Below are 144,179 nucleotides of genomic sequence, written 5' to 3'. Positions count from 1 at the left end.
CTGATCACATGATGACCCATGTTATAACAATCTTTACTTACTGTCTTAATTGCCACCTCAGTTATGGTCGTAACTTGAGGAGTACCTGCACTATCATTCACTTTTTCAGGTAGTAATAGGACACAAAAGAGAAATCACAGCAGATATAGTTTTTCTGGGATGTCTCCCAAGAGACTTTTTTCTCCAGACAGATCTGCAGGAATAATCTATCTACTCTATTGAATTAAGAGTTTATTTCACCCAAGCTTCTAAAGATTTAAATGTGTCTGCTACAAGTTTCTAATGTTCTTAAAATTCAATTTAATTTATTCAATGGTCTAGATTATATTGACTTTTACCTTGTCTTAATGTTTATCAGGTTTTTTTTTGCTCTGATAAATATTTATATATATATATATATTTATCCTTGCTTTTCAAATATTTATAAGAGCTATTTGCTCTTAGAGCATACAGGAAATTTCTGAGCAAACATTGACAAACTCCAATCTTTGCAAAGGAAACCCTTATTAACTTGCTTCTACTGAAATCAATAGCTAGGATTTAAAAAGCAATATAAGTTAGACTGCAAAAGACAAAATAAAATTGGCTTAATATAATGACATTTGGTCATAGCAATGTACTCTCCTCAACTAAATTCAGTATTAGAAATTAACAACTTCACAAATCTGGAATTGCAGATGTGCAGAATCCTTACCTTGCTTGAGTGAATATTTGAAGGAAGGCTTTAAAAGATCACAATTGTGATGTTATATTCCTAAAAGCCTTCAATAGACAAAAAAATGATGGCACTAGCAGTCGTTTATATTACAAAGTTATGGAGAGACAATTATTTTTTTTTAAATGATGCTAAAGTTTTCATTATGTTTGTTGGAGAAAATGAAAATCAAGACAAAATGGAGTCCTATGTTTAATCTTATATTTCATGTTAATCCCAAGGCATCATTTTGCTTCTAGATGTGGGTGTTTGTTGAAAAGAAGTTAAAGGGCTTCTATTGTACTTGGTGAAATTTCATAAAATCTCTGTGATTTCCATCTGATTGCTAAAGCAACATTTATTTTCTAAACCTGGTCACTTTGACAGGTATGGCATAAAGGGATCAAGGGTTGGTTTAAACAAGAAAATCCCTGTCAAGAAAAGGTCAATATAAAGTTACCCATTTCTCTCATCCAAAGAAGTAGATGCCTCAAGCAGCTCCATTTCCTAATAAATTTGTTTTAACCCCTGGATTTGTGATGGGGAAAATGGGTATTGAAAGTGGTCAGGGTAAATCAAGCCAAGCAACTCTTATTACTTCAGAACAGGGTCATAACAATTTTTAATTTTATTTTCAAATGTTCAAAAGGAAAATGACAGACATACAAGTGTCTGGATAGTATTCAAGATCGCTGCTCTCAATATAACTGGAATAGCTTTGAACTCTATCAATCATCTGCTGCTGGATCATCAATAACTTGTTTATTTAGGGGTGGGGAACAATGGCCCCATCATGACTTGTGGACTTCAACTCCCAGAATTCCAGAGCCAGCTGTGGATTCTGGGAGTTGCACAAGTCATAAAGGGGCCATCATTCCCCACCTCTGATCTGAATACAAACAAGCTGAGTAATGTATATTGAATGAAGCAATCTTTCAATGATGAAAGAAAAATAAGAATCCATTTTGAGTTTTATTACTAGAGCCTTCCTTAGCTCAGGAACATACAAGAAATCTCTCGAAGTATAACTTTCTTTGTTTGCCATCCCCCAACTAGGTTGCAGCAACTGGCCAACTCTAATCTGAAAAATCTACTCGGGATCAGAGATAGTTAGCAGTTGAATGGAAACCTGTCCACTCAAAACTTGTCTATAATATCAAGGTTATAGCCTGGGAAATACAAAAATATACCAGAAGAAGATAGTGGCAATAACTTCCATTCTGTTGCCAGGATAACTTCATGGACACATCCAGGAAAACACTAAAGTAAATTTTACTTTTAAAAATTTCCCATAGCTCTTTATAATCCTTTCTCTTCCTTATACAATAAAGCTTTCATTCTTCTTCCAGAAAGCAACAGAGAAAGGCACCAAACAATGTTGAGTTTATTTATCACATCAGCATGTTCTGCAGAGTTGTGAAATTATGTCCATGAAATTGGATTTTTATTTTTCTACTACGACATTCTTACGAAAAATCAGCAACACATTCATAAACAGGTTCTTTGACTGAATTGTTCCTAATGCACAACTTAAAGGTAAGGAAAATTCTAATCTCAAAGTGATTCATTTAGATATTATTAGAATGTTTGCAGATCATTTTAGAAATTATCAGATTGGATTTCAAATACATTGGACCAACAGGAGCATTCTTGTCACTTATGACTTATGTGACATTGCTTCCTGGTATTTTAAAATTAGTCAATGGCTAGAATCATTTAAGAAAGTTAGTATCTTTTCCCTTTTCACTGACTGTAATAGAAGAAAATTTTCCTTAATGTCAGCAGTAACCATAAAGTGGATATACTCAACCATGGATGTGTGAACCCATGAATTAGAATAACATCAGCATGATATAACATCAGCAACAGCTAAGCAAAGCAATAACCCTTTACTTACTTACTCTCAATACTACTTCATTACTTTCAGTATCTCAAAACTTATAACTTTCTACCTCAAGACCTATATCAAAGATGAGATAATGATATCTCCAAATCAATTTCTTTAAAATAATTAATTTTTATCAAATGATTAATTGATTTATTGTTTTTATTGATTAGTATGATTGAGTGTTTAGTGCATATAGTGTAATTACTGAATATCTGATTAGTAAAATCAGTGATTTAGTGAATTTAATTGACCAGTGTGTTTCGTAATTACTGTATTCCCCTTTTCTGTTGCTTTCCAGTATTATACTTATTTTTTGAATTATTTTTCTTTTCTTTGGTTGTTTTTTTAAGTCTTAAATTCGCCATCCTCTTTCCCCCCTTTCCTTTTTCTTCCCCACATAGAGTTACTTGTTCATTAAAGATGGCTTCTTCTTTATCCCAGTCTTCTTGTTTTGCAGTCTTTTCTTGTTGTTTCTCATAGTTCCAAATCTCCATTTCTAAGAATTGAAAAACAAAGCCAAAGGAACCCTTCCCTTCTTGTGCATCTTCTTTGTACTTTTTAAGTTCCATTTTCAATTCATCCAAAAATAATGCCATTGTAGAAATTTTTAAACAACCACCCGATTGATTTTAGTCATTCAAATATAATAGCCAAAAATCCAAAAATCACCAAGTAATCCGGATACACACAAACTGTTTCTTTTTGCTCCTTTTTTTTTCACTTTCTCTTCCTGGGGTTACTATTTAGTTGCAAAGTTTCAGTTAAAATGTATCTTTTAGAAGTCTTATTGAAATTTTAGATTCTTTTAAAGTCCAGGCAGTCTCCTCCCTCTTCCAGATCCTGCCCTTATTCTTTTTCTCTCCCTTCCTGCTTATAGAAGAAAAAGTTTTTAATGTCCAGAAATCTTTATTGTCCCTTTGGCATTTAGTTATATTTTCAGTTTAATTGCCTATTGATGCCAAAGTGGATTTTTCCAATTTCTTATTCTTAATTGTCAATATAAGGAAGGAGAGAGAAGAAGAAAAAATGCCAAACCTTTCCCTTTTCACTTTCTTTCGCTGCTTCCGACTCTTCTTTGAGAGCGATGTTATTTCTTGTAAAATTTAAATTCCAGGGTACCTTAGTTATTGCTTTTTCAACTTATCCCAGTCAGCCAAAACTTTCACTTCTTATCTTCCTCCTGCACATTCTTTTCCAGTCGAGTACTTCTTTGAGGTGGCCATTTCTGACCACTGCTCCTACCGCCTTCGGGAAAGGGAGTTTGACCAGCTGAGGAGGAGAGATGGGGCTCTCCTCGACCCTGCTGGCAGTCTCCCCCTTTCTCACCACCTCTACGGGGTGGCTTAGCCCCGAAACCAGCCGGCTTGGGGCACTCCAGTGGCGAGCCCAGGCAGAAACTGTGCATGATCGCGGATTCCTGTCTGTCGCCAAAGCCCTTCAAACCGGAAGTTGTGTTTCATAATTACTGTAATAAATTAGGCTGTTTGTTACTTAGCAAATTTATTTGATTAGAGTGATTTGAATAACCAATTGATTGATTGATTTTTAGTAATAAGTAACCCTACTTTTGATTTGTTCTCTAACATATCAATTAACATTTATTAATTACCAACATTCATTAAATAACTGTCTACCTATCACATTAACCAGCTATTGTAATTGTTTAGTGTACTATTGCCATTGATCATGCCAGCCAAAAACTTGAAACCAAAACAAAAGAAAAATATCTCTACCAATGACCTCCCAGACTCTTGCGCATGTTTCAGATGTCTTGAAACCATCAATGAAAGCAAAATTTACATCAAATGCTGCCTATGCGACAATCTAGCCCACCCTGCCTGCTTAAACGCAAACAAAAACCTAGCTGATATGGTTAAAAATTCAGATACATTCTTTTATCTATGTCCATTACGTTCTCCTAAGCTAAATAAACTGAGTACCCTACCAGACAGAGTTGAAAGCATAGAATCACTCATTCAACTCAGTAGAAGAATGCTTAGCAACACGTTTTGTAACAACTATACAAGCAAGCCTAATCTTTCTTGAAAAAAAATACAGCACAGATAAGTGATTACCTATCAGCTCAAAATCAAATCCCACAACAACCACAACCACTACCTCAACTACAATCACAACTACAACCAAAAATAACCACCAAACCACAGCCACAAACAATTACTATCCCTTCAAATAATTCCACAAATAATATCTCCTTACTCATCAGAGACACCATGGAATGTGAACAGAAATGTCCAAATGCCATCTTATTTGGTCTTGAAGACACCAATGAATCAGACGACATCACCAAAGTTCGCGATATCATAAGCAACTCCAATACAACAAACATCTCTCCTGAAGATATCATTGAAGTAACCAGAGATGGCCCTGGGTACAAATACAATGACGGCTCTATGGCCCCACGATTTTGTAGAGTTGTATGCAAAAATGAGTCCAGCAAACTCATATTCATTCATACAATAAATGCCATTGCAAAAACCAATCCCAACCACAAAAAACTTTGCTCAAGACCAGAATTATCTATACTGCAAAGAATCCGCTCCTGTGAACTCCGCGCATAACTCAAAAACCATCTAGACAATGGAGAAAAGGATCTATACATTGATTACTGAGCTGATTTCATCAAAAGAAAGTCATACAACCCACAACTCTGCATCCAACCCCACCCCATCCAATCCAACATCACTCAAAACTAGGCACGTACACCCCTAACTACCTCTATTCCAACCACAATTGGCCTTAAATGCAAGCTACTCAATGCAAGAAGCCTTGTAAATAAAATACCTGAATTTCTCCTCTTATTAAATACGGCTAAATTCAACATTATATTTGTCTGTGAAACATGGCTCAATGCATCTCTCCCTGACTCCATTACCACAGTAATAGATTATCATGTTTACTGATCAGATCGTGAAATCTGTAGAGGAGGTGGTGTTGCTATCTTCTATAAAAAGTCCCTACATCTAAAAAACATCCAAATTACCCAGGAGCTTGCTGTTCCTGAGACCATCGTCTATGAACTGTCTTTAAATAGCAAATTTCAGTTCTTACTATGTTACAGAGCCCCTGATTATGACATCGAACATGCAAACAAGCTAAATACACTACTAACATGGGCAGCATCCTGCCCACACACTGTTATCTTTCTTGGTGACTTCAATTTACCTCATATTAACTGGACCCTAAATGAATGTAAAACTGAACCCATACATGCAACCTTCTACAATGCTGTAACAAACCTGGGACTGGAACAACTAGTAACCAACAATACTAGACTTAACAACTGCCTTGATTTCATATTCTGCAATAGTTTGAATTCAATTTACAGAATACAAATTAAAGAACTCTTTTCCAACAGTGACCACAGCATGATTGACTTTTGTCTCAACATACGCCCACACAAAAATCAACACAATGATGTGATCCCCAATTATAACTTTAAAAAAGGCAACTATGACAGTATAGATAAAGATCTCTCATCCCTTGATTAGCAATTTCTATTCACTGGATGCAATACTGTTGAAGACCATTACAACATATTTTTACTTGAAGTCAAAGAGTCATCAAATTATATGTACCAATAATAACCCCAAAAACCAGTAAAAACAGATTACCCATAACAATAAGGAAGCTTCAATCCAAAGAGAGATTACTTTGGTCAAAAAACAAATCTGGTCACGTTGCCAACTTCAAAAGCCGATACAAAAATTTATGCCACCAGATTAAGACTGAATGCACCAATTATCACATTAAACAAGAGGAAAACCTTCTATGCACCAATTCCACCTGTGCTTTCTACAATTTTCTAAACAACAAACTAAAAGACTCAAGGTCCATCCCACCTCTGAAAGGACCTAATGGTAAAGACTGCAACAACGACACTATTAAAGCCAACCTCTTTAACACGTTCTTTGGCTCAGTATTTGTAAACAGCAATGGATCATGCCCAGTATTTCCTAGCCGAACCACAGACAACTACAATAATCTCATACATATCGATTTTACAGAAGACAATGTTGAAAAAGCACTACGGAATCTAAAACCATCTCTATCTATTGGACCGGACGGAATATGTGCCTACTTCTTTAAAAAGCTATCCACTGCCATAGCCAAACCTCTAAGCATAATCTTTGAAAAATCTTTCAGGACCAGCTCCTTGCCAAAACTATGGTCACAAGCCACAGTCATCCCCATCTTCAAAAAGGGAGACCCCAGCCTAGTTGAAAATTACAGACCAATCTCTTTATGCTGCATCACCTGTAAAGTCATGGAATCAATTATTAACCAATCCATTATCCTCCACTTAGAGACAAACAACCTACTATCTAATAAACAATTTGGTTTCAGAAAAAAACTATCCTGAAATCTGCAACTCTTACACTGCAAAAACATATGGACTACACAACTCGATCAGGGCAAAGCAATAGACGCAATCTACATAAACTTCTGTAAAGCCTTTGATTCAGTGGTACACAACAAACTACTACTAAAACTAAAATCTTATGGTATCTCTGGACACCTGCATAATTGGATAGAAGCATTCCTGTCAAACAGACACAAATGGTCAAAATTTGGAGTGTCCTATCAAATTCTGTACCTTTCAAATGTGGTGTCCCCCAAGGCAGTGTTCTAGGCCCAACTCTTTTCATACTCTACATAAATGACCCCTGTGATCATATCAAGAGCAACTGCGTTCTCTTTACTGATGATGTAAAGCTATTCAACACCACAGACAATACTGCTACCCTTCAAAAAGACCTCGACTATGTATCAGAATGGTCAAACAAATGGCAACTTCAAATCTCAACAAATAAATGCTCTGTCTTACATATTGGCAAAAAAATCAGAAAATAAAATACAGGCTGAATAGTCAAGATCCTGTTGATGATCCAAACTCTGTCAAGGATCTTGGAGTACTCATCTCAAAGGATCTAAGTGCTAGAGCCCACTGTAACTACATAGCCAAAAAGGCGTTAAGAGTTGTTAACCTAATCTTACGTAGGTTTTTTTCTGGTAATATTACACTACTAACTAGAGCATACAAAACATTTGCTAGACCAATATTTGAATACAGCTCATCAGTCTTGAACCCACATTACGTATCTGATATTAACACAGTTGAGAAAGTCCAGAAATATTTCACAAGAAGAGTTCTCCACTCCTCTACTTGTTGCAGAATACCTTATGCCACCAGACTTGAAATTCTAGACCTAGAAAACCTAGAACTATGCCACCTTTGGTCTGATCTAAGTATAGTATATAAAATCATACATTGCCATGTACCTGTCAATGAATACTTCAGCTTCAACCATAACAACACAAGAACAAACAATAGATACAAACTCAAGGTTAATCGCACCAAACTTGATTGCAGGAAATACGACTTCAGCAACAGAGTGGTCAATGTCTGGAATACTCTACCTGACTCTGTGGTTTCTTCCCCAAACCCCAAAAACTTTAACCTTAGACTGTCTACTATTGACCTCACCCCTTTCCTAAGCGGTCTGTAGGGGATGTCCATAAGCGCACCAACGTGCCTACTGTCCCTGTCCTATTGTTTCTTTTATTTATTTACTTTTTCTTATATGTATCCATGTATTCACAACTATATTTTTACTTATACCTATTATCTTGTAAGCAATTGACATAAATAAATAAATAAGTAAATAAGTAAATAAATAAATAAATAAATAAATAAAATAACTATAACCCACAAGGTAGCATAGGTTGATTTAGAGTTCTGATGCATTGGCACAACTTTTTTTTCATTTATTTGTTCATTCATTTTCATTTATCCCTTGCTTACTCGTTTTAGAAGATAAGCACTAAACATTGATAAGGCTTTCTTAGAAATGTAGCAGGCTAGTTAAATAAAAATAATGTAGCAGTAAGAACATCCAAGTACTTTGCATATTCTATATTATCATCCTCTATTGGAGCATGTGAAAGTGGGTTCATACTTCAATAGGAATCTTCATGCATAGGCTCATCCTAGACCTGTTTGAAAAAAGGCAACTGAAGTATACATATTACCAGCAATAAACATACATACAAACTATAGGTACTACCAGTAGGTATTTAAGAAGTGATGTTCAAACTCGGCCAAAGTCTTTCAGCCCATATATTGTAATTAATAGATCTATGGAATTTTCAGCATAATCCTCTTAGCAGTTTCCTTCAATCCCTGTCCAGTTATTCATGTCCAGTAGAGTGCTAAATAAGGGGGAATGGGAGCAGCTTGATATTTTTCTGAGCTCCGATGTGTTGTTTAAGCAATTGCAAGGAAATTCCTTGTACTTGGTCTGAGCTAGATGTAGAACTGTTTGTCAATCACTACATAGATAAACAACAACTCAATTTAATCTTTGTAAGAGTTTTCCTTTAATTCAAATTTGTTTATTGGGGAACAATCTTCATTTTATCCAGTAAGAAATCCTGTGTTCTTTGCATATTCCCTCAATAAGAATAAGATTTCATACAGCTGTAGAAAGACTTGGGTTGGGGATTATTTATTTTGTATATGTAGCACACACAGTTTTTTTTTTTTTTTTTAAAAAAAACCTTATTCCTGATATCATATGCCATATTAAGGCTTAGGAAATTTGATTTCACGTTGTTGTTTTAGCTTAACAGGTTGCAACCACACACATCGTCAGTTCACAAGATCGGTGCAATAATAAACTTCAATAGCCAATTCATATTGTCTTCAAGCAGGAAGAAATTTTCATTTAAATTTACAAGAAGGTTGAAACTCTATAACTAAGTCAACTATGCGGTCAGTCAATTTCAAAAGCAAGCATTCTTTTTGTTTGTTGTATGGAAAGTTGGTATTTGAATATACTTTCAATCTTGACTGGCAGGCCCTTTAATCAATTTGAATGTTTTCAAATTGTAGTTTAATCAAACAAGTTGTGAGAAATATGAGATTTAAACATTAATTGACATGTTATGTTTGGGCTATTACACCAAAGCTATTGTATTTATTTATTTAGCATATGGCATCTACAGAGGTCATGCAATCATTGGTATACATATTTAATTTAAATAAAACAGTGTGTGTGTATGAATGATATGTGGACAATACAATACAAGATATAATATATTAATTAGAATAAAACCATAATAAAATCATCAAAATATGGAGCCATAGAATTGCAATCAGATAGATGTTATAATTTGATATATAAGGAAGTTAACCATCTAACATCTAGATTCTAACTGGAACAGTTGCAGTGAGATCATCCCAGGTGTCTTGAAATTTCCTGAGGGAACTATATTTATTTTATTTTTTATTTATTTTGATTTGTCAAACAGGTATAAGTATATACATAGTTATGAATACATGAAATGGGTACATATAAGAAAAATAAAAGAAACTAAAATAAAATAAAAATAAAATAAAAAATAAATATGTGTTATACTTTGTTCCAGTGCATCACAGTTGCATTGTGGGCTCTCAGCCATTCCTCACTTTAAGAGATTTGCCTTAATTTTGGCATGTACTGTCCTGATTCTGTTCAGATGGGTCCATATTTTTCAGGGTAACTACATTCCTAGAAGTGGTACAATTGCTTAGATGGAAGGTGTATACTTCAGTTTTATTTGGGTTAGGGCATACCCTCCATTTCTCATATTATATTTGATTTAATCAGCCAAGTTATTATTCCTTATATATATATATATATATTTTTTTTCTTAAGTTTTCGCGGGTACTCACATGTATGGTGTTCGGCTTGGTTCGGTATTTTCCCACGTCATTGTAGTTCTTTTTAAAGTTGTAGCAACGTTTCAGCAGAATCTCATCTGCCATCATCAGGCTTCTGTATTGTGTCCGTCTGTGGGTCAGACTTTTACAGTGGTTTCAGATTTAAATTTGGGGCAGCCTATTGCTGTGCCAGAATGGTTTTTTCTTCATCCTGATTGGTTGGGAGTCTTGGTCTGTGTTTATTGGTTTTGGAGTTTGCTGTGTTCTGCTTGATGGGTGTCTCTGATATCTTCTGTCTGTTTTTTGGCTCTTTTTGTATCTTGATTGGCTGGCAGCATTGTGTTACTTTAATGGAGGCCTTTAGTGCAGCTTGGCTTCGGGTAAATGGACGGCTATCATTAGTTAGGAAGCTGGGTTTCATCTGGGTGCCTGGTTGGGGTGTGTTTGAGCTGGAGGTATCAGGGGGGATCTGTTTGTGCCCAGGTGTTTGCCTGGCTTGTGGTGTGGAGATTTTTTTTGTTTGTGAGTGCAGGTTTCCAAATGATTGACAGCCTGGTGGAATCATCTCTTCTGTTCATGCTTTCTGGTCTTTTTTCAATCTCTATGGCTTCTCTGATGACTCTGTGGCTAGGGTTTTCCATAGTGGCCAGGGTTTGGTGCCATTGAAGTTGATGCTATGACCTGTAGCTTCCATGTGTTGGACTAGTGAGGAAGTGTGTTCCAGCTTTTTGACTGCATTTTTGTGTTCATCCAGGCGGGTACTTATTCTTCTATTGGTCTGTCCAATGTATGTGGCCGGGCATGATGCACAGGGGACTTCGTATATGCCTTGGTTTTCCAGGTCAATTTTATCTTTGGGGTTGCTAAGGATGGCTGCTATTTTTCTGTCTGTTTTGAAGGCAGTCCTGATGTGATGTCTGTGTAGTACCTTACTAATTTTGTCTGTAGTACCTCTTATGTAGGGCAGGACAGCTGTTCCATAGGTCTGTTCATCTTCTGGGTCTCTATTATGTTTCAGTGTGTTTTTGTGGATCAAGCTGGTGATTTTGCTTTTGTGGAGCCGTTGGCTGTCAGTACTTTAGTCAGGGTGCATAGTTCAGTCTTAATGTGTGTCTTGTCTGCCAGGAGTTTGGTTCTGGTAATTAGTGTTTTAGCCACGGAGTTTATCTGTGCTGGGTGGTGGTGGGATTGGGCGTTGAGGTAGCGGTTGGTGTGTGTTTTCTTCTGGTATACGGTGTGTCCTAGTGTGCCATCTGTTTTTTTGTAGATTAGTACATCTAGGAATGGTAGTTGTTTGTTTGTTTCTGTTTCCATGGTGAACTTGATTTTGGGGTGTGCGCTGTTTAGGTGTGTTAGGAAATTGTTTAGGTTTTCTTGTCCATGGGGCCAAATCACGAATGTGTCATCGATGTATCTTAACCATAGTTTGGGTTTGAGGATGGCATTGGCCAGGGCTCTGGATTCGAATTCTTCCATGAACAGGTTTGCAATGACGGGTGACAGTGGTGATCCCATGGGGGCTCCTTCTATTTGTTTGTATCTTTGTCCTTTGTATATGAAATATGTGTTGGTTAAGCAGTGTTCTGTTAGTTCCATGAGGTGTTTAGCTGGTTGGTATTTATTTTTGATGATTTCAAGGGTCTCTTTTATCGGGACTTGAGTGAATAGGGAAACCACGTCAAAACTTACAAGCAGATCTTCTTGCTCCACGTGTAGATCTTTGATCATTTCCAAGAAGTGGTATAAGTTTTGTACATGTGAAGCTGCTGTTTCAGCATGGGGCTGTAGCTGTTTTGCTAAGTATTTAGCTAGGTTTTGTAGTGGTGCTCCTCTGGAGCTGACTATGGGTCTGAGAGGTATGCCTTCTTTGTGTATTTTTGGGAGGCCGGATAGTTTGGGGCATCTGGAAGATTTTTCTCTTGGGATGATAATCTGTTGGATCTCTTTGCTCATGTGGCTGGTTATAATTTTCTTCTTGGTTATTTTTTCCAGATATGTGGTTGGGTCTGTGTTTATGGGTTTGTATGTGGAGTCTTGGAGTAGGTCTGTCAATTTTGTTTCGTAGTCTTTTCTGTCCATTACTACAGTGGCATTTCCTTTGTCTGCTGGGAGGATGATTATGCTGCTATCTCTTTTCAGGGTTTGTAGTGCTTTAATTTCATTTTTCTGTAAGTTGCTTTTGGGTGGCTTGCTTGTGCATAGGATATTGGTAACTTGGTGTCTTATTTTATCAGCTTCATCTGTATTTAATTTAGTTAGGCTGGATTCTACTGCACATATGATGGATTCTGTGGGGATTTTTTGGGGTGCTATAGCATATATATGTATATGTATATGTATATGTATATGTATATATGTATATATGTATATATGTATATATGTATATATGTATGTATGTATGTATGTATGTATATGTATATATATATATGTTTTCTTAAGTTTTCATGGGTACTTACATGTATGGTGTTCGGCTTGGTTCGGTATTTTCCCACGTCATTGTAGTTCTTTTAAAGTTGTAGCAACGTTTCAGCAGAATCTCATCTGCTATCATCAGGCTTCTGTATTGTGTCCGTCTGTGAGTCAGACTTTTACAGTGGTTTCAGATTTGAATTTGGGGCAGCCTATTGCTGTGCCAGAATGGTTTTTTCTTCATCCTGATTGGTTGGGAGTCTTGGTCTGTGTTTATTGGTCTCGGAGTTTGCTGTGTTCTGCTTGATTGGTGTCTCTAATATCTTCTGTCTGTTTTTGGCTCTTTTTGTATCTTGATTGGCTGGCAGCATTGTGTTGCTTTAATGGAGGTCTTTAGTGCAGCTTGGCTTGGTAAATGGACGGCTATCATTAGTTAGGAAGCTGGGTTTCATCTGGGTGCCTGGTTGGGATGTGTTTGAGCTGGAGGTATCAGGGGGGATCTGTTTGTGCCCAGGTGTTTGCCTGGCTTGTGGTGTGGAGATTTTTTTGTTTGTGAGTGCAGGCTTCCAAATGATTGACAGCCTGGTGGAATCATCTCTTCTATTCATGCTTTCTGGTCTTTTTTCAATCTCTATGGCTTCTCTGATGATTCTGTGATTAGGGTTTTCTATAGTGGCCAGGGTTTTGGTGCCATTGAAGTTGAAAATAAATACCAACCAGCTAAACACCTCATGGAACTAACAGAACACTGCTTAACCAACACATATTTCATATACAAAGGACAAAGATACAAACAAATAGAAGGAGCTCCCATGGGATCACCACTGTCACCTGTCATTGCAAACCTGTTCATGGAAGAAATTAATCCAGAGCCCTGGCCAATGCCATCCTCAAACCCAAACTATGGTTAAGATACATCGATGACACATTCGTGATTTGGCCCCATGGACAAGAAAACCTAAACAATTTCTAACACACCTAAACAGCGCACACCCCAAAATCAAGTTCACCATGGAAACAGAAACAAACAAACAACTACCATTCCTAGATGTACTAATCTACAAAAAAACAGATGGCACACTAGGACACACCATATACCAGAAGAAAACCCACACCAACCGCTACCTCAACGCCCAATCCCACCACCACCCAGCACAGATAAACTCCGTGGCTAAAACACTAATTACCAGAACCAAACGCCTGGCAGACAAGACACACATTAAGACTGAACTATGCACCCTGACTAAAGTACTGACAGCCAACGGCTTCCACAAAAGCAAAATCACCAGCTTGATCCACAAAAACACACTGAAACATAATAGAGACCCAGAAGATGAACAGACCTATGGAACAGCTGTCCTGCCCTACATAAGAGGTACTACAGACAAAATTAGTAAGGTACTACACAGACATCACATCAGGACTGCCTTCAAAACAGACAGAAAAATAGCAGCCATCCTTAGCAACCCCAAAGATAAAATTGACCTGGAAAACCAAGGCATATACGAAGTCCCCTGTGCATCATGCCCGCCACATACATTGGACAGACCAATAGAAGAATAAGCACCCGCCTGGATGAACACAAAATGCAGTCAAAAAGCTGGAACACACTTCCTCACTAGTCCAACACATGGAAGCCACAGGTCATAGCATCAACTTCAATGGCACCAAAACCCTGGCCACTATAGAAAACCCTAATCACAGAATCATCAGAGAAGCCATAGAGATTGAAAAAGACCAGAAAGCATGAACAGAAGAGATGATTCCACCAGGCTGTCAATCATTTGGAAGCCTGCACTCACAAACAAAAATCTCCACACCACAAGCCAGGCAAACACCTGGGCACAAACAGATCCCCTGATACCTCCAGCTCAAACACATCCCAACCAGGCACCCAGATGAAACCCAGCTTCCTAACTAATGATAGCCGCCCATTTACCCGGCCAAGCTGCACTAAAGACCTCCATTAAAGCAACACAATGCTGCCAGCCAATCAAGATACAAAAAGAGCCAAAAACAGACAGAAGATATTAGAGACACCAATCAAGCAGAACACAGCAAACCCGAGACCAATAAACACAGACCAAGACTCCCAACCAATCAGGATGAAGAAAAACCATTCTGGCACAGCAATAGGCTGCCCCAAATTCAAATCTGAAACCACTGTAAAAGTCTGACTCACAGACGGACACAATACAGAAGCCTGATGATGGCAGATGAGATTCTGCTGAAACGTTGCTACAACTTTAAAAGAACTACAATGACGTGGGAAAATACCCGAACTAAGCCGAACACCATACATATATATATATATATATATATATATATATATATATATATATATATATATATATATATATATATATGTGTGTGTGTGTGTGTGTGTGTGTGTGTGTGTGTGTGTGTGTGTGTGTGTATGTATATGTATATGTATATGTATATGTATATGTATATGTATATGTATGTATATATGTTTATATATGTTATTCAGCTTTGTTCGGGTATTTTCCCACGTCATTATAGTTGTGCTTTTAAAGTTGTAGCAACATTTTGGCAGAATCTCATTTGCCATCATCGGACTTCTGTATAGTGTTTGTCTGTGAGTCAGACTTTCACAGCCATTTCTGTTTTAAATTTGGTGCTGGCCTACACTGTACCAGAATGGTTTTTTCTTCATCCTGATTGGTTGGGAGTCTTGGTCTGTGTTTATTGGTCTTGGAGTTTGCTGTGTTCTGCTTGATTGGTGTTTCTAATATCTTCTGTCTGTTTTGTAGCTTTTAAACAGCCAAACCAAAACTTACGAGAAGCTGGAAGTTAAAAGAGCAGGAATACTATGTGACCTCAAATTCCTATGCAGCTGCAGAGACAACAATGCAACACCGACCTGCTTCAAATTAACATTTCATCACAGCACAGCAGCTACTAAACGTATCCTGAAAAGAACTGAAATGGCTCTACTCAGGAACGAGCTCCACAGAAAGAGATTCCAACTCGATCAATTAAACAAAGATTTCCTAATTCTACACCTGAAATTGAGTAACAAAATCCACCCTCTACTTTGGGACAAGATAAAACAACTTACAACTCAGACAGCTGAAACTGAAACCACTTACAAAAATGACAAACTCCTGAAGAAACTAAAGAAATTAAAACATGACAAGAAAGCCCCCAACAACTCACAACAACACCTGAAACAATTAGTATACAACGTTTCCAACAGAGAACTCACCAAAAGAGAAATAGATGTCCTAACCAAAGGATTCTATTATGCTATAGCACCCAAAAAAATCCCCACAGAATCCATCATATGTGGAGTGGAATCCAGCCTAACTAAATTAAATACAGATGAAGCTGATAGAATAAGAATAAGTCACTAATACCCTATGCACAAGCAAACCACCCAAAAGCAACTTGCACAAAGAGGAACTAAAAGCCCTGCAAGCCTTAAGGAATGACAGCAGTATAATCATCCTTCCAGCAGATAAAGGTAATGCCACAGTAGTAATGGATAGAAAAGACTACGAAACAAAATTGACAGACATACTCCAAGACTCCACATACAAACCCATAAACATGGACCCAACCACATATCTGGAAAAAATAACCAAGAAGAAAATTATAACCAGCCACATGAGCAAAGAGATCCAACAGATGATCATCCCAAGAGAAAAATCTTCCAGATGCCCCAAACTATACGGCCTCCCAAAAATACACAAAGAAGGCACACCTCTCAGACCCATAATCAACTCCAGAGGAGCACCACTACAAAACCTAGCCAAATACCTAGCAAAGCAGCTACAGCCTCATGCTGAAGCAGCAGCTTCACATGTACAAAACTAATACCACCTCTTGGAAATGATCAAAGATCTACATGTGGAACAAAAAGATCTGCTTGAAAGTTTCGACGTGGTTTCACTATTCACTCAAGTCCTGATAAAAGAAACTCTCAAAATCATCAAAAATAAATACCAACCACCCAAACACCTCATGGAACTAACAGAACACTGCTTAACCAAGATATATTTCATATACAAAGGACAAAGATACAAGCAAATTGAAGGAGCCCCTATGGGATCACCACTGTCACCCGACATTGCAAACCTGTTTATGGAAGAATTCGAATCCAGAGCCCTAGCCAATGCCACCCACAAACCCAAACTATGGCTAAGATACATCGATGACACATTTGTGATTTGGCCCCATGGAAAAGAAAACCTAAACAATTTCCTAACACACCTAAACAGCACACACCCCAAAATCAAATTCACCATGGAAATGGAAACAAACAACTACCATTCCAAAATATACTAATTTACAAAAAAACAGATGGCACACTAGGACACACCATATACCAGAAGAAAACACACACCAACCGCTACCTCAACGCCCAATCCCAGCACCACCCAGCACAGATAAACTCCGTGGCCAAAACACTAATTGCCAGAACCAAACACCTGGCAGACAAAACACACATAAAGACTGAACTAGGCACCCTGACTAAAGTACTGACAGCCAACGGCTTCCACAAAAGCAAAATCACTGGCTTGATCCACAAAAACACACTGAGACATAATGGAGACCTAGAAGATGAACAGACCTATGGAACAGCTGTCCTGCCCTACATAAGAGGTACTACAGACAAAATCAATAAGATACTACACAGGCATCACATCAAGACTGCCTTCAAAACAGACAGAAAAATAGCAGCAATCCTTAGAAACCCCAAAGATAAAATTGACCTGGAAAACCAAGGCATATACAAAGTCCCCTGTGCATCATTCCCAGCCACATACATTGGACAGACCAATAGAAGAATTAGTACCCGCCTGGATGAACACAAAAATGCAGTAAAAAAGCTGGAACACACTTCCTCACTAGTCCAACACATGAAAGCCACAGGTCATAGCATCACTTCAATGGCACCAAAACCCTAGCCACTATAGAAAACCCCAGCCACAGAATTATCAGAGAAAGCCATAGAGATTGAAAAAGACCTGAAAGCATGAATAGAAGAGATGATTCCACCAGACTGTCAATTATTTGGAAGCCTGCACTCACAAACAAAAAAATCTCCACACCACTAGCCAGGCAAACACCTGGGCACAAACAGATCCCCTGATAGCTTCAGCTCAAACACACCCCAACCAGGCACCCAGATGAAACCTAGCTTCCTAACAAATGATAGCCGTCCATTTACTTGGAGCCAAGCTGCACTAAAAGCCTCCAATACAGGAACACAATGTTGCCAGCCAATCAAGACACACACAAAAAGCCACAAAACAGACAGAAGATATTAGAAACACCAATCAAGCAGAACACAGCAAACTCCAAGACCAATAAACACAGACCAAGACTCCCAACCAATCAGGATGAAGAAAAAACCATTCTGGCACAGCAGTAGGCTAGCCCCAAATTTAAAACTGAAACAACTGTAAAAGTCTGAGTCACAGATGAACACAATACAGAAGCCTGACATGGCAGATGAGATTCTGCCGAAACGTTGCAACTTTAAAAGCACAACTATAATGACGTGGGAAAATACCCAAACAAAGCTGAATACCATACATGTAGGTACCCGAAAACTTAAGAAAACACACACACACACACACACACACACACACACACACACACACACACACACATATATATATATATATATATATATATATATATATATATATATATATATATATATATATATATATATATATATATATATATGGTATTCGGCTTATATATATTTGTTTTCTTAAGTTTTCATGTGGTACTTACATGTATGGCATTCGGCTTTGTTCGGTATTTTCCCACGCCATTGTAGTTGTTCTTTTAAAGTTGTAGCAACGCTTCAGCAGAATCTCATCTGCCATCATCAGGCTTCTGTATAGTGTTAGTCTGTGAGTCAGACTTTACAGTGGTTTCAGATTTAAATTTGGGGCAGCCTATTGCTGTGCCAGAAGGGTTTTTTCTTCATCCTGATTGGTTGGGAGACTTGGTCTGTGTTTATTGGTCTCGGAGTTTGCTGTGTTCTGCTTAATTGGTGTCTCTAATATCTTCTGTCTGTTTTTTGGCTCTTTTGTATCTTGATTGGCTGGCAGCATTGTGTTACTTTATTGGAGGCCTTTAGTGCAGCTTGGCTTCGGGTAAACGGACGGCTATCATTAGTTAGGAAGCTGGGTTTCATCTGGGTGCCTGGTTGGGGTGTGTTTGAGCTGGAGGTATCAGGGGGATCTGTTTGTGCCCAGGTGTTTGCCTGGCTTGTGGTGTGGAGATTTTTTGTTTGTGAGTGCAGGCTTCCCAATGATTGACAGCCTGGTGGAATCATCTCTTCTATTCATGCTTTCTGGTCTTTTTTTTCAATCTCTATGGCTTCTCTGATGATTCTGTGGCTAGGGTTTTCTATAGTGGCTAGGGTTTTGGTGCCATTGAAGTTGATACTATGACCTGTGGCTTCCATGTGTTGGACTAGTGAGGAAGTGTGTTCCAGCTTTTTGACTGCATTTTTGTGTTCATCCAGGCGGGTACTTATTCTTCTATTGGTCTGTCCAATGTATGTGGCTGGGCATGATGCACAGGGGACTTCGTATATGCCTTGGTTTTCCAGGTCAATTTTATCTTTGGGATTTCTAAGGATGGCTGCTATTTTTCTGTCTGTTTTGAAGGCAGTCTTGATGTGATGTCTGTGTAGTACCTTACTAATTTTGTCTGTAGTACCTCTTATGTAGGGCAGGACAGCTGTTCCATAGGTCTGTTCATCTTCTGGGTCTCCATTATGTTTCAGTGTGTTTTTGTGGATCAAGCTGGTGATTTTGCTTTTGTGGAAGCCGTTGGCTGTCAGTACTTTAGTCAGGGTGCATAGTTCAGTTTTAATGTGTGTCTTGTCTGCCAGGCGTTTGGTTCTGGTAATTAGTGTTTTAGCCACGGAGTTTATCTGTGCTGGGTGGTGGTGGGATTGGGCGTTGAGGTAGCGGTTAGTGTGTGTTTTCTTCTGGTATACGGTGTGTCCTAGTGTGCCATCTGTTTTTTTGTAGATTAGTACATCTAGGAATGGTAGTTGTTTGTTTGTTTCCGTTTCCATGGTGAACTTGATTTTGGGGTGTGCGCTGTTTAGGTGTGTTAGGAAATTGTTTAGGTTTTCTTTTCCATGGGGCCAAATCACAAATGTGTCATCGATGTATCTTAACCATAGTTTGGGTTTGTGGATCCCACCACCACCCAGCACAGATAAAATATATATCTATATCTATATCTACGTCTATATCTGTGTGTGTATATATATATATATATATATACGTTTTCTTAAGTTTTTGCAGGTACTTACAAATATATATATTTGTGCTTTCATCTTGGATGAAACTGGTCAGAACTGCAAAGAGACATAGTTTGTTTTCCTATTAAATCCTGTAAATCATGACATTTAACTTGCGAGAAACCAGCAACAACTTAAAACCTGCTGAGCTACTTCAAATTCCTTCAGGTATGTCTGGATGTTGTTACATCCTACTGTGATTGACTTCTGATTCATGATTCTTTTACATGAATCTTGTTCACTCAGGGAAAATAATAGGTCTCTAAGGCATGAGAACAAATTAATACTTGGCAATCTGCTGTAATCATAGAATAACAAAGTGATGTATTTCCATAGAAGAATTGGCTGTAGTGTCTGAACTCTGCAACCACAAATATTCATTACTATGCTAAAATCATGGGAGTATCTTGACTTCACAAGCCACAAGCAACCTGCCTTGCACCCTTAAATGAAGAGGAGGAAGGACTCACTGGAGAAGAGCCTAATGTTGGGAAACATTAAGGGCAATAGAAGGGGATGACAGAGAATGTGGAGGCTGGATGGAGTCACTGAAGCAGTAGGCATGAGCTTAAATGGACTCCAGAAGATAGTAGAGGATAGGAAGGCCTGGAGGAACATTGTCCATGGGTCGGACACGACTTCACAACTAACAACAATGGAAAGTCTATTTCAGCACAGTATCCTGATAGCCAGCTATAAAATCTCTGCTTAAATATCATTACAGAAGATGCTCTCTCTCTTCCACTGACAAGAAACAATTCAAATATGTTGAGACGTCCCAATATTCTGTATGACACCAAAAGGATATCTACTCTTTGTGCAAATATCAGTCTCCACTTATTTCTGCCTGTCTTATAAAATCCAAGTCTTTTGGCATACTCTGGGTCCCATCAGTGAAACAGCACCATCATGAGAAAACACTGACGACCTGGTTCTTCCCACAGGTGCTTGGCTAGGATATTATATGAGACTTTTGGAACTATATGAGATATGGGGTTGGAGTCTACTTTTTATTATTTTTTAATCCTTTTCCTTTATTTGATGCTTTGCATCCTTGTTGGCCATCCAGAGATGTTTGGCTAGAAGGTGTTCATATAAATTGGCTCGCTGACTGAATGTGGATTAGCAATATGGGTACTAATTCCATCCACCTTGCTCTCAGCTTTTGTCATCTTCTTTTTCCCTCCACCTTTCCCAGCATTAGAGCTTTTCTCCAGGGAGCCAGGTTTTCACATGATGTGTCCCAAGAAGGGTAATTTGAGCCTGGTCATTTATGCCTTTGGGCTGATTTGTTCCATGATTCTTCAGTTTGTTTTCTTGCTAATAAAAATATTTATTTATGTTTGCCTCTAGAATACTTTACTTCCACACAAAACTCTTAATGATAAATCTGGTACTGTCCTCTAATACAAAGCAGAATTCCCGCTACATGGATCAGAACTGCGATCTCAGGTCTGCATCACACCAGCTGTTCTGTTCAAAATGTGAAGAATGCTCACTTCTAGATTAGATCTCTGAAGAAATGTTCTTCCCATTCCTCTTCTGTTTATTATCAGCAAACTGGAAAAACAGGAGGAGCTGCCCCCACTTAGCCACACAAAAAGGGAGGGGGGGACCTTGCATGAAAATCTCTGGTGAGGGGAAACAAAAACCCTGTTCTTGGGGACAAAAAAATGAGAGCACGGCAAACAACAAAGCATTCAGATCATGTTGTTCAGTGACTTAACTGAAATTCTTCTCTCCACTCCAGAGAGGAAAGCTTCCTCCAGGTTTGGGAAAGGTCCATCTAATTACTAGCACATGGGGTGTGTGGAGTCATTGGAAGGTTTAAAAAGAAAAGAAAAGAAAGGCCACAATAAAACTAGGCTATGGAAGGAGAAGTGGAGTGTTTGTATCAGTTGGAAAGAAAGCAGATTGATTATAATTTATATTTGATTTATTAAGAACGTTTATACAGCCGCCCAACTTATGGTGCCTCTGGGCGGCTAATAAAAGTAAAATCCCATGTACAAAACCCAACAAACCCTCACACCTATGGTGACAACAATCAAACAGATGAGCTCTGTAGCATTTTGCGGTCCTGGGGGCTGCTGGCAAAACTATGTCTTTAGGGCCTTTTGAAAGAGTATCAAATAGGAGCCAACCCTTATCTCTGCATGGATGTTGTTTCACAGGGAGGGTGCCACTCTAGAGAAGGCACCTTTTGTTGGCCCAACTAGGCATCTCTCTTTAATAGAAGGTGCCCATAACATACTCTGCTCTGCTTCCTTAATTTGGTGGGTCAGGTAGATGTAATTGGGAAAAGACAGTCCTTCAAACGACCTGGCCCCAAGCCATGATGTAGCCATTATTACCTATGTGTGATCTTTTGAACAGACAGATGGTCTCAAAATCAAATGCATCCATATTTTCATACCCACATTTATACATACTCATACAATCAGTATTGGCTTGAAAGTATCACCTGCAACCATCAGGTCTGGCAGAAGAGGTATGTTACAGGTCCCATCTTCTAAGGAATTACATTTGCCAGGATCCAGGAACTAGACCCTTTGTGTCATGACAGAAACAGCATCTTCCTGAGGTAAAGTTGGTCCCATCCTTGTTAAATTTCCTTCAAGTCTTAGTTGTGTCCTTCAAGTCTTGATTGTGTCATCAGGCTTGGGAATCTCAAGGGAATGACGAGATAATCAGATGGCTTGATTATCTGAAAGATTTTATATTAATTGTTTATTAATAACAATTATTAATTGTTGATTGTCTTTTTAATTGTTATTTTATAAGGTTTTTTTAAATCATAAATTGTTCATTGTCAGGTTCTTATTATTTAAATATGATATTAGATGAATGAATGGATCAATATATTGGATCTATGGAAGATAGATAGATAGATAGATAGATAGATAGATAGATAGATAGATAGATAGATAGATAGATAATCCTTTTACACACCAGTTTGCTCTCCATCCATTCCCCGCAGAAACTTTAAGTGGTTGTAGGAATCTGAATGATATCTGTTGGATTCATTATGTGCATGTTTGATTAAGGATAAGATTACAACTACATTTGTTAGTGACTGGAAAGCAATAATATAACTATAGAGAAACAGGTTAAAATATTTATAACTTCTGTAAAAAAAGATTGGGAGCCAATTCTTTACATATACTGTATATATTTTCATTCCTTTTGGTCCTTTCTTTTTCACTTCTTACTTATTTACTTATCACTTTTTCTTACTTTTATTTTGCTTTTTAAAATTTGTATTGCTTTTTCTTTGTAAAAAGATGATCAAATAATAACTGCAATTGACAAAATCACCACCAATCAATTGCAAAAAGCAGATTTACTTGGAACAGTTTACATCCTGTGACAATTCCTTTAATACCATCAAACAACATCATCTGCCTATCCCAATCCTTGAGAAGGACTTGATAGGTGGATGAAATTGCAAACCCAGTCTAGACATCTGGTTGACCGTATGGCCAACCATAATAAATAATTATAATAGGCTTGTCATGTGAGGATCCTATTAGATCCATACCAGAAAATGCCTTAGAGAACATTGAAAATGCACCCATTTACCCAACCATGTGACATGTCTATGCAAAAGATGTTATTAAAAATGTGGTAAAATTGATATAATCTTACACCTTATGAGACATTTCTATTGTGTTTTTTCTCTGCACTGAACAGTTTGTGCTAGTACTGAGTGATTAAGATTAAGATCCAGCAGATTCTGGTGAGATTTGCTCTGTGTACTGCAGTCTTTTCTTAGTGACAAAGCAGGTGGACTTTCCATCCTGAATCAAAAGGTTTTTTTCCCCTACTCATCCTTTTTTTGCCTGTCATTTTGTTCTTAGCAGGATAAATGTTTCTGATCTATGAAGAGAAAGAACATATCTTATTCTCTGGATGGAGCAAAGAGTGCTGAATATAAATTGTACCCCCTTATTCCTTCAGCAACAGGTAGATAGATTAAGTTGGCTGGCTAAATATACAAATGGACAGATAGAAGGAAAGTCAATATTGATATCAATATTGATATTTGTTTATTAAAATTGGGTCTGGAAGACAATATGTTTGCAATGCTACAAATGCCAAAGTAGTCACAACATTTTTATTTAGAATTTAATTTATAAATTAAAGTGAAAGCAGGACCTTCTTCTTTTCCTTTGAATGTGGATAAGTTGTTCAAAAAAATCTAGGTCACTGCAGTTTAATGTTATCTTCCTCCAATCAGTTCCTTTCATCCAGTTTTGTAGCCTCAACTTTCAGAATGTTTAACTATCAGAAATATTGCACAAAATTCTTGACTTAAAGCCAAGAGATCTGGAGGATGCCCAGATCGGAGAAGACTGGATAAACTTTAACACTTCTAAAACAATTGCTGGGTCTAATTGTTCCTGTGTATCAGGAATGAGATAGGACCACAGAAGCTCTCTGTTAGAGACAAAAAAGGCCAATATCAGGGACAAATTTTAAAAGCATCTTTTGAAAAATCAGTCCTCTCAGATTGAAAGCATTGCACTGCAATGTACTTCAGTGGTAGGATTCAATTTTTTTTTACTACCGGTTCTGTGGCATGGCTTGGTGGGCGTGGCAGGGGAAGGATACTGTAAAATCTCCAGTCAGAGGTGGTATTTGCCAGTTCTCTGAACTACTCAAAATTTTGGCTATCGGTTCTCCATAACTGGTCAGAACCTGCTGAATACCACCTCTGATGTACTTGCCTGTAAGTCGCTTTATGAAGGGGTCAGGGTGTTGGATACAATGGTCCAGCACAGGCATCTCCAAACTTATCAACGTTAATACTTGTGGACTTCAACTCCCACAATATCTTTTCCTCTGCCCCAACCCATGTTTTCCTGAACAACTTTGAAGAGAACAAGAAGTAAAAAATACAATACACTGGAGGAAACCTAGGATTTTTACTTCCTTTTCCATGATTTTTATTCTGGCCAATGAAAGCTTTGAAAAGAACACTCAGAAGTAATGAGAGTGTTTGTTTAACCTCTTGGACTCATCAACTAATAGATGGAACAAAAAAGTTAAACAAGTGGAATAAAACAGTACATATCCTAGAAAATTTGTTACATAACCTAAACAATAATGAAAAAAAGTATTTTTACTAACAACAGTTCTACATTTCCCTTGCAAAAAACAAGCAGAGCCAATGCATATACAGGGATTCATGGAAATACTTTAATAGGAGTGGTCCTAAATTTCTAGGAGCCCATGGAAACTGGTTACAAATTGGTAAATAAAGGACAATAGTTAGAAGCAGGGGTGGGATTCTACTAGTTCACACCAATTTGCTAGAACAGGTTGTTAACATTCTAAGCAGTTTGGAGAACCAGTTTTTAGAAGAAATTACTGGCCTAATCCTGTAAGGAAGGCAGAAAGGAAACGTTCTGGTGTTCCCTACAGAAACTGCCTCTCCATTAACCCTTATTACATTCTTGGCAGGACTAGACTTCCTGTCTCAGGAACATCTCTGGAGTTTTTTTCCTCTCCTTTGCTGTACTTGCTTGTGTGGAGTGACCATTTAAAGTTACAAAGTTGCACTGAAAAAAGTGACTTATGACCATTTTTCACATTTATGACTGTTGCAGAATCCCCACAGTCATGAGAGGCCAGGCGAGGAGATGTGTGCCTCGATGTGAGTGATATTGAGTTGGCCACACCCAACCAATAACATGACCACCAAGCCATGCCCATCCAGTCACATGACCACCAAGCCATGCCCACCACCTAAGCCATGCCCACAGAACTGGTTATTAAAAATTTTGAATCCCACCCCTGGTTAGAAGCAACTCGATTGTATTTTAATTAGCTCGGTCTAGAATTTCAACATTGGCTCTTCAGACAGACTGAACAACCTGCATTTAGCCCTGCAGGCCTATACCTGCCCAATTGTCTGTAGATTGCTCTCAGGATATTTTACCTTATTCAACACTTGTCAAGATCCATTTACAAGAAGGAAGTACATTCTGTCACATCTTTCTCCCTCTGGTGGCAATCTCAGTTTACATTGGCTTTTTATAATGGGATGTGATTTCCAGGTAAGTAATTAGAATAGCTTTATGAGCAAATAATCTAGATAAATCATATGTAATTAAATTAAATCATCTTAAAAGGAAATTGAATATGCACAGCATGCACAGCAACACACATTAAGAACCTGTCCAAACCAATGGCCATTGACATTGTTTTATTTATTTATTTATTTTGGGTGGGGAGAAGTAGGGCTATGCAAGAAGTTTTCCCTGTCTGAATTGCAAAACAATTGGCCACCATTTCTGGGGCCAATGCGCAGATTGGAATACCCTCAGCCTTTGGATTTTGCATTCTTGGTGCTAGTAAAATAATGCTTAGTTCATTCAATTTACAGCCACACATTGAAAGGGAGATATCAAATATTCAAAATTTTAAAAGGTCAAGGGAAAAAAAGAGTATTGCTGATGCACACTGGATAATTAAGAAAGAAAATCAAAACAAGAGGAAGTCAAAATGTCCTTCATTGATTATAGAAAGGTCTTTGATTGTTGTCATGTCAACAAGAAAACACAAATTCCAGAACATCTCATTGTCCTAATGTGAAACTTTTAGATAGGACAAGAAACCATAGCCCAAACAGAACATGACTTACCAAGTCAACAAAGAGTGAGACAAGACTTTATTCTCTCAACCTATATGTGAATAGATAGATATATACATGATATAGATCTAGATATACCTATAGATATAGATATATAGATATCTCAAAGGAGAATGGATTGGAAGAAAATGAGCATGGTCTTAAACTGCAGGAACTTATGCTGATGACACTACTCTGATAGCTGAAAATGCAGTCTCTAGCAATGAAAATCAAGAAACACAATGAAAAAATGGGACTAAGATGAAATATAAGAAAAACAAAACTAATAACAGCAGACACAATAAGCAGTCTTAGAATGAACAATGAAGATAAAGAAGAGGAAGGTGTCTAGAAATATGAATTATGAAGAGTAATTGAAGCAGCAATGAAGAAATACAATGTGGAGTAGCACTTGGTAGGATAGCAATGAGTCCATGGAAAATTTAGAAGGATACTGTGGTGTGAATAAACTTAGACAAATAAAAAATGTGCTAACGGTTTTTCCTATATGATGCTGAATGGAAGCAAACACAGAAAATTGGAAAATCAGGATAGAAATATTAGAACTTCAGAGCTGAGAAGATTTCTGAGAATACCATGGATAACCAAGAAACAAACAAATGGAGCAGCCGTCCTGTGGGTAAAGTAGGCAGGATCATTCTCCATTACAGTATTTTACTGACTGATATATGGTGCTGTTCTGTTCTAAATCATTTCACCAAAGGTCTGTTTTCATTGAAGCACATCTTCCATTTCAGTTTGCAGGAATTCATCCTCAGTGTTTTTGTGATATATGGTAGAGGATATTTGCCAGTATCTGATCTACTGTACTGCATTGAATCCTTAATTTCTTTAAACTTCTCCTGAGAGTTGGGTCCAACTGATTTTGTGACTCAGGCAAGATCCCCTTAAGAGAATTCAAGATAACTTAGTCCCAGTCTATTAAGGGCTTTCAAAAGTAATATCAGCATTGGGAATTGAACTTGGAAACAAATTAGTTACCACATGTTCCAGTTGGTGAGCTCCTGCTGCTATTCTGACAGCTGGATTTTGTACCAGTTGCAGCTTCAAAACCATTTAAAGCTGGAATGAGCAGGTTGCAATATTTTATCTACTTCAAAAATGCAAGCAATCAGTTCAGAGCTCTGGAAAGTATAACTCATAACTCCCCTGTCATACTGTTAAGCATGGAGGAAAATGACAGGGATAGAAAGATATAAGTGTATGTGTGGGAGGGAGGGAGACTGTGTGTGAGAGAGGGGGGGGAGAGGGAGAGAGAAGGAAAGCTAAACTACCAATGGTTTAGACATTGCCTGTCTCTTTCAGACATTCCTAGTTATCTCCCCCACCCCCAGGAAAAGCAGCCCTAGGTAGAAAATTACAATGAAGCAGCCTAGAGGGGAAATGAATAATTAAAATAAGCTCTGGTTATTCAAGATGAATTTTCAGCTGGCACACCAGCTGAAGCTTCTAGTTGGTTCAAGGTCATTGGGCCATCCAGAATTTTCAACGGTTTCAAAAATACCAACTACTAAACTAAACATCACACTTCAAGGAAGAGGGTACCTCCAAACAGAATAGGACTATGTTTACTTACATAGGTCATTTGGTACCACAAATCCACAATCCTATCTTGCTTAATTTTCAGTGCATTCCTTCCTATTTAAATTTGATAAGCTCCAAGTTTTCTCTTCCATTCATATCTTCCATGGCTTTCCTAAGAGTAAATGATACAGTTATAAAATAAAATTGTATTTTATTAATGTGCTGAAGGCATTTCATCCAGATCTTTTGAATCCGTTTCAGGCAGATATGTATAAGACATTATTTAGACCACTATGGGACTCCCACAATCCAAAGCCATGGAATGGAAAGTTGAGCAATACCTTTTGGTAATAGCCTCCAGGCATAAATAGAGGGCATTAGCATTGCACAGTCTAATTCTTTAAGGACACCTAGAATGATGCTGTGATCCATTGTCAAAGACTGCTTAAAGCTCGGGTTAAACCAAAGTAGATTTCCCATCTTTCAGGCAAGATCATCCAACAAGAGAATCAAGGATGATTTTAGAATCACATTTAACAGAATAACAGAACAACAGATAACAGATAATCAGAGTTAGAAGGGACCTTGTAGGTCATCTAGTCCAACCTCCTGCCCAAGCAGAAGACCCTACACCATTTCTGACAGATGGCAGTCCAATCTCTTCTTGAAAGCCTCAAGTGATGGCGCTCCCACAACTTCCGAGGGCAAGCTGTTCCATTGGTTGATCGTTCTCACTGTCAGAAAGTTTCTCCTTATTTCCAAGTTAAATCTCTCCTTGTTCAGTTTCCATCCATTATTCCTTGTCTGGCTTTCAGGTGCTTTAGAAAATAGCTTGACCCCTTCCTCCCTGTAGCAGCCCCTCAAATATTGGAAGACTGCTATCATGTCTCCCCTGGCCCTTCTCTTCACTAGACTAGCCAAGCCTAGTTCCTGCAACCATTCGTTGTATGTTTTAGCCTCCAGTCCCCTAATCATCCTGGTTGCACAAGCAGAGTTGGAAGAGTCCTTGGACAGCTTCAAGTCCAAGCCCCTGTTCAAGCAGAAGACCCTATACCATCCCAGACAAGTAGCTGTCAATTCCCTTCTTAAAGCCTAAGAAGATGGATCAGCCACCGCTTCTGAAAGCAAGCCATTCCACTAGTTAATTATTCTCACGGTCAGGAAATTTATGCTTAGGTCTACATTGTTTCTCTCCTTGATTAGTTTCCATTCATTGCTTCTTCTCTTGCCTTCTGGTGTTTTGAAAATAGGTTGACTCCCCATCTTCTTTGTGGCAGCCCCTCAAATATTGAAACACTGTTATCATGTTACCCCTAGTCCTTCTTTTCACTAGACTAGAAATTTCTGCAATTGTTTTTCATATATTTTAGCTTCTAGCTCCCTAATTATCTTTCTTGCTCTTCTCTGCACTCTAGTCAGAGCATAGAAAAACTCAAAGAAGTAATGTGAGATTGGAAGATATGGAGAGACCTGGTCCATAGAATTGCCAAGAGTCTGACATGACTGAATGGACAACATCATTGCCACCATCATGAAAAATAACTCCATGTCCACAGTTAAACAGTTGGTTTATTAAGAAGAATGAGCCCAAAGTCAGAAAGGAACAACAAGAAGAGAATAGAAATAAGATAAGCACATAAAAGACTCCTATTCTCATAAATGACTTGTTGCTCAGGTGTTGCATGTATGACTGAAAATAATATATGTTATATAGAAGCTTGGAGGAAAAAATGGATTTGCTGAACCTTTGATAATTCTTCATGTTCAAATGTGTCCTGCAGTGAGATGGATCTGACCATAAATTCTATGGCAAAGAAATAAAAAAAACATATATTGTAAGGTTGGTTAAGTTAGTGTTCTACTTCAATGGAATGCCCATGCATATTTATACTGATATATATATATATCTCAGTGGCAACCAGCTGGAATGAAAGTAATCACCTGAGTGCACTGATGCAGGGCTAAAAGAAGCTTATTCATGAATAATCCAGTTATCATCTAGAGTGATAAAAAGTAATGTTTAACTAGTGTTTCTTGATGACAAGTTACAGAATATTTATTTGCTTTTCAAATATTTCCCAAAATAAGGAATTACTGGAAGAAATCTCAAGTACTGCCCAAAATGTAAGTCTGTCATAAGTAAGTGACATAGAAGAAATGAAGTTGCTTGTTACATAAATTAATGAGCAAAGAAAATGGAGAGAAAGGGATAATAAATGGTAAGCGTGAATAAAAATTCAATATAAATATTTAAAGGAAGATAAAGGAAAGCCAAAACAATTGTTAACTGCCATAATAACAATAGCAACACCTTATCCTAATAGTTGTGGCTTTTTCCAATGCTTGATCTCCATAAAACCACATTTTTTTCCTTTTCATTTGCTCCTTAAGCAGTTCTTCCCCCTGACATCCTGATTCACCATTTATGGAGAATTTAACTTGAGTAACTGAGAGGACATGAAACTTCAAACCGAACCTGGCAGCAGCCATTTTTCTGTTCCTCAGTTGCCACACAGAGGGGGAAGGAGGTTGGAATGCTTTACTAGACACAACAGAGAGTTTTCTCATGAGAACCAAGGTCATCTCTACTGGCAACGGATAAGGTCAGGGAGGGAGTGCCTGGAGAGCCCACCAATTAACTTAATTGGTCAATGTGACCTGTAACACTTGGGGATTGGGTTATTTCCTATTTTAATTATACTGAAACCACAGGAAAGCTTTTGAGTTGGTTTTCCTTTGAAGCAGTGCCGATATTATGTACTCAATAAAGAAGATCTTTGAGGAGGATTCTAATCTCAGAGTTCTGATTTGCTTAGGTCCATTAGTCGGAACCATGACAGCTTTACTTTTAAAAATTTAATAACAATTGAAGAGACAGAAGGCAGGGAAGAAGAAATCCATAACCTATCATGGACAAATCCACAATTTAAAGAGGTTAAAGAGGTATTCACCATGTGACCTTTGCAACATGTTGTTTCCAAAGGAATTATGACATTTTCCAAAGGAATTATGAAAATGCTTTTGCAAGGTTATTTGATTTTAATTCCCTAAACCATCCACTAAACTGTCCATATACATGAATTCTATATTCGACACTAGCATTCTAGTTCTCTATCAGTAAATACTTTGAACGTTGTTGACCTAGAAAAAAATCTTCTGAAATCTGTACATTTAATAATGTCCAAAAAAAAATCTGTATATATTTCTGGAAAGTAAAATGGAATATATAATATTTAGAGAGTGCATATAAACAAAGAACCTCTTCTGAGGGAAGACATGGGATGGTAGGAAACATCATTATAGTGTTGAGTTCCGACAATTGTATTGTTAGGAACAAGTTCTGATTTCCTAAAACTGTTAAAAGCAAATGTTCACCTATTTATGCAATACGGAGCAGTGAGTTAACTTTAGGTCTATTTTCCAAATGGAGCAATAATTTTGGCATTTGCACTATGACTCAAATTTGATTTTTCCTTAGACCATGCAACAATAGAATATTTGTAAGCTTGATTACAAAGCACTTGGCAGTGAAATAGGGAAGAATTTTATTTCTACTTCCTTTTCAGCATGAGACAAATATGTTTAAAGGGCTTGCAAAAAGTATACCGCCAATCCACTTCAAGAAGTTTGTTTCTGTAAATTACAGCCATGATTTCCCAAGAATATACAAAGCTTAGCAAACTAAATAATCCTATAAATATATATTCTCAGAAGTAATTGCTCTTGGAGGATCCTCTATATTAAACATTATATGAATAGGCTATATTAAATAGTATAAATACAAAAAAAATGTTTGCACACCTGCCTATATCATCTCAAAATGATATGGAGTGTGTGTGTGTGTGTGTGTGTGTGCATTTCCTCCAAATAGAAATCCATTATTCCAAAGAGTGGAATTCTAAGGTTGTAAGGAATATTTGATGGCAAACTTATATCTGGTGCCTATGCCTTTATTTTATTTATTTATTTGATTTATATTGCCACCTATTTGCCCATGGCGACTCAAGGCGGCTTACACAATGTAAAATCATATTTAAAACAAAAAATAAAAATAAAAACAATAAGAATTAACACAAAGAATCAAATAAGTTAGTAAAGTATAATAGAACAAAATTTGGGAAAACAAAAAAACCCAAAACAAAACAAAAACCAACTCCGACCCCCACCCCCCGATGACAGCGGGTCACACTAGCCATTTGATGGGTTCCATCCCTCTCTGGGTTCCCCAGGCCCATTGGCAAAACCAGGTCTTCGGTGCCTTTCGGAATAGTATTAATGAGGGGGGCATTCTAATCTCTGGGGGAATGATGTTCCAGAGAGATGGAGCCACCACAGAGAAGGCCCTTCTTCTAGGTCCCACCAGGTGTATCTCCCTCAGGGGTGGAACCCACAGCATTCCCTGCCTCCTTGCCCTATTGGGTCAAATAGATGTCACTGGCAAGAGATGTTTCCTCAGATAACCCGGACCCAAGCTATTTATCCTGATATTGGGAATAAACCACTTTTCCTAGGTAGGTTTTGCTTGCCCAAGCTGGTCATATAGAAAATATCTGCTGATTTGTTACCTGATAAAAGAGGCAACATGAAGCAGGCATGGGGGGAGGTGTCTTGTTTGACACAGTTTGCCCCTCAAGATGAGAGAAGCTCCTAGTGAGAAGCTCCTAGATGGCAAACCTATGGCATGCATGCCGGAAGTGGCATGCAGAGCCATCTCTCCGGGCACCCCAGCTGTTGCCCATTGCACTTCCAGTTTCCGGTCAGCTGGTCTTCACGCACATGAGAATGCCGGAAACTGGAAGAGCAGCTCCCTGACACGCATGCGTACGCCAGAGAAGCTGCTCTTTCAGTTTCCAGCATTCCCCCATGTGCGCACATGCATGCTCCCATTTTGGCACTCAGTGCTGTAAAGGTTTACCAACACTGTCCTAGTGTCATAACCTACTAACCACTTGTAAAACTTCACCAACCCTGGAAGGTCTTTGATATTTGAATAGTGGAGGAAGTAATTAGATTGCAAATATTACTATTTTATTTTGTTATTCAATTGATCTTGTATTGTTTTTATGCTTACAGTTTAAGTTTTATGCCATTTAAAACTCCCCATGGATTGAAATGTTACATATTGTCTGCAAATACACAAATATTTATTAACATGCATAAGCGCAGTGGAAGATGAATGCTTTTCTGATTTTTATTAATTTTTTGCCTTTCTTCTTTTCTGTGATGTTTTCCCCATTCCCTGGAGTGAATTAGCAAACACCTGATGCAGTTGTTCAAGGAATGTGACACATAAGAAGAACAGCAGCACTTGGAAGTAGAATGAAGGACAATTATATTCATTATAAATGGTGGCCAATGTTATATGTTAAACCTATATTTAAGATTATTAAATATTGAGCTTTAGACTTAAAAAAAAAGACTGGATAAAATAAGTGGCTAAAGTAAGTACCTTTCTCCACTGGCAGGCTTAGACCTTAGCTCTTGCAATGCTGTCTGCTTGACCCTCGCTAGCTCTCTAAGCCCTGCCACATAACTTGTGCGCACAGGTGGGACAACCTGTTTGGTGGGATTTTTCTTAAGATGCTTTAAAAAAAGAAGGAGAGAACAATTTACTGTTTTGAATTCTTAAAAGGTTTGATGGAATCTACAACTCCTGCCAAATGTTGTGTCACATCGCTGAACGCAAGATCGTTCTTATTGGTTATATTCAATGGGCATATAATTGTTCATCTTTTAAAACAGAATTCCTAAAAATTCATCATGATGGTCTTGTGAAGATATCCTCAGTATGGCAGGACCAGCAGAAAAAAAGCTTCTCCCTAGAACTATCTTAAGACATTTTGCCATCTTGGATTAAAAAAAAGTTAAGGGGGATCTTTTCCACCCAGAAAAGTCGACTAGACTTTGTTCTACCTTAGCACTGACCACAGCAGAGCCTCTACCACTGCAGCCAAGGATATGCCTTAACCGGTCTAAATGTGTGGTTGTAGTTTTCTATTTCATACATAATATCTTATCTTTGGAAGTAATACAATTTTTTTTTAAAAAAAAAGAGTGATACTGTTTTGTGTGGGACTTTAATTTTTCATGTAATCTGGAAACTTGTTTGACCAGATCTGCTTGACTTTATGATGTATTGCAAAAAGTACAATTATTTTCAGAATTTCCCATAACCTTGGCTTCTTTTGGTGGACATGTATCCAATGCTTTTTCAAAACACTGTAATAGTACTGCTATCCTGGAAGCACCTTCTCACTATTCTTATATATAACTTGAGTGGCAAAACAAATGTTCTGAATAAATAAATGAATAAGTTGTACCCCCTTGGAGCTGTAAGAGGGGCAACAGTCTGTTGGTTTATAATATAGTCTCTAGAGATTCTATCATGTGAGCATGTTTGCTTAAGGTCAAACTGGGCTCTGATTGCACTTTTGTTATATTAACCACAGTGTACGATAACTGATCGGTGCTACCTTTCCCGCTAGCAGGGAATCTCTTAAGGCTGCTAATCCAGTCTAGTTTTTCCTTCTTTTTCTAAAATGTGTTAGGTGAAAGTTTCAATTAACTAGAAATCAGATGAGATCAATCTGTTATTAGGGCCATAAGGCCAAGAGATGAAACAGATAAAAATGAAAATATAGGAGGCTAAAAAGAAAAGACATTGATACTAATGTGAATATAGAGGAACAGAATTGGGGAACCCAACAAGGTATACCTGAACAATGGTCAGACAGGAGAAGCAACAAGGAAATCAGGTTCTCTGCCAGGAAATTTCTAGGGTAGATGAAAATTGTCCAGGATTCCATGTAGACGTTCCAATGTTGAAGCATATGGCTCAAATCTACTGAGCCATCCTTGCAAGGACTCTCTAGGGAAGAATTTTTATCTGAAGCCTGGCTACACTGAAGGGACAGCAAAATGTCAGGATTGTGATAGGTATATAAGAGACTAGGACCTGTTTGGGGAGGGAAGTGTGCTGGAAGACTGGGAACTAAACTTGGATTGATTTGAAAATACACTGATAGCATTTTCACGGGAACAGTCCTGTCTTGCTGGACTACTAGTAGTAATTTGAACAGCAAGCTAGGATCAATGAAGCCATTATTTCCTTTGGGCTAAGTAAATTTGTTCTGCTGTGTGCATATGTGAGATCCTCAGCAGGAGGAAACAGCTAAGATCAATCTCTTTGGAAACCAATTCTTCATTCTTTTCCCTTTTCTTTCATTTTCAACTTCCTTTGAGCTTTGCATCCTCATTACACAATACTGTAAAACTTTAAATTCTTAGTGAATCAGTGGGGTTCATTCTGGGAAAGAAACCTAGCCAGTGCACGTATGTTGGTTAAATCAGGTTACAGAAGGAAGAGGTGTGTATATTATTTAATCGAGCATTTGAGGAGGGTGGGGTGAGGTGGGAAGATAGGGTAGAAAGTCAAAATGGCACATGCAGCACAGTGATGGGATTCAAATTTTTTTATTACCGGTTCTGTGGGCGTGGCTTGGTGGGCATGGTTAGGTGGGCATGGCTATGTGACTGGATGGGCATGGCTTTCTTTTTTGGCAGTCACACCCACCCATTTTTGGGGCCTTCTGGGCCTCAGAGGAGCCTTCTGGGGGGGGGGGTGTTTTTGCTCCCAGAAGGTTCCTTTGGGGCTCAGGAAGGCGAAAAATGGAGGGGGGGCTTAGCCCTTCCCTCCTTTTTTTGCCTTCCTGGGCCTCAACAAGAAGAATCCCGGAATAGCTGACCATATGAACAGCTGATTGTCAGGAGGGGGAAGAAAAGAAATACCTTAAGGGGCGAGCACCAGGCAGGTGGGGTGAGTGAGCATTGGGTGGGCGGGGCAAGTGAGCCAGCAGTGACGTGCGACCGGGTCAGGGGCGTGGCCAGCCAGAACTTACTACCGGTTTGGTGACCTGTGCCAAATCCATGCTACCGGTTCACCCGATCCAGTGCAAACCGGCAGAATACCACCACTGTTGAGCTGCACAATCAAAGCTCCAGGCCACTTTTTATTTTTTATCAAAATTGTTCTCTATTTTTTCTAGCAGTATAAATCTTAACCATTCCATGCTCTCCCTGATTATATTCTTTGCAACTATTTTCTTCTCTATATACATTATATAATACATGACTGAGAACAGAGAAAGAATAATCGGTTTTAGATAAATGGCCTTCCCTTCCTTTTCATCTCCTGCTTTTAATTTCTTTTGCATCCTTTTTCTGTATTTTGCATAGTATTGCTTCATCCAAAAGGAAATAGCGTACTCAGTTGGTACGTAGAACTTACATTTGTAAAATAGCTGTTATTGACTCTTACAAAAACTTGTACAAATCAACTAAATAATCCCTGACAGCACTGCACAAACAGCAAAGAAACGTTATGCAAAGGGACCATAGATACTTTAAAGATATTCCTCAGTCATCACTTTGGTATGAGATCTGTTGATTATGTATGAGGAAGAAAAAAAGAATAAAATATATGGGGAACTCTAAGAGCAGAATAATTAAAGAGGAAATCCTGTTCAGTAATCTGAATGTTTACTGTCATCTTACTCCTTGCTAGTCTCCCTTTCTTTTTTATCATGCTAATCAAAGTTGCTTAAGAATAATTATTAATATTTTAAATATATCACTTTTTTCACAATGCTTGGACCCAAAATTCAAGTCCATGGAAACTCACAACAAATGCTACTGCCTACTGCCACCTTAAAGCATCTGTTATGCTGATTTTTCTTTTTTCAGTTCACTGATCATCAGTTATGCCTGTTAAGAATTTAATTGTTAATTGTTAAGAAAAAAATTACTATGTGCAGAATAATGCCGAATATTTCTCAGCATTTCTCCCTACTCTAGTCTGTGTATCCAATTTTTGCTTATTACTCTGCTTGTCAGACAAGCAAAAGGTGGATACTTTTCAAAAGGGGGAAAAATGGAGGGCTTCTTTAATTCAGCTGAATTTTGGAAAACAAACTTTGTCGTATGACACACAAAAATTTAAAATTACTCTGTGTGTTCATATAGTTCGTACAAACAATATTTTTATCTCCATTAAAGCAGAAAATGATATAGTCCAAATATAACTCATGACAATGTGTTCCACTGAAGAAGAAAATAACAGTCTTATGTTTTATAGAAATACAAATCAAGTTTACACTGCAAATAAAATTAAGGAAAAAGCCTTGGTTTTTAATGGCACTACTATATTACAATGTAAATGGCTTAAGTTGAAAAATCATCAACCCTGAAGATGGGCTCCAGTATGAGCCCGATAGCTCAGAAGACAAAACCAATGGTCCTGGCAACCAGCCCAGATTGGATCCATCAACATTATCCTGGGACACATATATTTGCCTTCATTTGTGTAACATCATTGAACATCATTTCACATTAGACTATTCACATTCTCAAATATGAAAATGTATTAGTGTCCTTGTTATATTTTTTTAATCAATACTTTGTCAGCAGGTTTCACATTTAATTATTCTGAGGAAGTTCCATGAACTAACACATCATAAATCATTTGTCTCTATTTCTTCTAGAGAGACTTTAATATATATATTCCCCTTTCAGATGATTTTCGATGAGATAATATGTTAAAGAACATGGTTTTTAAGTATCCTTTCCTGATTACAATGGTAAAGTTAATCTTGTGGTGCTTTCATATAGATGGATCTATCAATTTCTTGAAATTGACTGGCATCACCAAGATTACTTATGATGTTCTTCATATCCCCCCAATCATGCTATGAACATGTTCTGGTAATCACTTTTCATGCCAATTTCTTATGATGTTGCTTTCATCTCATCCCCAAGACCTCAGCTTAAACAGTCTTTAATTTACCCCATTTTAAAGTAGTGTTTTCCATCTTCTGCCAGCACGATTTGCAGTACACCTGAGCAGGCATGCTGAATTAATGAAGTAGTTGAAGATAGGCTATAGGTTGCAATCTGTTCAACTACTTGGAAGAGGGCAACCTATCACTTTGTTCCACTCCCATCTTCTATGTCCACAATCTGGTGAGACAGGCTATTTTTGAACATAGGTTTAGAGCTCATTCAAAAAAGTGCTAGATCTCTATTCAAAAATTGGTGCAGAACATCTTCATGCACATTGGACAACATGGCAGCTGTCTTAAATCAGTTGTTCTAAGTATCTACATATACTGTAATTGTTCAGCCCTATGGCATTAGGAAGAGAATGGTATTTTTTTTTCTTTGATAATGCTCAGAGAGAAGGGGGAAAAAACAAAGGAAACCCAGCCATCCAGTGGTGGGATTCAATTTTTTTTACTACTGGTTCTGTGGGCATGGCTTGGTGGGTGTGTCAGTGGAAGGATACTTTAAAATCTCCAGTCAGAGATGGTATTTGCTGATTCAACTACTCAAAATTTCCGCTTTCTCCAGAACTGATCAGAACCTGCTGAATACCACCTCTGCAGCTGTCCCTTTTCTTAACTTTTGTCTCATTAAAACATAAGGAGACCTCCACTGTTTGATCTAATTATTGAAGCAAAATTGGGATCAGTGATGAGAACAGTGCAATTTACCCTGGCATATTTTTCTGCTAGCTAAGAGTTTGGAGGGAATTATCTTAACACAGCCTTATGGCTGTGCCCTTAGTTACCACTATCAGCTTGTTTTATGAGTAGTATGATGGATTGGGGATAATGGAATTAGCCGTGCATAATTATAGTGTGTATATACAGTACTACCTACTCTTGGTGTATACACTGTGATTACACTACACATACATATATACAACACCAGTGGTTTATTTTTCTCCTGTAAGAATTGCATATAAATCTCCAAATTATGTCACTGCTCGGTGAATTTAAGAGCTGGCTTCACCTTTGGTCATATTGTCAATAGCAATTAATAGCGCATAGGCATGACTATCACTGCCCTTTAACGAGCTTTTTCTTAGAGTAAATGTTCAATGACCCAAAGTGAGTCAGAAAAGTCCATATTAATGGCATTAATGTTATGCTACCAAGGGCAACCTATTGAATGGTGGGGATTTATTTTGGTGAATGTGGTTTTTATTCTGGAATATTTAGATAAGATTAGATTAGATTCAACTTTATTGTCATTGCACATGAACACAGGCAATGAAATGCAGTTAGCATCTATCCAGAAGTGCAAAACAGCAATGAAGTGTGTGTGTGTGTGTGTATCTATATCTATATCTATATCTATATCTATATCTATATCTATATCTATATCTATATTTTCGTAGATTTTCACGGGTACAGGTATGTAGGTCTAGGTGTGTTTGGGTCTTTTCCCGTGTAAGATTAAGAGTATCTTGGTGATGTTTCGGCGAGGTCCCACTCGCCACCCTCAGGCTGGCGCTTTCGGCTTCGTGCCAGTGCAAGCAGTGTGTGATCGGAGCTGCTGTCTCTCTATAAATACTGGTGGTGGGGGCTGGTGTGCTGGGCTGGTTGGCTGTGCTGCTGCCTCTTGATTGGTTGATGGAGTTGATGTTGGTATAATGGGCTGTGTGATGGCCTTGTGAGTTTTGTGGGGATATCCTGGATCTTGTGCTGTAATCTCCTGGGTCGTTTGTTTTGTAGTGATCTTTTTTCCATTAACCTCTCGTGTTTTAACGGCTTGGGTAATGGGTTGTGTAATGGGCTTTCTTTTGTTGTGGTATCCTGGGCCCTGCGTTGTAATCTCCTGGGTCGTTTGTGTTTTGATCTCTTTTCCATTAGCCTCCTGTGTAGTAACGGCTTGGGTAATGGGTTGTGTGATGACCTTGTGAGACTTATTGCTGTGGTATCCTTGGTCTTGTGCTGTGATATCCTGGGTCATTTGCTGTGTTGCAACTTCTTGAGTTCTTGTGTAATTTCCTGAGTTTTCTGATGTGATATCCTGAGTGGGTGGCTGTGATGTAGCATTCTGGGTTTTAGTCTGGCTTCGAGTTTGGGGTCAGGGTCTGTGTTCTTGGCGTGTGTCAGCTTGTTTGGTTTTGGGGTCAGGGGGTGCAACAGCTGGTGAAGCAGCCATGGTCTGTTTTCTGGATGGTGGTTGTCCTTCGTTTATAGGATGGGCTTGGGCCTGGGTATGATGCGGGGAATTGGCGGTGGTGTCCCGTGTTGTTTTGGGTCTGGTGTTGGTTTTCATGGCTGGGACTCATTTGTTGGTGAGGGTTAGCTTCCAGATGTCTGGTAGGCGGGAGGTATCATCCCGTCTATTCATGTTACCACTGTGTGGTAAAAGCTGTTCCTTAGCCTGCTGCTCTTGGACTGCAGGCACCTGAACCTCTTCCCAGATGGAAAAAGGGTAAACAGTTTATGGGCTGGATGGGAGGAGTCCTTAACAATGCTGTGGGCATTTCGTAGACATCGTTTCCTCTGAATGTCCACAATGGCAGGAAGTGAGATCCCTATAATGCGTTGGGCAGTTTTCACCACCCTCTGTAATGCCTTCTTTTCTTTAATGGTGCAATTTCCATACCAGACTGATATACAGCTGCTTAGGATGCTCTCGGCTGTACAGCAGTAGAATTTGATCAGAATAGTTGGGGAAAGGTGGTTCTTCCTCAACAATCTCAGAAAGAAGAGGAGGCGCTGGTGAGCTTTCTTGATCAGGCTGGTGGTGTTGATCTGCCAGGACAGGTCCTCAGAGAGGTGGATCCCCAGGAACTTGAAATTTTATTGATTGATCAATCGATTGATTGACTTCACATGCAGATTAATTGTTTTATATGCCTGTGATTTTTTTTCTTTCTTTTCACTTTCTAACTGTTGCCTCCAGGTTCTGTTTCCTCAAACTTTTCTTCTGCTTTTTTCCACTAAGCCCCTGCCTATTTGTTTGTTTGTTCGCTTTATTAAATTCATATGCTGCCCATCTCATGGTTCAAGGCAATTCTGTGTGGCTTTTGCTCTTGATTCTATGTCTTTCTGTTTACTGAGTGGGCTGAAATTCACTTTTGGAGTGAAAGTAAATTGAGATGTAGTAAAAACCCATTTTTACCACATTCTGGTCTTGATTTTCCTCTACAAAGGCTGGATCATCAAATCTTCCTTTAGAACCCATCAGTCTTGGCTAATGAGTGCTGATGTAGAAGCTACAGAGTGCTATGATTTGCATGTTGGTATAAATATGATAGTGTATTGTCCTCATTGAGGGAAGATTTTCACACCGGAAATAGCAACAAGAAGATCACATTCTTTCCTTGCTGGTTCTATGGTGAATTTCCCATATGTCCTTAACAAGTTACCTAATTGTTAAGTTTTATAGCTCCAGTTGCAGCTCTTTATGGGACACATTCTAAGTTTGGTTTGAGACATGAGTAATCTTGCTCTAAACCAAACTAAACAGTAATTACCTTGATTCCCTGTTTTAGATTTTTTTTTTACCTTGCAAGCTATCCAGAACGAGATGGGTGGCAATATAAATTTAAAAAAATGAATTTAAAAAAAAATCAGTTGCATTCTGAATTGGATCAAGGACACTAACCAATTACAAGTCCTGAAATGATTATACTGATACTTAAAAAAAATACCACAGCAAAATGTTGGGAAAACATCATTAGCAGAATTCAGAAAGCACTACCTCTGTATGCTATTCTCACCATAAGACAACAAAACTCACCCTAAACCATGTCATTAAACACACCTTGCAAGTATAAATATAATTTGTTCTTTCTCCAAAATAAGCAATGCTGATGAGACAACACCCTTTTATTACATACAAAATCCTTTTTCCACACATACGTTTTGTTGGATTACTGTAGGGATCCGGACTATAAGTGTCATTGACTTTTTCTGACTGATAGTGGGAAAATGAAACAGGATCCAATCTGGGTGGGTCACTGGGATCAGAGGTTTAGTCTTCTGAGCTTTTGGATTCATGCTGCAGCCCATCCTCAAGGAACTTCTCTCTAGCAGAGTATGTGCTTTGGGCTATTCTATATGTGATATTTATATAGTGCAGGGGTGGGCAAACTACGGCCCGCAGGCCACATCCAGCCCGTTGGTCTTTTTAATCCGGCCCGCCGAAGATTGGTACAGAATTAAGGTTTGATGTGAATGATTGAATGATTGCATTCATTTGATTTTGACTTGTAATGACAGGCATTTCTACACCAGATGGCGGCCCGTCTATCAAATTTTAAAAGTCAATGAGGCCCCCGAGCCAAAAAGTTTGCCCACCCCTGATATAGTGCCTGGTTGTGTGTGGCTTTTCAGTCGTTGATTGGGGTATTGATGGTCAATTATTAAGTTGTTGGCTGTTGTTTCCTTGTGCTGCCAAACCCTTGCCTTCTAAGTACTTGATAATCTGGTGGTGAACATCTAGTCTTCCAAAAGCTCAGAAGACATACAAATCAGGTCCCAGACCGATCCAGATTGTATCCTGCAACAGGGACACGTATATTTGCCTGGGACATGAATATTTGTTTTCATTCATGGGAAAATCAAGGCTTGTCATAGGTTCTGCAAGATATCCAAGGAGTTATATATGAGCCACGGTTGTGCAGTGGTTAGAGTTCAGTACTGCAGGCTACTTCTGCTGACTGCCGTCTGCCTACAATTTGAACAATTCAAATCTCACCAGGCTCAAGGTTGACTCAGCCTTCCATCCTTCCAAGATAGGCAAAATGAGGACCTAGATAGTTTGGGGAGAGATGCTGACTCTGTAAACTGCTTAGAAAGGGCTGTAAGAGCACTGTGAAGCGATACAGAAGTGTAAGTGCTATTGCTATATCAGCTTTTGACCTGAAGGGTCAAGTCACATAAGATCTACTTCTTATTGCAATAAGAATTTTTTAAAAAATTAAACACACAAAAAAAAGCATTTGTTGGGCAGAAGAATTTTTCCTCTTGACGTCTAATTTTTTAGGTGACTCTCCCAAATTGCACTGATGTTGACAAACAGATTAGACTTCCTGCAAAGTCGAAGAAGGCTTCTAAGAAAAAAAAAAACCTGCTGACTTTCTTTTATCGCTCTGAACCCTATCCAAATGTAACACATTTCCCATGCCTTAAAAGAACGCACAGAACACTTCAACGTGTGAGACTTAATGTTCTGTTGAAAACAATATTTATCTGAGAATTTTATTTGGTACACCCTGTCTGTGTAATGCAGTGTGCATGTCAGACAAGGGCCTCTATATTGCCAAGAAATAGGTTCATTTTCTAATCTGTCTGCCCATAAGTGATGAAATACTCCATTGCATTAGATAAAATATATAGATACTGTTTTTTAAAAAAACTTGGCAATAGGAAGAAAAGCAATTGGCCTGTTCATTGTTGCTTGGCATTCAGTACTGGAGCTCAACCTAAATACCACAAGTTAGTGCTCATGTTGCTCGGTCTACAGTTAATCCATAGGGTCAGATTGCTTCCCTGCAAATCTAAGCATTCATGTTAGAAGTGAAATTTCTCCCAAAAGCCAAGGCTACTTAATGGACTTTTTCGTTTTTTGGAACGTCTGGAATGAACCGTTCTGAACTTCACCTCCCATGATAATTGCAATACTTTGGGCTAAAGAAAGGGCCTATTTGATCGAAACAATGTCTTATCATGCAGTTTAAAAAGTAATTATAAAAAGGGGATTAGGTTCGTGAATACAAAATAAAAATGGGCTGGTTTTCACGCTCACAGGAACTAAAATGGCCTTTCCAAGTAAATATTTTCAGAATATTCATGTGTTGTCCTACTAGCCATTTGCTAAGAAAGCTAAGAATGAAACAAGTCTAGCTAATATAAATATACCAAAATGGTAGGGAAAGTTTGCAGAGTAGGCATCTGGAGTTCTTGTCCAGCCCTTAAAAAGCAGTTTTGCCCTGGATCGTAAGATTGGAGAAGGGACTTAAGAATGGAGCAGTTGGCAGCATCATGAGTCCTGCTGCTTCTCCAAGAGGGGTGAATTGTGGAATAATGTCCTAATTTATTTTCCTCTGCAGATATGGCTCAATTTTGAACTCTTATTTTCTTTTCTTGGTTTTTCCTTCCACACTGAATTGGGTCCCAATCCGTGGTGCTTTGTTACCAGTAGTAAAAAAAAAAAAGCCTCAACAATCATCTGAGAGGAGAAAGAACAGAAAAACACAGGATCGGCCCCTCCTATCCGCCCCTGCGCTTTTCTCTTCTTTATCCTCTCAGTGGATTGGTGCTGCAGGCCTCAGCTGGTGTGGGGAAAGCTGCGCATATGTGTTAGCTGCACACGCGATCACCGAACCAGTAGTGGAACAGGTAGAATCCCATTGCTGGTCCCAATGGTGGTTTTGGGGGTGTCATCCTGTGTAGCAACAAACAGAGAAAGTTCTGAGCCCTTTTACATAATTTTGTTCCAATATTCCACAGAATGGGAAGGAATGGAAAAGTGGAGTGATTTGCCAAAGGAATTCAGAAGGGTTTTTTGTTGTAGAAAGTGACAGATGTACAAGTAGCCCTCGACTGACAACAGTTCATTTAGTGACCGTTTGAAGTTACGAAAGCACTGAAAAAATATCTTATGACCATTTTTCACACTTACGACCTGTGGTTATGTAATCAAAATTCAGACGCTTGGCACTGACTCATATTTATGACAGTTGCGGTGTCCCAGGGTCCTGTGATCACCTATTGCTCCCTTCTGACAAAGAAAATCAATGGGGAGGCCAGATTCATTTAACAACCATGTTACTAACTTAATAACTGCAGTGGTTTGCTTAACAACTGTGGCAAGAAAGACTTGTCTCACTTAGCAAGAGAAATTTTGGGCTCAATTGTGGTTGTAAGTTGAGGACTTCCAGTATTGAACAATGAACACTTCTTTGCAAATTGCCTCATGGCAGTTCTGGTACAGATTTTACATAAGAACAAACCTATAGTCCTTTTCTAACTAATACAAATGCAGTTAGTTCTGGCTTAAAAATTATATTTACTACAACACACACTAAGCGATATTCTGGGGTTGAAGGAAACAGCCAAAACAAATACGAGGGATTTTTGTCAATGTCAGTGAAACAAAATGTCTGTTTGTTTAAGTTTTATACCTGTCTCCTTACAAACTTCTTCAAAAAGGGATGCTAATGGACGTTACACCTCTCTTGCGTAAGTAAATAGTTGAATGGTCTATCAAATGATGTACCATAATAATTATAAGTGATTAGCAAACAGGATTTTCAAATAAATAAATACAAATGAATTGTACTAATCTAAACATAAAAGTGTCAGACAGCAATTCAATGGACAAATTCCAAATATCTCATCTGACACCTGACCTTCACTAAGCTCCTCAGGATGAACAAGCAGCTCAGTAGATCTCAAAGAAAATAACTCATTTCACAGAGATCTACTGAGAACCCAACAGAGGTCATTCATTTTGGGCTGAGTTTGAAGTGAACCTCATCAAAGATCTCAGATTCTAAGAGAACCAACAGGGAATCCATTTGGTGTGGTATTCAAGGCACCAGGCTAGAAAATGGAAGATGGTGAGCTCAAGTCTTGCTTAAGATATGAAGCCAGTTGAGTGACGTTCAGCCAAACACTCTTTCTTAACCCTAAGAAGCAGATATAACAAAACTTGCAAGAATTACTCAAGCAGAGGTGGTATTCAGTAGGTTCTGACCAGTTCTGGAGAACCGGTAGCGGAAATTTTGAGTACCGGTAGTTCGGAGAAACTGCAAATACCACCTCTGACTGGAGATTTTACAGTATCCTTCCCCTGCCATGCCCACTAAGCCATGCCCACAGAACTGGTAGTAAAAAAAATTTGAATCCCACCACTGGACTCAAGGCAATCACTTGGAGTTAACACTGATTTGAAGGCATATTCACACACACAAAAAAGAAATAATATGGGAAAACTTGCTAACAATGTAGCATTAGAATCAATGGTGCGTTTCAAATATTTTTACTACCATGGCTTGGTGGGTGCACTCTGCATGTGCGCACACACTTTATAACACACGTACCAAACGTGCATTTGTGCAGGTGCAGAGGCATTGTGAGTCCCCTGCACAAGGCAGCTGTGCTTCAAAAGCAGGACATAAAGGTTAGTATGGGAGCCCAGGCGGGTGGGCGGGCCCAACAGCAAAGTATCAGAGAGAACCAATTCAGTCTGTGCTGTTCATCAGTGCTACCAGTTTGGCCAAATGGGGCCAAACAGGTAGAACGTCACCACTGATTAGAATCCAAAACTTTTTCTAAAAATGGAAAAGGAAGTTGGAAGAATTTCATGCAGACCACTGTAAGGGTTACCTCTCCAGAGAATTCAAGCCCATTCATGAACTTTTGAATGCTCAGCCAGAAATTGGTTCCTGTTTGCCTTTCAAGGCTGTAAGTATCAAGGAAACAAGGAAGGAGAAAAAGATGTGATGGACCACAGAGAAATGCAATCCCAAAGTTCTGCTGATTTTTCCTATAAGTCAACAAATTTTTTAAAAGAACAAGTTTTCTGCACTTTTTAAAAAAATACCAGGGCCACACCAAATCTTAGAATAATTCTCAGAAGCATTCAAAAATAATTGTTCCACACGAGGTTCAGCAATGTCTGAAATCTATTAATATGCCTGTTGTCTTGTTTCTGTTGTTAAAACTGGAAAAAATAATTTGCCCTACATAGTCTATATATACAGCTTTTTTTCCTGTTTTCCAGTCTGAAATGATAAGACTAATTTTAACATTTTCATTTTGATTTTGACCCCACTGATTACATATTTCATTGTAACTAACTCATTCCAGTTTTTGAAGTTGCTTGATCTGTTTGACTACCCATTATACATCTGCAGGATACTTGTAGTTTGCAACTTTAAAAAATGCAAAGGTGATAGTTTTTAAGGAGATTTCACAGCATATCAGAGGGCTTCCATGGGTAAGCACTAGTTGGTGGGATTCAAAATTTTTTACTACCAGTTCTGTGGGTGTGGCTTGGTGGATGTGACAGGGGAAGGATGCTGTAAAATCTCCAGTTAGAGATGGTATTTGCTGGTTCTCTGAACTATTCAAAATTTCCGCTATTGGTTCTCTAGAACTGGTCAGAACCTGCTGAATACCATCTCTGGTAAGCACCTTCTCCAGGGAAATAAAACATGAAAACATAGGAGATTGGCAAGGATTTTTCCCAACACAAGCCCAAAATGCTGGAAATGTAAGAAGGTTGACGGTACATTTTATCATATGTGCTGGCTATGCCCTGAGACTAGGACATTCTGGATTCAAATTAAAAACTGGCTTCAAGAAATTACTGGTTATTAGATCGAGCTCAGACCAGAAACCTTCCTTTTAGGAATTATTAAAGATATAATACCAAAAGAAATAAAATATTTATTGCTACATATCACAACAGCCGCCAGAATAGCCTTTGCACAGGTATGGAAAACTCCCAATGTTCCTAAAGAAGAACTGATATTACAAAAAGTAACAGAAAGTGCCAAAATGAATATGTTAATGTTGAAATTGAAAGAAAGAGATGACTCTGATTATTACCTAATCTGGAATAAATGGTATGATTGGTTAGCAAACAGAACAAAAAGATTAAGACAAGAGACTTAACTGTAAGAAACCTTAAGAATGTAAAATGTAAATTTGTAAATTATGTAAGAATATAGGAATAATGATTATAGTTAAAGTTATTAATTAATATTAGATAAATATAAATACAATTTGTTAAGATACTTATGATAAGAACGTGTATAGATATCAAGAATGTTGTTGAAACTATGATGTTTTATGTTGGAAATTAGAAACTTAATAAAAACATATTTTAAAAAAAACATGAAAACGTAGATTCTCATCTCAGTTATAAATAGATGCTGGAATATTTTTGTTCCTTTATATTTGCATATAAATGACAGATGACCAAGCTAACAACACATTAGACCAAAGCCTTTAGAAGCAGGAAAAAGTGCTGTGAAAGTTGCCACGGGAACTTTAACTCTATCCTTCAGCCACCTGCGTAAGTAGTACGATAACAGCTTTTCAGGATACAATCACATTGGATTATGGTCATGGGACACATTATCAAGCAAATATTTGTTCTTTGAATATTAGTAAGCTAAATGGAACCACTTCCTCAACATTTGCCTTGGGGCAGAGTTGTCATCAGAGATGCCTTAAAAGGACTCCTGCTGAAACTCGCTTAGTCCAACTCTCACCAGTTGTCAGAAATGCCTTTACAATCCAGGAACAGACACCCATCTGTTCAAGCTCTCTGCTGATCCTTCCTTTATGTTTTTTTATGTCATATTCTGAACTGAGTCATGTTGACAAGGCAGAGGTTAAGTAGGCTCTGTTTATTGCACATGTAGCTCAGTATCAAACGACCCACCAATAGTGGCAGTGAACCTCAGCCCACAGTTTTCCCTCAGAACAAATTCCCCGGTTCCATGAACTAGATCCTAGGTGACCTACAAAGCAAAGAGGGAAGTCACAATACCCACAAGTACCAAGTCTGTATCACAAGTCCATGGTTCCAAAAACCAAAGCATGATCCAAGAGTCCGAAGTCAGAGAGCCAAGTACAAAGTCCACAAATGAAGTCCAAAGTTCAGTCCCAAGAAACATGATCCGAGATTCACAAGGCCGTGTCCATGAAAGCTGGGAAGGTACACATCAAGCAAAGAGATGTTCCTGACAAACACATCTTCCCCCAGTGTCCAGCTAAATCAACCCATCTCAGGTGTTCCTTGTGATGAGTGGCGGGCTGCTTCCTCATGAGCAACCTCACCAACCTCCTTTGTGCCTCCCTCTGCTCCACTCTCCACACACATGGATCAGGCCTGGGACTGCATTGTTCTCAGCCCCTGGACTCTCCATGCCATTCTTATCAGATGGTCTCCTCTCCTCTAATGAGGTCTGGCAGCCTGTTGTGAACTTATAAACCTATTTAATAAAAACTGGTCACCTCTCCAGAAAAGCAGGCTCGTACTCTCTCATCCAGTTGTCTGGCCCTGCAATGCATCAGGGGCCTGGGACTGATTGGCTATTAGCCTGGACATCTCCATTGGGTCATTCTTAAACGATGGGCCAAATCCTTGTTCCAACTGGTCATCACCGCTCTATAAAGGTTTGAGGGGTCCGAACAGGGTCAGATATACACATCATATCATCAGACCATTGACCTCTTTAATACTGTTGGGCAAAATAAACTATAAGATAGCTGGCAGCTTCCAAGGTGCCAGATTTTGGATTGGTTGCCAGGCCAAAAACCTTCATAATCAGATTAATTGTATTGTGGCTATAAAAAAATGCAAAGGATGAAATTAGTATTTCACCTAACTTCTTAACTAAGTTTGAACTGTAGCAAAAGATATTTAATTCACAAAGGTTGGCTGAGAGGTACCTAATTCTGGGTACTCCAGAAAAAGCTAAGAAGCACACATGCTCTCAGTTTTCAGAATGTCCATCGTAGGATTGATGTAATGGGGAGAAGGAGTAATATTGAGGAATAGAAGGAAGAGCTGCAGCCAAGACAATTGTCAGATAAAAGAAGATTGAGTTTGGGATAGGAATGTACTCTGAGTAAGTATCTCAGACATGAGATACTTACCCTAGCTCTCATGAGATACCTAGCTCTCATGAAGATAAAAGGAGGGGAAAGCATTCAGACTTGCAAAACTCTGTTACTGTAAGCTTATATTAATATTATTATATTAAGAGTCATGGTGGCACAGTGGTTAGAATATAGTATTGCAGGCTAATTCTGCTAACTGCCAGCAGTTTGATTCTCACTGGTTCAAGGTTGATTAAGCCTTCCATCCTTCCAAGATTGATAAGGACCCAGATTATTGGGAGCAATATGCTGACTGTGCAACTGCTTACACAGGGCTGTAAAGCACTGTGAAACTATATATAAGTCTAAGTGCTATTGCTATTAGTATGCATGACTTAGTGATAACATGTAGACTTATATGCCACTGCATAGTGGTTTATAGCACTCTTTGGGTAGTTCACAGTGTCAGTACATCGCCCCCAACAATCTGGGTCCTCATTATGGTAACCTTGGAAGGATGAAAGGTTGAGTACATCTTGAGCCTTTTCAAGGTCGAACTCCTGGCTGTGGACAGAGTTAGCCTGCAATACTGCATTTTAACAACTGTGCCACCCTGGCTTTGTTTTCCTTTTATGGTATAACTTGAAGGGCTGATAGTTCCCTTCCCTCCAGCCTTATATTCATCCAGACGACTGTTCCCATGTCAGGAAGAACTACTTTTATTAAATTGGGTGAAAGTAATCTTACGGTATGATTTCTTCCATTTTAGTTTGCTAGAAAGGGCTGCTTTCCAGCACTCACAAACAAAACAGAAGACCTGAGAGGTTCAGATAAATATTGAGATTTGTAGCAATGTCAAATATAAAGTTTAGGAAAAGCACTAACAGTGAGTTAAAAAAAAAAACACTCAAGAGCAGCTAGAGGGGATTAAGAATGATCCGTGAACACATTATTCTGACTAATAGAAAGTATGACCAAACCCACCCACCTCCCCAAAAAAGGAAAAAGGAACAATGGAAAAAGAAAGGAATACCTCATGAATTGGAGGACTTCACACTGAATTGTTTTGTCATAGATTATCCCAGTATAGTCATTGGCTTACAACCACAACTGGGACCATAAAATTTGCCATTAAGTACACTCATTAAGTTAGACATCATGTAAGTCTGTAGAAATTCTCAGTTTTCCAGGTCATGGGTGTTGCAAATTGCTTTTTTCAGGAGAAAACTGGACTTCCTTGTTTTTTCTTTTGAAGGCGTTTTGCTTCTCATCCAAGAAGCTTCTTCAGCTCTGACAGATAAACTTCAAGTGCTTCAATGACCCACCAGACTTTTAGCTATACTATTTAGGATGAACATCCTTTAAATGGTGTGGGAGTAGGAATGAATTTCCAGAGGAAAAATTGCAGACTACAGGAACCAGGAGCACTACTCAGGTGACCCTGATGACCTAAATAAACCTTCAAGTGCTTCAACAACCCTCTTAAAAGCATGCAAATGACCAGCTATCTGCAAGGAATACAAATCCTTCCATTCCCCACCATTCTGTCGGAGCTGAAGAAGCTTCTTGGGTGAGAAGCAAAACATCTTCAAAAGAAAAAACAAGTAAGTCCAGTTGCCTCCTGAAAAAAGCACCTTTGGGACATCATGTGAGTGCACCCAATTTTAAAATATTTTTTGCCCCAATCATTAAGCAAGACATCACATGACTATGTCTTGTGTCCTTTCCCTGCCATCGTCCCGGTTAACTTTGCTTGATAGAAGCTTGCTGGGAAAGTCACAAATGGCAATCATGTAAACCTGGAATGCTACAATTGTTGTAAATGCAAGCCAGTTGCCAAGTCCCTGAGTCACAATCACGTGTCCATAGGGAATCTGTGACAGACAAAAGTGCAAGGACCAGTTGTAAGACACTTTTTTCAGTGCTGCCATAACTTTGAATAGTCACTAAATGAATGGTTATAATCTGAGGACCACTTATAGAGGAATTTAGATCAAGGCATTAATTAAAAGCAAAACAAAAGCAAAGTTAGTTACCTAAAGATATTTGTTCTACCTACTATGGTCAAAGGTGGTTAAATACAATTCAGCCCTTTTTTCAACATACATTGTTATTTACGCACCTTTTAGCCATTCTACATGCCAGGTCCTATCGTGGAAAGCATTTGAACAACTATAACTCAGCGCTCATAAAGTTGTTTTTTTTATAAACCACAAAAAAGCAGAAGGAAGGGAACACACACTTTACTTTGAAGTGTGCTTCGGAAGATTTGTGCACGATTGGAAGTTCAGGGGACAGTGGGGGGGGGGTGCGAGGGGGAATTGCAATGCAGAAATGAAAAGAGGTTTCCTTTCCATGAAAGTCCTCATTGTGCCTTCCTGCTCAAAAGTATTGATTTATGACCTTCCCAAATGTGGGCACTGTGGCTTGCAATTTGCTACAGACGACAAACAAGAGATTACAGATTAATAGATGGGTTGCTTCCTCAAGAAAAAAAAAATCCGATGTTGACAGTACTTTTTATTTGGGTCAGCACTAGCAGCGCTACATTCTTCCAGCCACATATGATTAGGATAGTTTTCTAAAGATAGGGTTAGAATGTACCTCCCAGATTGACTGGTGCTTTTTGCATTTTTCTACCTTTAATGGACTTTTGGAGCAGTGGTCTTACAAAATTGCATAAATGCTGCATTCATTCCCACGTGCAGCACTTTGTACAGATTATAGACCAGCTTAGTCACTCTGAGATAAGACAGTGAGAATAACTTTTAAATAAATATATACACAATAAAAGTGGGTGACTCAGTCAATTAGATTATTTTAGGAAACTATATTATTCTGAATGTCAGGCTAGATGTCCCCTAATAATTTAACTTTAAAATTAGGGGATCATCTTGTGTTCATTGGAATTGTTTTTTTAATCTATAATATCTGGGTAATTATCTGGGTAACCTTCTAGCCCTTCCCTTTCTACAAAATCCTTTCACAGTCCTTGTCTGAATTTTGGCATGGGTGTTCTTCACAGTTAGACATTTTCTTCATTGCAAGTGATATCATGTTGTTCTGAAATAAAGCTCTGTAGTTTTTAAAAGCAACTTCCTTGTATTGATTTCTATAAGAAATCGGATAATTTTTATCATTTATAATATACTGTTTCACCCGTACATTTAATCCCTTTGTACTCAAAGGTAATGGAACATTACAGACTATACAGATTATGTTTTTCTCATGATGGACTAGAGACACTAGAGATGTTGCTTTTCCAGATTTTGACCTGGATCTGGCATTGAATCAGTTGTCCTAGCTCCCGAGTAAACTCGAGATAGTCTAGATTTCTGTGACTTCAGAATTGGATTGGATGTTTTCTGAAGTCCATGCATATAAAAAGTTCTGCTCAGAGAACTTCATATATTTTCCCAGGTGCATGACTAAGATGTGAAATGGGTATGGCAACTAGAAGACATGCATGTTGAATGTTCAAGAAACCATCATAATTTTCTTTCGACATCTATGTAGTGAAACCAAATGTGTTTTTCCTTCAGTTTCTTGGATGAGAAGCGAAATGGCTTCAAGGAAAAATGAAGAAAAATGAAGTTGGCTTTTGAAAAAACATCCTTGGGTCCACCATGACCTGGATAACTGAGAATCTCCATAGCCATTTAGTGACACAACAGCCATGATCCTTCCAAAATGCATTATTTTTAATTCTCATGAATTTAATTGAAGGAAATCTGAACAGGTGCTTTAAATGTACTTACCATTAATGAATGATTTTTTTTACTTGCTTTTATTAAAAAGAATATGTATGATGGTTATAAAGTACAGAAAGAAGATATCATGGGCAGGTTGATCTTTTGTAGAGGCAATCATTAACCGAGGGAGTCATGCAGATAGTCCTTGTTTAACAACCACTCATTTAGCTTCCATTGGAATTTACACTGGATGTGAGGTACTTACAACCGGTCCTTGTTGTTGCAGTCATTTGCAGGATATCGGCAGTGCAGTCACATTTTTTTTGCAAATAAATCCTAGCTGGGGTTGGACCTAGGACTGGACTGAAAAAAGAGGAAAAACAAGTTTGCTTTCAACTTGTTTTTCCTTTTTTGCAACACAAAGTTGACCTCTGATGGCCCAGACCATGCCACAAAAGGGCATTTTGGTGTATTCAAAAAAAGTCTGTTTTGTCCTCCCCGCTTCTTCACGATGCAAAAACATCCCATACAGGCCAGCAGCCAGACTGGGCGCAGCTTGTCAGCAGTGGGAACAAGAAGATGGTGGCAAAGGAATGCTTGGATGGTAGAGCGCTGAGTAGCAGGGGTCCAAAAGGCATAGATGAGGGCAGTGGGGGGAGGTGCAGCATCCCTTAAGGTCATGAGTGAGGATGGGCTGTCAAGCACTTAAATTTTGATTATATGACCATAGAGGCACTGCAATAGCTATAACTTTTTGAATGAGTCATAAGTCCTTTTGTTCAGTGCTCTCTTGTATATTCAAATGGTCACTGAATAAATAGTTGTAAGTTGAGGACTACCCGTGTTGTGTGAAAGAACAAAACCCCATAATAGTGATTGAGGGATGAACATCCAGCACATGATTTAACTAGTTTAGAAACATTAGAGGCCATCTCAAAGGAGCTTTCTTTCAAAAGCTACCCGGATCATTTTTTTTCCTTGAGGAAAGTGTTTCCCTCCTCATCTAAGAAGCTTCATCAGTTTTTGGATGAGAAGCAAAACAGTCCAGTTGCATTTTGGAAAAAGCACCTTTAAGACAACTATGACCTAGACGACTGAGAATTTCCACAGACATTAGAATCCAACATGATAGAAGGTATCATTAGAGGTCAAGGGCAATTTGTCATCTGTTCATGACTTGTGGAGAATATAAGTGAAATTTTAACATTCTTCTACTCACTGGTTGTAGGAGAACCCTTGATGAAGGAAAGGACTTATGATCTTACACATTAGCAAAAATCAGTTGCTTATTTGTATACCTTGTTCTTTTATATTAGTCATTATAATACTAGAGATCCAAAATACTAGAGATCCAAAATTGCTGATGTTTTCAGCAGCATGTTCTTCCCAAAGATTGATGTTTATTATGAATTGTCAAAGGGATTATTAGGATTTTTTTTCTAACAAGGAACAAAATTGACATCTGTAGATCCTCAATTAACAGCAATAGATAGCAGTAAATGGAAAATGGAACAGGAAGTGAGTTAAATGATTTAATCAAGCTATTTAATCCTATATAATTCTTGTGTTGAGATTATGTAGAATCAAGATTTTAAAGATTTTTCTGATTACCTTTACAAAGAATGTGACTTACATTCAGAGTATGAGGAAGTAATTTGTTCTGAACATTGTGGATTTCATTCATCAACTTTTATAGTTATTAAATAACTTTATCAAGAATAATTATTACAGATCATTGGGCGTGTGCCCTTTTATAAACCAGCAGTTTGAAAAGGTCTCAATTCTCAAGCATCTAAAAGAACATAGTAGTAATCAAATTTTTTAATCATCGCCTTACATCCCATTTCCTAAACAGAAATTCTTTTAAAGAAGTACTTTGAGTAAAAGTAGAAACAAATCCAAGCTTTCAGATAATCCTCAAAGGAATAGATTTTTACAATGTTAACAATTCAGCAATAAAATTATTTATAACTTTACCAGGTGACTCTGAGTTAAAAAACAATAATTTGAAAATTCAACCAGGCTCATGGAAATAATAATGTCCAACAGTTTTTCAAAATGTAGCTATCAGAAAATTAAAGATGTAAAACCCACTCTAATGTAAAATTTACCTCTCTGTAAATATGCTTCAGTGGGTGTTGAGGGTACCCCAATACCTTGAATAGATGCATGTCATATAAAACTACTTCTTTCTAAAACACTTAGCTTTTTCTTAAATTGGAGCAGATGGACAGATCTAATTTATTGTTCTTGAAATCCACTTCTGTGTCAATGCACAGTGCACCATCATATGCTAATGAGGGTACTTTTTGTTTGGATATCACATATCTGACATCAAAAGAGTAGGTTCATTTGCTTTAACCTCTTGACTTTTAGCCTCTCTCTGAAGGCCCTTTGTTGGAAGACTACTGGGCTTCATTGTGCAATTGGTTGGCTACCGTGAGCACAGACTGCTGGACTAGATGCACTAGGGCAGAGGTCCCCAACCCCGGGCTGTGGCCCACTACTGAACCATGACCTATTTGGAACTGAACAGCAGACTGGCGCAAATGCACACAGCTTGACTTCTATGAACAGCAGGCTGGCATGTGTGCATTGCAAGCTGAGCTGTGCCTATGTGTGCGTGCCAGCTCATTGCTCGTGCAAATAGATCTGTGAGCGCATGTATGCTGACCCACTGCTCACATGGCCCAGTTCCCCTCTCCACACATACCCTACTGGGCCACCAAAGGTTGGGGACTGCTGGGCTAAGGTATCTGCTCCATCAGAGATGGCTTAGGTACCTATCAGTTGATTGGAGTCATACTCAGATCTGCAAACAGGAAACACTGCACATTGTTTCTGTTTCTTGTAACCCTAGTAGCAGCCTTAGCAATAGTTGCTTGTAATACTAGTTGCTTGTAACCCTAGTAGCAGTCTTAGCCCAATAGTTCTGATTACATTATCATGATGCCCTATCCTTTTATGTAATGTTTCAAGAACTCTATATCTGTGTGAAGCATAGGAAAGAAGTACATATAGTTCTCAATTTAAAATCATCCATTCAGTGGATGAATCATCCATTCATTCAAAATTAGAACAGCACTGAAAAAATCGACATGATCATTTTTCACACTTATGACCATTGCACCATCCCTATGGTTACATGATCAAAATGTGGATGCTTGCCAATTGGTTCATATTTATATTATTGTCCTGAGGTCATGTGATTATCATTTGGGACCTTCTGACAAGGGGGAACGCAGATTCACTTTACGACTATGTTACTAACTTTAACAGCTGGGGCAAGAAAGAATGTAAAATGGGGCAAAACTCACTTAACAACTGTTTCACTTAGCAACATAAATGTTGGGCCCAGTTTTGGTCAAAGACAAGGACTGCCTGATTATGTCATATATCATGGTAGTAAGCTCAAACAGAGAGGACTTAACTGATCTGGAGGACAGACAGTGGCAATCCATCAATTTTCCCCATTCCCAACTGTTCTTCAAATTACTCGTATATAGTACAGTGTACCTCTCTATCTGATTTGAGCTGAAAACATCTAGACAACTCTTACCTGTCACCTGGTGGTCATTTAAACTTTTGCAGCATAGATCTAACAGCCCTCATTTTGTCTGAAGGAGATTCAATGGCAATTGTGTGATTGTTTGCTTGTTTATTGTTATATCTAGCTGGAAGGGAACATTACAAAGAGTACATTTTTCCTGAGCATCTTCACACTCCTTAAGATCTTCTCAGATTTGCTCATTGAGACACAGAGGTAAGAAGAGTCAATTCCTGATTTCCTTTGTATTTATTTCTTGGGTCAGCATTCTGGTTGTTCTGTTAGTGCTTTGTCATCCTAAGCAAACAGTTTTTGTTTTTTATCCTAAACAAAGAAACTGGCCAGTATCTCTTTTTCAGAACCAATTCTTATGATATCTTTGCGTTTGTATACAAGAGAAGCAATCATAGGTTCCCTGAATCTCAGTGAGTAATGCATGCACTTACAAGAGGTTGTAACAGACTAATAACCAGTAGGTGGTGGCATTTTTACTTACAAACTTAAAAATGCTGGGTGAGAAGCAAGGATTCTCATATATTTGTGGCTAATAACTATTTTTTTCATCACTGATGACAAAGCAGTGATGGGTTTCAAAGTTAGTTATCACCGGTTTGGTTGGTGTGGCTTGGTGGGTGTGCTTTGTGCGTGCACACACACTTTGCACGTGTGTGCCAAATGTGTATTTTGTGCAGATGCAGAGGCTTTCCTATGCACCTCCTGAAATCTGCACTCTATCTATAGCTGCAGCAGCTGACATGCGGCAATCTGCTGTGCCATGCAAAGCAACTGTGGTCAGGGGTGGAATGCTACCAGTTCTGTAGAACCAGTAGCTCTGAAGAGCAGCAGACACCAAACCAGTTCTGTGTTTGCTGCTGTTTGGCCCACCTGCCCGCCTGGGCTCTTACCTGTCCTTTATTTCCTGCTTTTTCAACCTCAGCCTCTTTGCGTGGCACAGTAAAACGTAGTCACTGAACCAGTAGTAACACCGGTTGAATCCCACCCCTGGCTGAGCTTCAAAAGCAGAGAATAAAGATCAATATGGGAGTCCAGGCAGGTGGATGGGTCCAACAGTAACTCCTCAGAGAGAACCAGTTTGATCTCCGCCAATCTTTGGTGCTACCAGTATGCCAGAACTGGGTTGAACTAGTAGAATACCACCACTGTAACAAAGTGCTGCCTTCGGAGCATTTTCTAAGATTTGCATTTCCTGCTAGGGAAGGCCTGTGTTTTGGATCTCTACTGTATATAACAGAGGTGTCAAGCTTGCACTGTCACAGCAGCATCACATGAAGTATCGCAACTTTTTTCCCCTTTGCTAAACCGGGTGTGGGTGTGGCCAACATGTGATGCATCCAGCCCACGAACCGAGAGTTTGACAGCCCTGGTATATAATAAACGGGCAATCTATTTTAAGTCCAAAAGTAGGACTACACTTTGGAAAGTGAGCATAAACTAATATATACAAAAGCAGCTTACATTTCTGAATCACTTGCCTTCCAAAGTTGTGGGTGCTACACTACTGGAGGCTTCAAAAAGAGACTGGACAACCATCTGTCTGAAATGGTATAGGGTCTCCTGCTCGAGCAGGGGGTTGGACTAAATGACCTTCCAGGTCCCTTCTAACCCTATTGTTCTATGTTCTAACATTTATTAGAAAGAAAAAATAATAATAAATAATAATCCCAGCAATAAGAAACCTGCACACAAAACAGTTATCTGGCCAAAAGAAAAAAAAAAACTTAAAGTTTTTTTAAGGCAAATTCATTTTAACATATATTGTAATATTTAATTTATATGGAAAGCTGATCCTCTTAAGTTACAGTTCTCCATCCAGCAGGGAGAGCCTGAAAATAAATGATAGGGTTTTTTTTATATATTTAACAAGCTTATCTCTTGTCTCTTACTAGATTTTCTTCACAGTGCTAATAAGTGCTAACCACACTTATAAGTACGAATCACAAGTTAACAAGCTTTGTTTTGTAAACTTAATTAATTGATTAGTCCCCCTCCCCACTTGACTGCTGCCTGAAATTGACAAGACTTTAATCCATTAAAATTGAAGGCTTTGGTCTCCCGAGAGGCTCCGGCAGACTCTTGTAATTGAAAATCCAACCTTTCTGATGCTGGGAAAGGAGTTTGATCTACATGTAGGCTTAACTGACCCTGAAACTTGCATTGCTAAATGAGGCAGTTAAGTGAGTTTTACCCCATTTTATGAACTTTTTTTGGCCACAGTTGTTAACTGAATCGCTGCATTTGTTAAGTGAAACGTGTGGCCGTTAAGCAAATTTGGCTTCCCCTATTGACTTTGCTTGTCAGAAGCTGGCTGGGAAGGTTACAAATGGTGACCACATGACCCAGGGACAATACAACCATCATAAATCCGTGCCAGTTGCCATGCACCTGAATTTTGATCACATGACCATGGAGATACTTAAATGGTCATAAGTGTGAAAAACGACCATAAGTCACTTTTTCAGTGCTATTGTCACTTTGAACAGTCACTAAATGAATGATTGTAAGTGAAGGACTACCTATAGTTTCTCCAGATCATCTCGGGACGAGAGCAAAAGGCTTCTACCACTTTTCCCATTCCCGGCTGCAAACAAAGTTTCAACCAGACTGCCAACCACATCCTCTGCTAAATCTGAGTTCTAATTGTGTTCAAGAAGAAACAGGAAAAAGGAGAACATTCTGTTTATGCCTACAGCATGGTTTATTTCATTAAAACCGGCACAGTTGATTCATTTCTAAATTTCAAGAGTAGTTTTAGAAATATTTCCTCAGCCTTTTAGCCCTCCTAAAAATAATATCCTTTGCTGGTCATCTTGCATAGGAAGACATTTTCAAACAGTTTTTTTTTTTAAATTGGGCATAACCAGTTCTATCCTCCAGCATCACCCACAATTTTGGGGACAAGTAGCATTTTTTAAACATGAAAAAAGCTTAGCATAGTAAACTTACTTCAAAAGAGAGCAAGAGAACCTGCACATCGAGTTTATTTGACAAGCATCAAATCAGAGGAATTGGGGTGTCTTCTTGTTATTTTTGTCATTAATTTCCTGCAGCATTCAAAATAGGAGTCAAGCCTTGTGATTTATAATCTCTTGTAGTGCCACCCAACCATCACTATGCTGGTATAAAGGCTGTCATCATTAGTGATTTATTGCAACAGAAATGCCTGGGTGATACTATAACATACTGTAAATCACTAATGAGGAAATGCCCCAGATTGCAGAGTGGAATGACTTTTAAAATCAAATCCTATACATCTCACTTCATTGGGGAAGGGGCATATAAGCTCGCATGCATATACAGATTAATCTTGCTTCCAGATAAATATTACATTGAAGACATTTTGATGATGCTTTTGGTTCACAGGTTTATGTGAGCATCTCCGAGCAGATACACTCATCTATATGGTGATATCTATCTCTGATTTGTTTTCTTCTGTCGAAATGAGATTCTCTCTCTCTCTCTTTGTAGTATTTTGTAGCATGACAGGATTTGCCTCCGTGCTTAATTTTATGAGTGACAAAGGAATGTCTGAATGGGAGGCATAAGAAACATAAAATGAAGCATTTGCAATGGTTTTTCCCAATGGCACAGGCGTCATTAACTAAATTGCATCTTTCCATCTCTTCGGCTTAGTGTAAATTGCACTCTTTCCCTTTTTCTCCTCTTAAAAGAACTTTCTGTACCAAAATACAATGAAAATAAAAAGATGGCACTTAGGTTTCTGGGGGATATTGATCACTCTCATAAGTTGCTATGAATCAGCTGCAGAAAGATGGCAACTTGCAGTTAATAAATAAATGTTGCCACATTGGCTAAAAGAACAGGAGTGTGCATTGGAGCTGTGTGTGTATGTGCACATATCTTGATAACTACATTCTTCATTTGCTACTTGTATAAATCAGCTATTGTAAAAAAAAAAAAAAAACAGAATCCAGCAACCACAAAACAAGATGTATATCTTGAGAAAATCTCATTGATGTGAAATTGATGTGAAACCAAGATTTCATTGAAGATACAGCATGTCTGTGAACAGATCATATAAATGTACATTTATATGATCTGTTCACAGACATTGCTATATCTTCAGCAGGGATACATTGGGAAAGAAATGTCTCTTACAATTCTACTTAAAATATTTGTTGAGATACATGAAAGGCAAGGGTCTTCAAACTTGACAGCTTTAAGACTTGTGGGATTCAACTCCCAGAATTGCTGAGCTAACATGACTGGAAGAGGAATTCTGGGAGTTGAAGTCCACAAGTCTTAAAGCTGTCAAGTTTGAAGATCCCTGATGAAAGGGGATAAGTAGATAATAGAGCAGAACAGAACTACAGAAGCTAGATCTGCCTTCCTCACTTGTGGCTGTGGATTGACCTTCTGGCAGGGTCTGGCAGCTTGCAGAGTTTGCAGACTGCACATCCTATTTGCATCCTGTTCTGCCTTCAGAAGTTGTGGGAGCTTCATCACTGAGAGCTTTCAAGAAGAGACTGGACAGCCACCTGTCAGAAATGGTACAGGGTCTCCTGCTTGACTGGGGGTTTGACTAGATGACCTGCAATGTCCCTTCCAACTCCATTATTCTGTTCTATCTATCTATTAGCTGGCTAAGGAATCTATTTATCTATCTCTATGGATTTCTTGGTGCTCTCTGAGCATGGTTGTTTGCTTGTAGGTGTTTTATTACTCAACATCATCAGTACAAGCAATGGGGTTTGATGCATATTAACCCCCCTCCAGTAATGCTATTCACAATCTAATAATTTTTGTAGTATATAGCAATAGCAATAGCACTTAGACTTATATACTGCTTTACAGTGCTTTACAGCCCACTCTAAGCGGTTTGCTGAGTCAGCATATTGCCCCCAACAATCTGGGTCCTCATATTTATATGTAAAATCCTATGGTACATACAAGGCTATCAATGAAAGCCAGTTAAGGCACCAGTCTACACTAGACTGCTGTGGAGACCTGCCCTAGGTATGAAAGCCAGCTGACTGACCTTCAGTCAGTCATTCTCTCTCAGCACTAGAAGGCAGGCAAGGGCCAATCACTTCTGAAATCTTGCCAAGAAAACTGCAGAGTCTCGTCTAGGCAATTGCCATGAGTGACGACTGACATGAAGGCATCAAAAACAAAAGGGATATCAATAAATAACTTACGTGGCTACTGTGGCTGCTTTCTTTAACCATCTAAAACAGGAACAAGCATTTATGCTACAAATACATATGAAGGCCCATTCGTTTACAAAATATACAATTTCATTAACTGTATAAAAGAAGAACACTTCCACAAGTGGAGCTTGACTCCTGTGACTTCATAGATATGTGATAATATGCCCTATTTGTTAATGTTCATCTCAAAGAACAGTTTTTGGAGGCTTAGCAATAAGTGGATTTTAGACTTTCGTTGGCTGTGGTTTATCTTCAGTAAGGTCATTGGAACTGTTATTTTTAAGCACACACAAGAAGGTAGATCTGTTAGCAGTACAAAATATAGGAGCCAAACAATGAATCCTCCTTTGGATGTCCATACTTCTTTTTGTGCAAAAGCAAAAACGAAGAGAAAACACTGTATACCATTCAGAAAAATATATGTACAAAAATCTATTTCAAACTTGATTTGCAGCTTCAGAGTAAAAGAACATGTTTTCATCTATATTGCACTGCAGACCAAAAAACCTTTGCTGCCAAGACTAAGTAAAAAATATAAGTGGTAAGTGGTGTGGCTACAGATATGAGTATTCATTATAATGACTATGAACTGTGACCTCAGCATAAGGGTATCTGTATTATCTCGAGGGATAAAATGCAATGGACAGAATGCTCCTTGAAAGTAATTCTTATGATATATAGCCAATATTAACTGGCAACAGAGATCTATAGTAAGTCATATGGAGTATTGCAGCCTGCTGGTGCCCCCAATATATGTTGGATTTCATTTTCAATATCCTCAGCCAGTATGGCTTCTGCATCTGAAAAGCATTTCTTAAGCTTGACCTTAAAAACAATGTCCACGGATATGAGCCAGAAAACTGACAGAGTAAATGTATGCCCCCTTCCTGTCTGTATCAATAACAACACATTATAAATAAACACAAACACACCTCCTTCACACTCCACACACTGAATTGAAAACCCCTGACATCGCATCAACACTACATTACACAGTAGAATTCAATAGAGTTACTGCCCTGGGACAGAAGCTGTTTTTCAGCCTATTTGTCCTTGTTTTTATTATCCTGTACTGTCTCCCAGATGGTAATAGTTCAAAAAAGGGTGCCCAGGATGAGATGGATCTTTGAGAATGTTTTGAACTTTCTCAAGGCAGCGGGAGCTATAAAGCTCTTCCAAAGAGGGGAGAGGGCAACCTATGATCAGGCAATGACGTTAATCCTCTGGAGTGCTGTCCTATCTGCCACTGTGCAATTTGCAAACCATACACAGGTGCAGTAAGTTAAGATACTCTCTATGGTGCAGTGGTAGAAGGTCACCAGCAGTTTTTGATTCAATTGTTGTTTTCTGAGAAGTCTCAGGTAGTAGAGTCTCTGCTGAGCCCTTTTGACCAGTGCTGCAATGTGAGCACCCCAGATCAGGTCCTCTTTTATGGTAACACCCATAAAACTTAAAACTGGCCACTTGCTCCACTTGGTCTCCATTGATAAGCAGGGGCTGGATGTCTGATCTGTTCCATTTATAGTCCACTATAAGCTTCTTGGTCTTATTGATGTTGAGGACCAAGTTACTGTCTCCACATCACGAAAGCAACCGGTTCACTTCATCTTGGTAGGCAGACTCATTCCCCCCAGAGATGAGTTCCACCACTAGCTAGGGGAAATCATATAAGAAAAAACAAATACAGGACTTTAAGCACCTGCTCATCTTAAGAAATAAGTAACAAATTTAGCTAGGAATGCTATATGATTGTTATTTTGACTGTGTGTTTGATTCTGCACAAGCTTAGCGTCAAATATTTTTGCCGCTCATTTTACTGAAGAGTTGTTTCTTAAGAGAAGTAAACCAGCATTAGTCTGCCAAAGACTTCTACTCACTCTCTCTCTCTTCCTCCCTCCCTCCCCATCTCTCTCTCTCACACACACACACACATACACACACACACATTTATTAATTTCTTCGATAGCCATCTCCCAAAATATTTGGTGCAGTTTACAATAAGTAGAAAGAAAGAAAAAAGCTGAAGCATGGACATCTAGAAGAGATTGATAATTGGGGAGTTTTAAATCTTTTCACAAAAAAATTGATAGTACGGTCAAACTGGCTTACAGCCTGCAGTGCTGAAATATAATTCTATTGAAATCAATGATGTACATGGAAAAAGTACATGACGGAGAAGACACAATTTCATGTATGTACTGTTAAAACTGGGACAGATTTTTTTAATCTATGCATCCATATACTTCCCTGTACTGGTAAAAATTACAACATGCAGAACTTTGAAAAATCTGAAACTGTAATTTTAATTTGAAAATCAAATTGTACCTAAAGGTATGATGAAAGTTTGCATGATATTAGAACAAATGGACTTGAAGGTATATGCACTTTCTCCATCTTCTCTTCAACTTTTTCTACTGACTTTTCAGCATTTCTCTTTGCTTTTGGCAGCACAGTCAACACAATTCTCAACTGATGTATATATGAATCAAAAAGAAGTTAGTTTAGAAGGAAATATGAGCAGTTAAGTCTTGGGCATATCATCTGAGATTTCACTGTACCACAGACAGGCAATAGATGGGCTCAAAAACAGTCTTGAATAATATTATCTTCCATGTGTATAAGTGTTTATAGTTCAGTGGACTTCAATAAGACCATGGAAAAAATATCAGAAGACAAAAAGCCAGCAAAATCCTCTAGAAAACTCAGCAAGTTACTGGCATTTCCCTCATAGATCAGCAACATTCATCTGAAGCATAAATTTTATAAGAGTAGAAGCCCAAGATTTAAGAAACTCAAAAATGTGTCAACAAAACCAGAAATGGAGACCTCGCTTGTGAAATATGCCTTTAATTAACCAAAGCAAAAGAAGCTAATTCAACAGTCCAAGTCATACGATACATCCTTCATTTCTTTTTATATATAGGAGAAAATATTTTTAGTTTTATTTTTAGTGCAAATAAATAAGTGAGCATAGTAAAGGATAGTCAGACCGAGAAGGCTGTGGAACAGAAGTGTCCAACTTTGGCAACACTTGTGAACTTCAACTCCCAGAATTCCCTAGTCAGCAAAATGCAGAGAGGTAAAGTCCACAAGTCTTAAAGTTTCCAAGGTTGGACATCCCTGCTGTAGAAAGTAAGGTAAAGTGGTAGATTATAATAGTATGTGTAGTCACAGTATATTTCTTCGCTGTGTATCAGCAGTTATCTTATTTCATTCCAAAGCTTTCGTACTTCTGTTCCTGATAGCCTGGGGTGGTTGCGTGATGATTTCTTTGTCCTCCCTATATTCTTCTGAGGAGCTTCGCTCATCACCACATTCAGTGTTCAGGCACTCACAGTGTTCCACATGGATGTAACGGTATTTCTTTCTGATGCCACCAGGACACAGCAGCATGATTTCTTTCTTGGCTGTCTTTGACTCTCTGCAGCAGCTGCACTTATGCGTCATGGAATTAGCTTCAGGAGAGTATCTGTTTTTATAATGCAAAATAAAGAAAGAGTTACATTTGCTCGTGTTATGTGTGCTTTTAAAGATGTTGCTTTTGTTGAAGGTTGGGGATGTAATATTACAGAACCTCTACCATAAGAGGTGCTTATTTTTCAGGAACTTAAACTATGTCCTCCATAATATCCAGTCAAGGTACAATGTCCTTGAAATATTGTGCCATCTTTTAAAATAAAGGCAGAAAAACCCAGGATTTTTTATTGAAGAGAATTAAAAGAACCCAAATAACCCAAGTCTGGCTGAACTTGGGGAAAATTAGTTGAAAGACTGAGTGACTAATAAACAAAGTTCATGGATTGGATTGAGCCTCTATCATGAATTAACTAGGTGAATAACAGCCATTCCTTCCTGGAAGTTCTAATGATTATAAATGAATATAAAAATGATTATAAGCATGATATAAATAATCATGCTTGTTCATGAGTGTGAGAGAGATTGATGTAAAGTCTCTTCAATTGAAGGAAACTTTAAAGCCTGCACAGTCTAATGTAGTATTTAGTTTGGTTCCATACTATATTTGAACTCTAAAAAGGTCTATTCTTATTATTAGGGTCCTTCTTATTCCTCCTCAACTGTGCCCTGTTTGGTTTCTATTGTCAAATTAATTTATTTTAAAGGATTATCAAGATACATTTGGTTTTACTTCAGAGTATCTGGAAACAGGCATTTTCATAACTCATCACAGGGAACTTTGCCATGCTCATAACATTCATGCTAAGATTTCTATAAAATCTCCCAAAAATAGGCAACAAAAAATCCAACCTCTATTTCTTGGAGATTTAACAAAGAAAATCAATTTTGTGCAAAAAAGGGTTAAAAAAAAAAAAGAATTGCAATTTCAAATTAGTATTGATTCTATTTTTGCTCCTCTTGTGGATACTTTCAAATGCTAAATAAGTTGAATATAGGATTTCCGCAAGGGTACAAACATGGTTTACACACTGTCCTCCTGGATCTACAATGCTATTCACTATTTAGCCTACACCACAAGATTACTTTATTATATTCCTACCACTAGCAACACTATTTTTTAAAACCCATCAGAAAAAAAAGGTCACAGAGGATTGGATCCAGAAATTAATCAGTTGAAGTGAATATATGGAAGATTAATACTTTTCTTTTCTTTTTCCCTAGGACAATAAGACTTTATAAAAACGTTCCTCCAAATAACAGGTGATTCTGCTGAAGAGGTGGGCTGGGCCAAGAGACTGAGATTAAGAGAAAGGGACAGTGAGAACTTCTAGGATAAGCATTTTCTCCAAGAAGACATCTTCATCCCAAAGTCTTGTGAATTCTCCTCCAGTAAATCTTCCAAAATTTATCTTTCTTAATTTGGAAGATCCAACGAGAGGACAGAATCTTTAAATAGTCCGTATTATTAAATAATTAATGTAATTCATATAACAATAATAGTCATATCTTTGACAACTAATATTTAATATTGTTTCTCAGGAGGAAGATCTTAGTTCAAACACACTCAAAGTCATCCATTTTTTTAATATCTGAATTTTTTTTCTTTTTCCAAGGAAAACCAAAATGTATCTTTGGCAGCAGTCCTAAAGCTTATTCCCTACAATTCAGTTTTAATACTTTCAAGGTTTTCAATTGCACATAATAATCTATAAATCAGGAATTTGCCTATTATAATCCATCTGCCTATCATTCTTCCAAGTGGAAACCATTCATTATCCTATTTCATTTCTCAAAATCATCTGTTTCCCAACTCTATCATTGCACATTCTTTCACAGCTGGGAAGGGAAAAAAGATAATATAATAACTTCGAACAAAGATAGAAATCTTGAGTTGTCTTGCACACAAGCATATCATTGGATTTCAGCATTTTACATACATTGAAAAAGTTCCACATCTTCCTTCACACTGAGTCACAGGGACGAGATCCTCTGAACGGCAGCCATTGTAATTAATATAGTCCATTGTTTGACTGGCAGAGCACGATGGGGTAGCTGCCAATAATATACCTATCAAACAAGAGGAATAAAAAGACTGTCATTCAAATGCAAGCATAAACTTCAAGTTTTTTTGCTCTCCTGGATAGTTTAGCATAGTCAGGGGTGAGATTCAAAATTTTTAACAACTGGTTCTGTGGGCGTGGCTTAGGTGGTGGGCGTGGCTTGGTGGTCATGTGACTGGGTGGACATGGCTTGGCGGTGATGTTATTGGCTGGGCATGGCCAACTTAATATCACTCACTTCGAGGCACACATCTCCTCGCCTGGCCTCTCAAGACTGTGGGGATGCTGCAACAGTTGTGTGAAAAATGGTCATAAGTCACTTTTTTCAGTGCCATTGTAACTTTGAATGGTCACTTCATACAAGCAAAGTACCAGCAAAGGAGGGGAAAAAAACTCCAGAGATTTTCCTGAGATAGGAAGTGAAATGAGTGAGTCTTTTTTGAAAGTTAATTTTTGCATAGAATTTTTCAGCAGAGTACAAATAGGGATGCTTCCATTAGTTTTAAGTTGGGAAGATATAAAAAGATATAAACAAATAAATAGAGATAATTTTCCTGTGCATTCTCTGAACAAAAATGCCTCACTACTAAAAATAGTTAAAATAGCTACACAAATAACTAAACCAAAAATTATAGTAGTGAGCACCATTAGCTAAGGCCTCCATACATTGCTATCCAATCACTAAGCTCACTGAAAAAAATAGTTTGACTTTGTTAAAATAAGAACCTATCCCATTTCCTCTGCCAGGTGTACAGTCCTATAATCCAGCAGGTGGATAATAGCTTCTTTTCTTCCAGGCATGTTCCTGAAAGGAACTGGGAAAGGAACTAGGAAAACTTTCTGTTCCCTCAACATTTTTAGTAGGTTTTTCATCTCTTCCAAAACATCAAGGAATATTCAGGGAAATCCTTAATAAACTTATCGTTTAATAATGCCATACTGCAACATTTGCAAATACCTTTCAGTTTAGTTTCCTTGAAAGGACCATGTTTTCAGGAACAAAACTCTAAACCTTTATTATCTGGAGCCAAACATCCTTTAATCACACAAATACAACCTTCTTTACTAGGGATATTTTCATGTTTGTGAACTGTTTTTTTTTAACATGGTTCGTTAATCAAGCTAATATGTATAAACAGAGCATCAATAGAATGAGCATCACTTGTATTCTATCAAATTATTATTTTTCTTCAATAGTAAAGCAATAATTTGCTAGAGTACAAGTGGATGAACCTCTCTCAAATAAATATTATTTACATAATTAAATTGCCCCTCCCCCTTCATTATATAGACTAATTCCTTAGAATGGAAGTGTATATAGTTTTATAATACTTACATGTCTTACAACAGCCATTAGGCAAGTAAATAATGGTGCCCTGCAAACAAAATAATAACAATAACATGTATAACCACCTACTAGAACTGCAAATTGTACTGAAATAATTGCTCTAATGTTCCACCATGCTTTCTAGGAATTATGGGATTTGCAGTTTACGATATTGCATGGCACAGATAGGGAGGAGAACAATATTTCCCTCTACCTTGTTTCTTAGATGAAGAACAAGTGAGAAAAATATGCTAATCTCAAACATGAGCATGCGGTGGGTTCCTTTACTCCGTTAGTTCACTTCCTTCCATAGTGGAACTACAAACATGTGTTTGTATTTGTCTATTCTGTATTGATCCTACTGGGATTACCCTGCAGCCTAAGAACATATCCACATTGCTCAGTTGCCTTGTCATCAGAACAGGTCATGAACCATTTTTGAACAGCAGAAGTGGATGGTATCTATCTGAAATGTTCCAGAAGTCTTAGCATTCTTTAAATAATAATAATAACAATAACAATAACAACAACAACAATAAAAATAATAAGAATAAGAATAAGAATAACAACAATAATGTCCTTTTGGTATAATATTAGATAGTTAGTATTTTTCTCTTCAAGTTATATCTATTTCTTTCAACACCATCAGTACTGAAACACGTTAAATGTTTGGGGCATTGTGGTAATATGTGGGAATGACCTTGAAGACCCTCTGCCTAGGCTGTGGTTGTTTCTCCTATCTCCCAAGGTCATTCCCACATACCATTGCATCTGTTTAAAGTTTAAAAGAACATTTATAGTTTCCTTCTTTTAAAAAAATTACCACAAAGTCTAATGTTGTTTATCTCTTGTGAGATGGATCTGTTTCTCAAAGGGGAAGAAAAGCCTAAAACCTTTCATAACGTACATTTATACTGCAATTCTAGAAGAATTATTTCATTTTCGCTCACATTTTTCTCCTTTCACTGTCAATTATAAGTGCTGAGTGTCTTATCTTACACACTGGGCTGAACATACCAGATGAGATTCTCTGGAAGACAGCTAGTGACAGGAGAAGCTCCAAAGGTTAGGCCAGGAGGTATAAACTCAAAGGACTTCTGGGAATGAATTCTTGAAACCTCTGACCTTTCACCTTATTGGTTGTGCTGTGATAACTTGATGCAATAAAACATGTGTAATAATTAATTTTTGTATTTAAATGATAAATTTTTCCAGTCTGAATCATCTTTGTTTGCTTATTTTTTGGTATTAAATATTACATTGTTCCAGCAACCCACATAAAATCTACTTGATTCAGCTCTTGCTTCTATCCTATTCAATCTGAATCAAACTATTTTTTTTCACAACATCATATGTGTAGATTCAACTTTTAACTCACAGGTTGGCATCTATTCTCATCAAATGTTGGGCACTTGATCACAGAGGTAGAGGAAATCAGCTGTCTATGAATCCTCGTACAGCTGTAAATAGTACAGTTGTCTTTGGGATCATTCTGACTTTCACCAGGCTGTTTGGAAGAAGGAAATAAGTTCAGGACTAAATAGGTTCCTGTTTGTTAAAAATCTCCCCCCCCCCCCCCCCGCCCAAAAAAGAGCATGGTAGACATTCAATGGAGGCATCCTCTTAATGAAAATTAACTAACATGATAAATCCTTTCCCCACCAATTGTGTCACTCGTACTTGAGACCTGAGAGGCTATAGAACGGGGTGAGCAATTAATTTTCCCAAGGGTCACATGAAAAACTGGGACAGACATGGAGGGCCAAACCAATAGGGCTGTAAGATGAAGAGGTAGAGGAGGGACTCATTAAATTTGCAGACAATACCAAGCTGACAGGAATAGTCAACAATGTGGAAGATAGACTCAAAATACAGAAGGATCTAGAGAGACTTGAACATTGGGGCCTATCTAGTAAAATGAAATTCAGTGGTGAGTAAAGTAATTTAAGCAAGAAAAACCAAATGCACGGGTATAGAATAGGTGGTAACTAGTTCAATAGTAGTAACTGTGAGAAGGATCTTGGAATCCTAGAGGACAATTACTTAAATATGAGCCAGTAGTGGGCTGCAGCTGCCAAGAAATCCAGTGCAGTCCTAGGCTGCATTAACAGAGGGATAGAATCAAGATCACATGAAGTGTTAATACCATTTTATAACATCCTGGTAGGGCCACATTTGGAATATTGCATCTCTATGATATAGAAAAGATGTTGAGACTCTAGAAAGTGTGCAGAGAAGAGACCAAGCAAGGAAGCTCCTTTGTCAGCAGCAGAAGGATGGAATACAGAGAAAATTAGAGAAGTTAAACAATATGTAAAGGAATAAAGTTTTTCAACTTTTGATTTATGCCACATTTGTTTTCTTATTTCCATTCTAACCTTTACTCAATTTCCCTCACCCTTATTTTATTGAGATTTGTGTGCCTCAAGTCTCCATTATTTTTCTTGCAATTTCTATCAAGACTAACCCTGTTGATGCTTGTAGGTACAATTAAACAACCCACTCAGGACCTCATCCCTTCAATCTACAATAGTGAAGTAGACAAAATAAATTGGAAAAATAGATATGAATATACCCAAGCCCATTTCTTATAAGTGGAAACAATAGATATGAATATGCCCGTAGTCATTTCTTATATCACTTTTGCATTCATTCTGTATTATAACAATTATAAACTCAATAGAAATGCATTAGTTTTTTTTTCCATTTGTGCTTAATCTGAATGCATATCCTCTGGAGAAATTTCACACAGACGCCTAGATATTGTGAGGATAGTGGATTAAGGAAAATCATGAGGAGGTGCTGATGCAGTGACAAATTTCCAATTGTCCCCCACATTTTTCCACATTCTATCCAGTAGGAATGCCAATAAAAGCATTACTACCTGAAGATAATTATGAAAAAAATAAACTTACTCTTAAAATGACAATGTCATTTTCTATTGTTCTTATAACACAACTTGTCTGCACACATATTGGACAGCAGTCACCAGGGTGTAGAATAGGAGAATAGCCCTACGGAGAAAGAGATATACAACTGTGGTGTTCAAATAGGACTTTAAAAAAAATTAATAAAACCAAGTATTCTTATTCAAATTCCATACAGCCGTCCTTTCTTCAGTGCTCTGTTCCGAGATAGGCAATCTGGTCCTTCCAGATGGAGCTGTTATCTAACTAGACTAATCCATTAATGCCAACTGGTTGTTCAGTTGCTCTGCTGTGCCTTCAAAACTGGCAAAAATGGAGCAGGTCAAGCTACCTCCAGCCTGGAAAGCAGATAGTGACTTATTTTCTCAATATCTTTGCCTAAGAATATCATAAAAGGCAGAAATACAGGGCTAGTCAAGGAGGATCAACTGATCCTCTGAGATCAGAAGACATCTCTAACCTGGGTAGATTTTTTTTTCCCCAAAGGGTGGAATCTTCAGTGAACTTGTTGTCCATGGATACCACACCACATGCGATTCTTACCAGCAAGGGAGCCTCCCTAGTGCTTTTCTGTAGGGTGTTTTGGGGGTTTTGCATCTGGGCCAAAGAGGCCCAGGTAAATTCTGGGCTTATCTTTGATGCTGTAGTCTTGGGAGTGAGTCTTGAAGTTATTGAGCTAATATGAAGCTCTGGTGGTTTCAACAAGATCTATAATCTTGGTTGGGTAGGACAGGCTGTGAAAGAGCAGTCAGCAAGATGGATATGGAATGACATGACATTTGTGTTCCAGGGCAGTGATAGGCAAGCCCCTACTAGACACGCTTCTGTTCTGCCCAAAATTTCTATACATATGGCTGGCCATTGAGACTAAAGGGATTAGGTTCCTGGCAAGGTAGCTTGAGGTTCTTGGCACTGCTGGGTATGGCAGGGAGCTTCTGCTAGGACAAGCTCTACTGCAGTTCTAGGGTGAAAGAAATCATAAAGAAGGCACAGTGTCCCTGAGCCAGTCTGTCTCCAAATGCACTCATTATTATTATTATTAGAACCAGCTATTGTCTAATTTGAAATCCTAATTCTAAATATTTGGGGCTGCAATTCCTGTAATTCCAGGTGATCACAATAATATGATTGATGAGGTTGTCGTACAACTTTTACTTGCTTTCCCTCCTCTATTCAACCACTTTACTCCCAAGATTTCTACTTCCTCCTTCTCAGCATTTGGGACCTATCAACAATGTTCAATTCTCTCTCTTTTTTAAACTGTTTTGGCTTTTTTTTCTCTTCCTTAATGATATTTTGTTCTGTATGGTTGACCCAAGATACTTTTCTTGCTAGAGGCAAAGGATGAAAATCTCTCCATCCCAGTCCTATACATAAGCTGATTGTTTTGAAAAAAAAAAAATTAGTCTTGCTTCAATTTTGGCTGCAGAATGATAGAATTCAGTCCACCTGGGGATAATATGCTAGCTTGGATGGGAAGCCATCTATTCTGCTATATCTTCAGTGCTGTTCTCAGTTGAGCACTTCTGCTGTCAGAAATGGCTGCTTCACTCAACAGCGAAGCTTGCCCTCAAGCTTGGAGACGTCATAATTAGGTTACAGGGAACAGTTCTTCCACAGTCCTCCTTGTCCAGAGGTGGTATTCAGCAGGTTCTGACCACTTCTGGACAACCGGTAGCAGAAATTTTGAGTAGTTCGGAGAACCCACCTCTGACAGAAGATTTTACAGTATCCTTCCCCTGCCATGCCAACCAAGCCACACCCACAGAACCGGTAGTAAAAAAAATTGAACCCCACCACTGTGCTTGTCCTCTTGTTTTCCCACATAGTGCGTTGTCTGCTTATATAAGTGGAACTACTTACCGCCTGGCACTTCACGTTACATGGGATATTCTTACACTCTATGATATTCAGAAGAGTGGTGCTGTTTTGTTTATTTGTGCATATACACTTCTGGCACTGGCTTCCTAAGACTTCTGAACCGGGCTGGAACAAAGCAGGGCGATTCATTCATTAGCAAAGAATAAGATAAAGCAGATCTGATGCAATATCTTTGTTACAAAATTATTGAAACTCTGATATGAGAAAGGCCCACTAGGGATTAGAGAATTTGCTGCAGTTTCAGAATTTATTAGATGGATTCTTAAGCCTCTAACTCTTTAATTCTATTCTTGCTAATTGTCTACTTTACTATTCCCTTGTAGTGCTATTTGAGAATGACCTTCAGGATGGGGAAAAAGATATTGCCTAGGAAATGATCAGACAAGAGCCTCCAGTGGTTTAAGACTCAGATAAAGAAACTTAATTAATTGTATGGTCAAAAATTCAGCTAGTAGTTTGTACTTCAGATTTGCATGAGTCTATTAATGTAAAGGTAAAGGTTCCTCTTTATACGTGCTAGTCATTTCTGCTAATCATTTCAGTCATGTGGCTGGCATGACTAAATGCCGAAGGCACATGGAATGCTGTTACCTTCCCACCAAGGTGGTCTCTATTTTTCTACTTGCATTTTACATGCTTTCAAACTGCTACGTTGGCAGAAGCTGAGACAAGTAACAAGAGCTCACTCCGTTATGCGGTGCTAGGGACTCGAACCACTGAACTACCGACCTTTCTGATCGACAAGCTCAGCGTCTTAGCCGCTGAGCCACCGCATCCCAATTCTGTTAATGTAGCCTTACAATAAAGTAGAATTAGCTCATCTAATCATGTTCCCTATCTGGTTTACCCAGAAGGCTGATATCACCTTGCTATTAATCCATTTATGTTTTTGCCTCTTTTTATTTTTTTCCATAATGCATGTTTAGGCAAGAATTGAGGATTCCTGAACAACATCTTTGAAGGCTTCTCAATCCCATTCCCCTGACTATCCTCCCACTTCCCATCACAAATCCGTCATGGCAGCACTATAGCCATATTCTCTGCTTCATTTCTACAACTTCTTAATGTCCCTTTGCTAACCCAGCTCTTCACTACTTTTCCTCTTTTTGTCACTTGCATAAGTGGTTGAAAACCATGGTTGAAAACATTGTTCAGATCAGCCATTTGAGTCTGCAGGATTTCTACATTGTTCAGATCAGCCATTTGAGTCTGCAGGATTTCTACAACTTCTTAATGTCCCTTTGCTAACCCAGCTCTTCACTACTTTTCCTCTTTTTTGTCACTTGCATAAGTGGTTGAAAACCATGGTTGAAAACATTGTTCAGATCAGCCATTTGAGTCTGCAGGATCATATGTCTCACTTTTAAAGCATACTGTGCTTCCTAGCCACGGAGAGCTTTGTCAATCGACTTCTGCCTTGGAGACAAAAGTTTCTCACTGCTTCTCCACCCTCCATCCCAAAGCCATAGAGGGTTCGGTTCAGCTTACTTCTAAACTAGCAGATAGTATATACTTGAAAACAACACTGCACAACTGCAACTTCTCCCAACTGGCCAGCACAATAGTTCCAGCATGATCTGTTGAGGAGACTTTACCAATCTATGGGCCACAGACCCAGACCTCTTGGTCTAGACAGAAACAAATCCTTCTGTGCTCAATGGTGTCTGATCGCTTATAAACATGCATAAGGTTTTCTATAGTATCAATTTCAATAGAACTTATTTCGAAGTAGATATGTACTTTGGGTATTACTGAGGTATCCTGAAAGACCTAAGCATGGTAACAAAACTGGAAAAGTTGGTTGGTTCTAAAAGCAGGTTAAATGACCAAGTGCTGGAATCCTGGTTATCCCAGAATGCCTTGGGCCAGGTTGTATACAGTAGGCATCTTCCCTTACGTTTGTCTTCTACAACTCTTTCCTGGGTTTTGCTATTTTCACTGACATGATGCTCACTAACTTTCAGTTATAACTCATTCTTCTATTTCCTTTTTTAAATAAGCCTTCTTCAGTTGCAACTCTGGTAAAAGGTAGGCTATGAGTTTCATTATTTTTTAAAAGAAAAATCCCTCTTAAGAAGAAAGGAAAAGTTTACCTTATATTCATTACCATCCTTCACACACACTTTTTTAGGATCTAGAGAAAATAATTGTTTAAAAATCTTTGTCAGTACTTTATGCTCTTTGCTTAAAAGTAACTGTATTTTGTTGTTGATATACTTTCTCTAGTATGTAACGTTAAGTAAAGTAACAAGACATTTTCTCATCTTTTCTCCCCAATTATGGCATTTATTAATGCCTGCTGAATATATTGCTTTTTATTTTATTTTTTTATTTAAATAACTCTGAACTGTGTAGTACCTTATGGATAGATATCCCAAATAGTTTGTTTTAAAACCACCAGTGATCCCAGTATGGCCAGTGGTAGGAGATTTGGGGAGATGTAGGTGAACCAAGGTCTTCATTCCTAATTATCGGTCACCTCCATAGACTGTTCTACTGAAGTTCACATGAACTCAAGGAATTATAGATTTCTATTATGTATTGTTCAAATTAATGCATAAAAACAAGGATGTATAAATCAGAGATATTATAGATGGACAAGAAAAAAGACAAATTTATATATATGGAAGGAATTTTTAAAAACCTGTGAGCAGGATATTATGCAGTTCATTGCAAAGTACCTGTATTCTAAATTTGATTTGCTTTAAGCTGATAAGTGCTAGGTGATAACATAAATATTTGGTGGAAACAATTTCCATTGATAATAACTGGACATAATTCTAATGTAACACATTTAGGATCAAAGTGTCAAGCTGAATTTTCCAAAGCCATATATTCATCCTTCCAAAGTTAGTTAAGAGAGACTTACTGCAATCATAAGAAGGACAACAGTGTTCTTCAATGGTATTAGCAACAGCTAAGAATCCTGGTTCACACTGAGGAGGCTTGGTTGTACATTGAGTGGTGTTGCACACTACGATGGAGAAAGGAAAAATTCAACTTCCACATTGGCAAATTATCCCTTTTCTTCTAAGCACAATCTATTGCAAAACAAAGCAACTGTATTCTTGGAAATTCTTTAAACTTAGAGACTTTCCTATAGATTGAAAAAACTGTAATGAGAAAATCTTATTAAGTTAGCTTTCTTTGTAATAATGCTTTATAAATGAGTTGGACCATGAATGCACATCACTTGAAATACAATTATATTTTCTATACTGAGAAATTCTAGCCTGGTTGTCTGAGAGAGATGACATTAAGAAATAAATGGTGGCCATGGTGGCACCAGAGGTACTGACCAGTTCTGAAAAACCGGTAGCAGAAATTTTGAGTAGGTTGGAGAACCAGCAAATACCACCTCTGACTGGAGATTTTACAAGTATCCTTTTCCTGCCACCAAGCCACGCCCACAGAACCAGTATAAAAATTTTTGAATCCCACCACTGGGTGGCACAGTGGTTACAATGCAGTACTGCAGGCTAATTTATTGCTCACTCCAGGAGTTTGAATCTAAGTGGCTCAGGTAGGGCTGACTCAGCCTTCCATCCTTCTGAGGTCAGTGAAATGAGGGCCCAGATTGCTGGGGGCAATATGCTGACTCTATAAACCTCTTAGAGAGGGCTGTAAAAGCACTGTGAAGCAGTATATAAGTCTAAGTGATATTGCAATTGCTAAATGTACAGATTATAGGTCACACAGTATCACTATCATTGACATATGGTGCCTACATGGACATACTCACCACACACGGTGTGTGAACAGCATTTGTCATCAGGATTAATTTTGGTGATCTTCTGATATCCTTCTCCTTCACACTGTACTTCATGAACTGGTACTGGACACTTGTGGGATTCACAGATAATGCCACTTCCACCTTCCAGGCAAATACAATCTTTGCAGTCAAACTGAAAGGTCTCCCCAAACTGTCAATGAGAAAAAAAGTAACTGATTAATAGTGTAAGAACCTATAGAATATTAAGCAGAACAAATCTGATCCCACCTACATGCACCATTGAAGGACTATGATAAATGTTATAGGAATTTCTAGGAGTTAATAACTCATTGGGTAGCAGATCGGCAAGTAAAAAACTAAAAAGGGAAGCTCCATTCACATGATTGAAGCTCAGAACTTTTTTATAGATGATGCACATAAAAAGGGCTGGAGCTTTGATATTATTATTACTAAATTTATATGACACCTATCTTACTACCCACGGTGACTTTGGGCGATGTATAAATTGCATACAAATGCCACCACCATCCTGAGTTTAGTCATCTAATAATCCCATCATTGAAATTCCTGTAAGATTTATGATAAACCTTAATAGATTATTATCATAGCTATCATCATCAATAGATTCTTTTTTGTTTTTTGCCACTCATATAATGCTGGAGACTTTCATATAAGACAGTGACTTTCTGCTAAACAAAGCTCTGTGCACCCCTGATCAAGCTACCCTCCTCAAATTCTTTATCACGTAGCTTTATTAGCATGGATAAGTTCTGCAAGTAGATAAAAGTGTAAAATAAAGCTGAAAGGGGGGGAGAGGTCAGAATTCTATCATAAAACAAGCCTATTCTAGAAAATATAGAGTTCATTGTCCAACTCATGCATAAGAAACAGACATGTTGCTTACCTTTCTGGGAATATTGTCCGGTCCAACACATCCTAAAAACAAAGGTATCGCCGTTAATGTTAAGATAATTTCTATTATTTAAATTGTATTAATGAGAACAATAGAAATGTAATTTTATGCATGCCAACTGAGAAGTAAACTCCACTGAGCTCAATGAGATTTACTCCCGGATGCAAGCAGATATCGGACTACATTCTAAGGATGTTTGAGAAAAAGAAGAGTCACTTACCACAAGCTTCCACACATACATCTATAGCAGTGTCATAAAGTTTTGTCCCCTCAGGACAGAAGCACCCTTCTATTTGTTGGGTCTGGTTCTGTCCTGTTAAGCTACAACAGAAAAAGGTAAACGAAACAACAGTTATTCACATATCTAACAAAAACTTGCAGCTTTAATTAAAGGTGTTTTGGGACATACAGAAGGACAAGTGTAATATCTCTCAAGCAGTTGCGTTGCTTCCCAGAATCATATGACAACTCAGAGGGCAGGAAGGGATGTGCTTCTTGTACTAAATGACTGGCCCAATAAATGTGTAAATTGCAAGGTATGCATTCATAGGTTATATATTTTCTAAGCCAGATCCAGCATTTTAAGAGTTTACATTTAGTTATTTATCACATTTATATGGCTGCTTATCTCATTCAAAAACTGAGATCTGGATTTCTTCTAACAGGATAGGAACCCTGCTATCTAAGATGACAGACACAGGGATATTATATTCAACATCAACACTGCAAAAATAATTACATTGAAATAATTCTGAGTCTGGAATGTCAGAAAATGAATTACCCTGATTTGCAAGTTTCTTCTATAGCAGGACCGCATGCTTTGTACACTTTATTGGGCGGGCAGATATTGACTGGGAAAAAAAAGAAAGGAGAATACAGATGAAGATGATACAATGGATGAATGATAACACGTTCCAAAATAAAGTTTGGCAAAGCTTAGCAGATTTTTTCCATTCTTGGGGACTGCCTTTGTATATCACATTTGGGGAATAATATAACTTTTATGCTCATGCTACGAATAACAACCCAAATTTCAATCATGAGCTAGGAGATAAGATTAAGCTAAGAGGAAGGTACACTTTGTTAGCCCTTAGAAGCAGGAGAAGGTGGTAGAAAGAGATTAATTAGCCCATACTTCTTCCTTCCTGGACCTCTTCCAATCCCTCTCTCTTTTTTAGAAACATTTTTAATTAGATGTTTTAATTAAATGTTGTAATGTTTAAAACTAACATAAACTGAGACAGAATAAAGAGAACAAAGAAAGGGAGAAAGAAAAAAGAAAAAAGAAAAATGAAGAGAAAGAATACAAAGAAATAGAAAGAAGCTTCTGATTTCCTTTGCAAGCATGATTACAAAGTTATCTTCTGCTCTATAATTACAGAAAAAGCTGACTTTTGTCTATTATCCAATTATTTTGCACCTCGACTTCACTTGATGGGATGAACATTTCACCTCTGGTGTATGAAGTGATTGTCAGGATTCCGGCAGTTACCCCAATTAAATCATGAGTCTCGAGCCAAACTTCCAAAACTTCAAAAGGATTTATTGGGAGTTCACATGTCCCAGGCACTGCCTGGGTGTAGCTGACTCTGAGACATATCATTCATTGTCACCCTTGACCCTGGTTTTCCCCCAGCCCCTGGATGTATCATAAGTCATATTCTCCAATGAGACACATCCATAGCCAAGAGTCATCAATCATGTTCTCCAGTTAGAATTTTGCACTGCAGAAACTTCAGTCACCTAGTTACTATCTTTGAAAAGTATTTATGGAATCCACTTTCAATTTCCAAGCTGCCACACTGCTCTTTCAAACCCCTTTCCTCCTCCCTTTCTGTTGGTAACTCTAAAAAGACCATAGAAATATTTTATGAGTTGACAGTAATCTAATTTCTGCTGCATAAGCTACCCACATTAGGGGAATGAATAACTGAGTATATTGGGAAGAACCCAGGAGATGCTAGCAGAAGAAAAGAGAAATGGAGGGTGACCTGTCCCCATTCTCTACATGCCACTTTTTCATTCATCTGCTATTTCTTTGCTGTTTTAACATGTACGTTCCAAATGTTGATACACCTTCTACAACTTTCTTATCCCCAGAGCATTTTCATCAACAGATTGACCACATTTCAAGGAAAAAAAGAATAGATTCCAAGAATAGAAAACACAATCACCTAAATAAAGTAAGATGTTTCAAATTACTGTACACAATTTCACTGATGTTCTCCCACTAAAGTGGGAGACAGGTTGTTTGGAAAGGCATGTCCTGTAGTTCTTTGTTCAGTTCCAGACAAATTTTAGAAATGGAGACTTACGGCATGCTTTCTGGGTATGTCCTCTCCAGTCAATGCAAACCCCCTGATCTGCACAGGTTGCTGCATAAATTTGAAGACTTGCACATTCCATGAATTGGTTGGGCATTCTGCAGCTATCAAACACGCAGGCATCATAGTAGCTTTTAAAGTCAACAAGGCGATGACACTTCTGAAATATACTGGATAAATATATATATATATATATAATAAGTATGAGATCATTGATGGTATAGGAGCATTTCTTTAAGGTAAATGATCATCTTTCAGACACCTTAAATAAAGACAATGAACATTCTACTAAGCTAGCAGGGAAAATAATGTAAGCTTTTATGGACAGATTTAAAAACTATCCAGTTTGAGTTGTAAAATTCTGGGCAACTTAGAATGTAGCAAAGAGTTAGAATTTTCTGTATCACCCTGCTGATCCAACACTTCCCAAATGAACCTCTACTGATACCCATAACAGGTCAGCTGACCATTGTATGGCTGACAAAAAGCTCTAGATGTTCCACACCATGACATTATGGTTGGACGGTGTCAATTTAAGGCAGATTTTTTTAATTTTATTTCAGGACAGATAATGACAAGACCATTTCATGAATGAGATGAGGGTGTGATGAGAGCAATGTTACTAGATCAAATTGGAAGGTTATTAATGATAGATAGATAGATAGATAGATAGATAGATAGATAGATAGATAGATAGATAGATAGATAGATAGATAGATAGATAGATAGATAGTAGTGCAGGCTACTGGAGAAAAATCAGATCATAAGTGTATGGCATAGTTTAAAATCAGGAAAAAAATCAAATGTGAAAGTAATGTACAGACTACTTACTTTCCTTTTAGAAGCTCACACAATGGAGATGGTTTGCAGGGGAAAGGAGGTGGAGGTGGAGGTGGGGGCATATGTTCACAATGTGGCTTTTCTGGATCATAAATAATCCAGTCATCTGCCATTATTTCACAAGAAGGTATAACAGTCCCATTCCGTAACATACAGTCATCATGGATATTGTTGTTGCATTTTCCTAAATTGAAGTGACAAAGGAACCACTCAAAAATTCATACATCATATTATTTGATGAAGAATAATTTGCTACCTACAGTAAATTTGTAATAACAGTAATATGTAAAAAATTGGCAATAACCTTTACACTGACAATAATAATACAAAGACTAAAAAGAAGGGGGAAACCATACAAAGACACATAGCTGATACCAAAAGATTTGTACTTTCCCTATGCATGCTTGCTTTTTATATCATATGTCAACAATCCTCAGTGTTGGAAAAAAATCAGTGACATGCAAAATTATTATTACATAATTTATATACGTTAGAATTGGCCTGTTGGATGTTATGTCAGAATGTCTACCTTGTACGTTGCAGATAGCTTTTCAATCATCTACTTTACAATGTTCATTTTACAAACGTAAGTATAGTCATTCTTACCACATTGTCCCTGGGTATTGTTGGCAAAATTGCTATAGGGCATTCGGATTGTGAAGGCCATGCCATTGTATGTTACATTAATCTTCAATCTATGTAGTTCCACCACATGGTTTATACCAGCCTTGTAAACCTTCATGCTATATTTTTCATAAGGTAAAGCCACTGCCACATGATTTACAGTCACCTAATGTTCAAGAAGCCAGAAAATATAATTAAATAGGAACCATGGTTACAATGAAATAGTCCCCCCAACATATCTTTTAATTATGATATACCTAAGAAAATTTTATATATAGGCAGGCTGGCAGGCAGGCAGGCAGACAGACAGACAGAGACAGACTGGAAGAACCTCAAAACATGCTTTTGTCAACAAACCTGGGGATCCCATAATATAACTGAGCCTATTAACTACTTGATAGTTGACTGAATGCACAAAATAAAAATATACTTGCAACATTTGTTGTTCCACCCTGAGGAAGACTAGTGGTTCTCATCAGGTTCAATTATTATTTCAACAATGCTATCAAATTCATATCACAGTTTGAGTAAAGATCTTAGATCGGATTGCAAATGATTTTGGAGGACGGGCACTAGATGTAATAGCTGGGATATGCAGTATTTTTCCTCTGTAACACTGTGATATGAGCATTTTATTACAAAGAAATGCTAGCTAGTCACAATCAATGATTATGTCAAGTATAAATGTGCTGCAAGCAGAATCTCCTTATAGCCAGATGTGCCTCTGTACAAGGCCCACTGAGATAATACCCAGCAACTTAAAATGGTACCAAGGACCATAGCTAACATTAGGCCAATTGATCCCATATGACAGGGGTGTGAAGCTGGCGGCTCACAGGCCAGATGTGCCACTTGCAGCCCACACCCACCCTGGCTCTGCAAAGACAAAAAAAAATGTCACAATATGTTGTGATGCAACACATGACGTGATCAAGTTTGACATCCACGCCATATGACATGAGTAATATTGGGTCAAGGCTTAAAATCTGGTTTGTGGAAAAAAATAGGCCATGGCTAATTTGAGGCCGAACTCCACAAGTTTGGGCTACTCTTTCTAGGAATAGGGGAGCCATAAGTTTTCTTTATTTGTAAAAATGGAGGAGAGCAGAACTTATTTTACCTGGGAAATAAATCGTTATAGAAAGAAAGCCAATAGAATATTGCCAGCAAACTACAACTGTTAAGTTTATGTTGCACTGAGCATTGTAACTGGGCATCAGGTACTTTCCCATAAACAGTTAAAGTTGCCAAACATAAAGAAAGTACAGATAGTGTGTTCGCCAAGGAGATAAACAATGGACTTACGTACTATTAAAACTTGGTTTGAATACCCTGGGAATTGCAACTTCTCAATGAGTCATACTTGCCTGCGCAAGTCATTCAATCCTTGGGGCTGGTTTAAATTTCAAGACAGTGCAAACCTTATGATCAGGTCCAAAGGTTAACAAAAAGGTTTTCTCAAATGTGCCTGATGGCTATTATTTCGGAATGGGATAATTGATGGTATTTGCTTAGGAGCTGCTAATCCATTTTGCTTATTTATTAAGTTTTGAAGCCATTTTTTTAAGTTGAAGAAGGACATTGCATAGGTTCTTTGCTACACATTAAACATTTTGGAAGTTTTCTTTTCTCCTTTCCACAGCCCTCCACTCTCTGCTTTAAATGAAAGTACATTTCAAAATTCTATTGTAGTGAAATCCATGAAGCCACCTGGTAGATATTGTCTATCTAGGAAGGATTTAGTGAAAGGAACAAGTAAAAGTTACAGAGTTACCTGAAAGAGATAGGAGAGAAAAGCCAAAGGGAAGCAGTTCTTGAAGAATGAGAAAAATGTGGCTGTTTTGAACCACCATATATATATATACCCTCAAAGATAAGGTTTTTTTGGAGTGGTTTTTTTTCAGCTGAGGTGAAAATTGGAGATATTGGAACATTAATATGAATGATCTGTAAATTATCAATTGAAAGGGTTGTTGTGAAGTAACAGTGAGAAGTACTATAATATACTCTATGTGATTATGCGTCCCAGAGACCGTCTGCTACTGACCATATGCAGGGTTGGTAGAGTAAATTATCAGCTGAACCTGGGTAAGTAAAGATTTGCTAGTCATAACTGTTATTTACAATTTTGTACTGAAATGTAAGTCATTTCACACATACCTCTACTTTCAAAGGAACCAGTTTGACCGTTTTGAGGCGCACTTCCTGGGACTCATGTTTCACAGTGAGAGTACGGGTGCAAGAGACAGATTGCGCTGGATCACAGTGGTAGTTATCGATGTACACTCCAAAGTTGTGGATGGTTTGATCAATCTCTTCCATTAGGACATAGGTACAATTACCTTGGTAACTGTAGTAGAGTCCATCAAATGTCATGTAATGTGGGTCTCCCCAGCCAGTGCAATAGCCTTCAGAAAGATAATAGAGTTGATTATTTGATGGGAACTCCTATAAATAACTAAAAGAAATAGCAAGGGGTCCTAATGGATTTTGAGAATAAATTAGTTTAGACAATCTAGCAAAAATTGTCAAGAAACCTGTGATTGGAATAAAATATTGTCATTCTCATTTACAGAGATGAGCACAAATGGAATATTGAAATTGTCTGAAAAATTCTTTGAAATAGTAAATTCTTTGAAATGACAAATTGTCCATTGAGTGGACGATTCTTTGAAATTTCTCCAAAAGAAAGAGAAATTCTCACATTGCTTCTCAAGTACAGAATTATCCCGGAGGAGGGACAGAAGCATTTCAATGGGAAAAGCACACTGGAAACTGTTCTTTCCTTCCTTTCACTTTTTAATTTTGATTTTGCTCAGTATTTTAAGCAATTGCCAGATAATAAGAATATGATGGGGGAAGGGTATTTTTATTTATTTGAATTGGCTTAGATTGTCTAATGTAAGGTTTTATGAGGTTAAGTTTATTTATTTATTTACCTATCTGCATGTGCTCTTTCAAAAGAATAAATTTATCTGCATCTGTTCTTTAAAAGACATTTGTTTTATTCAGAAGTGCCAATATATACAATTAGTAATGTACATTTTTCTCCCATCCGGGAGAAAAATTATGCTAATTAGCACTTTTTCATTAATTAGATACTTTATATGTGAATTGTATCTGTTCCATCTATGACGTGAAAAGTTCCTCCCAGCGGCAATAGCATGCTTGAAATGGTATCTGAAAATATCATTAGGTGTTTTTTGTTTTTTTTCAATTATTTTAACTATTTATTTCGGAGTGCTTTTGAGTCAGTGCTGATTCTGAGTGATTGCCTGGACAAGTTCCTGAAGTTTTCTTGGTAAGTTTTTGGAAGTGATTTGCCATTGCCTTTTCCCTAGGGCTGAAAGAGAATGAATGGCCCTGTCATACCCCTGGTGGAGCCTGACTCTGAGGGAGAGGAGGAACAGCCTGACAGGGAGTGGAAGTGTGGCTCCAGGGGTTGTGGAGGAGGCTGGGGAAGGGCAGAGGCCGGCAGAGCAGTCAGAGGAGGACCCGGGCCCATCCCTTCTCCATCGTAGGGCACGCAGGGAGGAGAGGATAAGGGAAAGACGTGGTGTACTCGGGAGGAGAGAGCCTTGATCCTCTTCATGGGCTGCAGCTGTGACAACTGAATAAGAGTATGGACATGCGTACGGGTGAACGCTGGAAACAAAGCGTGGAAATATCTCTAGTTTATGGTTCCTCTCTGAGTTTGGCATCTTTCCCAGTGTGTGTTATCTGTGGACGTCCTCCAGCCCTTATCTTGCCTGGTTTGTGTTGCTTTTTTCCTTCTTCTTGTACCTGTTTGTGTGGGAGTTTTTTGTCTTCCATCAAGAATATTCAGAGCTTGGAAGCAAAGTGAAGGAATAAAAGGGGCTTCACCTGTTTTCTGTGACTGTGTTTGTTTTATATCCCACCCTGGGTCATCACAGGCCCAAAGTTACTCAGCTGGTTTTGTGCCACAGACAGAACTAGAACTCCTAGTCTTCTGCCTAGTGCCTTACGCACTATGCAAACTGGCTTTCTTATTAATATAGTATTTAGTTTCCTTCATTTTAATTGTCTACCAAATATTTCAGCCCTCCAGTGTTTCTGCATGCTAATTTTCTATAAGGAAGCATTCTTAATGTCAAAGGCATAGGTGTTGATTTCTTGTTTGAACATGGATCAATGCATTTTCTTGCTCTTTTTTAAAGAATGCCTTTCTTTATATTTTCATCCCATCTCCTGAAATTGATCCCTGAATCTCTTCGCTCTGAGTTCAATTTACACAAATTAGCAGCTCTTTCAGGTAGTACAGTATGTGCAGTACAACACCAGTCCAATAGCTTGAGGAGTTCTCTTGAGCTTCAAAAGAACGTCAAAATTGTTTATATAAATGTACTCACAGTCACATTCCCAATGCGGGCAGCATCCATTTTCATCCAATACTTCTATAGGAGCAAGCCCATTGGCACATGTGGGCTTCGGTGGTTTGTCACACTTGACAGGGTGCATCTCCCATATGTTACCCGTAACACATACTAACTCGGTGCAATTACATATCCCCCCACTTTCTCCTGGCTGTACCTGAGACAACAGAGAAAAAAACATATCACACTTTATAATCCTGGCCAAACATGCAATATATGAATGGATTAGAAGAACTAATTTAACTGAAAAACAAAGTTGGAAGGGGTCTTGGAGATCTACTAGTCCAATCCTTTGCTCAAGCAGGAAACCCTATACCATTTCAGGCAAATGGGTGTCCAATCTCTTCTTTAAAACCTCCAGTGTTGGAGCACCCACAACTTCTGGATCCAGCCCACAGGATGCTTAGATCTGGCCCATGGGGCCGCTCTGGAAACATCAAAAGACTGGCCTGCGGTGCCTCTGCCAGCAAAATCAGAGCTCGCAAGGGCTGCATGCGGCTCTGCTGAGCTCTGTTATCACTGGCAGAGGTTGCAGGATGCCGTCGCAGTCAAAAACAGAGCTCAGGAGCCAATTTTTGCTGGCAGAGTGCTCAGGCCACCACAGGCGCCCCCGACACAAGTGATGTCCAACTGGCCATGGCCAACATGGCCACACACACACACCCGTCCCCCCAAGATCAAACATAACCCTGATGCAGCCCTCAATGAAATGGAGTTTGACACCCCTGCATTAGTAAAGTCACCAACTTTTTTACAATGAAAAGGAGGACACAAATAAATTGAAGAAAAAAAAACACAGCCACTTGCGCACGGCACACTCTTGCATGTGGCGCACTCTTGCACATGGCGCACTCTTGTGCACAGCCTCTCAAAACAATTCTCCTGTGTGGAGCGCATGCATCTCATAATCGCGTCTCGCCGCACTGTACCGAGCCTTGACGAATTGTCATGTCAAATACAAATACGTCACATAACACACAATGGATTGGATCGGCATCAATCAAATACAGAGATTTACAGATTAGTCTTCAAATATCAAAAAGGAGGACATGTAGGAGGACACTTTTCGGGAGAGGACAGAATTTACTAAAGGAGGACAGTTGGTCACCTTAGCATTAATATGTTGAATTTGTTTTAATGTGTTCTGGTAATACAATACCAGACATGATGGCTCTGCATGTGACATTAGATAAGATTTAACTATGCTTAAACAGAGACGGTACAGGAAATTGAAATCATTTCACATGACAAAAGCATTTTCCCCATTTTGATTAATGTAAGAATCAGCCAAGGAAAATAATTTGGCCCTCTCCTATCTGAGGGAAGGAATGTACATCAGATGCTGGGCTCGGAGTGAAGAAACCCGGCATGAAAGGGCATGGTTTGAAAGAAGGGTCAAATAAGTCATCTACATTAAGATTGAACAGCTCCCTCACAAAAGAGGGAGATAGATATGACATCCCCATCTCCTGTTTACCACACAGTCCTTTCAGCAATTCCGAGAAGGTTCCATACCCATTTACATTAGTCAGGTGACCCTGAGGGCACAGATAAATCTCGAAGTGGCCTCAATGACTCTCAGGAAGAGTACCAACAACTAGATGATTACAAGGAATATGCATCCTTCGATCCTCCATCATTCAGTCAGAATTGAAGAAGCTTCTAGGATGGGAAGCGAAACATCATCAAGAAAAAACAAAGTCCAGTGGCCATTTGAAAAAGTGCCTTTGGGCCAAATTCACTGGATGATTTGGGACCAGTTGCATTATCTTAGTACAATCTCTCAGAGAGAAGAAAAAACAGGAGACAGTACTGGGTATGTCATCTTGAACCACCTCCCACTATATCCCACCTCCTAAATAAAATAGATATAAATCTACTAAAAAAATAATAACCTATAGCTGTATTAGACTAAAATATCCAAGATCCTCATCCAGTAAGCCCAAAACTTGATAATCTAAGTGAAATCTAATTCCAGAGACATCCAGCATAGTTTTAGCTACATTTTTCCAATATACAATAAAATGGACTCATCATGTTTATGTTTGTATGATCATAATTAATTTTGTACATTTCGCCCCACTTGAAAAGACCAGGCCATAACCAGGAGTCTTCAAACTTGACAGCTTTAAGACTTGTGGACTTCACCTCCCAGAATTCCTCCTCCAGTCATGTTAGCTCAGGAATTCTGGGAGTTGAAGTCTACAAGTGTTAAACTTCCCGAGTTTGAAGACCCTTGCCATATACAATAGATTTCTATTGAAACTTGAAGATGAGCCAGTACCAGTAAAAAAAATAAAAAAATCATGTACAAAATTAATTCTGACTTGCCCAGAAATTTTGAAAAGATAATTTTCTGAGGCACATTTTGGAGATAATTTTCTGTTTCAACAACTTTTGTACAAATTCTGGATTTTATGCATCCAAAGATATTTAGCAAGCATAGATGACATCTGAGCATGGCAGACATAAACAAACTCCAAGTTCAATGCATAATTTTAAATATGTAAATAAATAAAATAAGAATTACTAACATTATGATCTCCTAGCTCACAAGGTGGTACTGTACTGGATCCTGCCGTTGCACTTGTAGGAGTTTTTATGGAGATGGTGGTAGAAATAGGTGTTGCAGTGGGAGTAGATGGAGTTGTGGTAATTGTGGTAGTACTGCTTTCTGTAGTGGAAATGATAGTAGGAGTAGGAGTGGGGGTAGATGGAGTGGGGGTAATTCTGGTAGTAGTGCTTTCGGTAGTGGTAGTAGGAGTAGGCGTTGGAGTGGGAGTAGATGGAGTGGTGGTTAATGTGGTAGCAGTGCTTTCACTTGTGGAAGTGATGGTAGAAGTAGGAGTGGGAGTAGGTGGAGTGGTGGTAATTGTGGTAGTAGTGCTTTCAGTCGTAGAGGGGTGGTAGAAATAGGAGTGGGAGTGGGAGTAGATGGAGTGGGGGTAATCCTGGTAGTAGTGCTTTCAGTAGTAGAGGGGGTGGTAGAAATAGGTGTGGGAGTGGGAGTAGGTGGAGTGGTAGTAATTGTGGTAGTCGTGCTTTCACTAGTAAAGGGGTGGTAGAAGTAGGTGTGGGAGTGGGAGTAGGTGGAGTTGTAGTAATTATGGTAGTTGTGCTTTCGGTAGTAGAGGGGTGGTAGAAATAGGAGTGGGAGTTGGAGTAGATGGAGTGGGGGTAATTCTGGTAGTAGTGCTTTCGGTAGTGGTAGTAGGAGTAGGCGTTGGAGTGGGAGTAGATGGAGTGGTGGTAGTAGTGCTTTCAGTAGTAGAGGGAGTGGTAGAAGTAGGTGTTGGAGTGGGAGTAGGTGGAGTGGTAGTAATTATGGTAGTTGTGCTTTCGGTAGTAGAGGGGGTGGTAGAAATAGGAGTGGGAGTTGGAGTAGATGGAGTGGGGGTAATTCTGGTAGTAGTGTTTTCGGTAGTAGAGGGGGTGGTAGAAATAGGAGTGGGAGTGGGAGTAGGTGGAGTGGTAGTAATTGTAGTTGTAATGGTTTCGGTAGTAGAGGGGGTGGAAGGAGTGGGAGTAAATGGAGTGGGAGTAAATGGAGTGGTGGTTAATGTGGTAGTAGTGCTTTCACTTGTGGAGGTGATGGTAGAAGTAGGAATGGGAGTAGGTGGAGTGGTAGTAATTGTGGTAGTCGTGCTTTCGGTAGTAGAGGGGTGGTAGAAATAGGTGTTAGGAGTGGGTGGTAGTAGATGGAGTGGGGGTAATTCTGGTAGTAGTGCTTTCGGTAGTGGTAGTAGGAGTAGGCGTTGGAGTGGGAGTAGATGGAGTGGTGGTTAATGTGGTAGCAGTGCTTTCACTTGTGGAAGTGATGGTAGAAGTAGGAGTGGGAGTAGGTGGAGTGGTGGTAATTGTGGTAGTAGTGCTTTCAGTAGTAGAGGGGGTGGTAGAAATAGGAGTGGGAGTGGGAGTAGATGGAGTGGGGGTAATTCTGGTAGTAGTGCTTTCAGTAGTAGAGGGGGTGGTAGAAGTAGGTGTGGGAGTGGGAGTAGGTGGAGTGGTAGTAATTGTGGTAGTCGTGCTTTCGGTAGTGGTAGTAGGAGTAGGCGTTGGAGTGGGAGTAGATGGAGTGGTGGTTAATGTGGTAGCAGTGCTTTCACTTGTGGAAGTGATGGTAGAAGTAGGAGTGGGAGTAGGTGGAGTGGTGGTAATTGTGGTAGTAGTGCTTTCAGTAGTAGAGGGGGTGGTAGAAGTAGGTGTGGGAGTGGGAGTAGGTGGAGTGGTAGTAATTGTGGTAGTCGTGCTTTCGGTAGTAGAGGGGGTGGTAGAAATAGGTGTGGGAGTGGGAGTAGGTGGAGTGGTAGTAATTGTGGTAGTCGTGCTTTCACTAGTAGAGGGGGTGGTAGAAGTAGGTGTGGGAGTGGGAGTAGGTGGAGTTGTAGTAATTGTGGTAGTCGTGCTTTCGGTAGTAGAGGGGGTGGTAGAAATAGGTGTTGGAGTGGGAGTAGATGGAGTGGGGGTAATTCTGGTAGTAGTGCTTTCGGTAGTGGTAGTAGGAGTAGGCGTTGGAGTGGGAGTAGGAGTGGTGGTAGTAGTGCTTTCAGTAGTAGAGGGGGTGGTAGAAGTAGGTGTGGGAGTGGGAGTAGGTGGAGTGGTAGTAATTGCGGTAGATGTGCTTTCGGTAGTAGAGGGGGTGGTAGAAGTAGGTGTGGGAGTGGGAGTAGGTGGAGTGGAAGTAATTGCGGTAGTCGTGCTTTCGGTAGTAGAGGGGGTGGTAGAAGTAGGTGTGGGAGTGGGAGTAGGTGGAGTGGAAGTAATTGCGGTAGTCATGCTTTCGGTAGTAGAGGGGGTGGTAGAAGTAGGTGTGGGAGTGGGAGTAGGTGGAGTGGAAGTAATTGTGGTAGTCGTGCTTTCGGTAGTAGAGGGGGTGGTAGAAGTAGGTGTTGGAGTGGGAGTAGGTGGAGTGGTGGTAATTGTGGTAGTTGTAGTTTCGGTAGTAGAGGGGGTGGTAGAAGTAGGCGTTGGAGTGGTAGTAAAACACTCCACCGGACAGCAGACGTTGATTTCATAGTCGAGACAGACTCGTGCAGGCATTACAGGTCCAGGAATCTGGTCTTTGTTTTTGCAAATAAGCCCAATGGAAACATCACATGTCACTTTCTGTTGCAAATCCTCAAAAGACCAGTCAGGAAACTTCCTTGCTCGGCATGATATGTTTTCTGGCTTCTCGCAGATCTTTATGTTGTGCAGTTTGATGTTTTCATAAGTTTCATTGTCACCTTTATCAAGACCAATTTCTGGGACACTCACGGAAATCCACCCAGACCACTGACATTTTTGGGTTAAACAAGGTGCTGTAAGGAAAGCGTGACAGAAGCAGAAAGAATTCCTATTGTAAGAACAATACTAAAACAATAGTTCAAGGCTACGATATGCTGTTATAAAATAACAAAAGCTAGAATTAACAGAGTGCTTGTATTTGGATCAGGACTTCTTTCTTTGCTCATTAACCTATTTGCTTGTGTAGCCTTTAGGACAGGGTGGCTCAGGAATTCTGGGAGTTGAAGTCCACAAGTCATAAAAGGACCTTGCTTACCAGGCCCTGCTTCAGAGCTACAACTCCTGACCTTTAAAAATTGAGGCAATGCTTTGCTGCCCTTGATGCTTGCCTGGTTTTCTGCAGCTCAAACCTAATTAGTCCTAGCATTATTAATTGTCTCAGATATGGAACTGTATTGTTCACACTTGTTTTTCTGTTCTGCTCCTCTAATCTGTTTTTTTTTTTTTAAATAAAAATTTCTCACATTCAAATCCAGTTTTGGTCTATTATATTCTCTTTCAGTGAAGATAATAACCCACAAAAATACCTGAATATCCAGAATTTTAGTAGGATATCAACCCAAATGACAGATAATGTAACTGACAGGAATTAATTTAAGTCTATTTACATGTACCATTTCTCAAACCCCTCATTCCGTAAAATAAATTATACTTGTCCTCCCAATTCACAGCCATTGTTTTTTGTTTATTTCGAGGGTAACTAATTGGTTGCTTCGTTATATGAGCACTGCAAAAAACCTTAGTGTTTTAGGGAGGTAGAAAGGAAAGTGTATAATGTTTATGTGGAGTAACAGTCTTTTATATTCTTTAGTGTAGATGTGTTGGTGTAAATGGAATAGCAGGAAGGCTAAAATGTTGATGGTACAAGAGCAATTAGAATGGGAAAAAGTTGCTATATAAAAGTTAAATCTGTGTTTACATTTTCTGATATGGAAGCAGTATTAGCCTTGCACTATCATAAAAGTAAAGAAATTGTTTTTCCTTAAATAATGCATTCATTCTTGAACATAGAATAACTTTCTTTCACTAAATGCATTTATCTTGATAAGCCCTTAGCACTGTGGTAACTACAATAACTCTGATCATTTTCTTTTTCATCTTGTAGCATCAACAACGTTCAATCTGTGCATTAGCTTTGATCAGTCTGTTAATGCTAGAGCCACCATTAATTCTACAATCACCATAAGTGCTCTATATAGCATTGCCTGTCTTCTGTAAATCAAGCAGCAGTATAAAACCTTGCTCAAACTTAGATTTCAATTTACTCAATTTGTAACATTAAATTGCTTTCAGGGTTATCCACAGAGAGAGGTCTCCAAAAAAATCAACATGATAGCTGCACATATATATATATATATATATATATATATATATATATATATATATATATATATATATATATATATATATATATATATCGCTCTCCCTCTCCCTCTCTCTCTCTCTCTCTCTCTCTCTCTCTCTCTCTCACACACACACACACACACACACACACACACCTCACTCGCTCGCATGCTTGCACGGATACACACACAGAGAGACTTTGCTCCAATTTGGTAATCTGATAGTTTCATAGATAGTAAGCATGGAGCATTTTAATTTAGTTCAAAGGTGTACAATATAGTATCTGTATACTAATACAAATATTTATAAATATTATTTTCTTTCTTAAAATCTCCATGACTTCAAAATGGAAAATAAACCAGATGTTTATTTCCTTTAATTCTTTTTGCTAACAGTCCTCACAAATTCTCAGCATGGTTATCTGAGTATTTCTGGACCTGTTCCTTTAAAACAAAAAAGATGCCTTGAATTAAACATGTTTTGTACTTACTTGAACCTGTAGTAGAAATGCCTGAAATGGGGAAAAAAGAATAATACATGAATCCCTTTTAATGAAAGGATTGTGCTTTATGCTGCTAAATTTTTGACCTTTCCCACATTCCTTTTATTACTTACTTGTAGTTGAAATTGTTGTAGTAGGGACTGAAATGGAGAAAAAAAGAATAGTAAGTCTTGGTTGGTTCATCTTAAGAGTTTTAGAGAAAATTGGCAAAGTTTCCACACTGAACACAGCTCAACATGGTATTATCAACCAAATTTCTATACAAGTTTATTGTCCTCCAAGGTAATAAAAAGAATTATTAACACTGGGAGCTTACTTGGGCTGGTAGTAGTGGTGGTGGTGGTTGTAGTAGTTGTAGTAACAGTGCTGGAAATGGTTGTAGAAGAGGAAAATTTGCATCCATCATATTTAATTTCCATGGTGCCATTTAGTGTGCATATTAGGTACACACATGAATCAGTTTTGTTAACAATGATGTCTCCTACGTTATACTCTTTGCCATCATAAACACAACACTCTGTGTAAAAAGATATTAACAAAGTTCAGACAGAAAAAAAATTCACAACCTGAGAGCTGAACAGTTGTTTCCTTGCAATGTTAGCTTCACTTCAAGAGGAATGAGTTCAGAAAAAAAAACTTCTCATGTTTTTTTAACAGGCCAGCCATATTCTAAAGGGCTTTGATCCAAAACCTTTAAAGTCTTAAGTGTCTTAACTTATACCTTTAATGACATCAAGAAGTGAACTGGTAACTAGCCAGCTAGAGTGCCATTTTATGGTTTGATCTTTTAGAGCCAGTTACAACCTGGGTTGCCATATTTGACCAGCTATACTTTCCAAAGAATCTTTAAGGGCAATTGTAAGTGAACTACATAATGATTTAATCAATAAGTGACAAGATTTGGGTTATATCAAAATGTTGCAGAACTATTCATAATGATATACCAGCCAAATTTTGAAAAAAGAAGGTATATGACCTGAGCAACATGTAGCAAAGCTGAATGGGAGCATGTCTCTAAATTATATATCCATTCCTTCAGAGAAATGTAATCCCATAGGCTGGTGAGAGAGCCTTATTCTTCAGAAAGAATACTTCTTCTTATCAAGTTTTAATCCCATTTTGTAACATCAAATTCTACAGATTTCAGACATCATTTCAAGATATGAATAGCCACATTAGTTGGGTGAGATGCCCAACTGGATAACATCTATCTATAGACATCTTATCCTATAGCCCTAGATCAGGGGTCGCCAACCTTTACCAAACTCATAATTTTAAATCCCGTGGACCACTAATATTTTGACTGACGGTGGTTTGCTGACATTGGTGGGAAAGTCGGTCCCATATTCCAGAGCTGCAGTAGTCATAGGACTGACCCTTTGGTTATCCCGGAGCTGCTCCTCTACCCGGGTGCACCGGCCTGCCATGGACAGGAGGAGCAGCTGCTCCGAGATGACCAAAGGGCCAGTCCTGTGACTACTACAGCTCTGGAATATGGGACTGACTTTCCCACCAACGTCAGCAAGCCACCCCAAAGTGGATTTCCCTCTTCCACTGTTGGTGTTACCTTCCAGTTCCAGATCGCGTGGCTCTACTCAAGGTAAGGTTTGCGCTCGGCCGAAAGGTGAGGGCCAGCGGCTGGGCGGGCCATATGGGTGGCGCAGCCTTGAGTTCCTGTGCAGCCTGGATTAATTGCTTTGGGGGGAGTGCTTGGGGGGGACATTTCTCTGCGGACCACCAAATTTTTCTCATAGCCCACCAGTGGTCCCTGGCCCACAAGTTGGCGATCACTGCCCTAGATTACTTCTCCCAGCAATTTCAAATAAATGTTAAGTGTAGAAATCTCTTAGATCTTTAGCAAACTACGTAGAGCACCAATTACATTGAACAGACTCTTTCACATCTACATTCTGAGTCTTATATGTGAGGTTGGATCTGAATAGCCACAAGCCAGTATCTCTGATAGGCAACCCACCATGAATAACAGTGAAAGCTCCTGAGAGAATTGTGAGAATCAAGGCGTACACATTCTGCCTTACCTAGGTTCTTGAATAAAAATGTTAAAGTGGCCAAAGCTGTTAGAGGGGCAAACCAAGCTCTGAATCTCATCTGAAATTGCCCCAGATAATCAGTTTCCTCCAGAAACTTTAATTCTTGTGCTATGAATCATTCTGTCACCTTGCCCAAAGTGGGAATTTGAGACAGCTTGATGGTCATTCATAGAATTCAGAATCCTAAAGTTGAAAGAGGTCATAGCGCAGGGATCTCCAAACTTGGCAACTTTGAGACTTATGGACTTCAACTCCCAGGATTCCCCAGCCAGCATGGCTGGTTGAGGAATTCTGGGAGTTGAACTTCACAAGTCTGAAAGTTGCCAAGTTTGGAGACCTCTGTCATAGAGTCTAACATCCACAATGCTCGATTCAGGAATTTAATTTCAAAGCATTCCCAAGTGATGCTGCCTAGGCTCTATTCAACTATCCAGTAAACACGAGCTGACCCTCTCCTGGATCGACTGGTGTACTGGTGTATTGTTGTAAGTATTTTCAATCTGTCACATTTTGAAAAGCCTTTTCATCAATGGATGAACTACTGCTTGCTTCAGGAAGTTTGAATATCCTCTGGCTGTTGTTACACTCTTTTGGCTAAAATAGTTTGGTAAGATTCAAACACACCGATAGTTGGCTTTGCTCTTTCAAAAGTTCCATCCTTGTTATCTGGTATAACAAACTAAACAGGATCTCATAATAATGGATGAGAGATGACTATTATCATCTCTTTTGAAACTGGAAAGGTAGAATCCATATGACAAAAAACATGAGAGACATTACCTGGAAAACCTTGGCAAAATACTCCCAAATCTGCTCTTCCCTTTGCTAAACAAGCCTCAAGAAGTTGTATACCTCTTCACAAGATTCTAAGCAATCAATTTACAGGTTGAAAAATATAATTTATAGCTGCCAGCATTATTCCATAGTGGACTTTACAATAAACTATATTATGTGCCTTATTGGATTCAGTTTGTATATCCAACTTTCAACCATCTCAGGTCTATATTAAAAGTTTCCCTCTAACTCAAGAACCATTATGGCTGTGTACATTGTCAGAGAACTATACTAAACATTGTACTACGAAGTATTAGAACTGTAGGATGGCTGGTAATTATAAATAAATAAATAAATATTTGCGCATAAATGTATATTTACTGGGACTTAATTTGACTTTCCTTAAATATACCATGTATAGAAAAAAGTTTCAAAATAAAGCTGATATTCTTAATATTTGAAATTTAAATTTTTTTAAAACAAACACCTCAAATCACGGCTTGCTCTTTCAAGAGTGACATATGGAAGCTGCTTGGGTTTTGTACAGGAAAAACATACCTTTGTCATGTTTACAGATCACATTTCCTGATGACTTGCAGTAACTGAAAGTTTTGAAAAAAAAACAGAAACAAAATATTTTAAGTTTTATTTATTTAGCAATATTAAACTTTAATATTGAAGTTTTGTTAAGTTTTTGTAGCCTGACTATATTCACTCTGCAATTGCTCTTGTGGTGCCTTGAATTCATCATGAAATTCTAATAATAAATGTAATTTGTTCCCATAATTTCACAGGACAGGAAGTTAACGCTGGCAGGAATAGATATTAGAATAGAGTCAGATCTCAGTAATGGCTATGCTGGCTAGGGAATTATGGTAGTCAAAGTCAAAATTGGGAAACACTGCCCCTTAGGGCCTACTTTTTGTTACCACCACCTATTTTTTTTACCATGTGCCAAAAAACTTTGGCAAAAACTGGTTGTTGTTGTTGGTTTTTTTACAACTAAGCTCCTTCGTTTTGCCAGTATTTTCTCTTTAAAAGGAAGGAAGAAGGAGAGAGATTGCTTCCTGACATTTTCTTTTTGTAGAAAAGATAGCCTTGCGTGTACATTGCTTTATATAGCATTTTTATCACAATATGACATTGAGTGAGGATTTTAATGGGGGCTATAACGTTGAACTCCCATAAAGAGAGGAAGAAATTGCATGAAACTATTCTTTAACTTTTTATACATAAAAAGCAAGCTGAATGACTTCTGGAGATTAGTCAAAACCCAAACTCTCAACTAGGACATCTCCATCTCCTTGGATTCCTCAGATGAACATCTCTCCAGATATAGAGGTTTTGTGGAAGACAGCTTCATGAATTGAATGACCCCAAAAGGGGAAACCTCTGGTCTATCATTGTCTCTTCTTGCTGCTACTCTCAAAGTTCCTAATAATCTCTTCCGAAAGATAAGGACCATTCAGAACAGCATACACAGTGGTTTTGCCAGTTGAGGGGGAAGGAGGGGTAAGGAAGCATGGGCATGACTTGCCACAATTCTTGTTCTTCTCCATGCAGCTGGGTTCCAACTCACTGGACACCAGTTCACTTTGCTAGCCAAAAGACCTTTTCCCGCTATTGCTTTATCCATAGTATGGTATTCTTAAGTCATCATAAGAAATAAATAGTGCATATGAAGCATTATGGAGCTTATAAAAACACACAAGGTGGTGATTATCTGACAAGCTCATTTTCTTCTATCAAATGAGTTTACTGACTTCTGGAGGAAGTAGTAGCTGGAAGAGAGAGTACACAATTTTGCATTCCCATCTCTTCTAACCTTTCGCCCTTTTCAATGTATTCTATCCTAAAGTGCTTTCTAATTTAGAATGCTGTTCTCGTCACACACTCACAGACAAATCCAACAGTTTGAAACTGAATAGTTTCAATAACGACATTTGTTTAAATGCTTTTTTTCTGTTCTTCCTCCATTCACTTTATATTTTCACATACCAAGAGTGGCAGAGTTCTGGGTGTTCATAGTTGGGGATGAGATGTCCAGGTGGATAGTAAATATCATTATAGTAGCAACCACATGTTTCCTTTGTTCCACATGATTCGGTCTCCTCATTGTAGATTGGATATTCTGGAGGACATCGTGGGTAGCATCCTATTGTCCAAAAAGATGCAATTTGTAAAATGGCAGCTATTATCTGTCTGTGTCATAGAAGCATTGCATGAAAGAGACATGCTCCAAAGACTTGATTTAAAAAAACAACCCTTTGATTTATATATCAGAAGGAAATGGAAATTATTCAGTCTAGAGAGCCAGTTGACTGGATGTCATTTATAAGGGACAGACACAATTCTGCACTTCTTCTATGTATGTTTATCCTGATATTTCCCTTGGAATAATAACACTAAGAATATACTAGAAAGGGGGCAAAAAAAGAGAATCCCCTTTTCATTAAAGACTGAGAGTCAAGACTTTGGTAGCTAAAGAAACACTCATGTCGTGTTTTATCTCTAATGAAATTTAGATCTAAATCTTTGGAACAGTTTTTTTTTTTTCAAAAAAGCAGTCTAGTAGACTAAGCACAGAAATAAAATGGCCAATTAGAAAGAAAAATCTTGTCCCTGGGCATTTAACAGTCTTCATTCTGATGAAGCAAAAGCTAAAAATCATTAATCAGAGACAAGGATGTTTCCTAAACTCCAAACCAAATACCAGGAAGGACCTCAGTGGCACCAACCCATTTTTGGCCCAAAAATAAATAAGCAGCATAGCTTTCCTACCAAAGTGGATCAGCTCACTGAATGACTTTTATTTTATGTTTGTTTATTGACCACCCAGCTGAATGACCCAACCACATTCCCCCAATTATTGGACTAACAAACAGTCCTAGAAGAACAAATCCACCAAAAATTAATAGGTCTTTTACCTTCTAAGAATGACACTGAAAAGTTGGTGCTGCCTTGATTGAGGATCTTGCAAGTTAAAATATCACGTCCACAGGGCTCATAGTGCCACTCACATATATCTTTATTAGGATTGTAGTATTCACAAAAGATTGCTTTAAAAAGAAAGTTGCTCATTAGAAAAGAAGGAGATAAATTTTTGCCCTCAAATCCTATGTAAGATATCTCTGTGTGACATCGCAGAAACTAATGAATAACACTACAGTTAGGTATCCTATAGATATATAGCTGAGGTATCATATAGAGGTATCCTACGCTGGCTGTCTTTAATGCTAACATTATCTATGTTTTTGGAGGAATCTTTAATAAAAAGTGCATGGACACATACTGGAAGCAGAATGATGGCTTTAAAGGCAATGATGCAAAGACTGTTCCATGTAATTTTTTTAATCTAAATTGACTTGTCAGTAACATGGAAACATAGAAAGCTAACAGCGGAAAATGACCTGATGGTCTATCAAATGTTGCCTTTTGAGGTTTTTGTATGTTTGCTTGCTTGTTTGCTTGCTTTTGCTGTTATATTATTATTAACTTCAATTCGATTCACAGCCTGGGAGTGGTAAAAATTTAACAGTTCAAGTCCTAACCAAAGACCTAAGAGCTGTTAGGGTAATGTCTGTGTATATAGGCAGTTCTGATATATTCAGGTCTAAAAAGTTCAAAATGTCCATGTATCAAGGCAGGGTATTGCTCCAAGGGCTCCTATTTCTTCCTCATAGTAGCTCAACTTCAATGTGAACACAATATTTTGTTATTTTTTTCTAGCTGTTTCTCTTCAATTTATGTATCCCATGGTACTGCAATATCAATGAACCAGACTTTTTTCTTTTCCACAAAGTGTGTTGTGGGCCATCCAAAAGTCCCGCAGGTTCTTGACTTGCTTATTTTCAAGAACTTTGTCAATTTTGTGTTCCTGGTAATTTTTGCTGCATTGAAACCCAAATTCTGGCAAAACTTCCAATGTATGATTTTGAGAACTTGATAATAATGTTTATTGTTATTGTGATCATCATCTGACGGTATCTGGCCTCAGGGATTCCTTATCACAAAGCTAAAGGGTTTTAGCAAAAAATGTCTAAGGTTTATTCAGAGAATAAACCTTACCAAGATTAGGTTTAGCTAAATTAAATAAACACATCTAGGCTTGTGAAAGATTATAGTCTAGGGTTTTCTAGATCATCATCCTTTGGGATAACTGGATATTGTATGCTTATCCTGGAACTTCAGTAGTTTTTCTAGAATGCTTACGGCATATATCTGGAGTTCTCCAGTGGACGCATGCTTCAGCTTTGATGCATTCATGCGCATAGGCAGCAACTGCAGTACAGAAGCATTCACAGTCTCCCCCGGTATCACAGGCACAGGCATCATGTACACAGGCTTCGTAGTATGGCTGTGGATCCACCTATTGAAAAATTACAGAATCACAGCATTTGGATATTTGCATGACTGCATTTTCCTCTGAACACAGAAGAGCTCAGCAAACGGATTGAGCAAGTTGATCTTCCAGTTATCTCCTTATGCTGCGTCACCTGTAAAGTCATGGAATCAATTATTAACCAATCCATTATCCTCCACTTAGAGACAAACAACCTACTCTCCAATAAACAATTTGGTGTCAGAAAAAAACTATCCTGTAATCTGCAACTCTTACACTGCAAAAACATATGGACTACACAACTCGATCAGGGCAAAGCAATAGACGCAATCTACATAGACTTCTGTAAAGCCTTTGATTCAGTGGTACACGACAAACTACTCCTAAAACTAAAATCTTATGGTATCTCTGGACAACTGCATAAGTGGATAGAAGCATTCCTGTCAAACAGACAACAAATGGTCAAAATTGGGAGTGTCCTATCAAATTCTGTACCTGTCAATAGTGGTGTCAAGGCAGTGTTCTAGGACCAACTCTCTTCATACTCTACATAAATGACCTCTGTGATCATATTAAGAGCAACTGCGTTCTCTTTGCTGATGATGTAAAGCTGTTCAATACCACAGACAATACTGCTACCCTTCAAAAAGACCTTGACTATGTATCAGAATGATCAAACAAATGGCAACTTCAAATCTCAACAAATAAATGCTCTGTCTTACATATTGGCAAAAAAAATCAGAAAATAAAATACAGGCTGAATAGTCAAGACCTTGTTGATGATCCAAGCTCTGTAAAGGATCTTGGAGTACTCACCTCTAATGATCTAAGTGCTAGAGCCCACTGTAACTACAGAGCCAAAAAGGCATTAAGAGTTGTTAACCTAATCCTACATAGCTTTTTCTCTGGTAATATCACACTACTAACTAGAGCATACAAAACATTTGCTAGACCAATACGCAAATAAAAGCTCATCAGTATGAAACCCACATTACGTATCTGATATTAGCACAGTTGAGAAAGTCCAGAAATATTTCACAAGAAGAGTTCTCCACTCCTCTACTTGTTGTAGAATACCTACACCAGACTTGAAATTCTGGACCTAGAAAACCTTGAATTACACCATCTTCGGTCTGATCTAAGTATGGTATATAAAATCATACATTGCAATGACTTACCTATCAATGAATACTTCAGCTTCAACCACAACAATACAAGAGCACACAATGGATACAAACTCAAGGTTAACAGCACCAAATTTGATTGCAGGAAATATGACTTCAGCAACAGAGTGGTCAATGTCTGGAATACTCTACCTGACTCTGTGGTTCCTTCCCCAAACCCCAAAAACTTTAACCTTAGACTGTCTGCTATTGACCTCACCCCTTTCCTAAGAGGTCTGTAGGGGGCGTGCATAAGCACCCCAATGTGCCTACCGTCCCTGTCCTATTGTTTCTTTTATTTTTCTTATATGTACCCATTTCATGTATTCATAACTATGTACTATTATGGTAAGCAATTGACAAATCAAAATAAAAAAATAAAATAAATAAAATAAGTCTACATGCAGTGGATGAATGAGGTTCCATCCCATTCACATTGGAAACACCAAGGTGCTTCAGGCCCTTAAAAGTTTAATTTCTCTCAATTCTTAGGGAAAGGAAACTGTATTTTTACTTAAAGTTTGCTTTCTTCACATAGCTGAACATTGCATTCTGGATCAGATGTATTTAAGCAAAGCAGTCTATGTGGAACCTAACATGGAATTATTTGAACCATAATTCCTGTTCTAATGGATTGGAATAAAACTAAGCACCATAATTTTCCCTTCCCTGAATATCATTGTTCAAAAATGATTACCATAATGTAATTACAAAACTATATTTAAAATGACAATACATTAGAAAATATATATCTGGAATGTTGTTGCATCTCTAAATTTGTATCTTGTGAAAATGTTCAGAATACATATTTAAATATGCATTTAAATGACATTTTTTTTAAAAAAAATAGTTAAATTAGTGTGGAAGCAGGAAGGAAAAGATTCATAAATTAATGTTTCCAAAATTGATACAGGGCAGCTATTGTTCAGATGCACAGCAACACCAATAGTCACAGTCCAAGGCTCCCCTATGACAGTGGTTTATTTTATTTTAAAGAACACTGCGTCAAAGCATTCCCTAATATGGTGTTTTTAAATTTTGGCAATTTTACAATGTATGGACTTCAACACCCAGGATTCCTTGACCAGCATTTTAGGGATTCTGGGAGATGAAGTCCACACATCTTAAAGTTGCCAACACCATATAACTCAAAACCAAACCAAACCAAACCAAAACTACTAACCTTGTGATGACATATTTTAAAAACTTTACTTTTGATAAGGCTGCACTCTTTCTCTGCCCACGCTTTCCGATGTGGCTTCAGCTCACAGGGCTCAATGACTACCTCTACATCAGGGCAAGCCGGATCCTTTTTCCATGAATTTCCAAATGTCAAGGCATTGACTTTGTCTTGAGCCATACTCCTTGTTGTGAAGTCATTGCTGGCTTTGTTATCAAAGTTACCACACAAACCACAGACTTTCCCCTGCAAGTAAGAAAAGCACGTCGTCAAAGCTAAAATAAATTTGAATAATTTTACTGATGTGGTTCATATTTCTACCATGATCCGTTGTGGAAATACAGGTAGTCCTCAACTTACAACTATTTGTTTAGTGACCATTTGAAATGACAACAGCATGGGAAAAAAGTGACTTGTGATTGTTTTTCACATTTACAACGGTTTACACATTTACAACGATGGCAGCACCCCCAAGATCATGGGATCAAAATTTGGATGCTTGGCAACTGGCATGTATTTATGATGGTTGCAGTGTTTCAGGGTTATGCGATGATCGCCTTTTGCAACCTGCTGACAAGCAAAGTCAACGGGGAAGCCAGATTCACTTTGAGACCATGTTACTAATTTAACAATTCCAGTCATTCACTTAACAACTGTGGCAAGAAAGGTTGTAAAATGAAGCAAAACATTTAACACCTATCTTGTATAGCAATGGAAATGTTGAGTTCAATTGTGGCCCTAAGTTAAGAATTACCTGTATTACGTCTAGGGTTCCAGAGGATGGGGAAAAAGTTAGTATGTAAGAAAACTGGGATAGTCTGCTCCTTCCTTTGCATGCACTATTCCAGATGACAGTTTTGTGTACAGAACTTTCCATATATAAGAAGAAGAAAGCAAACATAAGTGTGTGAAGAGGGAAAGAATTGGTCTGTTTACTTTTGAAATTAAACCAGATTCAATTTCAAAAATTCACTGTATTCCACTGTCATTTTACTTATTTAAAATAATCATTACCAAGTAAACAGCAATATCTTCATACCACACACACTAAAATAACTACAAACGGGTATGTATCACCAGCATGGAAAAAGAAGTTTACTGTAAATAAATAAATGAAAAGCTTTAAGTAAATCTGCATTAAGCATTTTACATGTTTGCCTTGGGCTGGATCCAGTAAAAGGTGTGCACTATTTTCCCAAGGCTTAGCTAAACTGGAGAGGAAAATATTTGTCTCTTCCTCCCATTTATTCTATATATTTAAATCCTATTTAAACATTATTCAGTGACTCCTCCCCGATGGGTTCAATAACTTGTTGTGCATATTGCATTAATCTACATTTATCAAGAAATAATAGTGCAAAATCATAATATACATAGAGATATATAGCATGTATTAAGACATAAATACTGTAACAAAATATTTTTAATATACTCATCCACATTAGTAACATAAAAATGTTATGCGGAAAGCGTTCTAGAAGCACTGACTTTATGGTAGGGCATGAGTTTGATGAAAATAGTTGTCTTCTTATCCCAGATGAGCATCACTCCATTGCTGGCTTCAATTACTGTATACAACCCAACTGTTCCACGAATCCAATATGTTATAGAGCTGTGGTTACTCCACTCAATTTTTTCGATGTGTTTTTCTTGCAGCTTCAGCTCTGTGGTCTAAAAGGAAGAAATACAATGGAGACTATGTGACGAAAACAGAAGATGGAATTTTAAATAGCCCCTCCTACTCAGTACACTCAAAGAAGAGTGGATTAACACATTTATTATGTTTTTTGTTTAGGTTTACACTTTTTGGAATGCAACCCGTTTCAGCCCACGGGTGAGGTAGAATCAAAAAGAGAAGTCCATTCTCTATAAAGCAGTCATCAGAATAACCCTTCCTGTATAGGAAGGCAAAAGCTTATTGATTATAAAAAATAATAATAAAGGCAGAATAAAATAAATAAATTTAAATTTGTTGTTAACGCTTTGTTGTTAATAACATAACACGACCAATCCTCAACTTTCAACTGAGTTGTCAATCTAGCAAATTTAAATTTCGTATGCCATGTTACTTAATGTCAGTCTTGAAAAAGTAGAGTGGAGTCCAATTTGTTCAAGACTTCAAAGCATTTTCTGGTTTCTTTGGGTAGGAAAGGTTGCTTTCAAACAACCTTTCTCAGGCATATTCGTTTCTGTCCTCGATACATACCCCCAGAAACAATTTAATGGCCTTGGAGCAGGTAACTCCTGTTGTTCCACAGGGGACGTTCTCTGTGATCACACTAAATGTTCCTTGCTGGTTACCACAGTAATCCTAGTGGGCATAGACAAAAACAAAAGAGAGTTAAAATTAATCAAAATAAAAAAAAAGTAAGGTTTCACATTTTACTCACAGACCGATTCTGGACAATGTGCAGTTAATCATTCCTTTTTGTTTATGAGAACATTCATGTCTCAAACCATTTACTAACCAACTTCCCCTACCCACCCAAAAAAAGCATTTAACGAGCTAGTCTTTAAAAATAGCATGTTTTATTTGGCTGAAAATTATTGTATCGGTACCAATTTGGTCATTTAATGTCATAATGTGGTCATAGTCACAGGCACAATGAGGCAAAGTAATTGATAAACCATTCAGATAAGGTTCATTCGAAGAACTGTAACCCAGGAAACACTTTATTATTGGTACAATATTTGAAATGGTCAGGAGATAAAATCAACAAACATGGAGATTGTAAAATACAAACCCCAAAGAGTCATTGCAAAGGAACTCTTCCAGCTTTTAAAACACCAACACTACAGTTCCAGATGTCCAAAATATTTTGTGAGTCAGTTGAAACAACAGAATAGATTATGGTAAAACTTGTTTTAGCTGCAATTTAGTTTCACTTAAATGTAATGGCATCCATATGGGAAGTCAAACAGATACTAACTTAAAGAAGGTACCCTGTTAGGATCAAGATTTGGCAGGACATAGATAAACTAGGCCAGCATATCTTACCCATTAGGAATTCCTGTTTTAAAAGGTGAGAAGTCTTTTTTTTTGTTTGAAACAAGAAGGTATTCTTGTGCCTTGAACAAGAATACCTATTCTTGTGCCTTGAACAAGAATACCTATTACCAGTAAAGATATTATCAACATTGAATGAAATAAATTTCAAAAACCATCCAAAGAGTTGTTAAGTTGTTAATGTTTTAATTCAGTATCATGGAATTCAATACAAGTCAGACTTTTTGAAGTTTGGTAAAATAATTATGTGCAAAAAAAACTCTTAATGCAATTATTGCTGGGTAAGAAGATTCCATGGAATGAAATTCTGATGGATATTCGTGGAATAAAATTGACAGTCACTTCAAATGTATAATTTGGGTTACTACAAAACTTGGTACCAGTAACTGAATATTACCTGAGAAGCCACGTATTCACAGTGACCATCAAAATCATAGAATTTTCCATCAAAGGTGATGAAATGGCCACTGCCATAAATGGTACATGTCCCATAACACACTATGTTGGTGCATTTCCAGCTTCCTTTTTGGCAGGTACTAGAGAATATCAAAGAGAGAGAGGGGGGGAGGGAGGGAAGGAGTAAGACCAGCTATATCTCTCAATGTAATGCTTTAAAGGTACAGATCAAAATATTAATGATGTGAAATAAGAAATGACTCTCATCTTCTATTTCTATTTTGTACATAGCATATCCTACCATGTGTTGCAGCCAACTTTTATTTTTTCTCCATTGGAATAAAACACCTGGTTATGAATACAAGGGCAGTCATCTTCTGCTACACATCCCCCTCGGCCATCATCAATCAAGCCATCAGGGCAAATGCATCCTGAGATACATTCAGTCTGGAACTATGGGAAACAAGGATAATACCCACATGATTATTTCATAGCAACCTTAATACGATCTAGCCAATCAAAATTTTCATGCCTTACTTTTGTTCATATATATATTTTGGAAAGACAAATCACACTCAAGTGCACTATTTAAAGTGCATCACCAACTTGGAATCAGTATGGGCTAAAGTTAGATATGGAGTTGTGTCTCAAAATCTTTCAACTACTTGAAATATGCTTGGGAAGAAATTGCTTTCTCATTTCTACAGGGGCATATTTATTCCCTCCAAAAAAATGGAAGAATTCTATATATGTTGGTAGGCCTCTTGCTTTTAAATATGAAATGGCCAGTGACTTTACGTTGGCACTTTAAGCAGTGGCTTGGTTCATCTCCGTATTCTCTTAGTGCGGGGATCTTCTAACTTGGCAGCTTTAAGACTTGTGGACTTCAACTATGACCTCCAGTCATGTTAGCTCACGAATTCTGGGAGTTGAAGTCCACAAGTCTTAAACTTACCAAGTTTGAAGACCCTTGTCTTAGTGGAATTCACTAAAGATAATAGCTTCGCAGCAGAAATCACTATCAAAATTACATCACTTTTGGCATACGGGTGTAAAAAAAAAGCCAGAATGGAAGAAAGACATACGTGATCGGTTCCCAGCGTTTGACAGCTAAGTTGTACTGGCGTTTGGGAAGACCAAGAGTCAAAGTTGTTGCAATCAAAATATGTCTTATTGGATGAACATTCTGAAAAGGAAAAAACATGGTTGTGAATAGGTAATAATAATAATAATAACAACAACAACCACCTTACTCAGAACTGCCTATATACTCAAATGTTACCTTAACAGTTCTTAGGTTCTCAATTAGGACTTGAACTGTTAAGTTATTTTCCAGTCCCAGACAGTGACTCTAATTATTATTATTATTATTATTATTATTATTATTATTATTATTATTATTATTATTATTATTATTATTATTATTATTATTATTATTATTATTATTATTATTATTATTATTATTATTATTATTAATGTGCCTAAAGACCTAGGCAAGCACTTAAAAGAATTGGTGCTGACAAGATCACCATTGGTCAGCTGCAGCCCGCATAATCCGCCGATACATCACGCAGTCCTAAACACTTGGTAAATGTTCAACTAGTGATTTGTGATATGAAATCCAGCATGGTTATCTTGTTTGCTGTGTATACTGTCACTTTTGTGTATAATAATAATAATAATAATAATAATAATAATAATAATAATAATAATAATAATAATAATAATAATAATAATATAATGAAAAGCTAATAAGTTCAGAAGGAAGTGGCTTTATGGTAATCCATGTCAAAAGGAAATTTTCAAAACAATGAGTCATTCAACACATAGCTCAAATTGAAAAAATGTGTGTATTATTAAAATATACCTACCGTGAGGGTGTATATCCACTGTTACACACTGAAATCTTCCATTTCTGCAAACACTAAAAATAGCAAATAAAAAATAAAAAATGGGGGCAGGATAAATAAAATGACAAAACAGTAGCAATAAGAACTTTACAAACAAATGGCAATTTATATACTTTTAATGGAAGTGTATTTATTACAGTGATTTCTTGAATCCCTGAATGGTATATCAATAATAAAGAATACAAGGAGCCAAACTAGAAATTTCAGTGATTTGATAAGGACTGCCACATAATTTCATATGTTTATCATAATGTTTTAAATGCACAACATTCCTGTCAACATTCCTTCATTTTCACGGATCCACCATATAAATAAATGGTGGATAATTAATACTGTACCTGTGGTATTACTCTTTAAAGTTATCACAAGAATTCAAGCATTCTGAACTTGAATTGTTTCCCCTCTTCCCTAGAAATATATTCCACTGAAACACTATACAGGTAATCCTTGACTTGCAACAGTTTGTTTAGTGACCATTCGAAGTTACAATGACACTGAAAACAGTATGACTGCTTTTCACACTTGTGACCATTGCAACATCCCCATGGTCATGTGATTTACATTCGGATGCTTGACAACTGATTCATATTTATGACAGCTGCAGTATCCTGGAGTCATGTGATCTTTTGTGACCTTCTGACAAGCAAAGTCAACGGGGAAACCAGATTCACTTAACAATGGTGTTACTAATTTAACAACTGCAGGGATTCACTTCACAAATGGGGCAAGAAAAGTTGTAAAACGGGGCAAAACTCACGTAACAAATTTCTCACTTAGCAACATACATTTTGGGCTCAGTTGGGATCATAAGGAAAGGACGTACTTTTAAATAGGCACGTCATGTGTATAAGGTTGCACTTGCAACAGAGGTGGTATTCAGCAGGTTCTGACCAGTTCTGGAGAACCAGTAGCGGAAATTTTGAGTAGTTCAGAGAACCGGTAGCAGAAATTTTGAGTAGTTTGGAATACCACCTCTGACTGGCCCCACCCCCATCTATTCTCTGCCTCCTGAGTCCCAGCTGATTGGCTGGGTCTTCTTTTGTTGCCCTGCACAGGAGAACAGAGCTGGAAAGCAGGTTAGTGGGATGGAGAGGAAATGGGGATTTTGCAGTATCTTTCCCCTGCCACACCTACCAAACCATGCCACAGGCACCAAGCCATGCCCACAGAACCAGTAGTAAAAAAAATTGAATGCCATCACTGACTTGCAATATATGTGTTTCATTACCACCCTTACTGAAGGATTTCTAAATCACTGCAAAGGGTAGTGATTTTCAACATGTACTATATATTTAGTTCTATCTTTTGGTGATTTGAAGAAAGAACATCCCACTGAATTGTACCAAATAATTAATTCAGTTCCCTGAAATGTGCTGGTGAATTCTCCATCCAGGTTTAATCTGCAAATGTAGCTCAGCACTTAAAGTTCTCTTGTGCTGAATGCCCATCTTCTCATCAAACTGGAACAGAGGAATCAGTTTTCACAACATACCAGCGCTTGTCGTCCTTCATGATAGAATCTCCAGGTTGTGTATATAAGCCTTTATAATGACAGGAGCAATCAGACATAGACACGCAGATGCCTTTCTCATTCACATAGGTATTGTCTGGGCAGCCACAGCCATCGACCGCAGTGAAACCTTTCAAGCAGTACTTATCTCCATCAGAAAGAGAACGGCAGGACTGTTGGCATGTGGTTAGATTGTAGTGGAAAACTTGGTTGGCTGGACAAGAAGTTACTTCTTTGTCTGAATTTAAGGGAGAAAATCATACATTCATAAATAAGCATCCGAGATCCATTGGATACAGATTCTGCATTCTTTTATGCTACTTTCCCATCTACCAAGCAGCATTTAAGATTTATTGTATCGTTATTGTAAACTATTCAGAATCACTTAGTAGAGGAGGGCAGCTATAGAAATTAAATAGATGGATGGATGGATGGATGGATGGATGGATGGATGGATGGATAGATAGATAGATAGATAGATAGATAGATAGATAGATAGATAGATAGATAGATAGATAGATAGAACTGACTACTAATAAAAGCATTACACCAACATATAAAGGTAGGGAATGATTAAAAATAGATTCTGTGATCTAAAGCTTTATGAAGTTCTTCTGAATGTGTTAATCATGATCCTATGAACTTCCCTGTTGCTATAAATAGTATATCTTAGTATTTTTCCCTCAGATGCAATTTATCTAGATATGCCATGTTTTAGGACTGGATTAAGGCCAATTGAACACAGTCCCAGAGTGGTGCCCCTTCCATTGCTTAACCAATAAGTCCTTAAGATTCAATTAGTGATGAAAATTAAAATTGAGTATGCCAAGGGAAGCATTAAAGGCATGATAGCTAAGTGAAGAAATTCTGTGGGTTTCCCTTGGAGCCCTAAGCACATACTTATTTTGCTTAATTGTTAACCCAGGGCCGTCCTGTTTTGATTTTTTTTAAAAAAAAAAAGAGGCACTGATATCAATGGATTAAGGAAGAAGGGAAACATGTTTGTCATACCCAGTCAGAATGAAATTGGAGATACTTACTGCAGATCTCTTTTCTCCAGCCCCACAAAAGGACTCCTTTGAGAGTACAGGCTCTGGCATATGATGATAGGGCAGCACACAAACATTGTTCATTGGAGTTACAATTGCAGGTATCATACTTGCAACGCTGAAACAAATAGCAATCAAGGAAACAGTCATCCCAGATTAATGAGAGGAGTCAATGGATGAAGAACAGGCACTTGAGAATAGCTATCGGCAGAATGCAGCATTCTATTCCACAATTGCAATGGAAGTGCAGTGACACAACAAAAGACCTGCGTTAAGAATGGTACATGCTTTTAACCTTCTTTCTCTTTTTTTCTCTTTCTTTTTTCCTTCTTTCCTTTTCTTTCTTCCTTTCTTTTCCTTTGCTTAGTTGTGTATGTACTGTTGGTTGGTTTTAATTGTAAAAACTAATAAACTATATTTTAATTTTTTTTTTAAAAAAAAAGAAGAATGGTACAAATTGTGATGGGAAGAATAATACAGAGCAAGAAACTCGTATTAGGAATGGCCTGTTTTCCCACTCAATCTGTCATCCTCCATATGAGCTCAGACTCCAGCTCCCAAAATTCCTGACTAAAGGCACATCTAGAACAATGTTTCTTTACCTTTGTCTGCTTTAAGATTGGTAGACATCAACTCTCAGAATCCTAGGGTCTGAAGTACACCAACCATAAAGGTGCTGAGACTGAGAAACACGGATCTAGAGAGTTTACATAAGGGAGGTTCCTTTTCCTTTTCTTTCAAAATCTAAGCTGAACCAGAGTGGTTCCAACCATTTCCCACACACATATTGGAGTGTACTACTCCCATTTTATTAAAAAAAAATGTGTTTTTAAAAGCTGAAAACAGACTGTGTTGCATCTCCCAGGGCAAACCACCTAAAGGAAAGCTACTGCCTTGGTTAAAAAATAGAAATTGGCTGCAGTGCTGTACTGGAGCTCAAATAGATGCATAAACACTAAAACAAAAACCATTGCCATTTGAGTATGCCTGAAGCCAAGTTCTTAAAAAAAAAATGCTTAGTAAACTACGCAGAAAGCCTCAGGTTTTAAGTGACCTAAATTAAGTCTAAAATATTGGATGATCAGCAAGATCTTAAAAATTCATACCTTATAATAATCTGTTGGCTCAATTGCTGAATGGCATCTGGCAAAAGGACCTCTTGTACTTTTCAATAAAGAGCACCAGTATTCAGCATATTTTTCTATACCAGAGAGAGCAATGACACTTGGTTACCAGCTATTTAATGTTTTTTTCTGTTTCTCATATGATGTTTCTGGCAGTATTCTACTGTTCAGATATTTTGATCACCACACAGTAAAGGAAAGCAAAATGAGCACCTTAAGCATTGCATACATAGCTCTTATATTGAAGCTGACAGCAATGAATTTGTGCAACCCTATGCAATGGAATGTATAAAACAATGGATATTATGAACTACCAGATCACCAGAGAACTATACTGCCTCTGTAGGTTTAATCTCCCTAATCTTTACTTGTTTGGAAGTAGAGAGCATCATCAGAAGAAAAATATATTCTGTAGGAAGCATTAAGCCTGCCATCCATTTTCACAACAGCAATTGGCAAAATGGAAATTTTCTCTATCTTCAGCAGCTGGGTTGTTTTTTAATGAATCTTCTAAAAAGAGAGCTTGAAAATTGCTGCTAATACTCAATTGAAAGCCTTTGGGTTAGCAGAGATATATGCAACACATGAAAGACTACAGCTTGCAATTAGGACCAGACTTGGAGATAGGCTATTTATTATCTTGATGTTAGTGGATTTGGGAATTTATTGACAAAAGCCACTCATCCCTTACCATTCTCAAGACTCAGAGAGCAAGGGTGTTCCAACTTATCTTCCATATCACTACAGCTAGCTTGTGCTTTCCAGGAGTTGGCAAAGGAAGCTCCTGTTGCTTCAACCACTCCACCTGAGGCTTTTAAATCATCACTTTCTACTCCATTGTAATCTCCGCAAAGTCCTGTTGATAAAAACAACAAATGAATGTCTTGGTTGAAACTTGTTTTTGTAAGATTTTCTGATTATTAATAGCAATAGCATTTAGACTTATATACCATCCCATAGTGCTTTATAGTCCTCTCTTACAGAGTCAGTATATCATCCCCAACAGTCTGGGTCCTCATTTTACTGATCTCAGAAAGATGGAAGGCTAAATCAACCTTGAACCCCATCAGGATGTGAGCAGTGAGTCAGCCTGCAATACTGCATTCTAACCACTGTGCCATCACGGCTCTATAAGTTCCCATTACACCAAACAGTAATTCTAAACCAACATGAACATTACTAGGTAGTATGTTTTGTTTTGTTTTACATCAGTTCTTACTTATGTCAATGCTCCTGATTGTATTATTGCAAGAAAGTTAACTTCTGAGGTGACCCTTTTTAGTCAGAATGATAAATAAGGGAATAGGAGAGTTGGGATTTCAGAGAAAAGTGTATCCAACATTGAATTTTTTTAGGCCTCTTCATGTTAACATTTTGAATCAGCACTATTAAACACTCCAAAGTAGCTTTGTTTTATATGAGAACAAATTATTGTGAGATTATTTCACATATAGAGACATTAAATGGATAAACATCAAACTGAACAACATACTTAGCAACAACAAAAAATCTTAAATATTGGGATATACATTATAAGGTGGAAGAGCCACAAAATAAGTTAATAGCTTGGCTGGTATTCCATTCTATTGTAGAAAGTTAGCACCCACCCCTCTCCTAGAAGAATGAAATATTCTAGGAAATATTAAAAAGGCAGAATATTATATCTCCCTGAATGAGAAAAGGAGAAACATGATCTTGGAAAGCAGCCCCCACCTTTGTTAATAGCCCCAGAAAGACTAGCCATCCTATCTACAAAACAAAAGGCCTTCAGCTCCAGGGTGATAGGATTAGCCCTCCCTCAAGATCCAAACCAGGACAAAAACCATTAAGCCATAATAGGAATTGCCTAACACCCTTTCAAAACACAAGCCCCTTCCTTACGTCACCCAGCACAGTTCAACCAAGCTTATCTCAGACATATTCCTAGGATTTGCACATGATCCCTACAGCAGCCAATAGGATATATGTCCTTGCCACAGGATCAGGAAGCTCTAGGGCAAGGCCCCAAGAGAGGGTATAAATATATATCTGTCTCCCTCCATATGATCAGCTACCCAGAATCACACATGCTTGGTGCTGCTGCTTCACCATTAAACCATCCTTCCAAGCAGCCTCATGTTTCCAGTGTCTTTCTTCCCACTTGGAACTGAACCCAGATGGAGATTTCTTCCAACACTACTATTCAAAAGTTGGATAGAAGAAATCCATTCAGATATCAGATAGTCAGATAATCAGAATTGGAAGGGTCCTTATAGGTCATCTAGTCCAACCCCTCGCCCAAGTGGGAGACGCTACACCATTTCTGACAAATGGCAGTCCAATCTCTTCTTGAAAGTCTCAAGTAATGAAGCTCCCACAACTTCCGAGGGCAAGCTGTTCCATTGGTTGATTGTTCTCACTGTCAGAAAGTTTCTCCTTATTTCCAGGTTAAATCTCTCCTTGTTCAGTTTCCATCCATTATTCATTGTCTGGCCTACAGGCAGGGATGGGATTCAAATTTTTAACAACTGGTTCTGTAAGCATGGCTTAGGTGGTGGGCGTGGCTTGGTGGTCATGTGACTGTGTGGACATGGCTTGGTGGTCATGTTATTGGCTGGATGTGGCCAACTCAGTATTACTCACATCAAGGCACGTATCTCCTCGCCTGGCGTCTCATGACTGTGGGGATGCTGTAACAGTCGCAAGTGTGAAAAATGGTTATTAGTCTTTTTTTTTTCAGTGCCATTGTAACTTTGAATGGTCACTCCACACAAGCAAAGTACCAGCAAAGGAGGGGGGGAAAACTCCAGAGAAGTTCCAGAGACAGGAAGTCTAGTCCTGCCAAGAATGTAATAAGGGTTAACGGAGAGGCAGTTTCTGTAAGTAACACCGGCGAGGGGTTGGACTAGATGACCTATGCCTTCCTTACAGGATTAGGCCAGTAATTTCTTCTAACAACCAGTTTTCCAAACTGCTTAGAATGTTAACAACCGGTTCTAGCAAATAGGTGGGAACTGGTAAAATCCCACCCCTGCCTACAGGCACTTTAGAAAATAGCTTGACCCCTTCCTCTCTGTTGCAGCCCCTCAAATATTGGAACTGCTATCATGTCTCCCCTGGTCCTTCTCTTTACTAGACTAGCCAAGCCCAGTTCCTGTAACCGTTCTTCATATGTTTTAGTCTCCAGTCCCCTAATCATCCTGGTTGCTCTTCTCTGTACTTTTTCTAGAGTCTCAACATCTTTTTTGTAATGTGGTGAACAGAACTGGATGCAGTACTCTAGGTGTGGTCTTACTAAAGCTTTATAGAGTGGTATTAGTACTTCCCTTGATCTTGATTGTATCCCTCTGTTAATATAATTTAGGATTGAATTAGCTTTTTTGGCGGCGGCTGCACATTACTGGCTCATATTTAGCTGGTTGTCCACTAAGACTCCAAGATCCCTCTCACAGTTACTGTATTGAGCCTGGTTTCACCCAGTCTATATGTATACTTTTGGTTTTTCTTGCCTAAGTGTAGGACTTTCTCTACACTGACTTTCATTTTGTTAGATATGGCCCAGTGTTCTAGTCTGTCAAGATCCATCTGGATCTTGAGCCTATCTTCTTGGGTGTTAGCTATTCCTGCCAGCTTAGTGTCATCTGTAAATTTAGTAAGTTCCCCTTCTATTTCCTCATCTAAGTCGTTAATGAAGATATTGAAGAGTACTGGGCCTAAGATGGAACCTTGTGGCACCCCACTGCTTACTGCCCTCCATGTAGACTTAGACCCATTAAGGACTACTCGTTGAGTATGGTTTGTCAGCCAGTTGCAAGTCCATCTAGTGGTGGTGCTATCTATTCCACTTTTTTCTAGCTTACTAAGAAGTAGATTGTGGCCTACTTTGTCGAATGCCTTGCTGAAATCTAAATACATGAAGTCCACAGTACTTTGCTGGTCAACTAATTTAGTCACTATGTTGAAGAATGAAATAAGATTGGTTTGGCATGATCTGTTCTTAACAAACCCGTGCTGATTGCTAGTTATTACTTTGCTTGTTTCTAGATGTTTCAAAATCTTTACATTTCCTCTAATGGTAGATAAAGTTTTGACTTGCCTTGGAGAGTTCCCTTGGCAAAATCCTCCATAATGAGAAACAGTTGCATCATTGGGGACAGCTGGATCTGCATTTTTAGCCCATAATTTGTGAGCACAATAGTGTAGAATGATGATGGCTGGGAAATGGAGAAACTACCTAGAAAAACAAAGGGAAAGTTTAGTCAACCTGTGCCAAATGTAATCAATTTGTCTTCTATCTTTAATGTGAAAGGGGAGAAAATAATATTAAATGTCTTTCTCCAGGAGAGTAAGAATAGTTAACTAGAACATTGATGTTTGTTTTTTTAATGGGGAAGAAGACAATGAAAAATGAAAGAGTCATGAATTATAAGTCATTATTAAGCACATTACTCTCAGGGATAAGTAGCTACTGAATTTATCATGGAAATACATCTCAATCTCCCTTTTCAATATCTCTTTTATTTGACGGTATCCCACATGTCAGTGATCCTTTTGTTCTTAACTTATTTAATATCTTAAAGCCCAAACAGAAGGCTGTCTAGACCAGCGGTTGTCCACCGGTGGGCCACGGCCCACTGGTGGGCAATGGAAAATTTTTGGTGGGCTGCAGAAGAAATGGCCCCCAAAAGCAATTAATCTGGGCCGTGCAGTTCTTCCACCTCCCGGCTCTCTGAGGGACCCTGGAGTGAGGCCCCTGAGATGCACGCACCAACCAGCTCCTACACCTGCCGGTGGCGGCAACAGCAGTCCCCTCCCCCAGCACCCGCTGTCAGCTCTTCCCCACTAGTTCTCTAGCTTTGAATTGCTCCCATCTCTCTCTCTTTCCTCCCCCCCCCCCCACGTGCAGGCAGGAAAGGAAAGGGAGACGGAGCCGTGCACAGCTCTCCCCTTTTCCAGCCCTTGCTGCCTCTCCCAACATCGAAGCCTCGGAAACGCAGGCAAAGCCGCCACAGCGGTAGGTGTGTGTGTGTATCATGTATGTATGTGTGTGTGTGTATGTATATATATATATATATATATATATATGTATATATATGTATATGTATATATATATATATATATGTATGTATGTATGTATATGTATATGTATATGTATGTTTTCTTAAGTTTTCGCAGGTATTTATATGTATGGTATTCAGCTTTGTTCGGGTATTTTCCCATGTCATTATAGAAGCCTGATGATGGCAGATGAGATTCTGCCGAAATGTTGCTACAACTTTAAAAGCACAACTATAATGACGTGGGAAAATACCCGAACAAAGCTGAATACCGTATGTATGTATGTATGTATGTATGTATGTATGTATGTATGTATGTATGTATATATATATATATATATATATATATGTATATATATATATATATATATATATTTATATAAAATTATATTTATAAAAAAATATTAAATATATTAGCTTTTTTTAAAAAATTGTATTAGTGGTCCTCGGGATGTAAAAGTATGAGTTTCGTGGTCCCTGAGATCCAAAAGGCTGGCGACAATCTAGGCAATGCTGGAATATGTAGAAGCAATGGTTCCCTTCTTTACCTGTTCTGTATGGCAAATGAATCTCCATTTCATTCAGTAATATACTGCCATCTGATTTGAAAACTACAATCTGTGTGAGAGAAAATACAGATATTATGTCAGTACAACTTTGTGGGGATCCTTAAAACAGAACATTACAATTTACAGGGTTGTAAAAAGGGAGTCTTATTATATTAGAATGACAACAAAAGCTCTGTATTTTATAAATAACAGCACATATTAATGTTTCAGTTTCTTTATACAATATTTAATTAACTGGTGAAAGAAAGCAGTTAAAACCTCAAATTTAAATAAATTGACTTAGATCACTATATTTTATTTTGACAATTGGCAGCTATATTTATGACTTCTGTGTTTTCAGCGAAGGAATGATGAAACACCGTCCGTGCAATTTCTTTTCCTGGCTGGCCAGATTGTTTTGCATTCTTTATACTTTTCCTCCAGGGAAATGTTTCCCAATGATAGCAAATTCCTGAAGTGTCACCTTCACTACCCAGTTTTCTCCAGATAAAATATCCATTACTAAGAATTACGGGAGTTGAAGTCCATATCTCTGAAAGTTGCAAAGATCAGAAAACACTGAGGGGAATTTATAATACTCCAGATTACCTCTCACCAACGTTTATGACCTCCCAATAGTGGCTATCCACTGCACAGCCAATTGAAAAGTACACTGTAGAAGGAATTTGGTTGCCATCCCTCACTGAAGAGTTAACAGTATATATTACTTAGCTTTGCTAGCTAAATCACAAAAGTGTAATGGATCAAGAAGAAAGTTATTTTTAATAAATTTAATAAAATAAAAATAATTGTTGAAAATAATTCTCATTACTATTTAATGTAAAAATTTTGTTGGGCAATAATAATGTTAATTCATATTGTATACATAGCATATTATCAATGTAAATAACAGCAAAATAAATGTAAATCAAACACAATTATGTATAATCAGCAACCACAATCATAAATGTGAATACTTATTACAATTTCTTGAAATAATAAAAATATAACATCATCTGATTTTTTTTAAGGCCGACAAAGAGAAACAGATATCAAATGAAATAAAAGACATTGTAGTATGGATGAACAAGTTGATAATAACTATACCATCATCATTTTCATTAAACTTACATTCTTCCTTTGATCTGTTAGTAGCACTACTGACTTAAGGCATGTCTGCTTGTCTGAAGAACTGCATGGACCCAATTCTCCCAAAAGGACATGGGTGTCATTTTTAGTGGTCTGCACATATGGAAGAACAAATACAATTAATATGGTCAGTCATTGCCTCTGAATACCAATCTGTTTTCTAAGACATCTAAAATTATCTATTAAACAAAAAATGCTATCATCCATCCATCCATCACCTATGTTTATCTATCATCTCTCTATTCTATCTATCTATCTATCTATCTATCTATCTATCTATCTATCTATCTATCTATCTATCTATCTATCTATCTATCTATCTATCTATCATCTATCTAATCTCTTGTCAATCTGTCTATTGCTATTGGAGATCCAGCTACCCAAATCACTCAGTGTCCCATTCAGACTCATAGCAATCTTTTTAGCCTTGTCCTAAATTTCACTGCACTTTATAAGGTGGTATAAAGGACATGTGCTATATGTTGGTAGCAGCAGTTATCAGAGCTATACAGCTCTGAGGGGTATGCTCTACATTATACAGTATATCAGCAGATGTCAGACTGGCTGTGATGTCTAGTGGTGAATTCTGTAAGGTTGACACAATTCTGCAGTGCTAGTCCCCCCCCCAAAAAAAAAACAGCTAGTATCAGATGTGCAACAAGGTGACAAATGGAACAAATTTGCCAATGTATAGAATATCCCTGTAGTCACAGTTCTGCAGACATTCTAGCAGACAGAATTAATAATAATATTGAGTTGCCCAATACATAAGTCAACTGTCCCCCTCCCAAAAAGGAAATAAATTCAACTTTGACTATTCATATTCCATATCATAATCAGGGCATAACACAACTTAGAAATAATGCTTGGGGAATTTTATCTTTTCAATCAACTGACCTGATCCACATTGCCTGAGCTTCTCTGGAAATTAGAATTAGTTGTCGATCAGCTATTACACTTTCTAAATGTTTCAGTTCAGTTCTTGGTCCAAAATGCATATGGAAATGCATATTTTGAGAGAAAATTCATACTGACATGCTATTTTTGAATATGTTTAGAATGTTTGTCTTGGAATACAATTAAAACCTTGATTTTGTGTTAGTAAAAAAATTATGAATGCAGAAATAGAGTAGATTGGGCATGGACTAGAAATCTATTTATTTGACCATTAAAAGGAGAAAATTGTCCCTAACTAAATGTGCTTGTTTTTATAGTTAGGGGAGAAGTGGATTACATCATTTACATCATTTGCTATATACACCAAAGGACCTTATAATCACTAAGCCCATTTAAATATCAGTGAAAAGGTTATGTTAATTTTGAATGCTCATTGATTTATTCTACAGATTTCTTCAATCGGCCTTTGGAGTTGTGCCAAATATCTTTTGCTGATTGCTTTATATCATTCCATAGCAGTGATTTAATTTTTTAAATGTTTGTGTTTGTTATGCATTTTATTCCAGTTATTCCAATTCTGTAAAGCACTTGGTTATTTCTGTACTAAAATATAGTTGCAGTGACTGTTATGATGATGATAATGATACCAGAAATTTATTTTCTAGCTGAAGAAAATATGGCAAGTTTGTATTGCAGATGTTCCATGTTTTTGAGATAAAAGGCTGGGAGCGTTGCTATTTCTACAGAAGGACCATTCTAAATTAACAACTTTGTTCAGTGATATTTAAATAGGCTTAATGATTATAGGGTCCTTTGCATGTATATAGCACATGATGTAATTCATCCACTTCTCCTATAGCTATCAAAACAAGCATATTTGCAATGTTCATAATACCGGGTACAGATCCAAAGGGCAGTATTCCACACACATACCTTGGTCAACACATAGTAACAGTCTCCATGGAAGGTATATTTCTTCCCATCAAAAGTGGTTATGTGGGATCCACCCTCCAAAGCACAGGTACTCGGACATGATAACTCCTTGCAGTTCCATCTCCCTGACTGACAAGTGCTGAAAATAAACAAACGGGGTATACAAATTAAGAATTTGTACTGAAAATACATGCATTTAGAATGTCCCACTGAATGGGGTTTTTTTTTGGAAGTACGTCTGTTTGTATTTTCTCTACAAAATAATCACACCTAGGTGGGGTTGTTTTTTTTGTTATTGTTGTTGTTTTTACAAATTGAAGAAGCCATTAAAGCCTGGATGATGACTTTGCAGTTACAGATTAAATTAGAGGCAATACTGTCAGCTGCAAGAAATCAGGAAGCAAGGTGGTTCAAATAAAGGCAGGTTATTGCATGCTAACCCTCTCTACAAGAATCTGGATTACTAAGATCAAAGCAAATTGGTGGTAGATAAGAATCAATGGAATTCAAAGTGTGCTGGACTTACATCTCTAATGGACGTGAAGGGACTGCTGAACCCTCCCTTGGGCTCAGCCTGGTCATCTCCTACAAATACATTCACTTTTCTTTAGGGTTACTTGCTGATCCTAGGTATTTTTTTTTTATTTATCTTCCCTTATTCCACATAAATGCAACATTTCTTAATTTGACTTTGCATGTTTACTCAGTGTAAAATAATATAAGGTATTGAATTAAAAGCAAGGGGGGTTCATTGGTAGTGCAAGGCAGAGGTGGTATTCAGCAGGTTCTGACCAGTTCTGGAGAACCACTGGCGGAAATTTTGAGTAGTTCAGAGAACCGGCAAATACCACCTCTGATTGGCCCCACCCGCATCTATTCTCTGCCTCCCGAGTCCCAGCTGATCGGCTGGGTCTTCTTTTGTTGCCCTGCACAGGAGAACGGAGCTGGAAAGCAGGTTAGTGGGCTGGGGAAGGAATGGGATTTTGCAGTAAACTTCCCCCAGGAGGGGAGAGGGAATGGGGATTTTACAGTATCCTTCCCCTGCCACGCCCACCAAGCCACACGACGCCCACCAAGTCACACCCACAGAACCGGTAGTAAAAAATTGTGAATCCCACCACTGGTCCAAGGAAGTTATTATTTGAACAAGCATCACTTATTCTCAGGCTGTTTCTGTACTAGTAAAGTGTCTAAATAGGATCACTCTGTCATTATTGACATGATATAAACCCTGTTCTCATTTTGACGTAACAATGATTGGGTTACTCTAAAAAACAAATTTTACTTTAAGCGCTAAAAGGGAAATGATGAGCTATTGGCATTCTTACCACTCTTCACACTCATTGGCAATTTTCTGACCAGGGGAGAATGTTTTTCCATGAAGTTTACAGTGGCATTGGCTGGTTAACACACAGCCATTCCCTGTGACATCATCATATACCGTGCCTGTAAAAGTGAAAGAAGAAATCATTAAGAATGCACAGCAACCAGAATTGCTACTAAAGGGCTAAAAAGGAAATTCCTAGCTAATTACTACATTTCATTGAAGAGTACAGAGTAGGAGTAAAGATTCACAGCAGAAGAGAATGAGCTTTGCAAGGGTCTTGCAAATAGCCTAATTTCATGAAGTCCTAATTTCAGAAGTTTTCTGCAAACATTCAGTTCAGCTTAAATTTAAGAACAAAATGTCCCATTAGCCTGATAATGGGATTAAAAAAGGAAAAAGGGAACAGGTTCCAAAGAGAAAAGAGGGATGGGTCAAAAAGGCCCACTCGTTTTTGACTCTAGCCAGGTCTAATCAGGTATCTAATTGATTATGCCCAAGAAAATGCAGCATTCAATAATAATTTTTTTTAAAAAGTTTGCCTGTTCCTTTTCTGAGCTCGTGATAGATGGCAGTAATGATGCTTTCTTTCAAAGGGAGATAATCACTTCTGCTTAACGCTGACCATTTTTAAAAATTATTTCTAATATTGCTACCTCAACATTTCTTGAACGGAAATTACATTTTTCATATATATTTTTCTCAGAGTTAAATCTCAGTGAATCAACTATATACTATTACTTACTGGAATGCTTGTTATTGCAATGAGCACTAATTGGGGTGAGCTTCAGGGGTGGGCTGCTGGGGGTTCACAGGGGTTCAGGAGAGCCCCCAGCTAAGATTCTTTGCAGTTCAGAGAATCCCAAATCCCACTGCTGGCTGGTCCCGCCCGCCCTGCCCCGACCCTCCCAGGAGTCTCCATGCCGCCCGTTTTCGGTGCAGGTAAGTGCAGGACGCGCATGGAGGCTCAGGGAGGGTGGAAAAAAACGGGCCTCCCGGAAGTTCAGAAATGGTGGAAATTGGCCCATTTCCAGCTTCCTCCAGAGCCCAGGGAGGCCATTTTCGCCCTCCCAGAGGCTCAAGGAAAGCCTCCAGAGCCCGGGAAGGGCATAAACGCTCCCCTGCAGTGGTGTAGGAGGCCGACTAGGTCACTCCCACCATGGCCACGCCCACCCGGCAACCAGGCAGAGAACCATTGCTAACATTTTTGAAGCCCACCCCTGGTTCACTTACTATTGAACTAAGCACAAACAACTATGAAAAGGGACTAATCAGCTTGGCTTCAACCATCCAACTGAGCAGGGATTTAAATTTGAATTTCCCACCCAACTCTTTATACATTGAAATGGTTACCTTTGGGGCAAAAACAGCCATCCATATAGTGTTCTTCACATAGTTTGCTGATCTCCAGGTGTGAACAGGAGTCCATGCAGGGAGAACCACTTTCCAGGTAAATCATGTTTTTGGGACATGACTTTGCTAAAAGAATAAAAGAATTGGGCAACGATTAAGAAACAAACTTTGTATTTAATGGACAAAAATCCATTACCTGTGAGGAAAAACACACAAGAGAGTTGCATTATGAGGAACTAAACTCTTTAAAAACCATGGTGCGCTGATTATACCATGTTGACTGTGAATCCAAATGATTTGCAGTGAATCTTGGAGTGCAGTGAGGAGAATGGATTTGAAAATGAAGATAGGAAAGATCAAGTTAATTGTTTTTCCCCACAGAAATAGAGGCAGCAACTGATTATGTTATGCACAAAAATGGAAGAACACTTTGATTCCCACAATGGATGAATGGCTGCAAAAATTGATAGAGTTAGCAGAGATTGACTGCTTTGATTAAAGGAAAAAAAACACAATTACTTTTGTTTCTACTTGGAAGCCACTTCTGGACTTTGCGATTAAGGTGGGAAAAAAATGAAACTTTGATTTTTGGGCTTTACCAATTAGATAGGTTTGTTGCTATAGAAATGACTATAGCTTATATTACTATGTACAAATAAAAAGTTGAGATTTGATATTATTATCTTATTCTACTGCACCAAACGGAATCAGAAGACAATGCCTTTTCTTTCTTTTTTCTATTTGCCCTGTATTTTTTTCCTTTCCTTCTCCCTCCCTTACTATTTTCTTTTGTATTTTTTTTTGTATTTTATATTATAAACTAATAAAAATTAAAAAGAAATAGAGGAAGCAATTGCTACTTATACACAAATGTAAAAAATGACAAATTTGTATATCTTGGCAAGCTTTTTTCTAAAAACAGGGAAAGTAGTGATATAAAATGTGCAAATTCTTGCAAAAAAAGTGCTGGGTAATATCGAATCTGTCGTGAAGAATGACAGAAGCAAAATGGGCTATGTATAAGACCCTGCTTCTGCCCATTTAGTTATAGGAAAGTCTGTTGGGTGAATAAGGAAAGATATAAAAGTAAATTGAATGAACTGGGAATGAGAGTTAAGTGTGCCTGGTAAAACAAGAAGAGACAGGGTCAAGAATGAAAAGATGGCAAATGAATACAAAGTTAAGTGACCAGTAGGAATGGCTTTCATTAAGGTGGTTTGATCATATAGAGAAAATGAATGAGGATCAAACCACAAAACAAAAGGATGGCAAAATAGTAAAAAGACAGAGAATTGAGAAATTTCTATTTAAAGTAGAAAAAGAACAGAGTTTTATGTAACAAAATATAACTAATTTAATGTTTTATGGGTGTGATGGAAACAAGGCTGGTTTGCAAAAAATTAATTCTTGACTGGTATAGCCAAAATGCATTGCTATAAACTAGATACATGTATGCCTTTCCCTTTCCTTTCCTTTCCTTTCCTTTCCTTTCCTTTCCTTTCCTTTCCTTTCCTTTTTTCCTTTCCTTTCCTTTCCTTCCTTCCCTTCCTTCCTTCCCTTCCTTCCCTTTCCTTTCCTTCCCTTTCCTTCCTTTCCTTTCTTTCCTTCCTTTCCTTCCTTCCTTTCTTCCTTCCTTCCTTTCCTTCCTTTCCTTTCCTTCTTCCTTCCTTTCCTTCCTTTCCTTCCTTCCTTTCCTTCCCTTCTTCCTTCTTTCCTTTCCTTTCTCATGCCATTACTTTCTTTGCTTACTATTTTGTCCGCTTTGAATAATTTGCCCAGAAGTATCATAGTGGATATGGATGGATGGATGGATGGATGGATGGATAACCAACTCCAAACCCAGACAGATGAAGTAATAGTCTATCTGTATCCTTTGTGCAAGTTTCCATGTTTTTAAATATTGTTAATATAAGACCAGTGATGACTGTCTTGTATTTTTTTTAATATGTGGCTGACTATTTCTATAGTCAGTCGACAATTCACATTGATAGAATTCCCCTGAGTTTCAAAGGGTTTTTAATTTTCCTTATTTTGTTTTAACACTTTTTGTGGGTCAGCTTAGTTCCCAAGACACTGATGCTCTGTGGAAATGGACAGAAATAAATAATCAACGATGGAGGATATTTAGGAGAAACATATTCAGGATGAAAGATGGAGGATCTTCAGGGCCATTTTGACATAAAATAAAGTAGTGGCAGTATCCACACCTGCATCCTGTTAATTTTTTTTCAACTTCATTTTGTTCTTGTATGTTGCCCAGACTCACACTGTTTGAGTTAGGCAGCCTTATAAATCCAGTCAATCAATCAATCAATATGATCTAAGCCAGTTTGCTACTTACGGCAGAGCTGAGAGGTCCTCCAATTCTGAGGTTTGCCACCAGCGTGGGAACACTGTCGTGAATATTCAGAGATGGTACTGCAAAGGCAGAAAGAGTCCTTTCTACGCTGACAAGCACATCTGTCCTGCATACAAGCTTGAACATACAGTTCTAGATTCAGTCGATTCTGGCAATCTGCAAATGCCGGCGAAGTTAGGAGAGTTTCACACTCTTCACGCTTGAAAGAGAAGAAAGCAGAGAAGAATAGGTCTCTCCCTTACATTACCCTCCAGTAATAAAAAGACTTGATTAAAACTGTAAACCAAAATTGTGCCTTCAAGTTTTGGGGCTGTGAAACATGGGCCACTGTTCTCAATAAAAAAAAACCTGGAGCAAAAGCAGCCAGGGTTTAGAGGTTGATCTCTCCCTATTTCTGATCATCCATCAAGGTTTGAAAACTTACATGCTGCTTGCACAGTTCAATAGGCTTTGTCTCATCAGGGTCTTCACATTTTGCTGTGGGGTTATTAATTTTTTGTAGGTTTCCAAATGTGATTGGATTGTAGCTTAATCCTATTAGAAACGATAAAGGTGTATTTAAACAATCTCATTTTCAGCTTATGATTCTTAGCATACTGATAAGTGTAAAGCTCCATGTGTGATAAATCAGCTAGATAAAGAGGAATGCATGATGTTGGGTATGGATACCACACAATGTATTTTGAGAACAGGAAGAAAGACAGATGATCAACAGAGATGCTCAGAAATGTTGTACTGTATATTAAGTAAACTAAGGTACAAGACATCCTGGTTTTGCTTGAAAACCACAATTTCTTAATCTACAATACATTCAGCTACAATGGACTGTCTAAATTTTGTGCAGTTTTATTCTAGTTATTGGTGTTCATATACTTAAAGATCTGTTTGAATGTTTTGTTTTGTTTTCATTTTCATGGAAGAATGCATGAATCTCAGAGTTTAACTTGGATTGAGTGGAAGTAATACATACAGTTTTACTTTATTGGTAAAGTGAATTCCATACTATTCTTGAGTTAACATACTGCTCTTGAGTATGTTAGGGTTAGGGTTAGGGTTAGGGTTAGGGTTAGGGTTAGGGTTAGGGTTGAGTTAACATACTGCTCTTGAGTTCCCCTGACTATATAAAAAACAGATTTAATTATACAGTGGACAATATTATATTAAATAGTAAATCAAGTTCTGCTAACTTAGTTTAGTGACCTTATAATTTAGTTAAAATTTAGAACATATAAGTCATTGTACATTCTCATTTGCAAACTAATTTGCCTGGAAAAAATAAGGTGTTGCATGTGTGTGTTAAACTATCGTTTGACTGTCAGTTCTGTATTTAAAGCATGTTCTCCAGTTTGTAGTAGAATGCTTTCTGTACTGTTGCTCTACTTACCATCTGAGATAAATTCATTGTAGATCTGTTGTCCATTATAATCTCCACAAAGGCCACAAGTATAATTGTTGAATTTAGAGTCAAGCTCAATCTACATTGAAGAAATAAAACCACGATATTTTGATTGATGGTGGTGATTCAGTATCTCAAGCATATGTCTTTTTTTATATGCTGAGATCCTTTAACAAGGTAACTTAAATATAACTTGTAATCATTTTCACAGTTATGATCATTGCAGCATCCCCATGGTCATGTTTATTCGAATGCTTGACAAGTAGTTCATATTTATGATCATTGCTGTGTCCCAAAGTCATGTGATCATTTTTTGCAACTTTTTGACAATGGGGAAGCCAGATTTACTTAACAACCATGTTACTAATTTAATAATTGCAGTGATTCACTTAACAAATGTGCCAAGAAAAGTTGTAAAATGGGGATAACTCACTTAACAAATTTCTCACTTAGCGACATAAATTCTGGGCTCAATTATTGGTTGTAAGTCAAGGACTACCTCTATAAATGCTGATTTCCTAATGCAATTCTCCGATACAGAACAGGATATTTTGCAACAGGACATATTTCTAATGCTAACTCTTTATCTGAATAATCTAATGTATGAAAAAGCCCTTACAAGCTACGCTGGCTCAAGTTGTATTCAGCCTAGCCTAAAGGTAGCCAATGGGATAGAATTATTCTAAAACCAATCATACTGTAGGTACTGGGGAAAAAAAATCACAAAGAGAGTAACAGAGGATAACAGCTGTGGTGGCACAGTGGCTAGAATGCAGTACTACAGGCTACTTCTGTTGACTGCCAGCTGACTGCAATTTGGCAGATCGAATCTCACCAGGCTCAAGGTTAATTCAGCCTTCCATCCTTCCAAGGTAGATAAAATGAGGACCCAAATTGTTGGAGGCAATATGCTGACTCGGTAAACTGCTTAAAGAGGGCTGTAAAAGCACTGTGAAGCAGTATATAAGTCTAAGTGCTATTGCTAAGTGCTATTGCTATCATTGCCTGTATGTTGTATATCAGCCAGAAGTTGACATCATACCATCAAAGCATCTGCTTGGTTCCATATCAGAATTAGGCCCACTTTTGCATAGACTTTAGTATATATATTGTTCTTCTCAATCAGGATGCCAGAACTATAATATGGAGTCTTTACCCTGTAGAGAAGGATGACAGAAAAGTATGTGCACTTGTTTCCATTGCAATGGACAGCTCAAGCATTAGAAGTCTATCATGTTCCTATAATTAGTGAGGAATTACATTGTACCTCTGGTCTATTTTACATCCAAACAGCTGGGTTTTCAGAATTTTAATATGTTTGAATTGTTGCCTGATTTGATTCCACTGCACCGCTCCAAATTGTATCTGAGTTTGGGTCCATATTTGTGCAATCTTAATAGCTCAGTCAAGCCAACAAGTAAAAATATACTGTTTGTTAGAAGCAGTTCCCTTTTTCAGTAAAACATATACTCTTATGAACTAGAAAAAAATTGGCAAGCATAGCTAGTGGGAAAAAGAACCTCAGTTGAAAGAAAAGTGGGCTGTTTTTACTAGCCTTTTCCATAAACCTCTGAAAAGCTGGTAACAGGGAATAAAAATGATATTAAAAGACACTACATGTTAATTAGTTCCAGTCAGGCTAATCCCAATAATAACTTTTTGTGAGGTCACTATGTATGATTACTCACTATGTATGATGTATAGTTTAAGACACATTCCCTTGTATACTGAAATAATTGTACTCTCTCTCATTCAGTCTACCAGAGTAGAAGCATCCTACATATATGGAGAGTCATCAAAAGGCATCCTAACAGCGGAGGCGGGGGGAAGCAGGAGGAAAGTACTTGAATGCAAAGCTACAGAACAGATTGGAATAAGCAAGACTTCAATGGCTGCAGTAAGCATATCAGACTGTGATAGGCTTTGTGTACATTTAACCTTTTCCGAGATGAAAAGCAAAGAATTGTTTAGACTCATTTTTTTCCCTGTGCTATGAGGAGCAGGATCTTATACATAGGTTTTCTAGTCATTTGCGAGGTTTGCTGCAAAGCAAAATGTTAGTCAACCTTAGAATAATGGAAGAGGTCATATTACAGGAAAAGAGAAATATTAACATTCATTAAGAGAATGAATATGTTTTCTTAAGCCAATTACCTAACATTTACCATGGGTTTTAAATTCAATAAGCTGGTAAGGAATGTAAAATGCTAATTAAAGAAGAAAAGCTACCATCACTTATCTCACCATGCTAGGGAAGAAAAATAACTAAAGCTTCCATGTCAGTATATAGAACCAGTATATCTACTGACTAAAAGGGACATTTCCCCAGAGAACTAGCTTACTTTGAGCCTGCTGGTATAGTCTTCTAATCCTTCTAATTTTTCTGCTTTATATTCAACATGAACTTGGATGGATCTCTAGTAATGACCATTCAATTTTAAGTCAAAATCCCTTAATGATATAGGAAAATGTTCTCAGTAGATATTGTTGGACTGGAGTGTTTGTAGCATATCGAAAATCAAGTCATTACGCTGTTGCTTGTAGGATACAGATTGAATTCTAGTGAAGTCCAGTGTTCAGATCTAAAGAGAACCTACGCAATGAATCAACATGGACATAACTACACCTGGCAGCTTTCAGTACAACCTCTCTCTCAATCTCAGTTGTATTTTTATAAGTTGCCGTTATAATGTTTAATTAACAATTTTTCTAAAAGTCAACAAGGTGAAGCTAGTATAAAACAAGGAGGGACTGCATGTGGAATGCAATTGGATGAATTGTGACCAGATGAAAAGTTGAAAAATATTATTCTCCTCCAGACTGAGAATGAAATTTCTGACAATAATATTGAAGCATATTGAAGTTCAACAATCCAGGAGCTAGCTTCATTATTAGGCTCTACAGTCTATATTGAGTGAGAGGTATGCAAGCCTTGGGAGTAGTGACTAAAACTTGTGTTGCCTCAGATGTTTTTCCTGAATAATCATACCCAAATTCAGTCCAAATTTTGCTTTAGTTGAAAACTGGTGATGACCTGTGTATGTACAGACTCCCTGAAGTCATTTCACATCTCTTATTCTAACTTATTTTGTACTTCTCTTGAAAGTTTTCTGAAGAATTCCAACATTACTTCAAACTTTGCTCAAAGTAACATTTCTTTTGAAAATGTAGCTGGAGTTTCTACACAACGTAGTTTCTGAATGTTTTGGGCTATCGCTTCTGCAATATTAAAGCTTCTACAGTGAAATTTTTGTGAAAGATTTTCAGAATTCAAAGATTGCATGCTTGGAAACATAACCACGTCAGAGAAACTTACATTTGCTCATCTACCGCAACCATGTTGTGAGTGAGGTAAATAGCAACATCTTTGATTGTAACAAGAACATATTTGATATTAGGGTGACGTTGATGATTCTGCTCACGCTGGATATGAACAGAGAACTCTTTATAAGATTCTCGGCAATCTGAAGCCAAGTTATAATCACAGACCCCGGGAAATTGGTAAAAATCTCCATCAAAGGTTTTAAAATGGTTGTTTCCCCAGGTACTGCAGACAAAGTGGCCGTGGTTAGATTTTCTTACTGAAAAGACAAAAATGTGATGACAAATAACCATTAAGGACTATTATGAAGCAAAAAACAAATCCAAACCCAGATCAATGACACTTACGTAATTAAGTCAAAATAAACAATTTAAAAAGCCTTGGAATGGGGAAAGCTTGCCAGTATCAGATGCTTGACTGAAATTTTTGCATTTTTATATTACCATTGTTGTTTGCATCAACTCAAGAAATATACACACATAAAGCATGAAAAAGAGGCACAAATATTGGCCTCTTTTTTTTTTTTTAGTACAACTAGATCTTTGTACTATGGGAAACAAAAGGAGAGTGTTACCTCTTAACGTGAGTTACCGCTTGGATGGTAGTGTGATAGTGAAGCATTTAAAACAAAATTGCTGCCACTTATACCAAATAAGATATGATTTTTAATTAAACATCACTCCTTTGAAAGTTCCAGGTTCGAGTTATATTCATTAACAGTAGGGATATTTAGTCTTGCTTTATTTGCAGGACCTTAACATTTGAAGATTAATGAAGAAATCAGAATCAATATCCCAGTGCTGAAATGAACATTATAGCACAGCAAAGTGATACCCTCCCTACTAGCACTGTTAATATTATGTTTACTATGACCACTGACCAGAATACAACAAGATAACAGCAGACAGAACAAAGGAATTTACATCACTAACCCAGTCAAAGTGGGTCTGGTTTAACAGACCAGATTCATAGAAACTGAAACATACTGGCCAGATAACAGTCATTCTACATAGAATAAATGCTTAGATACTTGGTTAAATAAAGAGTTATAAGATGCACTTTGCATCCTTAAAAGAATGCAATACAGCAGGACTATAGATTCAATAAATTCTGTGACAAATACTGTAAGCCAAGATCTGCCGTGCCTTAATATCGGCAACATATTCATTCATATCATACAGAATATTCACTTGTTACAAGCACCCAATACCTTCCATATTTTCCACGCTCTACGAAATCATCAGAGAACTTGAAAGCCCATTACAACAAGCTTTGAGTGCTCTTTAGGCTGCCCATTGGCCACATCTGTAGCATACTTGTTAAACATCTTACCTCTTTTAATTTCACTTGCACAGCAAAGTACCAGCCCTAGCAACAACAGGCTGGTCACCTCTGGCCCCATGGTGGCTACGAGTGCAAGGCAGAAGCCAGTCTACAGCTTTTCTTTATATAATGCCCATTGGCACAATCCATCCCACCAGAAGGGAGGAGGAGGGGTGAAGCGTTTGTACAATGTTTGTTAACTTCAGAAAGTAAACAGACCTGAATTTTTCATTGTAATACCTGTAATCTAACATTCAGGAAATAGGGTAATATTTTTTTAGTTTATTGGTTCCGTTATCATGCAATTGCCCTTTTTATGGCCCATTTATATTTTATTTCTCAAAAGGATGCTGGACTTCCTTCCATCTTCACCCAGGCTTAATTTAATGCATCTTTTAATTGTAGAAAGTAGACGCTCAATGTAAGAATAATTTATTTTAAGAATAGCCTATGAATCTAGAAACACTTTTTTTTTCCTGAATAAGAACTAGTTAGAATTCCTCAAATCCCTCAGATTTAGCCTTTGGAGTAGGATTGATTGCTGTTATCAGAAAATTAAGACACCAATGTTGTTTATTGATTAGCAATATTAGGTAGACTCAAAGAATGAATACTAGTCCCATGCATATGAAAAGTGGTTAATTTATTATTAAAACACCACGCTCATAGGACCATTATTCTTATTTTGCCTGACCATTTTCTTCCAAGTTAGGGGGATGCCTTGTCTGAGAGCTTCAGAAACTTTGAAAGTGGCACTGTGGAATGTCTCTGAAAGAAATAAACTGTATTTGCACATTCAAGTCTTTTGGTTTGCTCCTACCTGGATGCTGGCACAGGGCTGAAGAAAAATAGGATTTAATTCTAAATAGGATATCATGTACTTTGTGCCAGCAGCTATGAAAAAAAGAACATTCTCAACTTTCATACTGGCAAAATAACATCTTTATTCTCTTTGTTAAAGTATACAAGAGATTCATCTCAAGTCCTCCTAGAAGTTTTGAACAACCAAAAGGCAAGGAGAGCCTCCACTAGACCCTGCATTTCCAGAATTACACTCTTAGATCTAGCCTTGCTATGCGAATTGATCTCTATCAGAATTGTATCACTTCAGATGGAAGAAGTTGAGGCTCACATGACTGAATGGTCTCTTTCGATTAAAAAATAAGTTTGGGAACCTCCTCTACTCACAGAACGTTGTTGAACAATTAGGAATCTGGCATTATCAGGATTCACAGTGGTAAAAGCCACCAGAAGGCGACTAATCTCTGTTTCAAAAGAGCATGTCCTACTATTTTATAGGATGAAATGTTTAAGGGAAGGGAACCCACAGAAAGGAGGCAGAATTTATGCAGGCATTCGACTTTCCTTTACAGTATTTGCTAGCGTATACTTACATAAAGCTACCTAAGGTATCTACACTGGTCTTTTAAAAACCCTAGCGGATTAGTGGTTCACCTGATGCATTTCCACAGTTCATAATGACAAGTTTTCTTGTTCCTTTTCACAGAGGCAGAATTCTGTCATTTGAGACTGAGCTTAACAACTTTTAGAGGAGGGCAAGCAGCTTTATTCATCAATGTTTAGTGGCAATTGAGAAGAAGCATGATTTTAACATTAAGCAAAATTTCTCATGTCGGACCAAATGATCTCTAAACTCATTGGTTTAAAGAAGAATTAAAAAAGAAAGATGGTAGAGTGAGTCAATTAGCAATACTGAACCCCAACATATCCACAAATTGATGCTAGGTTGATTTGACTGCTCCCACACTTGGTACCCGCACCTAAGTAGTTTCATCTACGCCTCACATCAAAGAAAAGTGATATTAATAAATAAAGCCCAATTATTTATCTCAGTCTACGCATTTGGTTCTGGATAGAAGCACAATAATGGATATAGAAATTTTAAAAAAAATCTTTATGGGATGCAAGTTTTTTTCTCTATTAATTTAACAAATATTTTTTAAAAGATTTATATTACTCCAAATCTGTTTTGAATCGTCTGTAGTTCTGTGGTCTCAAAGCTGCTGAAATAAGCCAGAATTTCATACTCTTGATCAAAGTTTCCTCTGATTACAGTTTGTAGGCAAACATGCCCTTTCCAATTTTTCTATTTTGAAATAATAACATGTAACAGCCTTCTTGGTTCAGGTTAAAGACCATGTCAATCCATCATTTTATTTTTCACAACAAAGCAACTATATATCTTTGGGGGAATTTCTCAGTAGAAGATATGATGTCTTTTGACATCCTTGCTCTTCTGTAACTGCTATTTGGAATGCTGCTTTTTCCAGCATGGTGGCAACATTATAATTTCAAGTGTAATAAGCCATAATAGAGTGGTCCTCCATGAATTCATCCAAATCCTTTATCATTTCATTCAAGGTAATGAATTGTAATTGTGGGACATTTCTAGAGTTTAATTATGCTCATTGTGCAGAAGTACTTCATTTTCTTAAGTCCTTCCAACAGAAGGGAAGGAAAGGGGAGAGGAGGGAAGGAGAGGGAAGGGAGGGGGAAAGGGGAAGGAAAGGAAAGGAAAGGAAAGGAAAGGAAAAAGGGGGGAAGGAACACAACCCCAGCATACCTTTCCTGGTCCATTCCTTCCCATATAATCCCCCAATTCATACCATTCCCAAACCGAACTTCTTATACACCCCCATGCACTGTCACCGATTCATTCCCTGTGTGTTTTCCCTGATCCATATGGAACCTGTTGCACACCCCATGCACTTTGCACAACCCATATCGTCCTACCTTCACACAATGTCTCTGAGCTGAACAGCATCTCTCATATACTCCAAACACCGCCAACCATTCCCTACCCCCCTCCCCACACACAACATGCTATAGCTAACTCACAGGGCATCTCTCAAACCTCCCAGATATCTCCATGCACCCTTCTTGATCCATGTTATCCCCTTCTCATACACCCTACCTGACCCATGTGGCTTCTCTTGCATGCATCATCACAAACCCTTCCTGACTTGTTCATCTCCTCTTTCATACCTCATATACAATTCCTGACTTGCATCCAGCACACTCTCTCACTTCTTTTCCCAGGTAGCAGTCATTTATTTGCCTGTTGGCCTTGGATCTGCAACTTCCTGCTGTTTTGTCCATTGACTTTCTCCTGGCAAGCTGACCACAAGCAGAGTAAATGGGGAGGGAGGGAGGGAGATTTCTGATGGTCCCTACCAGTGTCCCACAAGAAAACTCAGTGGGGAAGCCAGCAGGAAGTCAGAAGTTGCCCCTGCTCCCACTGCTTTTTTGCCCACATGTAGTATTCTGATTCTCTGTTTATGTAAGAAAATATCTCTGAAACAATGACCTAATGGGGCACAGGCTATATAGTGGTTCACTAAAAGTGTGCGCTTGTGTATTTGATATCATATGCAAACTTAGCTAGCTCATTACTTATCCCTAAATCAAAATCATTAATAAAGAAGTTAAAAAGCCCACATAGATGCTTAAGGGATTTCACTTCTTGCTTGTCCACATTAAGGAAACTGTCAATTTATTCCTACACTTTGCTTCCTGTTCATAGCCTTCAGCATAAAGTCCCCTTATCCCATAATCACAGTCTCAACTTCAGAGTCTTTGATGAAGGACTTCCTCACAGCCTTTTTTAAAGTTCAAGCAAACTTCATCAGAGGGATCATTTCCTTCCACATTCTTTTTCTGTAAACATCCACATTCTCTAAAAACATAAATAGGTTGATGAAGATATTTTTCAATCAATTTGTCCAAAACAGACACTAATCTAATGGATTATAAAAAAGAGATTCTCACCTTGACAGCTCAAAGATATTTGGACTTCAATCCCCAGAAATCCCCAGTCATTCTCCACACATCTTCAAGCTGCCAAAGTTGAGAAGCACTGGCGTATAATATGTTGAATCTTCCCCAAATCCCTGTTTAAAAACTGAATGAATCTCTGCAGTATTTCCAGGCTGTAGATACCAAGTTTTTAAGTAACTTTTGAGGAGAGGGTTCAATCATAATACTTTTGATAAGATGCCACTCTTTGTTCTTATTCACAATACATGTATATGGTTTCATTTCTTGTCAAAACGTTATTAAACATGCATCAAACCACAGATGAGTAACATCACTGAGAGATTTTGTATGTGAGATAACATTTTAGGTAGCCAAAACAGCATTTTAGTAATCTGGTAGGATTGGGGAATCTGTGAACTAGACTAGGTTTAATATTATAGCAGTTAACTACTTCCTTTATTCAGCCTTATAAATAGTTTGCAATCCAGAATGACTGACAGATTCAATTTCTGAAGGCATTCAATTTCTTCAGCAAATTTATTGGAGTTATGAACAAAATATCTATCAGAGCTTGGGGAAAGTGTCACCCTCCTCAAAGTCAGCTGTGAAAAACAAAGAAAGTGAAAGAGAGGAAAATGAGTTAAAAGAACTTCAAGCCACAGGGACCCTTACCCAATGATTTAGAGTGTGGGGAGCTACAGGGGCGAAGAGAGAAGCAAAGATTGGAGACCTGCCCATTACCTAGTAACATCTCACAGTGAGAGGATCATGTTACGGTGCCAGAGAGAGTCATGTTATTGAGATCATTAGCTGTATTCCTCACCACATCAAGGTAGATGTTTTCGTGCAACCACATTTTGGCAATCTAATATGAGATGGCTGATTCAGTGTCTTGTAGTATTTCCTCTTAAAGGCCACTTATATAACTGTAAATTGTAAACATTTTTTTAAGTGTCTTTCAAAAGAAAGCGCTTTTCACAATTTGGAGGCTTTTAATTTTCTTACCTTCCCGCAAATAAGAAAGTTTTACCAGTCATATTTTTCCCATTTAAATGATTCAGTGGTGGTTGCGATTTAATACCACTGTATTTTATTTGTTGGGGGAAGGAGTGACAACTAAACAAACACACTTTATTTAGTAAGGACCTTTACAGATACTTCCTCTAATTCTTAAGATTGTGCTCATCATAGTTTTGTAATTATGGTGACTATTGTTACAGAACAAGAAGACTAAAGCTAAGCAAATGACTTATTACGTTTATTAAGAGAAAACCAGAAGGAAGCACCTTAGCTATTAGTAGCGATAATACAGACTTGCATAAGGAATCAAACCAAAGAGCTGGCTCATTCAAGGAAGAATGAGGCTATATTATTTTTCTCTTACGAATGCAGAATATTCAGCAGTTGAATTAAACCTCTTTTTACATGCACTCAAATTTCAGTTAGAGTCAATTATTACTACAGCCCTGGGAAATTCCCAGAGAATTGCTTTAAGTGCCCACACATTAATTGAATCTAATGGGTTTATAAGCTGAACTTTTGCCTTGGAATGCAGCATTAGTGTCTTCATTTGTGTTATTATTTATTTGTATTAAAAGCAATACAATGCCAATTATTATTTTTTTCCTTCCCCCACCAAAATGTTCATAGCTTCCTTCTTATTCTCAAGATACATTTTGTATTAGTTTGATAGAATTTCTGAGCTACTCTGATGGTGAGGTTTTCCTGTAAAGATGCTGCTGGAATGTGGATGGGTGCTGTTACGTATTACCCTTTGTGAGAATATTTATCCTCACTTTTGAGAAATCATAATCAGTATACATAAAATATAACATTAACAGGTTCAGATCAAAACATGTTAACTTCATAGTGGTCCCATCCCATTTATCCAAACTCTTTCCTTTATGATCTTCTCAGGTCTGTTCTTCAAATCCAAAGAACTTAGAAAATTGCTCCAAAGTTTCCACAGATTAAATTCACATCATTTTATTTCATCTGTAGTTTAAAATTTGGTATGCCACCTTCTAAGAGAAGGTTTTCCCAGAGCTTTGTTGGTTGCAAAGTCGCAGTTCATAATAAAATAAAATCACTAAATACAATCCTGAAACAATTAAGCAAACAATACAATTAAAGTAAGTTAGACTTCATTGAATCAAGTTGAACTCCTGGTATCTTTAGGGATATCACCACATAGGACATTTTCTGCCAATAATACAAAAGTAGTTTGCCATTTCCTTCCGAGTTCTAATGTAACCCACAGTCATGGGATTTCCCCATAGTTTCTATTGAATTTCTAACTGGATACAACCTGGCTTAGATTTTTCTGAGAGCACTCAAGGTTGTGACAATAAAACAGTACAAGCAATAGGCTGTATATTTTTTTTTCCTAAATGGCAATGTTTAAAAGTTCAACACATGAATTCATTACAATGCCTGGAACAATAAAAACATCTTTGTCTTGTGCCAGAAACCATCAATACAATTCCAATTCTAGGTTGGATCCAGCAGTTTGAATAAACTTGCTGCATAGTTTAGCCAAGAATAAAAAGAAGCGTTCAGACATACTTCTCCTATGTAGGTGGACACATTTTTCTTTTTCTTTGTCAAGCACATAAATTCACTTTATTTTATACTATAATATAGTATAATAAAACTATACTATATGATAAAAACGTATGAGGCCAGGCCAGAGCCTCAGGAAATAATGACTTCATAACATTATAAAGTCAATGGTTTTATTTTAGTCATTGACCAGATTGGGATAACATAACAAAATAAGATTAATGAAATAAGGTCAATAGCATAAAACATGGTTTAAAAGGAATATAGAGTCAAATTGAATGGAGTCAATTTGAACTGCTCCTAGCTAGATTCTGATGGATTTTGCCAGCTATTAGATAAAATGAGGCCACATTGTAAGGCAGTACATCACTCTGATCAGCTAGATAGATGAAATAAAAAGAAGTGCAAGAAGAACATAATAAAAGTTTGTGGGATTGACAGTAATGAACATTTGTTTCAGTAGCTCCAGTTTTACAATGACAAGGATGTTCATCGTATGGGATCTCCTGGAACTTTCTAAAACAGGGATGTCAAACTTGATTTCATTGAGGATTGTGTTTCATCAGGATTGTGTTTGACCTTGGAGGGCCAGGTTGGCGTGGCCAGGGTATGCATGGCCAGGTGGGCATGGCCAAGGTGGGTGTAGTCAGCTCAATGTCACTCGTGTTGGGGGCACTTTCACTGTTTCCAAGGCAGCCCCACAGGCCAGATCTAAGCACCCTGTGAGCCGGGGTGTAAGAGTCAGCACACATCCCAGTTTTGGTGTAGTAAATTGGTATAGTAATTTGACTGAGCTCTCTGGCGTGCTTATATTTGATGATATGACTACCTACATTGATAACAATCCTCAGTTTGTTCTTTCTCATCAAAAACACATTTTTTAAAAAAAATCTGGCTGAATTGCACCCAGTTGTGATCAGTGAATGAAGGGAAAAACTGCAGTAATGTAGCTGTTCCCCAGTCCTTTTTCCTTTTTGTAATAGAGGATCCTCTAACTCATATGGAATTAAGCCTACAGCAAAATCAACAAGTTTTAGTCATAGTTCAACAATACTGACCCATGCACTGGCTTCAACTTTAAGGAGTTCTGCTTATGTTGGCTGCTCTCTGTATAGAAGCAAACTTTTTAAACTCGAAGCTGATATATTCAGTTCAAAAGAGGGATTTGGGGGGATTTGGAGATGGAAAATGTTCTGAGTATAATGTGTTCACTGTATTAAGCCTAAACAAAGATTTATATGCTAATTTTGTTCGGTGTGTGGGGGTCATTTCTCAGCAGTTTGAAGTTGGAGAAAGTTGCTGAGGCGGTTTGTGGCAGCCCTAAAACAAGAGGAGATGTGCCAGACAGATTACCAACCCCTGCCAGGGGTCCTAGGGTAGCATTTCAAACATGTGGGAGTGGGAGAAAGCCACCTTTTATTGTTTGCTCTTATGTGAAATTTGAGATTATCATAATCCTGCTGGTGACACTGGTTTTTCCAGCTTCCTCTGTGGCTTCCTCTGCAACTAAAACTTCCAGTCTATGAACAAAAGGGATAAAAGGAGAAGGGACAATTTGAAGCAGGGAGAGGATCACTGAGCTCCAACCAGAAACCAGCACTTTTACACGCCTTTTCGTGAGCATGATTGTTTAGTGTTCAGGTTACTGTTCAGTTTGCAGGTGTCTTTTATTTCTGAGCTCCTGTGATAAACAGTATTGAAAAATCAGGTGAAAACTTTTCTTTCTTGGCCAAGTAAACTCAGCTGTTTGTTTTCAGACTGATTAAGGATAGTTACTTACCAGTACTTTACATAAGGAAGAGGGTCTTTTCAAAAGAGATTTTACTTTTTTAAAAAAATTGCGTGTCATTTTCCTACACAGCCCATTTTTATCTAATAAACCCTTTTCAGAGAATTCTGAGGAGAATATGTTATTTTCACTAAAAGGGCAGTTAAATACTCCATACATCTTTATTTGAATGGCCTAGTCATTTGTCACCCATGGAGTTTTCACTGTGAATGAAGGAGTGGATCATCTGCAACGTTTATTATATATACTTTTACCTAAATGAAAGTTGTCCACATTACACAAAAAGCTGATACCTATTGTGTAATTAAAAATGCACTGTGGGCTTAAAACAGAACTAAAGCCTGATTCCAGCATGAGAATATATGGTTCTTGCACTAAAAGTCGTAAGATCTGAAATGGATTTGCATTAGAAGATTAAAATCGAGTCTCAGCCTTTCACCAGATGAAATTCCACTGAAGCCTTTCTTTCCTATTTCTCCAAATCCACCTCTGTATAGCAGTCAGAGATCATTTTATCAGGATTGCCTCTTCACTTTGACCAGTTGTTCAGCAATCCAACACATTATGTACTTGGAAGTACCATGACTTTCATATATCAAGATCTCATTCTTCATATTGCCTTGCTTTACCTTTGCTTCTTCTGGTCTATCTGAAATGCAGACAGATGAATTTTCAACGTTCATGTACTATTGCAAAAGAACATTTGAAAATCATACCCCTACTGTGACCAGAATCAAAACAAACCATTTCCATTCAATTTATATTGTAGTGCTAATTTCTTTGCCACTCAGAATGATTTTTCTTGTAGGTAACATTTTGGTTCTTGTACTGTTGCCTCAATCAGTGAGTTTCCTCTGTTATGTCCAACAACCCTATATTTTCATATATTGAAGCCTCTCCATAATGTTTTCAATCCATTTTCAATTGAAAAGGTTATATGATGCATATTCTTAGCTTGAGGAAATAATCTAAATAGCAAATGTATCAGGGTTATTTTACACAGACTTTGGGGAATATTACACTCAAGATTGTTTTGCTAGTTGTAATGCTGTTTCAGCCACTACTGCTCAATCACACATTTTATGCAAGTCCATTCCTAGCAGGAGGCAGAATGAGACATCCATCTCAAGCATTAGATCTGAAAGAAAATTTTCTAGCTAGATTTTCCCAGGCTGCTTGACAGAACCTCCACTGAATCCATAAGGATCCTGCCCAAGAGTGCTCCCAGGTCAATAATTAAGAAACTTTCATTACTCTGTCCTAAAGTTCATTGTTACCGTAAAAACAGCCCTCTTATTTGAGATATCCTGGACATTAGTTGTCTCACGTACATTATTTTTCCAATTCCGTAGTTTATTATTTGAATTTCCATGACAATGTATAAAGAAGCTTATTTATTACTTCAAGTGTACATAGTGTACCTAAGTTATTTCATAGTTTACAGGCACAGTCAAATAGGGTGTAGGCCTAACATCCTGAGCTATTTTTAATTATATATATATATGCTTTCCAGCTGTTACGTGCAATTTTTAGTATGACCTTTATTATTTCTAAATCATAAGAAAATGTGTCATCAATATACATTCTATTTGACTAGGGATGGTTAAATAGAGATGATTTCCTTATTTGAAGCATTATGAGCTGACAATGATTACTGAATAAACAAATAGATACCAGACAGAAAACTATGATGGGAACTTTAATATACATATACATAGTATCTGTGTGTAACCCCCAAAAATTGAATAAATGATTATATTTAGATTTACACACATTCATTAATAGTGCAAAGTATTTCAAGCTGATGGCAGGATCTAGCTATGACCTCAGAGGTTATAACTTTCCATTGCAGGTTAGGGTCCCACATAGAAAAAGAGATCTTGGATGTTCAAGCTGGCTTTAGAATAGGAATATTATTGTTGATGCATGCTGGATAATTAAATGAACCAACAAATATCAAGTCACAATGTGCTTCATTGACTATAGAAGGCCTTTGATTGTGTTGTTCGCATCAAGCTGTGGAAAGTATTCACAAAAATGGGAATCCCAAAACATCTCATTGTCTTCAAGATAAACTTATATACAGTTCAGGAAGCCATAATATGGGCAGAACATCGTAAATAGAGTAAAACAGACAGGCTCCAGTTTGGCAACGGCATGTGATAAGGCTGTATACTTTCCTTTTATTTATTCAAATTATGTACTGAATATATCTTAAGGGCAACTGGATTGAAAGAGGATGCGCATGGTTTTAAAACTGGAGTTTTTAAAACTTTAAAACATCAATAGCTTATGCAATGCTGGTGACACTACCCGAAATACAAAGGATCTGCAGGCTAACTGAAGGCTATTTTACAATAAAAACTGACCTTTCTGTAGAAAAGCGAAGATATTAGAAATGAAGAATTTCACTATACTAATCAAAGTTATCATTGAAGTATATCATTTTGGAAGAAAAAACATTACCTGTTTTGTTTCTGAGGTTGCCTACATGAACTTAGAAAAAAATGGAAGTGAGGCCATAGAGATGAAATTCCCCAAGGGGAAAATGAATACTTTACAAATACTTTATCTCTCTTTCACTATAAGTAGAGTAGATAAAGGGAATGCAGCAGAATATGATAGATTTAGTTCATCTACCTTAATGGCTATCTACTTGGTCAAACAACAGTTATTAAATGCAGGAGCTTTTTCAGGCAGATAAATACAACAATTCTGTCCTCAATTGTCCTTGAGAGACTCTACAGGAAAACTCCATCTATATTAAAAGTACAGTACAGCTATACTTTCAGTCCCTATATTATAGAGACATTTGCACTAGCCTCATCCTACTATTACCATCTAAATATCCATGATAAGAAGACAATTTTATCCCTCCCTGTTACGTTATATTAACCCTGCTCCAACAATGCTCAAAATCTGCAAGATGATGAATCCTAGCTTGTGGTTGAGACTCAGCATTATTAGCTAAGCTTGGTCTGGACCTAGCTTGCTATATAATAGGATGTTCTTTAACTTAATAGATATAATAACCTAGTATTTTTTCACATGCTGTATACATAGCACTGCTATGCTCTCTCATACTTTTCTAATGTTCCCCTGCCTCCTTTTAAGATTTTTATGTCTTATATGGTTCATACCAGAGGTGGTATTCAGCAGGTTCTGACCAGTTGTGGAGAACCGGTAGCAGAAATTTTGAGTAGTTCAGAGAATCGGCAAATACCACCTCTGACTGGATATTTTACAGTATCCTTCCCCTGCCATGCCCACCAGGCCACGCCTGGTAGTAAACCAGTAGTAAAAAAATTTGAAGCCCACCACTGGTTCATACCTTTTATATCATTCATATATACACACACAGACACACACACACACACAAGTGTGTGTGTGTGTGTGTATATACATATATATATATATATATATATATATATGATATACACACAGACACACATATATATGTGTGTGTATGTATATATATGTATATGATACACACACACACACACACACACACACACACACTTTGATGGATTATACATAAATTTTATGCTATGTCATATTTTGTAGTGCTTCCTAAATAACTTTAGCCTATCCCCTTGTGCTGGTCGATGGCCATAATAAAGACTGGTTCACTTTGATTCTCAGAAATAAAATTTCAGAAAATATTTTAATGGGTCAGTTTTAATAATTTCTAACAACGGAATTTATATAGTGGTCAAATAATTGCTTGTAGGAAGTAACTCAAGTAATTTGTGAATTAATTGGAATCCCAGAATCAAAATAATTCTCACTCTGTAACCCACTGGAAAGCAACAATCTTTCTTAATGTAATTCATGTTGGCCAGTGTTGGTTCTATGATTAGATCCCTTTGATAATCCATCAAGTTATTGACAAGTGTAACTAGAAACACTTTTTGTCATCTTCTATTTGGATTAACAGAATAACAGAGTTGGAAGGACCTTGGAGTCCTTTCCAACTCTGTTTTGAAGTAAAATACCTTTGAAGTATCCAATTCTTACTCAGTTATAAACATTGTTAGAATTCTAATCAGCCAGGGCTACATTTACAGGGAAAATGTAAATATTATTATTATTAATCATATATATATATATGTGTGTGTGTATGTATGTATATGTATATTATAATTAATATTATTATGCTGATCTGGAACTAATTGATTAGTCTGATCTGTCTCAAATCTTGAATCTTTTGAGCTTGTCCATTATGTTTTGGTATGGCTTGCTACAGCTGCTGGTACTATATAAAGGTAGTCCTTACAACTG

The 144,179-nt window shown here is 37.9% G+C and overlaps 1 protein-coding gene and 1 long non-coding RNA gene across 2 annotated transcripts; both read right to left on the bottom strand.

The window, feature by feature from the left end:
• Nucleotides 1-64,942: 64,942 nt before the first annotated feature.
• On the bottom strand, nucleotides 64,943-131,849 carry MUC2 (mucin 2, oligomeric mucus/gel-forming). The gene is made up of 46 exons (XM_087949197.1): nucleotides 131,780-131,849; nucleotides 130,442-130,706; nucleotides 128,168-128,282; nucleotides 127,114-127,204; nucleotides 126,154-126,263; nucleotides 125,712-125,928; nucleotides 123,371-123,496; nucleotides 122,022-122,139; nucleotides 120,694-120,832; nucleotides 118,846-118,956; nucleotides 117,715-117,784; nucleotides 116,206-116,343; nucleotides 112,822-112,986; nucleotides 112,113-112,207; nucleotides 110,998-111,124; nucleotides 109,940-110,195; nucleotides 108,409-108,461; nucleotides 107,623-107,723; nucleotides 106,839-106,990; nucleotides 106,539-106,677; nucleotides 105,341-105,445; nucleotides 104,623-104,805; nucleotides 103,138-103,380; nucleotides 100,662-100,818; nucleotides 99,377-99,508; nucleotides 93,613-93,633; nucleotides 90,207-91,792; nucleotides 89,626-90,154; nucleotides 89,314-89,534; nucleotides 86,469-86,649; nucleotides 84,259-84,506; nucleotides 82,081-82,264; nucleotides 81,466-81,658; nucleotides 80,626-80,804; nucleotides 79,092-79,161; nucleotides 78,531-78,631; nucleotides 78,302-78,333; nucleotides 77,407-77,587; nucleotides 76,534-76,638; nucleotides 75,758-75,798; nucleotides 73,647-73,769; nucleotides 71,772-71,870; nucleotides 70,235-70,363; nucleotides 68,866-68,905; nucleotides 67,407-67,536; nucleotides 64,943-65,521 (listed from the first exon to the last, which is right to left on the bottom strand). The coding sequence occupies exons 1-46, from the start codon at nucleotides 131,847-131,849 to the stop codon at nucleotides 65,263-65,265; spliced, it is 8,130 nt and encodes a 2,709-aa protein (XP_087805323.1). The 3' UTR covers nucleotides 64,943-65,262.
• LOC148133285 (uncharacterized) lies at nucleotides 93,950-98,598 on the bottom strand. Its single transcript, XR_015746640.1, has 3 exons — nucleotides 98,448-98,598; nucleotides 97,008-97,051; nucleotides 93,950-94,141 (listed from the first exon to the last, which is right to left on the bottom strand). It is a non-coding gene; the product is annotated as an uncharacterized LOC148133285 (long non-coding RNA).
• Nucleotides 131,850-144,179: the final 12,330 nt, after the last annotated feature.

Source organism: Notechis scutatus, chromosome 1 (genome assembly GCF_049901735.1).
Source record: "Notechis scutatus isolate UNSWTSFEM ecotype Mainland chromosome 1, rNotScu1.2, whole genome shotgun sequence".
NCBI classification, from domain to species: Eukaryota; Metazoa; Chordata; class Lepidosauria; order Squamata; family Elapidae; genus Notechis; species Notechis scutatus.
The sequence above is the reverse complement of the archived record's forward strand: the minus strand, read 5'-3'. Positions and strand labels throughout refer to the sequence as shown.

Excerpts from the sequence above, each read along its gene's own strand:
- MUC2 (XM_087949197.1), bottom strand. The coding sequence starts at position 131,849 with ATGGGGCCAGAGGTGACCAGCCTGTTGTTGCTAGGGCTGGTACTTTGC. Across the intron at positions 126,264-127,113 it reads CAATGAATTTATCTCAGATG|GATTAAGCTACAATCCAATC; the intron begins GTAAGTAGAGCA and ends CGTTTCTAATAG. Across the intron at positions 112,208-112,821 it reads CTCTCTGAGTCTTGAGAATG|AAAAATATGCTGAATACTGG; the intron begins GTAAGGGATGAG and ends TCTCTGGTATAG.